The sequence below is a fragment of the Anser anser genome (genome assembly GCF_964211835.1).
Source record: "Anser anser genome assembly, chromosome: W".
Taxonomy (NCBI): domain Eukaryota; kingdom Metazoa; phylum Chordata; class Aves; order Anseriformes; family Anatidae; genus Anser; species Anser anser.
Window position 1 is genome coordinate 14,891,960 of NC_139731.1, and position 137,339 is coordinate 15,029,298.

General features: G+C 50.2%; 5 protein-coding genes and 2 long non-coding RNA genes across 24 annotated transcripts; 5 read left to right on the forward strand and 2 right to left on the reverse strand.

Annotated features, from left to right (window-relative positions):
• Positions 1 to 3,511: 3,511 nt before the first annotated feature.
• LOC310888635 (mitogen-activated protein kinase 4-like) lies at positions 3,512 to 29,157 on the forward strand. Of its 3 annotated transcripts, XM_083815536.1 has the most exons (9): positions 3,581 to 4,104; positions 11,070 to 11,196; positions 11,485 to 15,373; positions 15,703 to 17,146; positions 21,952 to 22,096; positions 23,450 to 23,611; positions 24,353 to 24,554; positions 25,816 to 26,499; positions 26,860 to 29,157. In XM_083815536.1, exons 4-9 carry the CDS (start codon positions 16,601 to 16,603, stop codon positions 26,870 to 26,872), a joined length of 1,752 nt encoding a protein of 583 aa, XP_083671662.1. In that variant the 5' UTR covers positions 3,581 to 4,104; positions 11,070 to 11,196; positions 11,485 to 15,373; positions 15,703 to 16,600; the 3' UTR covers positions 26,873 to 29,157. The 3 variants fall into 3 exon arrangements, with proteins under 3 accessions (XP_083671661.1, XP_083671662.1, XP_083671663.1); XM_083815535.1 differs by lacking the exons at positions 11,070 to 11,196; positions 11,485 to 15,373 and adding an exon at positions 3,512 to 3,536 and having other exon boundaries at positions 3,935 to 4,104; XM_083815537.1 differs by lacking the exon at positions 11,485 to 15,373.
• Positions 29,158 to 36,626: 7,469 nt separating this feature from the next.
• On the forward strand, positions 36,627 to 60,036 carry LOC310888642 (NAD-dependent malic enzyme, mitochondrial-like). Of its 4 annotated transcripts, none has more exons than XM_083815543.1 (16): positions 36,627 to 36,859; positions 39,976 to 40,099; positions 45,696 to 45,829; positions 46,676 to 46,825; positions 47,565 to 47,640; positions 48,398 to 48,559; positions 49,069 to 49,172; positions 49,482 to 49,591; positions 49,698 to 49,795; positions 50,790 to 50,903; positions 50,990 to 51,104; positions 51,830 to 51,972; positions 54,106 to 54,208; positions 54,778 to 54,848; positions 55,492 to 55,590; positions 59,861 to 60,036. In XM_083815543.1, exons 1-16 carry the CDS (start codon positions 36,642 to 36,644, stop codon positions 59,918 to 59,920), a joined length of 1,881 nt encoding a protein of 626 aa, XP_083671669.1. In that variant the 5' UTR covers positions 36,627 to 36,641; the 3' UTR covers positions 59,921 to 60,036. The 4 variants fall into 4 exon arrangements, with proteins under 4 accessions (XP_083671669.1, XP_083671668.1, XP_083671671.1 ...); XM_083815542.1 differs by lacking the exon at positions 59,861 to 60,036 and adding an exon at positions 55,972 to 58,504; XM_083815544.1 differs by lacking the exons at positions 36,627 to 36,859; positions 59,861 to 60,036 and adding exons at positions 37,004 to 38,868; positions 55,972 to 58,504.
• Positions 57,418 to 60,127, reverse strand: LOC310888648. Its single transcript, XR_014575995.1, has 2 exons — positions 60,030 to 60,127; positions 57,418 to 59,478 (listed from the first exon to the last, which is right to left on the reverse strand). It is a non-coding gene; the product is annotated as an uncharacterized lncRNA (long non-coding RNA).
• Positions 60,128 to 61,174: 1,047 nt separating this feature from the next.
• LOC310888646 (zinc phosphodiesterase ELAC protein 1-like) lies at positions 61,175 to 67,086 on the forward strand. Of its 7 annotated transcripts, none has more exons than XM_083815553.1 (5): positions 61,367 to 61,427; positions 61,928 to 62,699; positions 63,375 to 63,553; positions 65,056 to 65,523; positions 66,141 to 67,086. In XM_083815553.1, exons 2-5 carry the CDS (start codon positions 62,641 to 62,643, stop codon positions 66,602 to 66,604), a joined length of 1,170 nt encoding a protein of 389 aa, XP_083671679.1. In that variant the 5' UTR covers positions 61,367 to 61,427; positions 61,928 to 62,640; the 3' UTR covers positions 66,605 to 67,086. The 7 variants fall into 7 exon arrangements, with proteins under 7 accessions (XP_083671678.1, XP_083671679.1, XP_083671680.1 ...); XM_083815554.1 differs by having other exon boundaries at positions 61,378 to 61,427; positions 61,932 to 62,699; XM_083815552.1 differs by lacking the exon at positions 61,928 to 62,699 and having other exon boundaries at positions 61,175 to 61,427.
• On the forward strand, positions 63,444 to 92,875 carry LOC310888645 (mothers against decapentaplegic homolog 4). Of its 5 annotated transcripts, none has more exons than XM_083815549.1 (12): positions 63,444 to 63,553; positions 76,663 to 77,028; positions 78,038 to 78,212; positions 78,635 to 78,664; positions 79,831 to 80,046; positions 81,604 to 81,723; positions 81,885 to 81,995; positions 83,509 to 83,559; positions 84,795 to 84,978; positions 85,960 to 86,128; positions 86,692 to 86,830; positions 87,897 to 92,875. In XM_083815549.1, the coding sequence occupies exons 2-12, from the start codon at positions 76,780 to 76,782 to the stop codon at positions 88,106 to 88,108; spliced, it is 1,656 nt and encodes a 551-aa protein (XP_083671675.1). In that variant the 5' UTR covers positions 63,444 to 63,553; positions 76,663 to 76,779; the 3' UTR covers positions 88,109 to 92,875. The 5 variants fall into 5 exon arrangements, with proteins under 5 accessions (XP_083671675.1, XP_083671673.1, XP_083671676.1 ...); XM_083815548.1 differs by lacking the exon at positions 63,444 to 63,553 and adding an exon at positions 70,963 to 71,103; XM_083815547.1 differs by lacking the exons at positions 63,444 to 63,553; positions 76,663 to 77,028 and adding an exon at positions 70,729 to 71,103.
• Positions 92,876 to 96,890: 4,015 nt separating this feature from the next.
• Positions 96,891 to 112,435, reverse strand: LOC310888644 (RNA-binding E3 ubiquitin-protein ligase MEX3C-like). Its single transcript, XM_083815546.1, has 2 exons — positions 111,559 to 112,435; positions 96,891 to 100,049 (listed from the first exon to the last, which is right to left on the reverse strand). Exons 1-2 carry the CDS (start codon positions 112,295 to 112,297, stop codon positions 98,824 to 98,826), a joined length of 1,965 nt encoding a protein of 654 aa, XP_083671672.1. The 5' UTR covers positions 112,298 to 112,435; the 3' UTR covers positions 96,891 to 98,823.
• A 61-nt stretch (positions 112,436 to 112,496) lies between these two features.
• LOC310888647 lies at positions 112,497 to 119,931 on the forward strand. 3 transcript variants are annotated; one of them, XR_014575993.1, is made up of 4 exons: positions 112,497 to 113,679; positions 113,776 to 113,958; positions 114,131 to 118,717; positions 118,809 to 119,931. It is a non-coding gene; the product is annotated as an uncharacterized lncRNA (long non-coding RNA). The 3 variants fall into 3 exon arrangements; XR_014575992.1 differs by having other exon boundaries at positions 113,776 to 118,717; XR_014575994.1 differs by lacking the exon at positions 113,776 to 113,958.
• The last annotated feature ends 17,408 nt before the right edge of the window (positions 119,932 to 137,339 follow it).

Sequence of the window (137,339 nt, forward strand, 5' to 3'; positions counted from 1 at the left end):
TTTTCAAAAATCAGGCCAGTCTTTACGTCAGTTACAGCCAGTCCAGTGCCCCTTCACATTTTGCACCAAAGCAAGATGCCAGACAGCGGTCCCGTCCATGGACGTCTTTGCCCAAACAGTCCTGTTGGACCCCATCGTGCTCCTCTGTGGAGGGACCCTGGGTGCTCCTCAGTCTCCCGGGCTGTGCCTGACTGTGTTTGTCACCTCCGTCATCACGAGGAAGACACCTCCGTCATCGTGAGGAAGACACCTCCATCGTCATGAGGAAGACACCTCCTTCATCATGAGGAAAACACCTCCTTCGTCATGAGGAAGACACCTCCATCATCGTGAGGAAGACACCTCCATCGTCATGAGGAAAACACCTCCGTCATCATGAGGAAGATACCTCCATGATCATGAGGAAGACACCTCCTTCATCATGAGGAAGTCACCTCCGTCATCATGAGGAAAACACCTCCTTCATCACGAGGAAGACACCTCCGTCATCGTGAGGAAGACACCTCCTTCATCATGAGGAAGACACCTCCATTATCATGAGGAAGACACCTCCGTCATCATGAGGAAGACACCTCCGTCATCATGAGGAAGACACCTCCATCGTCATGAGGAAGACACCTCCTTCATCATGAGGAAGACACCTCCTTCATCATGAGGAAGACACCTCTGTCATCATAAGGAAAACACCTCCGTCATCATAAGGAAGATACCTCCATCGTCATGAGGAAGACACCTCCATCATCATGAGGAAGAGACCTCCGTCATCATGAGGAAGAGACCTCCGTCATCATGAGGAAGACACCTCCACACTTGGCCTTCAAAGGCAATGCCAGGCTGTCGCCCTTGGAAATGCCACCTAAAAATACGGTGATGTGCTGCATATGAACTCAGTTTCTCTGTGAGGTTTTAACTATAAGTTTTAAGGCTCCTATTACCCTTTCTTATTTGTTTTGTATTTATTTGTTTATTTTCTTCCCTTGCAATGTATTGAAATAATGCTTATGCCTTCCTGCTCACAGGGTAACAGGATGCGAACATTCATTTTAATCTTCGTGAAACGGTGGAGTAGTCTTGTTACCGATGACTATACCACCAAAAATTGTTTATATACCTTCATTTCCTCCTGGGTAATTCCCTGGGAGTTTAATTTACCGGACCATTTTCTCTTTTATTTCTCCTCGCCCACCGCTTTCCCTGCAGAAGCCCAGCGAGGCTCCGCACCTCCAGCTCCACCAAAGCGGCACGCTTGTCCGAAGGAGATCAATACCTATCGAACGGTCACGCTTCCTCCGCTTAGACCCTTGGAGCAGCATCCTTTAATTATTCCTTCACACTGTAAACAGAGCGTGTGGTGAATTTTTCCGTTAAGGCCGCGTGCTGGGCCGCAGCCTCGCGGTAAGGCCGGTCTGCCCGAGCCCGCATTGCCCCAAATCCCACGTCCAGGGGAGCGAGTCCAGGGGATGGGTATGAAGACGATGGGGGGACCGGAGCGCCTGTCGTACGAGGACAGGCTGAGAGAGCTGGGCCTGTTTAGCCTGGAAAAGAGAAGATTGAGGGGAGGCCTCATTAATGTGTGTAAATATCTGAGGGGAGTGTGTCGAGGGGATGGAGCCAGTCTCTTTTCAGTCGTACCCAGCGACAGGACAAGAGGCAACGGGCAGAAACTGAAGCCCACGAGGTTCTGGCTCAGTATGAGGGGGCATTTCTTTACGGCGAGGTGACAGAGCGTTGGGACAGGCTGCCCAGGGAGGTTGTGGGGTCTCCTTCTCTGGAGATACTCAAAATGTGCCTGGGCGCCATCCCGTGTAACATGCTGTGGGTGATCAGCATGGGGTTGGACTGGGGGATCTCCAGAGGCCCCTTCCCACCTCGGCCATTTGGCGATTTTCGGCCGAGCGGAGGCGGCCATGCCGTACCTCACGGGGGCTGCAGGAAAGCTGGGGAGGGACATTTTGTCAGGGGGGGCAGCGACAGGGCAAGGACTTTAAACTGGGAGAGGGCAGACGGAGACACTGGGAGGGAATTCTGAGGGCGGCTGCTCTGAGGAACCGTGGCTGCCCCGTCCCTGGCAGCGCCCCTGTGGCGGGGGGTGTCCCTGGGGGGGTGTCGCTGCGTGGTGACACTGACGGGTGGCACCGGGGGGTGTCACTGGGGGTATCACAGGGGGTATCACTGGGGGTGTCACTGGGGGGGTGTCGCTGTGTGGTGACACTGACGGGTGGCACTGGGGAGTGTCACTGGGGGTATGATGGGGGTGTCACTTGGGGTGTCATTGGGGGTGTCATTGGGGGTGTCACTGGGACTGTCACTGGGACTGTCACTGGGGGTGTCACTGGGGGTGTCACTGGGGGTATCACAGGGGGTGTCACAGGGGGTGTCACAGGGGGTGTCACTGGGGGGGTGTCACTGTGTGGTGACACTGACGGCTGGCACCGGGGGGTGTCACTGAGAGTATCACAGGGAGTATCACTGGGGGTGTCACTGGGGGGGTGTCGCTGTGTGGTGACAGTGACGGGTGGCACTGGGGGTGTCACTGGTGGTATCACAGGGGGTATCACTGGGGTATCACACGGGGTATCACACGGGGTATCACAGGGGGGTGTCACTGGGGTGTCACAGGGGGTGTCACAGGGGGTGTCACTGGGGGGCTGTCACTGGGGGGGTGTCGCTGTGTGGTGACACTGACGGGTGGCACTGGAGGGTGGCACTGGGGGTATCACTGGGGGTGTCACTGGGGGGATATCACAGGGGGTGTCACGGAGGGTGTCACTGGGGGGGTGTCGCTGTGTGGTGACACTGACGGGTGGCACCAGGGGATGTCACTGGGGGTGTCACTAGGGGTATCACAGGCGGTGTCACTGGGGGGATGTCGCTGTGTGGTGACACTGACAGGTGGCACTGGGGGGGTGGCACCGGGGGTATCACAGGGGGTATCACAGGGAGTGTCACTGGGGGTATCACAGGGGGTATCACAGGGGGTGTCACTAGGGGGGTGTCACTGTGTGGTGACACTGATGGTTGGCACTGCGGGGTGTCACTGGGGGTATCACTGGGGGTGTCACTGGGGGGATATCACAGGGGGTGTCACGGGGGGTGTCACTGGGGGGGTGTCGCTGTGTGGTGACACTGACGGGTGGCACCAGGGGATGTCACTGGGGGTGTCACTAGGGGTATCACAGGCGGTGTCACTGGGGGGATGTCGCTGTGTGGTGACACTGACAGGTGGCACTGGGGGGGTGGCACCGGGGGTATCACAGGGGGTATCACAGGGGGTGTCACGGGGGGTGTCACTGGGGGGGTGTCGCTGTGTGGTGACACTGATGGTTGGCACTGCGGGGTGTCACTGGGGGTATCACAGGGGGTGTCACTGGGGGGGTGTCGCTGCGTGCTGACACTGCCGGCCGGCACCGGGGGGTGGCCCCGGCTGCCCGTGAGGCCCCTCCCCGGCAGGTGGCCCCCGCGCGGCGGCTGAGGCCGGGGGTGACGTCAGCGGCGGGGGCGGGCGGCCGGTGCCGGTGCCGAGCCGAGCCGAGCCGGTAAGGGAGCAGCGAGCCCGCGGCTGCCGGGGGAGACGGGGGGGTGGGGGGGCGCCGGTGCTGCCCCTGCCCGCTGGCTGCGGGGGCCGTGGCGCCGTGGAGCCGCCGAGGCGGGCAGGGGGAGGCTCCGGTGGGAGCCCCGAGCGCAGCCTCCTCCTCCTCCTCCTCCTTCATCCTCCTCCTCCTCCTTCATCCTCCTCCTCCTTCATCCTCCTCCTCCTCCTCCTCCTCCCCGCGGCCGGAGCCTCCCGGTGCCATCCACCTCTGGCCCCTCGGCCTCGCTTGGGGCACCCCCCTGCCCGCTGCTGCCCCGAGGCGAGGCCCCCCCCCGGGGACGGAGGACACGAGCGAGGTTTGGGTCACCAGCGAGCTTTCCGCTTTCTTTGGGCGTCCGCCAGGTCGGAGGTGACGGGAGCCCCGTGGAGGACATCGCAGGAGCGGGGTCGCCGCCTGCATCCTCACCTCGCCCTCCGCGCAGAAGAGGAAAGGGTAAAGGGATGCGGTGATCCACGCGTGGTCGCTCCTGGGCTTGGAGGAACCGCCACCAGGAGCCTCCGACCCTGCCCAGGTAGGTGGCGGCAGCTCTGGGCCGCGAGGGCTCAGCCCTGACCGCGGTGGGGGCTGAAATCCCACCCGGGTGACCCCTGCTTGGAAAGGAGGACCCTGAACCAGCAGCGTCCTGGCCACCCGTGAGCTCTCCAGGTTCAAGGTTGGCTGCTTCACGCGGGTATCCTCTAGCTGCCTCCTCTTTAAACGTAAAACGTAGAAAGGAAGAACCGCACCCGGGTGCTGGAGTAGTGTACGGCCCTTTTTCTGCCTCCTGGGAGACTGGGCGATGCAAAACGGCCGGAATTGGTGTTACAATCCAAAATGAGCCCCGGGGTTTTCCAGGCGGCGTGAGGCAGTTCGCTTCCAGTCAGAGGTGTGTTGGTGGACGTGATTCATTTGTCCGCGGTTAAGCATCCGAACGTGTCTGGTCCGAGTTGTTCTCCACCGTGTGGAAGGACCAGGTACCTCCAGGACGGGATTAATTTCACCCCCAGGTGGTCCCCATCTTAGGGCAGGTGGATGCTGCTCAGGGGTGCCGGTTCGGACTCTGATATTCGTGTTTTAGGTGTCTGAACTGAAGTGAGCTGAATTTTGCACACCGCTTGCCAAACCTTGGTTTCTAGGCTTTTTGCCCCGATCTTTCCTTTTTTTTAACGTGACCCTGCTTGGGCTTTTATTCGAGGCATCCATCACGCTTCCCGAACTTCGCGTCCCCCAGGTGGGAGGCGTTGCAGAACTGCAGCCGCAGGGAAACGTTTGCGGCTCGTCCTCCTGCAGACACCAGAAGGCTGGGTTAAAACCCGCCTGTTAATTCGGTTCCGGTGGCTCTGAGCAACGGTGACCCCCTCCTTCCCCTGCTACCCTGCACCCGACGCCTAATTGCTCTCACTCCGGGGAGATGCTATCTCATTTCAAGGTCGAACTTTCGGCTCCCAGCCGTGGGATGTTGCCGTGCCCTTGTCGGAGAGGTGAGCAGTCCTTCCCCGTTCCCCGCGTGCGCCGATCGGATCGCCTCTCGACCTACTTCTCGGGAGGCCGAATTGCTTTGGCCGCTCTGACCTCGCGCTGAGAGGCTCCTGCTCCACCTCGGGAGGTTTTTGTGGCCGCGCGGGGAGTCTCTTTCCTCCTCCTAATGGGCATTTTTCCTGTCGCACCCTGAAGGACCCCCTCCTGCTCCACCTCTGCTGCGGTGGTGTATGAGAAGAGATGCCCCACGCCCGTCCCAAATCCTTTTCTGACTCGAGCAGCGATCCTTCTGAGGATCTCGTGCATTGCTTTGCCCCATGAAGAAGTGGTCTGTCGGACTGTGACCTCCACCAGGTGGTTTGGATCTGGCTCTGACTCTCAACAAACCATCCTTTAGTTTCTGTTTTCTGTCGCAAGTTTACATTTAACATAATCCCCAGAAAGAGCCCCAGGTGATACCGAGCAGTGACAAAGGTCCCCGAGGACCACGCTCGGGCGCTGCCTTCCCTCCCTGCTAACAACCAGGACGGGGGCTGTGGCACCGCACCTAATATTTGTGTGCTTAATGACACCCGATGCGAGGTTTACGATCCCAATGTTGTGTGCTTTGGGGGAAAAAAACCGCTGTATCAAGGCAGCTGCCCGTGTCCTGCGGCCCTGTTGCCTGTCAAAGGAAAAATAAGCCTTTTAAATAGACCCGGTTCTGGGAAACTGCTGGCCGGTTTGAATCATGCTGGATTTTAATCTCCAGCTCTTGTATTTACCTGAAGCCGCTGTTCTAGCTGGAACTGACCCTGAGGTTGTCTGCTGCTCCCGGCCGTCACCTTTCGTCCTTCCTGCGAGCACGGTGACCTCGCAACGTTCCCCTGCTCCTCACCTGCTGATTTTCAACGGCTTTATTTTAGCAGACGCTTGGCAGCTCGGGAAGCTCGGTCGTTTTAGGACGGGAGGTACGGGAGGCTATTGGGACAGCTCCTGCTTCGGGACAGCACAGCGCACAAGGTTAATTTTGAGTTTCCACCGCCCTCTTCGGTAGCTGTGCTACCCGTCCCCGTACGGGCGGCGCGCCGCCTCCTCCCAAACGCAGAGCAGCAATAGCTGTTGAACACGCTGCCGAGCATTTTAATATTTTTTTTTTTTATGCCATCACTTCCAGTTTTACTGATGGCATCTAACAGCTAGCTAATACCCTATTCCTGGCGTGCTTAAAAAGTGCCTGCCTTCCTAATTAATTCTGTTGGCCATTCAGAGGGAATGGATTCTTTTAGAGGTACTCATCAGTCATCAACCCTGTGGGTTTCTTTTCAGTGCCATTTCTTTTTTCCTCCTTCCCGTGGCTTTTAGAAAGGTCGGGTTTCTGCGCGTTTCCCCCATCTCATTTTTGCCAGAATGGTTTCTGCCTGCTGTAACTCTTGCTGCTTTTCCGTCTTTATGACTTCTGGGGTCTTCGGTAGACGCTTCAGGCAAGTCCTGATCTCCCCAGGATGCTGACAACTGCCTTCAGCTTTATAAAACTTGCACATGTAGATGCTGCTCTCGTTAGTTTGAGCCCGTGGCTCCCGTGATTAGCCCAGAAATTGGAAGAAGCTCTAACAGAAGGCGACTTTCATTAGAAACGGCAGCTCGGTGGCTTCCTCCCCGTCACGTAGGGCTGCTGCTGCGGGCAATTATACTCCAGAGGCGCCGTAAAACAGCCCGCCGTGGCCGTGCCGGTGGCTTTGCGTCCCAGAGATTTATCGGTGCCTTCACGGGCTTTGCTATCGATTATTCATTAGTTGTTTGCGTTGCGGTGGTTTGGTTTGCCTCTCCGGGTTTAGGTATGTGAGGAATAGCGGCGAAATCGGACGAGCGTAGCTGAGTAAGGAGACGAGAACGAAACTCAGTGCTTACGGCCTGGGACCACCCAGCAAACGGTCCCTGAGCGTCTTTGCCACCGCTGCAGAAGAAAATCGCCTACTTCGTGTGGTTTGAATGACTTCGGAGCATTTAAGCACCGGGTCACCTCTTTGTGCCACCTCACCTTCAACTTCGCCAGCCCGGAGGCTGTCTGGGAATCGGCTCATCGTTCCCGCAGCGCTGGGCAGCGTTGCTAAGCCTGCCTGCCTTTAAAAGCAGCCAGCGTGGTTGTGCCTGCGACGAGCAGCTCGCTTTCTAAATCGTGCTATTTCTATATCACACATCTCCGTAGGAAGCCGGCCAGCCCACGCGGCCGCAGCGCCCGAGGGCTGGACGCCGCGCTCGTCCTCGGGGGCGTCCTGGCGGGGAGGGAAGGAGCAGGAGACTGGAAAAAAGGAAAGACGAGCAAAAAGCTGGAGAGCAGCGACAGGAGAGTGCCCAGGTGCCGTCCGTGGGTCACTGGCAGGGATATTTGGGCATCTTTCTGGGCGCGCAGCCGCTCTGGGGCACGGAGCTTTTGCTGGGACGGGTAGGAGGACAGCCCTACTCTCATGCCAAGGGACGGGAGCCTTTCCAAGTCCCCGCAGTCCTGGCGGAGTGGCTCAGCTTCGTGTCGGGCCCACTCGGGATTCAGCCGAGAGCAAACCACCCCCACGCCGCTAACCACCAAGGGTCCATCTGTCCCCGCTGCTCCCGCTCTGTTTGCACAAACGCGTTCCGGGTTGCACCTGATTTTTACAGCTGGGTTAATTACCTGGTAACTGATAGGCCCGTAGCAATTAGCTACGTAAACCGAGAGAAAAAAGCCTGATCCCAGCTCGGGTTTCGGAGCTCTGGCTGCGGAGCACCCCCCCCCACCTCCCCCTGCACCTGCGTGTCCCCAGCCCCGAGTGCCATTCGCTGGGCAGGATGGTTACGGGGGAAAAAAGACGAAGAATCAGGCCGGATCTTGCTGGGCAGCAAGGTGAAACGTCACCGTGGAGGAGGAATGGCCTGGTGACTTGCTCCACGCTGTCCCCGAAGGAGCAGGGGGGCGCAGGATCCTTGGCACGCCACCAAACCAGCCTGGCTGTCGTGCCGCAGCGCGGCTTTTACCTGGTCCATTACCTCCTTCCACCCCACCCTGCGTAATTCGGGAAGATTGGAACCGCCAGAAAGTGGGCAAAGGGAAATTAAAGCCCGGCCTGCTGAGAGGAGGCAGGGCTGGGAATGCAAACGCAGAAACCGGTCCCGGCTTCAGATGACTTCAAGGACGGCGGGGAGGTGCTGGGGCTTCTCGGGCTCCGATTCAGCTGGGGCTGGTTCCAATTAAAATGAGATCAAGGAGAAAGGGGAAAAGGAAAAAAAGTAGTTTCTTTGCGTTCCTTGAGGCTACGGAGCAGCTGTCAGTAGTGCAGGTTGAAATGCTGGGACTGGGCGGGGTGGCTTTTACAAGCGCTGAATGTGACCCGGAGAGGGTTTCAGATAATTTCTCCAAGAATTATATTTCTGCTGGCTGGGAATTCTGGGTTTGCTTTTTTTTTTTTTTCCTCTTCCTCCTCTTTTTTTTTTTTCAGGTTATATCAACTTCGGAAAGCGTCTTCCCAGTACCCGAAATGAGCATTTAGCCTTTTCCGGACTTCAGCGAGATAAGTTTTAATGCCAAGCTGGAGTTTCACCTGCATGTTTCTCTTGTTCCCGCCTCTTCAGCACGGGGTTTTGCCCCACGTTAGCATCACGCCGCAGCATCTCCTGCGGGTTCCGCTAAATCCCAGCGGGTTCACCAAGCCCAGGTGCCCCAGGGAGTGATTTCCTCAGCGTGCTGATGCTGGTGGTGATGCACAAGCAAGATTGTTCAGGGTCCCAGTCAGGCTCGTAGAAAGGAGTTTGATCACAGCACTCGAAGCTGCTTATTATCCTCTGTGTCTGTACAGCACAAAGGCGATTCTGCATTCAAGAAAGGTTTCTGCGGTCTTTGTCTTCGTAAGTCATTAGAAATGCCCCAGTCCCTTGTGTTAGAAACACGGAGGGGGGGGAGAAAAATCTCTGAGCTTGAAAGCTAAATTGCTGTCTGCTCTTCAAATGGGCAGAGTGCAATTTGGAGGGAAAAAAAAAAAAAGAAAAGGAAGAAGTTTGAAGGAAACGTTGATTATCACGCTCGCAACGTCTTTGAGCACCTGCAAACGCCGTGCCTTTCGGCAGATCCCAGGTCTGCAAGTGAAAAGGGCTCTAGAAATACAATAATATTTTCTAGTAATGGATACCGAAGGGGGCAGGGGGGCAAGTTTTGAGACGTGAGCCCTAGAAAACACGAGGTAGCCAGGTTTTCTTGGCACGAGGCCTTTTGCACAACGGGCGTTTCCCCTGATCACTTTCTCGCTGCCCCATGTAGAGCATTTGGCTCTCATCCTGTCCAAAACCCCTTTGGGCACGAAGACCATCACCCTAAAAACCACCTTAGGGTGCAAGCGGCAGGACCCAGCGGCGGAGCAAACCCGGCGGAGCTGAGCCAAGGGGCTCCTGCTCTCTCCTGCACCCCTTTCTCCTAACGCGTGTGGTAACGAGTTCGCGATGAAACAGGACGGAGGCGGAGGAAGTTATTGCCGGTGACTTTCTCCAGCAGCATTGCAGATCTCGTTTCCCTTCTTCGCCGCAGCCCTGTTAAAAATTAAGGGTGAAAGCGGGAGGAACGGCGGAGAGCTTGCTATTTGAGGCTTAATTCATTTTGGCCTCGAGCGTTAGCTGGAGTTTGTGCAAACCGTTGGCGATGCAATTAGAGGGGCTTTTTAACGAGTTCTTTCTGGCCCTTTTATCGGGGTAGGGGCCATCCTACTGCTGGGCTGCGCGGGTTCTTAAAAGCCCTAAGTGGGTTTCACGTGCTGAGCAAAATGTCCGGGTGTCAGCCCCCCGAGGCGAAAACCTGAATCCGTTCTGGAAAAAAAGAGCAAAGGAGTTTTGGCAGCGCGGTGCCTGGCGCACTCGGAGTCGCCGGGTGTTCTGCGGGAATGAGCTCCAGGGACAAAAAAAAAAAAAGGGGACGAAACCACGGCGCTGAAGGAATGCGTGCTCAGGCTGCAGCTGAATCGCTTCCTTCTGCAACACGGCCGAGAGAAACCAGGGCCGAATCCGGCCAGCTTTTTTGTCTCCAGCATCCATTCATTCGGCTGCTGCTTGTGTTAGCGCACCTCTCGCTGCCTGCCATCTCTCTCCACCCAGGTTATTTCGGGGGAGGAACGCTTTCTAAAAATAACCGTCTGGTTTGATGGCTTTCTGGACTTATTCCTGCTTAGATTCTGCCCGGTTCATTGACGTTCCCTTAAAATAAAGCTAATCCACCTAATCTCATTATAGCAGTAGGTGATTATACCCAGAGCAAGCTTTAGCAGCGGCCCGGCCAAGCCTTTTGTTCCCCGTGTGTTATGTGGATGGCGAGAAGTCGCTGGGAGTGTGTTCTGTTTTCCCCCGGGCTATTTTAGGACCAGGACTTACAACATTATTTTATTTTTTTCTTCTTATAATTCTCTAGATCTCCAGCGCTGTTTTTGACGGTGCCGGTACATTTCTTCCGCTGCCGCTGGCTTTCAGCTCCGCCAGCTGCCAGCACCCCACGAAAACATACCGTGGTCTCCCGAAATGTTGAGATTGCAGGGTACAGCTGCAGGCGAGGGTCCCCAAACCGCTGGTGCGCGCGTACAGGAGAGGAACGGGGATCAGCGGGGTGGTTTCTGGGGCACGGTGCTCTGCCCCGGGTAGTTTTCCTACCCGCTGCACGTGCGTGCCTGCCTCCTCCGGGGCAAATTCCTGCTGCGGGCTCCTGGGCTGTAATGAAAAACCCCTGGGGCTATTCCTACCTTGTTGTTTTCTTTATTTTTTTATACCCTTCCCGCTTTTGCTTATCTTGGTTTGGCCCCGCCGGTGATAACGCAGGCAAAGTCCCGACCTGTGGCATCGCGGCGAGCGAAGGGCTCGTGGACGCAGCGTGGGTGCCCGCGGAGCGCGGTTTCTCTCCTCTCTCCCTTAGGAGCCCACAGATGCCAACCGAAAGGGCAAAGTGACCTGGCCCGCTTAGGTATCGTGTTTCTGCTCCGATTTATGGCTTCTCGAGACTTCTGAGTCATCGGCTCCGGTAATTGTTTTCTTTAGGTAACGGAAATAATCCCGCTGCCCTGAAATCGATGCGGCGTCAGCCGTTATAAGGCAGCGTGACGCGAAAACGGCGGCCAGCAGAGCTGAGGACGGAGCGGGGCGGAGGCTACAGGTGCAGCGAAAGGTACTGGCTATGACATTTGTCCGTCTGTCCATCTCCTGGGGGTATTTGGTGCAGGAAAGCTGCCAGGACCGATGCTTTAGGAGGGATGGAGTTGGGTTTTTCCCACACGGCGCTGCATGGGACGCACGTTTGCTGCAGGCTGATGGGGAGGGTGCCTCGGCCGCGCTAAGCCGGTGTTTGTTCGAGGCATTACCAGCTATTCCCCGGCTGGAAAGCGCAGCGCCCGGGGCGGTTTTGTGTGCTCGGACCCGCTGGGAAAGCCTTCCCTCACCTCTTGTCTGTGTTCAGCCACTCGAGGCCCCAGCCACGGCTGATTTACCAGCGCCCGGGTGTCAGCCGAGTGCCTTTTGTGCCCCGTTTAAAGTCTGCGCGAGCGTCAGCAAGTTCTGCACCGTGCTCTGTCCTCGTCGTCTGATTTCCAGGAGCGCGATTCGGCCTGGCCACGAGTGCCATAAAAACGCAAGGTCCTCTCCGGGAGGCTCGGGTGGCATAGGCGGCTTGGCAGCTCTGGGCGCCGCCGCGGGGCTTTCTTCTGTTAAGGCGGAGTGCCTGTAAAAACTGCGTGTGTGTCCTTGCCGTTTGAGCCAGGACTTCAGGCTCACCTTTGGGCTTTTTCCCTTTGGTTCTGCCTTCTCCCTCTAGCTTTTCCCGCAGGCACGTTGAGATTTCACCTCCTTTTGGGGGACGGATCCTGCGGCAGAGAGGTGCGGGGTTACTGGGTGCCTTCTGGTCACGGCTCTGCTCGTCTCCTCGCTTCTCACAGGGCCCAGCGGGTTTCCATTCGCATCCCGGCAGTAAAAGCATCTAAAAAATATTATTTCGGGGCTGAAAATAAGGGTATGGTCGACTCCTGAGCAGGTTACACGGCTCTTGGGTTGTCGGGGCGTGCTGGATCCCAAAGGGAAAGCAGTTTGCTCCGCGTCACCTTAGGTACCTGCTGCTTCAGTGGCTCTAGCAGAGCCGGAAGGACAAAACCCAGGCTCACAAACGCGGAGAGCACTCAGCCGTTCGAGTGCAACGGTCTCTGACTTGGTGCTGTAAGCAGCTCTGGCGTAAGAGGCTGATCCCGCACAGGGCAAGGAAGGACCCTGCTGGTGATAACCACAGAGGAGCTCACGACAAAAGTCCTCCGCTTCTGCAGCCGTTTTTGTCCGGCCCAAGTGCTGGCCGGCGTCTCTGGGCATGAGCTGGGGACATCTTCTGGGGCACGGGGACAAGATATCTCCGGTGGAGAGCCCAGCATCTTATTTTTCAGTCCCTGTTGTCAGCCGTGTTCATCACAAGGTTCGGGGGACGGGATTGGTGCTGCCTGCTGGTTTCCTGGGGAGATCCCATCCCCTAGATGAGGTCTCCCCCATGTGCTTTCTTCTCCCTGGGCACCTGGAAACCTCGCGTTCCTGGGAGGCGCGAGAGATCTCCAAGCAGAGACCCAGGCCCTGGAGCTGCAGGAGACAAAGAAGGGGGAAAGGACGGCTGAAAAGCTTTGGTTTAAGAGAGGGAGGGATGCCGGGGTGACGAGGGGGAGCGAAAAAACCGACTCACGCTGCGCTCCTGCAGCGGTACCCGAGAGGCAAACCAAGAAGCCGAGCGCAGCAGGGGCTGCACGGCTCTCCAGCCCCTGCCGGACCCGTCCTGCTTTGCAGCGCGGTGTTTAATCCCTGCTCCCATGGCTGTCGAGATGTAAAAACCCGCAGGCTGCGGCCCTTTACGTTACAAGGTTTTTCAGGCGAGAGCTGGCTGTTATCCTCCTTTAATTAGCACCCGTGGTGCTCCGTTAATAACAGCCCTCTCATTACAGCACTTGAGCTTTAACGAATTCCCCCTGCTAGAGAGGTAGGTGGGAGGTGGCAGCGTGGATGGGGATAAAGTTAGCCCTCAACCCAACCCTAAAACCATCACCCCTCTGTTTTGCAGTTTTCCAGCCCCCCCCCCAGCAAATCCTCCGCCAGGCGCCCGAGCCAAAAGGTTGGGGTGGCTCCGGCGGTGTAAATAAATCAGCTGCATTTGTTTCGTCGTGGTTTTATGCAGGGTTTCGTCTCGCTCTGATCCCGAGGCGGGGAAAAGCGGGCTTGCTGGTGACGGGGCTCGCCTGAAACTCTTGTTTTAGCTGCAGCCCTCCCCCCAAATCCATTTCTTGGTTGGAAATACGGGCAGATGTTTATTCCCCCGCTGCGGTTTCAGCTGCTTCTGCCGTGCCCCCGCTGTCTGCACGTGTCTGTGGGTACGGGACACGTTTTTTTTTGGTGTTTTCCATGCCCCCGATAAGATGTTCCCGGTACAAAAGTGCAGCTACTGTGCGCGCTCGTCAGCCAGAACAGGGCGCTTTCCTCCCTCCTGGTCTTACGCAGTGCATTTTCCCTTTCAGCGCTTCCAGCGCTTCGCTAATTATTAATAATTAAGCTGACAAGGCAAAACTTGGTTTCCTTCCACGCCGGGCACAACAAACTTCCCGGAGCGGCGGGGCAGGGACGGGGCGCAGAGGCCAACCCCGCGTGCACCAGATCTCCCTTTAGCGCTCAGAAATCTTTCCTCTCCGTCTCCTTGGTTGCTGCCGGAGGACGTCACGACACAGGGGTGACATTTTCCCCCTCGGATTTTACCGCCCAAGGCACCTCCGTGGCGCGGCGTTGCCCTCTTGGTGACAGCGGGGGCCGATTTAGCTGCACCCGAGAGCCGGCGGCGGGTAATTGCTGGCTTGAAGAGAGGCTGCAATTATTTTTTCCTTCCGAGCGGTGTTTGCCAAGCCGCCGGGTAACTCCTGGCAGACGCTTTCAGAGGGTATCCCCGCGCTGCCTCCTCTCGGAGCCGCGTGCCCCAGGTGTCTTTGTTTTAACCGCTCTCTTCTCCACCCCCCCTTCAGCCGCTCCACCCGGAGGGTTGCGCTCCCCTTCCTCCGCCAAGCCCGCGTTTAACGATCGGTGGCCGCGAAGGGAAGCGAAGCTCAACGTTCAATATTTTCCCTGTCGTTACTCTCGGTGATTTCTGCCGGAGGGCGAGGGAGCGGGAGGGCAGCGCGAGCCGGTGCTCGGGGAGCCCGCGCGGGGAGCGGGCAGGCCGTGAACCCGCCGGTGGGTTAATGGAGCGGCTCTGCTGATTAAGGGCTCGAACAAAGAGGCTTTAATCTGCCACGAAGAACACGGCGGGGACTAAATCCACTCCCTTCATTTATTTTTTTTAGCTGGGGCCGGCGCTCGGACCGGGTGCCAGCTCCTCGCTTTGCGGAGCTGCCGCCCTCGGTGCGGCAGGACGAGGGGCTGGGGCTGGGGGATTCGGGGCAGCCCCGTGGCATGGCCCCGGAGGGGAAAGGGGGTTAAAATTCACACGAGCTGGCAAGGAGATGGGGAGGGCTGGAAGCTTTTATGAGCTGAAAAATTGGCAATGAAAATCTAGAAAATCCTTTCCAGGGTAATAACACGACTGAAGGCTGTAGCAGGTGCCAGCACGTGGCATAAGGGCGCTGCTTCGGTTCCATATCCCTAAAAACCCACGAAGGTTGGGATCCCTCCTTTTCCCCTTGTTTCAAACCCCCCCTCCCACCCTTCGCCAGGCTTGCGAATGTGCTCTTGGTGGCTCGGGGAGGCGCAGCGTCTTGGTGCCGAGCGCGTCCTTATAAAAGATGCGGTGAGAAACGAAGCCAACGTTTATTTTCCCAGCAGATCTTCCCAGCCCCGTGTTTATGGCAGGAGCAGAGGGACCCCGGCACTGTCCCCAGGCGGCCCCGCGGAGCCGGGCACACCGAGCTGGGGACAACACGGGTCGCCCATCTTAATGAGCACGCCTCTCCTCCTCTCCGGGAACACGCCGTACCATTAGCATTTTTGCAGGGGAAGCGTTTTTAAGGCTCTTTGGGGCAGGGCTAGCAATTCTCCGAAGCGATTAGCCCAGCTGCACGGGAGAGCTGGCTGTGCAAAACTTCAAACTGAGCTCCGACGCTGACATCCCAGCTGCAAAATCCTTTTTTTTAATGTTTTAGCAGCGTTTTGCACGCCCGCCGTCCTGCCCGGGCTGCCCATCAGCGCAGCCAGCCCTCGCCAAGGCAGGAAATTGTTCGTAAGCCAAAATTTGCGTTCATTCCGGCTGAAGAAACCCGAGGCGCTCCGCTCCGGGCTGCTTAGCAGGACGGGCTCGTAGCACCCGCGTGCTGCTGACGTGCTTCTCCCGTGGGTTGGGTAAGCAGGTTCGTGCTGAACGGGCAGCTGCAGCCAGCAGCCCGCCGTCGGACCTTCGCCGGCTGCGAACTGCTTTGTAAAATTTTCAGGCACGAAAATAGAGAAACCAGGGGAAAGGAAGAGCCGAGTGCTAGCAGTTCTCCGCGCATTTCAAACCGAAAAGGAAAAATTAACCGTCTGAAAAAATGCCGGGAGGGATGCGTACGTGTGGAGGGCGTCACTAATGAATTTCCTAAAGGTCACAAGCTCGTGCTTGACCTTCAGGAGGAAGGCGTTTGTGCAGGAAGGACGGGTTCGGCGGTGTTATCGAGCGAATCAATCTCTTCTTTTCTTGCAGGAGCAGGGCTGAGAGCTGCTGCGGGACAGGCGGGCTGCCCAGCGCAGGGGACGACTCCGCCGGTTCACGTCCTTGCTGGCCCTAAAGGTGGGACGACAAAAGACGCACGAGGAGAAGGTGCTGGAAATGCAAACGTGGAAACGTACGGCACCGAGCGCAGCTGATAAAGAGTGAGTTTCGGGCCGAAAACCATTTGCTTCCATCAAGATCTGTACCCGCCGCGGGGGAAAATGGGGTCCGCACGTAGGGATCGAGGAGCGGCAACGCTTTGCTGACCGCCGAGGAGCACAGCCAGCGCCTGGATGCACTTCGCTGGGCGGAGAAGCGCTCTCCAGACCCGCGGGCAGGAGGAAGGCTGCGGGGGAGCGGAGGGGCCATGGGACTGCGCTGGGCTCTGCCCCGCCGCGGGGACATCGGCGCCGGCTGCGTGGCTGGGCGCCTGCCCCGGGACTGAAGCACCGGGGACGTCGGGCAGCGCGCCTGCCTGCTCCACCAGCCCCACGCTTCGGCACGGCCAACGAGGCTTTGGTGAAGGAAAAGAGGAAAGAGGCTGAAAAATGTAGCACTGCTGCTCTCGTATTAACATGAAAAATAACCCTTCTGTGTTCTGGTAGAGGTATCTTCGCGGCGTTTGAAACGTCCGTGCGGTCTCCTCCGCGCCTGGATTTTTCACCCGCTCCGAAACGTTTTGTGTGTGTGTGTGCGCGCTCACATCTTTTCCTGCTGCGTTTGCACGTCGTCGTGAAGTCATGGGCTCGCCGCGAGAGCCCCCCCCAAGCATCTGCGAGTCATGATGGCGCGCTTTCTTCCAAAACGTGTCCGTAATCTGGGAGTCCTTCGACTCTCCCGTTTTTCCGAGTGACCGAGAGGAACAAGCCAAAAGAGGACGGAGCCCGCGATGGCCGAGAAGTGCGACTGCATCGCCAGCGTGTACGGCTACGACCTGGGCTGCCGCTTCGTTAACTTCCGTCCCTTGGGCTTCGGGGCCAACGGGCTGGTGCTGTCGGCCCTCGACAGCAAGAGCTGCCGCAAAGTGGCGGTGAAGAAGATCACCATCAGCGACGCGCGGAGCATGAAGCACGCCTTCCGGGAGGTCAAGATCATCCGCAGGCTGGAGCACGACAACATCGTCAAGGTGTACGAGGTGCTGGGGCCGAAGGGGACCAACCTGCGCGGGGACTTCTTCAAGTTCAACGTGGTGTACATCGTCCAGGAGTACATGGAGACGGACCTGGCTCGCCTGCTGGAGCAGGGGAAGCTCGCCGAGGAGCACGCCAAGCTCTTCATGTACCAGCTCCTCCGGGGGCTCAAGTACATCCACTCGGCCAACGTGCTCCACCGAGACCTCAAGCCGGCCAATATTTTCATCAGCACGGAGGACCTGGTGTTGAAGATCGGCGATTTTGGGCTCGCCAGGATTGTGGATCAGCATTACTGCCATAAGGTAGGTGTTGAGAAATCACCGCGCTCCTTTCCGTTCCGGTGAGTTTCCGGTTTGATGTCCTGCTGCTTGCGTTCCTTCCGCTGCTTCTTTTATAAAACGTGAGCTGCCGTTTATCCCCGCAAGAGAAGCGCACGAAAGGGCACGTGTCTCATTAGCAGGCGTTGTGTTGGTGTTTATCCTCACATCTGCGCCGAGTGCCCCTGGTTTCTCACTTGCAGGGCTGGAGAACTTGGGGTACAGTACAGAGCTGCCTTCCGAGCGGCTCCAAGTGCTTGGTTTTGGTCCCTAGTGGCACGTTTTTCTTTTCCCGAGGTCAACTCAAGATGAGTCCGTGTAAAAAATGGTTTTATTATCATTTATTTAAAGCGCTTCTCATGCGTTGGCCGGATTTCAAGGCCTGTCCATCTCTTACTAGCAACAAACCAGCGAGGAGATGCTCGCCAACCGCCGTCAACGTACACTTGAATTCGAGCAGTGCGTGCCAAAGAGCAGGAATTGAGCGGGACCAGCCAACGTTTTTTTTAGCAAATGAGCCAACAACTCCGCTCCTGCGTGCGATTCGGGATTGTCCTGCTCCTGATCGCCTGCTCAGCTCCTTCCTACCTGCCCGGACGGGAGGGATGTGCGTGGGGCAGACGGCGCCCCGCGTCTCGGGGATTTCATCGGGCAGGGCAGGTGAGAGGAGCCCTACATGGTGCAGGGGCTCATATTTATGAGCTCCTTGATCTGTTTGTGTTTGGCGTGCTGGCCTCTTGCAGAAGGCGTAAGCAAGAGGGACGAGCCCAGGGCATCTCTGCATGAAGCTACTGAGCCTCCATCCTTCTGCTGCCAGGCGGCGTTGGCCAGGGCAGAGGTCCTTGTGCCCTGAATTCTGGTGGTGCTAGCACAGAGGTGCCCAAAAGCAAATTAAAACCCCCTCCCAGCTCCCTGGGTAAGTAACTGCTGGACAGATCCAGTAGATCCAAGCCTCTGCTGGCTGTGTACAACTCCAGCGTAATATTTTGCCTTTCTGGCAAGGAAGCGTCATCTTACTTGAAGAGCATGGATTATTTTTTTTTCCGTATGACCCGTTGTATCTGGAATATGCATGGGCTGACGTCTGAGGTCTGCTAATAAGACAAATTGCAGGTTGGGTGCTGCCGCTTGTCTGAAAGGTTAGAGCTCTTCTGACTCCAATCCCAAACCCTGGCAACCATCCTGCTAAGTGTTAAAATGGCAAAAAATAACCCCAGCAGATTGTGAGCAGGGTTCGAAACAGCTTAAAGAGCCACCTAAATAATGGTCCTTCCCTGGCATCGAGTCTTGTTTACGTGACGGCCGATTAATTAGGATAATTGGGTAGGACGGGGAGAGCTCTCCAGCTCTGGAAGGTGCGCTGGGAGTAGTGGCACGGAGCAGCTCCAGCCCAGAGCAGCCTCGCCTGCAGGAATGATGGGGCAGGAAGAACGGGAGAACGGGGAGAAAGCAAAATAGGCTTTAGAAATTGGGATAAATGCCAATAAATGTCTAGACTGACTCTAAAAGCGATGGATATTTCAGAGGAGAGAATCGGCCCTGGGCTTGCCCTGGGTGCAGTGCCTGGGGTGGCACAGGACCCTCTCCTCCTCCTTGCCTACTTGCACCTTTACTTACAGCTTCCATTTGCACAAATCCCACAGGAGGGAGGGTGCAGCACCCTTTTTGGGGCAAGATCTCGTGATTTCCAGAACGTCTTTAAACCTCAGAAGTCCTCCCTTTGTTTGGGGCTCGCTGACGAGTGCGCTGCCATAGCTCCCAGCTCACCCGGCGAAACGCTGAAGCCCCCCCGGCGGACGGATCACCATGAGGAGATCTCCGCAGGAAGATCCCCTTTCCTCTGCTGAAGCACAGCCTAGCCCAGGTTCGTCAGACAAACGCGTTCTGTGACCCAAAAAGGATGAGAATGCATGTCACATTTTCAGAGCCAGGCACAGTGACATTTTTATTACGCTTCGTGCTCTGCCAGGAACGCTGCTCCTGCAAACCAGGCTCGTTTTCCAGCCCCTGCTAGAGCTCTCCTAACTGCCTTTTAAAGATAAATTTAAAAGAATAAAATGCTCTGAAGAGGAACCAGCCTGCTGTTGCATCAGGATTATTCTGACAGCCCTTATTTGTTTCTATTTTGAGCCCCCCCCTTTGGCACTGCAGCCGGGAACCATTCCAGCTCCGCCAGCAGTCAGAGGCAGAAATCACGTCCTCGAGGGAAGGACCTACGAGCTGGCACTGGGTGCTGCCCAGTTCCCAGTTTGGGGGCACCGGGTACTCACTGTCGCAGCTTTTTGAGTGCAGAAAAGCTGGATTTTGGTGTGCAGCACGCTTGGATGCTCAGGAGAGGTGCTGAGGGGCTGCATGGCTTGCAGGATCTGAGCCAGATCCTGAATCTCGGTGTTTCTCCAGAAGAGGCAAGCCCTTGGTCTCTCCTGCATTAATTTTTCTTTGCTTTTCGGTTTCCCTGCTGTGATATTTGGTAGAACTTGATGCCAATCCTACCCACAGCAGGTTTATCCCTTTTTTAGGTTGCCTGAGCGGTTCTTACACAAGCCTTAGGAACGGAAACAGGAAAACGATACTTGAAAATTACAAAAAAATAGCATGGGAGCAAGCCTTGGACTTTTTTGCAATCCGTAACAGACGCCTGGGGAAGAAAAGGTTTGGCTCGTTGCAACGCAGGGGGTGTTTGCAGTGTATCTCCCATGCGTTTTGCACGGCGCACGCTCCCCCTGAGCCCTCACATCGCTTGGTGACGCCACGCTCCCCTGGCGGCTCGGTTTGGTGTGTTCGTATCACGAGGCTATGGAGAACAGAAAGCCTAACTGCCCCGAACCACCATCCCCGAAGTTTATTTTCTTAGGATTTTCCAACAAATACCCGTGTCCCCATTGTTGTGAATAACTGCAGGAGCTGAAAAGCAGCAGTCTGATCTGATAACGCCTTGGGGTCTTTGTGCCGGTTCCGATTCAGCAGCATTAGCAAGAACGTAACGGCATTAAACGAGCCGGCGGCGTAAATTCTTGGCTAATCAGTCTCAATTACAACTCATCTTAAGAAGACAAAAATTAAAATGTTCCCTTTTAAAGCAAACCCTTTTGATTCGAACAAAAATCTGCGCTGGGGGGGGAACCGAGGCGTTACAAACCCCTTATCCTCCGTGGTAGCAAACCGCTCTTGCATTTACGCTGAAAATAGTTTAGACCGTATCGATTGGGGTGGAGTTTTTGACTATATTTTTGGTAGGAACCCTTTTCTCGCTCCCGTTGCGTTTTGACACTCTCCAGTGGTTTCACGGCATTTAAGTGCAATTCAACGTGGTCGCTTCTTTTTACGCTGATTATTCTAGTGTGTTTCAATCCACATTTTTAAGTAGTATATTGAACGTAGAGATGTGTAGAAATATCCCAACGTTACCCTGACGAAATTAAGTTTGACGTTCGACCTCAGCATGCGTTCGGAGCCTCAGTGATGCCTCTCCTCATTTTCCAGTGTTGTGGATGGATCTCCTCTTTTATAAACGTTTTCCTGAGCTGCAGGAGCGCACGGTGTCTGGGTACAAATCCTTGCCTGGGTATTTTTCCGGACTGTCCAGTGGCACGTGCCTCCCAGCTGACTTGGTACGTTTATTCTTTTATGTTCCTTTATCCCTACGGCATTGCTTGCCCCCGGAGCACTTTGGCTGCAGGGATGCTGCAGCGGAGACCCGTCGCTTTCCCAGCTCCCACCTGCCAAACACGGAGCAAGTACGAAATCGTCTTCCAAATGAAATTTGTAATTGATTGGAGAGTGAGCGCGCGCAAGGCTGGAGTAAATTACGGAACTGGGAAGATGCGATTAGGTTACAAGAGGCGATCTTCAAGGTAGAGAACGGGATTTAATCTAAGGGACTGTGCTCTCTGCCAGCAGCACAGGATTAAATGCCTCCCCTCGGTTTCAGCCGGAGACGCCGAGCGCTTGGCGCTTGAATTAAAGCTCTGGGCTGCCTTCGGGATCCAGAGGGCTGCGGTCCAAGCGGTCAGCGGTTGGCCGTACGGTGCTGCCAAGGGCATCGCCTTTAAAACCCGTCCTGGGATCCCAAAGCAAACGTCACCACAGTCCAAAATCTGCTGTCCCCAACAGCTCTGGGGGTCCGCGGGGCACAGCCGCTTGTGCCACAGATAACGAGGATTTGCTCTGCCACTATTAATTAGGAAACATCAGCCGTTTAGCAGCTTCGGCGTTAAGTCGAGCTGCAGCTTCGCTCGCGCTTGGAAGGTGACGGTGGGTGTTCGTACACAAATTTTCCTAATAAGCAAAGGGGAGGAGGTGGCCAGGGCTGCTTCGGCGCGCCCATGCAATTCCCTGCATCCATCCCAAAGCCCCGTTGAGGACTCGATGCAGCGTTTGGCATTTGTTCGTGTCGACAAGCAACACCTCCGGCACAGATCTGGGGTGAAATCACCCGTTTCTGGCAGTTTGCTGCAAGCTGGCTGGGTTCGGGCGCTGTGCGCTCAGCGCCTCGGTCTTCCAGCGGTCGTGTTTTCGCACCCAGCCTGTTGGGGTGTTCCTAGCTTTCTTCCTTCACTTAGATAAAACATCACCTCCTTTGAAGAAGGCCTCATTTCGAGGTGACGTTTTGGAAATGCAGGCACTGGGCTTACGTGCACTGAGCTGACAACGGCTTCCTTCACGTGCCGCAGCAGAGTTCCAGTTGGGTTAAGCGCTCAGAAATTGCCAAACCTCAAAAATACCTTGAATTATTGAACGGGGATGCCTACACGTCGCTTTCACCGGTGTCCCTGTCTCTGCTCTTCCAGGGTTACCTTTCGGAAGGCTTGGTAACCAAGTGGTACCGCTCCCCTCGCCTGCTCCTCTCGCCAAACAACTACACCAAAGCCATCGACATGTGGGCGGCCGGCTGCATCCTGGCGGAGATGCTGACGGGAAGGATGCTCTTCGCTGGTAAGTTCCCATTGATTCATTTATTTTTTCTCCCTTTCTCCTTGCTCGTTATCCAATTCAAAGGCTTTAGAGCGGGGCAGAGTGAATTCTTCCGTCCTTGCCGGCAATCGTTGTGAAATCTGTGGTAAAAAGCAAAAATGAATTAGTCTCAAACCCACCTGTAATATGAAATATCCACGGTTAATTGTATTTGCCGTGAGCAGTTCCCAGGCTGCGGAGATAAGGATGTACCCTAGAACGCTGTGCCTTTGCTGCCACCTGGGCTCATCCCATTAACGTCCCGTTAATGAGCAAATCTTTATTTGACAGAGCTCCAAAAAGGCTGCTGTAGGGAGCTGAGCCTGGTGCCAAGCTGGGTGCGGGATCACTCGTTCAGGAATGAAGCAGCCACTCGAAAAGGGGAGCTGGTAGCTCACACAAAGTCAGAAAGCACCAGTAATGATTTTTATGCTGGAGAAACTGTTAATTGTGCGTGAGTCAGCCGCACAACTTAAATTACAGCTCCCTCCAGTGCTTTGCTGCTGCTCATCCGAAAGCGTTGCCGGTGGAGGAAGGAGAAAACGGAAAGTCCTCTCGTTGCTTAATGACGATACGGGGTGTGGTAATGACCAGCCCCGCTAAAGTCCACGTTGGCTTGGGGACAGGTTCGTTGCCACATCCTGGCAGAGTTGAGGTGACAGTAGCTGGAAATGCATTGAACTGGACCTTGGTGGAGTGACAAAGCCGTGATAGATGGAGACCCTTTCCTTGACCGTGACATTTGGATATCTCGTTGCCCATGGGATGTGTTTGGAACCCCTCGTAGACCCATGGGAAGCTCTGATTTGGGGAGAGAATGGCTAGTCCTGGCTCTTAATGGCTAGTCCTGGCTCTTAATGGCTAGTCCTGGCTCTAACGACAGAATATTTATAACGGGCATTTCTAGCAGACAGAAAGTCGATAGCACGACTTGGTATTTATGCCAGGCAGCTCCTCGGTACACGTAAGAAGCTGGAAATCATCGGCAGAGCTCTCGGTCAAATTCAATAGTGCGCTGAAGAATAGGATTAGCGTTCATTAATTAGGCGGTTGGCTCTGCGACGCTCCCCGGGATGCGTCGTTCCTCTCTTATGGGAGCCAGCCCTGAGCTGGGGCTTAGGAATATGTGGGTAAATACGCCCTCAAGGAAAAGGGTTGAAACCCCAGATGTCAATAAGTCTGCCAAAAACTCATGTAGGTGCAGTCATCACAGCCCAAAAGCTCTCTGCCTCTTTTTCTCCGGGATTTTGGGAGCTCGCTGGAGCTGTCCAGGTAAGCTGAGGCCAGCCGGGCCGCGCGTGCGTCTCAGCTCCCTGCCTTTCTCTGCCCACTCAGGCGGTCACGAGCTGGAGCAGATGCAGCTGATTCTGGAGACGATCCCCGTCATCCATGAGGAGGACAAAGAGGAGCTGCTCAAGGTGATGCCCAGCTTCATCAACAGCACCTGGGAAGTGAGGAAGCCGCTGCGCAAGCTGCTCCCCGAGGTGGACAGCGAAGGTACCGTGGCGCGCGCCGCTTTGGCAGCGCCTCCTCCTCGGGCTTAATCTAAGCGACGAAATAATTCGGTGGGAGACAACTGGATATTGGTTAACACTTAAGCACCGAGGCAATAGGTATGGCCCTTCCTTTGTGCTGAGTGATTTTGCTCCTAAAGCGTCTTTGGCACAGAGAAACATTCCAGTTCCTCCGATTACGATCTTCATAGGGACATTTCTGAAGGTACAGTGCAAAAAAAACTCATTTGTAGTTACCTTAACTGGACTTTAGGGGACTCTTCCATGCACCAAGACCTCAACGAATTGGAAAGACATCTTCAATGGCAGGATTTGATCTTTTTCACGTAGCCTACATAAAAGGAACCGTCAAAAAAAAAAATCCCAACAAATTATGTATTTAGGTTTAATTCTAGTCGCTTTTGTTGCACTGAATTTCTGCTTTCATCATAGTAGAGACTTCGCTCTCCACGGTCTTTTCGAAATCATTTTAGACACTCAAAATTTCCGAAATACTAATATGCAAAATAATTTAATAGAGTTTGTCATGCCAAGGACTTAGTCGCATAACCCTGAAGCAGGCAGGACAAATGTGCCCGTGTTAGACTTCTGACAGGTCTTGACCTTTAATTCCTGCCTTACTTCGAGCGGATTTGGTGTGGGGAATTCACGAAGCCGTTCCTGGAAAGAAAGCTAGCGGTGCTTTTGAGGGATGAGTGAGTTTGTTTCTCTGTGTGACTTGCAGCTATCGATTTCCTGGAGAAAATACTGACATTTAACCCCATGGATCGATTAACGGCCGAGATGGGGCTGCAGCATCCTTACATGAGCCCCTATTCCTGCCCTGAGGACGAACCGGTGTCTCAGCATCCGTTCCGGATTGAGGATGAGATTGATGATATCTTACTGATGGAAGCCAACCAGAGCCAGATGTCTAACTGGGACAGGTACAGTGCCTGGGGCCGGTCTAGAGACCGGATATTCACTGGGATTTTTTAGGCAAAACTTGACTGGCGAGTCTCTGAGCATTGATTTGGTTCGGTAGTATGTGCCCTGGACCCACAAAGGGTACTTGTTTTGCCTTTTTTTATGCCATATTGTAATTCTAAGTCAAGCTGGCACCTAGCTGAAGTCAACAAGAGTTTTGTCATTGATGTCCGTAGGGAGGAGATGCTGAATCTGCATCTTCAAGTTACTGAGAATTTTTCTGCTCTCAGTTTTATTATCAGCATATACCGTTATCATTTGAGTTGCACCTGTTTAAATGACACTGGGGTTCTTCCCTCTGTCCTCTGTCCCTGTAATACCCACTATAAAATCATGTAATTCTTGGACCTTTCAGGGACAAGATTTGGAACTCTATTTATCGCTTTTCAAGGTGCATAAGCCCTAGAGTCCACGTAGATGGGGTCTGTTAAAACATATTTTTATTGTGCTTTAAATGGTTTACTGAAAGCTGTACGTGAAGGTTAGGGCAGACTTGTCCTGTCCTAGATGAATACCCCAGTTAAAAGGCCCTTCCCGGTACCGGTGCAGCTAGCGCAAAACAGGTAGCCAAGAATTATCGATGTTCACCTTCCCGTAGAGCTCCTTCCAGCTGAGCAGGATGAGCTGCTGCTCTCTGCGTAGCAATTAAATCTCCGGGCCTTGTTAACCCACTATATTTCACCAGCACTGAAGAAATAATCTGAAGAAACCCCTCGCATTCCTTCCTGTTAGTCTCTTTTCCTGCGTGAACAAGTATCGGGGTAGCAGCTGGGGCGGATTAAATAAATAATTAAATAAAAAAAGGAAGCCTGGCAGCTTTCCTCAGCATGTCTTCAGTGTGTCCGCACATCGCCCTGACGCCTGCCAGCCAGAGGCACCGGAGCAGCAGAACAGTTGCTCAAGGTCACCTTGTCACCCGCGTGCCTCCTTGCTTTTGGCTTTCCCGGTGTGACACAGCAAGCTGTGACCTGGGCTTCGTCCTCCCACCCAGCTGGGGACGTTCTGCAGCGCGAGCCGAGCGTTTTAGGAACAGAATGGAGGGATGATGAGCAGCTGAACGAAGGGACAGCTTGGTTCTCAGAATATTCCCGCTTCTGGTCCTGTCCACGCAGGCAGGGCAAGGCTCAGACTCCCGATAAATTGCTCAGCCATCCTCTTTTAGCACACAAGAAGGTCTCTGATGTTAATAAGACCTGTCTAACAGCAGCGTGTCTTTCCCAGGTATCACGTCAGCCTCTCCTCTGATTTGGACTGGAGGCACGATAAATACCACGACATGGATGAGGTTCAGCGGGACCCGCGGGCGGGGTCGGAATCCATCGCTGAGGAAGCACAAGTCGATCCGCGGAAATATTCACAGAGCAGCTCGGAGAGGTTCTTGGAGCTATCTCACTCCTCGATGGACCGCGTATTTGACGCCGACTGCGGGAAATCCTGTGATTACAAAGTGGGGTCACCTTCTTACTTGGACAAGTTGCTGTGGAGAGACAATAAGCCCCACCACTACTCGGAGCCCAAGCTGATTTTAGATTTATCCCACTGGAAAAGAGCAACCATAGCACCCGAAACCGAGCTGTCTCTGGAAGAAGAACCATCCAACCTCTTTCTGGAGATTGCTCAGTGGGTGAAGAGCACGCAGGTGGGTCTCGAGTGTCCCAGTACTCTTCCGGAGATTCAGGAGCGGAGCCTGCCATCTCCTCCTCACCACCTCCGCCAGGAAACCAAGGAGGTGAACACCGAAACAGACCCCGAGTTTAACTTGGACGTCTTCATCTCCAGGGCGCTGAAACTTTGCACAAAACCCGAGGATCTTCCAGACAACAAGCTCAATGACATCAACGGGGCCTGCATATCCGAGCACCCCAGCGAGATTGTACAAACCGAGGTGTACCAGAAGGAGCGATGGTGAGGTACCCCAGCCTGGAAAACCCCGCTGTACCTCCCCGTTCCTCTCCGATAGCGTGGCCGACGCCGCGGGCTGAGCGGCTTCTGTCTGTCGTTGAGCATCCCTTTTTTACGCTGTTCTGAATGCCTTTTTCTGAAAAGGCAAGCACAAACCACGTGGCCCTTTTGATGCCTTAGAAATGCATTTAAGGGAATCAAGAGGTGTGAACGGAATCTCGAGTTTCTTCCACTGCCTTAACAAGCTTGCCTTGCAATCTCTGGGACCTGTTTGAAACTTAAATGTACGGCGGAGAGATGACGGTACGTGCTAAGTTTGCAAACAGAGGTCAAATCAACTTCTTCTCCTTTCTTTTTCCATAGCATCTTAAAATGACGGGGACAAAATCAGCATTTTCTTACGGTCACATCCTCTCCTGGTTTGACGGGTTCCAAACATGCCAAACTTTGAGCTCCTCCGAGGCCCCTGCGTGAGTACAATCGGTGCGGAGAGAGCCGCGATGCCAGGGAGTAGCCGCGGTCGGTCGGCGGAGAGGCTGTGAGGGTGCAGCTAGAGGCAGAGTTTGGCCAGCAGGCAGAAAATAACTCCTCAAGAATGTCGATGGTGAAAGAATTTGACCGCTTGGGTTTTGTTTTGTTTTGTTTTTTCTTTTCCCGATTGGAAGATAATTTTTTTTTTCTGAGCACATTCTCCTCGTTTGGTTTCTCCACGCGTACGTTTTTCCTTTCCGTTGTACCGGGTGGTTCTGAACTCTTTCGGAGACCCCATCCGATGTATTTCACGCAACAACCTGGTGCTGTGAGTCCTGTCTCAGGCAGCTGCCCAGCCGACCAGCGCGTTCTGGCAGCGAGGGCTGGACAGGAGCAGAGAGGTGGCGATGGGAGCGGGATGCTCCCTCTGCCACCACCACCTGTACAGACTCAGCAAGGGCATATAACCTTTGCCAAAAAAAGACAAAAAAAAGGAATGAGAGTTCCACTACTTACCTTCTGACAAAGCAGCTGTGAAGCAAATCATACTTAGGATTTGTGCATCGCTTTAAGCAGCTAGAGCACCGAGTGTACTAAATATCATCATGCCTTTGCCTGACAGAAACGTGTGCTTGTTGGCTAACATCTGAAGAAAACCAGCAGGAACCTCAGGTGGGTTAAAGAGTCACTTAGCCAAGTGAGTCGGATGCTTTTTGTGCTACCCGTGAGGGAGGAAGGTCTCCATACTTTGGTTCCCGTGGCGTTAGTTTCCTGACTGGCCAAGGTCACGTATAAAAAAAATTTACATTTCTCCAAGGCATTTTGCTTTCAGCTTCTCTGGAACACGCTGGCGTCAGCAGGCAAACAAGCGCGATTTGTAAATAGACGCGAACACAAACTGATCTACCGTAACTTCTGTCCTCATCCACACTTACGAGCACCTTAATAATGAATCAGCTAACAAGAGTTTGTATATGGAAGAAATGTTCTATACTTATATTTGACCAAACTCGGCAGTTTTTTAAAGTTGAAAACCTGTAAATAGCGTTGTAGAAGCCAGTCTCCGTTTGCGCCGCCGTCGTGGCACTGTGCTTCCCGGCACGGTGGCTCTACTTTCGTTTGTAAAAGAGAAACTACTGTACCTAGTAACTCCAAGGTCCGTATTTAACTATTGTCCCCGTACGAATTATTTCTACCCTTTTAACAAGCGAACTACTAAATGTTCTGAGATGTGAAGAAAACTCGTGCGAGACTTGGGGGAAAGACTAACAGCAGCGCTTACTGTATTAACCCTGGTTTCTGTTCTTGGGGGGGAATTAGGGGCAGGTTTAGCTGTAGGAGAGCTTGTGCTAGGCTTTGGAAAGCCAGAAAGCTTGTTCTTATCGTGAAACCCTCTCCTTACGCTGTCTGGAAATGCTGCTGCCCCAGCAAAATGGTAGCCCGGGTGAGATGGGCTGGAAGTCCTGGGGCGGGAGGCAAAGCGACCGGACTCCGGTCTCCGGAGGTGCCCCGCGGAGCTTCAGGCTGCTGCCCTGAAAGAGGAAACGAGGGAGAGGCAGAGGGCTCAGTTTGCAGTGCGTGACACGATTTATATACCTCAACTAAAGCTCAGCACTTTCACTGGTGGGGGGGCAGCTCTGGGATGAAGGAGCGGCCCCTGCCCGCGCCAGCCGCCTGTGCCGACCCCGCCGGGAGCACCCAGCCCCTCGCGGGAGATGCGCAGCGCCGCAGCCACAGATGTCAGCCCCAAACCAGAGGTCGGTGGAGTTTAGACCTACAGGACGAGGTCAGCGATGCTCAGAACTCTCTACCGGCGGGTTCAGCAGACGCTCGCTGACGCACCGGCCCATGAAATCCCCAGGGATCAAACCACGTCAGTATTTTGTCCCCGTGGGCATCCGTCGTCAGCCCTCCGAAACGAGAAGCCATGTTCCACGCAGGTCGTTGCATTCGGGCCGGATGCCTCCACCAGAAGTGCGCGGGACTCTTATTTATTACGGCCGTGAAAGGAACAGGTTTGAAAATTGTCTTCTGAGGAGCCATTATTTAACGTCCCAAACCGTCGGCGTCACGTGCCGGGAAGGGGGGAGGACGGGGGGGTGGCGTTAATTTGTTACTTGAGCGTGCTCGGCCGATCACAAGCCAGATTTGTTTCTCATCTACGACAATAAAATTTAAGGCCTGAGCCTTCCCTGCTTGCCGGCGTGCCCTTATTTTGCTTGCTGTGAGAGCTGCGCCGCAGAGGAGGTGGGGAGCCTCCTGAACGCAAACCCCGGCACCTTGGGGGCACGGGGAGTGAATTTCAACAAATACGGTGATTTGTGCAAAAAAAAAAATAATAATTTTTGCAACTGTTTGAACAAGGGACCCGAGAACAAAACCCCAGCATAACGTCCGTGGATGTGGCAAATGGAGCTACCGGAGCCTGGAGTGCTGCTGATCATTTCTGTCCGTTTTAATCCAAGGCAAACACGTCCTCGAGCAATTTCGTGCCACCGTCGACCATTTTTGAGTGCTTGCGGTAAGAACAGGGTAGAATGTGGCATGCAGTCATTTCAGGCCTGAAATGGATTTTTTTTTTTCTTTTTTCCCAGTTGACTGGGAGAGGAATTGAAGAGGACAAATAAACCATATGGCCTCTGTTCGTAAATAGTTCCCTTTGACATTTTCAAAGGCAGAGTTTGATTTTTGAAGTAGTACAATACCCGGGCGAACGTAGACATCTCCAAGAGCATCTTCAGTTCCTGAGACCTTGCTCACCATGTAATTTTGAACTGCCATCTGGCAGCTGTTGGAGCGAGTTTATAACAATCCCATAGCTAAATTCAAAGAGTAAGATTCTATTTATTAAAAAAAAAAAAAAAAAGGCGAAATCTAGCTTAAAAAGACAAGCTTTTCTCACCGGGGCTTACTCCATTGTCTCTTGGGTTGCAGCGGAATAGATGGAACAAAAGGATCTTGAAAGGGTTGCTCTGATTAATCTTGCAGGGAAAATAAGCAGGCGCTTTAGGAAGTCTGCATGAATTTTTGTCAGGCTTTGCAGAGAATATACCCAATTACAGCTTGGACAGGACAGACTATACCTAAAAACTAGTTTTTTTCTTTTTCTTTTTTTTTTTTTAAAACGAAAAATGTGGGTTCAATGCCTACTACATTCAATTTTCTTTCCCCCTCCTGTTTCTCCTCTGCTGTAGGTTGAGGTTTCATTGCAAAAAATGCAATTCCTGGGGAGCAAATGCCCCAAGACCGCTCCAGCAGTGAGCCAGGCTGCCTGCTCCTCCTATTTTTTAGCATCCCAGGGCACAAGTGTGCACGCAGCGAAACAAATATTGCATGTGCTGGATGCATGGAGAGCCTCTGCATCAGGCCTTGGGACTGGAAAGGTTTGTTTCCAGCCTTCAGTTTGCATTTTCCCCTCTCAAAGCTCAGCTGCATCTCTTCAGCCTCCACCTCTGGAGGCGTGAATTCCTTCTCCGTGATGAGAGGTTTTTGGCACTGATGTAGGGCTAAAAACCCTCGGAGCCTGGGATGGACCAAATGAAACAGGGAACCGAGCTGGAGAAGGAAACCGGGCTGGAAGGGGGAAAACTGGGAGCTGGGAAGCCGACGAGGTAAGGAACTGGGGTTGTGTGGCGGATTTGGGGACTGCCACCAGTGTTCCAGTAGCACAGGCACCATCTCTTCAGTCCCACTGAAACAAAACTGCTGGCCCAAAGGCGTTCTGGCCTGAGTTTTCTCTCTCCGAAATCCTGCCTGATGCGGTAGTTTTCTTCTGCGTGGATCTTACTCTAAGCACTAATGGGTTTGTGTTTCACAGATGACCACGTTATTTATTTGCTCGTAGTAAGCACCAGGTGGATAATACTGCCTATAATTTGGAAAACGAGGAGGCGGGGACCTCCCATAATGTGATTTAGCCAGAAGTGCAACATTTATTTGGAAACGCTGGTAGAGTTTGTAGGCAGCAGGAGAAATGCAGCCAAAACTGCCCTGTAGGCCTTGTGAGTGGAAACTGTTGGGCCCAAAGCCATGGGAAGCTGTGTTTCCAGGTTAAAAGCCTGCCTGACTTGTGATGATGATGATGATTATTTGGAAATGGGGCCTGTGTTAGGTGAGGAAGGCCTGCCCTCTTCAGGGGAGTTGGCAAAAGTGGGGTTTCTGGCCTAATTCCCTGCCTGCATAAAACCACGGTCCCGCTGCTGACAGCACACCGTTGTCATTAGAGATGGTTTCCAGTCAGGAATTGTCAGGATCCCAGTCCAGGAGAGCTGGGATCCATCACTTGAAGGCGGATCCATCAGTTTAAGGCACTGCAAGAGGCACCACGAGGCCTGTTGACGGGGCTCACCCTCCAACTCATTCTTTTTAAGGCCTAGCACTGGCCGTGACCGGTCCCTGTGAGGTTTATTCTCTTTCTGCAGTTCATCTGCACGCCGTATTAGCTGAGAGGAGGACAGAAAGGTGCTGTGTGCCGATTTCAGGACCCTAAACCCAGATGTAATGTCACCAGAGCCTTCCTGGTTGGGTTACGCTCTCCGTTGAGGTGACTGCCTGACCCCTCTTTGCAGCCTACCGCGCTCGGTGAGCCTTCACTGCGACTTTAGTGTCAAGCGTTTGGTGCTTTTTATACCGGTTTAGATCAGGTAAAGGAACAATCCCAACTTGTACCGAGCGGTCAGAAGAGGGCAGTGCTTCCCCTCTGTATTTGCCTGTCTTTATGCTTGAAGCTGAACAGCCTCAAGCCGCAAGTGGATGCTGCAGAGCTACCATTACACCGGCCGGGATGTCAATCTGTTGCCCACAGATGCAGATTTCCAGGTTGTTATTAATAATCAGTAACATGTAGCTAATTAGCAGATTGTTAATTAGTCGCCTCTTTGAATTGCAAGTCTGAATTTTGGAGGTGTGGGGCTCGGCTGACCCCCAAAGTACGGCCCGTCTGTGAGGTGGTGTGGGTCCTCAGCCAGCAAAGAGGTCGCCAGCCCGCAACGAGGTATTTTTATGAGAAGGAAAAACTCGTATAAAAGCATCAGTTGTGAATATGAGACTAACCAGAAGTTTTCTTTCTCAGCACAAGCAAGGCGGCTTTAGGGCGAGCAACCAGGACACCAGCCTGACCCCTCAGCCTAAAACCCCACCTCCCTCTGCACTCTGCAATCTGGGTCAGTAACGGAGTAAGCCATTAAGCCCCGTTAGGTTAACTAACGGATTTAACAGGATTTAACAGTGCCACCAAACGTTCCCAGGAGCTGGAGGTTTTAGAACCTGCGCTGTTAAATCACTAGCACGATCCCAGGCACGGTGCTGGATCGGGCCAAGGAGCATTTCCCAAATATTTGCTGGAGACAGGGTGGGAATCGGCTCAGGAGATGCTATTCCCAAAATGCAGTCTGAAAACATTGGTTTGGATGGTAAAACACTTTAATAACACGGATGCAAGTTGTTCCCATGCAAGGTGGTCTCAGAGCCAGAGAAAAGCCTGAACACATTTGATCACAAAAATTATAAATGAGATATTTTAAGCCGAATGATTTTAAAGGAGAGAGCAAAATTACTAGGCATAAGTAAAAGGATAATGATGGAAATAAGGTAAAGGTAATTAGCAGTGTTGTAGCTCTAAAGGTATAAGAGGCAAAGCTTGCGGAAAGAAGTAACATCTTTTAGTAAAATTGGTAAATGTCATCTTTACTGTGTAGTTCCTACCATAGCATCATAATGGAAATGAGAGCGGTCATCAGGGACATCTCTCTGTGTGAGGTTTACTCTAAACATGGTTAACCCTCAGCATTTTTAACAGAAATAGTGGAAGATAAAGCTGCTTGTTTTTATCCAGATGTAGGAGCTTTCGTCCTGAGAGATGGTTTGCCTGCCAAGATCTACACTGTAAAAAAAATCCGAGATCAAAGGCAGATAAAAGTTAATGTGACGAATTATTTGTTGGGTAGTTGTGCATACATAGGTACACCATCAGCATATTTATGGGACTGATAGGGTAGGTGTCAAGGCAACAGTGTGGAGAGAAGGAAAAGAGCCCTGGATCTAGGTGAGTAGAACAGAGAGGTGATTTTCTTAATTTTATTTTAATTCACATTAAGAGTCAGTGATATAAAAAACCAAGAACACTGAGTCCAGCTCTGGTGGTTCTGCTTTAAATAGGTTGAAAAACTGGAACTGTTACAGAGAGGACCGACAAAATTATCTCAAGGATGGGGAAAAAAAATCTTCTGTTTAATTTATCGGATGGATTTGGTAACAGTCAGTAAGGAATATTGTGAGAAAAACAAAACAGGAAATAGTCGACTCTGATTTAGAAAAGAGAGCCATAACAAGCAGCAAATGATCACAAGTCCAGGAAAACTCAAATGAGAAATATAGCACAGTTTTGGGAGAGTGAAAGCAATCGATGTAGACCTACAAACTGACATCAAATGACTTTTGGGAGTTGCATTTTCCTTCTGCAGGAACTGCTGGCTTTCTCTGAAGCGGAACCTGAGTAAAATGCAACGGCCCGTATACGTAGGAAATCTGCTGTGATAATCTAATGGTCTCCTGTGGTATGAAAAAATTGTGAATGAATTCTCCCTCTGTTGTGAGCGAGCGGTGGAACTGCTTGGGGTGGGTCCCAAACAGCCAAGCGAGATAGCAGAGCCGTGACGTATTTAAGGAGCTGAGGAATGCCAAGGGCTCCCAGTTGTTCTCTTGGCAACGGCAAAGCAACAACATCACGGGTGCCAAAAGAAACTCTTCTGTGCGGAGCACCAAAGATGGTGATAAACATCCACAGGAGGAAGAAGAGAATTCCTTTTCTTGCTGTACAGCACATGATTTAGCTAGAAATCTAACAGGTGCTCGATAAGTAGCACAGAACAAGCTTGAAGCGAGCCAAGTCCCACTACGTGGGGCTGCTGTCCATATCGCTGGCTGTAGGTCAGGCGTAAAGCATCCCTGTTGTCTTAGGACCGGCCAAGTCTGGGTTATCGGATAGTAGCTGAGTTGCAGCACGACACATTGCTACGGGATGCTGCTGGCCACCTGCATAAGGCTGGGGAGTGATAAGGCATGAAGCATGGTCCAAACCTTCCCTCTGCAACGACCTACAGGTTGAAATAGCTTTGCAGGATTGGAGTCTGGATTTGAGAATGAATGCGAAGGATGGTAACGTGGGCTTTTACCAAAGAACTGCTGGGAGAAGACACCGGTGCCAAGGCAGTGGGTGTGCCGTGTGTAAGTAAAAAGCTCTCCTGAAAAATATTGCTGGGAGTTTCAGCCCCTGCAGCCCTGCCGGATCTCATTCCATGGGGTGGAGCTTTTTTTCTCTTCTGGGATTAATTACAACACAGCCTTCCTGTCGATCTTTCACGAGAAAGACTCAGGCAGTATATTTCGGCGAGGCGTTAACTGCTTATCGGCTACATTGGACAAGATCCTCAGCCACTCTAAGATGACATAGGGTTTCAGCATGACTGATTAATGCTGTTTGGGTATGAAGCCTGGTGTTTCCAAATGCCTTCAATTCGGGCTATTTTTAGCCAGGCACAAAGCCATGACCTCGCATGTTATTTTAGCAATCTTCTTTGTTTATAGGTGCAGCATCGCGTTGGACGGAAACGTTTCAAAGCCAGCACAACCACGCTGACAGGGAGTAGGGGGAAAGCAGCAGGATATATAATTCATGACAAGCCTCAAAACCATGATTAGAAGAGGAGGCTTTGATTAAGTGGGCTCATATATTTATTGTCACAGTTACTATAGCGACTGCGCTTCTTTTCGCTGCAGAGCGTTCCTTCGCACCTCTAACAATTTGAATTATCTGAAGTGCCAGAGGAGAATTAACAACCCCACAGTGTACAACAAGGAAAAGCATCTCAGAGGCCGGGGAGCGAAGTGGCAGTCCCCGGGGCCGAGGGGACGGAAGAAGTCCCAGATGAGCTGAGCAGTCACGCTGCCTACGGTCTTACTTTCCACCTCCCAGTGCTGTGAAAGCTTAGGCAGGGAAGACTATAAGTTCTTCTCTATTAAGGAGGTTAGGATATTAAGAATAGTCCTAAGTTATGAAAAGTGATGCTTTTTCAGACTGTAACTTTTTTCTGTGCCTGGCAATTTTATGCCGACCTGCAGCGTAAGCTGCCTTGCAGTCTTCAGAACAAGAGGCAACGGGCACAAAGTGAAACACGGGATGTTCCAGCTGAATATGAGAGGACATTTCTTTATGGTGGGGTGACAGAGCACTGGGACAGGCTGCCCAGAGAGGTTGTGGAGCCTCCTTCTCTGGAGATGTTCAAAACCTGCCTGGGTGCCATCCTGTGTAATGTGCTCTGGGTGATCCTGCTGGGAAGCGGGTTGGACTGGGTGATCTCCAGAGGTCCCTTCCCACCTAAGCCATTTGGTGATTCTGCCAAACCTTCTGTTTTAATGAAACGTGCTGTGTGCTGTGAGGTATCCCAGCCCTTCAGGCTGCGGATGGCAACACCCAGGACAGAGGTTAAGTCTTCACTGGAAGGTGTTTTTCCATGTGTTTTGAGGAGCCCTAACTGGTGGAAGGGCCGAGGACTTCTGACTGTTAGGATTGAGGTCCATAAATACGTATGTTCAGACTGTTTCAGAGTCTGGTTTGTCAGATGAAAGCCCTGAAGGGCTACAAAGCTGGTGAAGGGCCTGCAGCACAAGTCCTGTGAGGGCTGAGGGACCTGGGGTTGTTTAGTATGGAGAGGAGGAGGCTCAGGGGAGACCTTATTGCTCTCTGCAGCTGCTTGAAAGGAAGGTGTGGGGAGCTGGGGGTCGGCCTCTTCTCATCCATAACTAGTGATAGGACCAGAGGGAACGGCCTCAAGTTGTGCCAGGGGAGGTTCGGGTTGGAAATGAGGAGACATTTCTGTCAGAAAGAGTGGTTACGTATGGGGACGGGTTGCCCAGGGAGGTGGTGGAGTCACCGTCCCTGGGGGGTGTTCAAGGAAAGGTTGGACATGGTGCTTAGGGACATGGTTTAGTGGGTGACATTGGTGGTAGGAGGAAGGTTGGACCAGATGATCTCGGAGGTCTCTTCCAACCCTAATGATTATAGGATTCTAAGCACGGAAGACTGCAAAAGCACCTTCCTCACTGTGGCCAGGCCAAAGCTGAGACTCCTCCAGCAACAAAGCCGCCACAGTTTTAGTGTGACACAAAGCTGTGGGGAGCAGAGATACCAGACTTGGAGTGACAAAACAGGAATCAGAGGGTGTCACACCTGCTGGGCGACAGCCTCCATCTTGTCTCAAGTAACTACACCCAGAGCCATCTTGTGCCCCCCAAACACCCCTCTTTGGTGCATCTCCCCTGCTTGGCTGTGCCTTTCCTGCCTCGCCCTCCTTCCTGGCCTGTCACCCCTCGGAGCTGAGGTCCCCTTATCGCTGCCACAGCCACCCGGGGTCCCCTCCATCTCCCCGTCCCCTCACAGCCCCCATCCCCTTGCCGCCCTTTTCCCCTCACAGCCCCCTCTCCTCACCGCCCCCTCCCCTCGCACAGGCCCCGCCCCCTTTCGGGCCCCGCTCCTCGCCCCGCCCCCGCGCTCCGATTCGCTGCCGGCCATGGCTCATTTGCATATTACCGGCCGCGCCCGGCCCGCCCTCCCCTGTATCAGCGCGAGGAGCCGCGGAGCAGCGAGCTCATTGGTGGGGCACCGCCGCCGGTCCTTGATGCTCCTCCCTTCTCATTGGCTGCGCGCCGTTGTCAGTCACGGGAACGCCCCGCCCCCCGGAGTGTCCCTCCCTGGCGCAGCCCCGCTCGCTGCATTCAGTGGCGGGTTCCGAGGCGGGCGGAGCTCCGGCGGATGGCAGCTGCTGTCGCACAATAGAGACAGGTCCTCGGCCAGCATCGCTCGGAGGGCAGCAGGAGGAGGCGGACACGCGCTCCGGTAACAATTTTCCAATTGTTAGGAAGGCCTCCGGCCCTTCCCCAGCCCGTCCCGCGGGGGCCTTTTCTGCGGGGAGGCGGCGGGGCGGGCATCGCTTCGGCCCCGGGGGTAACGCGGGCGGGGAGGCGGCCCCGAGGCCGTGTCCCCCCCGGTCACCTTCCCCCGGTTCCCCCGGGTCCATCCCGGGGAGAGGGGCGGCCGCTGCCTGCCGGCCCCGGCCCCAGCCGGGCAGCGCCGCGGCTCCTCAGGAGGAAGCCGCCTGGCCTGCCTGGAGCCCGCCCGCCCGATCCTTTGGGGTTATTTTTTTCACCTCTCGGCCGATTGGGGATAAAGAACCGGCGGTGCGGAGCCTCACAGGTCCTGCCTGGCTCTCACAGCCCAAGCTGTGCGAGGCGAAGGCGCCTCCGAGCCCCTTGGTCGCGGTGTCAGAGATGTCCAGCTGGTTAAAACCCCCCCTAAAACACCCACGAAGGGCCCATAAAAAAGCCAGCCATGCAGCCAAGCAGCCTTTTATGTGGTGTCTTTGCCTTCTTCCTTCCAAAAAGTTAGTGGCAAACAGAATATACGTACGCATATCCACCAGGGCGATGCAAAGAGCTCCGCAAGCAACTCGTGTGTGGGCAGCCAGGAGCATCTAATGCGCTGCTCGCCTGTGGTAAGGGGAACAGAAACGTGGTCCCGGCGTGTAATTTAAGGAAAAAAGCGTGCCTTAGTCCGAGGACAAAGCCTCTGATAACCCCGAGCAGCGGCGTTATGAGTCAGCAGCGTCAGCGCAGGCGACACTTGAAGGTTTTTTTTTTTTCCCCCTCCTGCAAGCTGAGGAAGTGTTAAAATGTGCGGTAGGGTGCTGGCCTCGGGTGCCTGCTACTCGCACGTCCATCCTTGCTGTAATCCTTTTCTGCATCTTTTCAGCAACAGAAGGAACGCTTCCGTGTTGCTCGGGCTGCTGGCTGATTGTACGTGTGTATATTTTCATAATCCCCTTATGATTTGTGGATTGATAATTGTTATTGTCAGTCCAAACTTTATTGCACACCAAGGTTTCTAAGTGGTAGGCAAGCTTATACGAGGCATGACATCCACTAAAGGTGTTTTTTTTAGTAGGCAGCAGCCCTGTTTCCCTGTCTGCTCGCTGAGTTACTTTCCCAGGAGGGATTCCCTTTTGGAAGCGTGCGGCAGGTGGTGAGGATATCCTTGTTTCTCCCTCACTTTATATAAAATAATCTGTCCGTTTGGAAAGAAGAAAGCAGACGTAGCGTATCCGTGTACCTGTTCTCCGGAACAAAGCAGCAGCAGCTTTTTGTTTTTTCGGAGGAATTACTCTGCAATCTTTCTGAAGACTCTGCAGGAGTCTTCTTCGCTTCCAGGAGCCTTCCCAGTAAGACAAACCAAATAAAATCCGGGATGCGAACCCATCTTTCTGGCGGATTAAGCCAAAAGTACCGCTTCCGCGGTTTCCGCAAGCACAGGATGGTGGATTTTGCGGTGCTTTAGGCAAATCTGTCCCCAAGAATGTCCAAAAAGTAGCTCTCTGGTGCGTGCTAAGAGGTTTTTTTACGAACCGAGACTCCAACAAACGCTTCAGCCCAGTTTTCTGCTGGGGCCGCGGGCAGCTCGCCAGCGTTGTGAGTTCAGGTAATTGAGATAACGCCCGCTCTTTCTGCAAACAAGCTCTGAAGTCAGCCTGCTTGATTTCTCTCCCTGCTTTGTTTGCTGAGCGCGTCGTATCGGAGAGAGTGAATTTCCTCTGCTTAAGCGCTCCGCGTCACCCGGCTTTCCTCCCTGTTGCGTGGCTTGCCCCAGAGAAAGAGGAAAGCGGCTGGGGACGGTAAAGATCCGCCCGCGGAAGGAGCAGCTCGCCGCTGGGCGTGTTAGCAGTGACACCTCCCAGCTAATCTGCAAATCTCCAGGTTCCCCGAGGAATGCCATTTACTCGGGACGTTGCTGGAGAGAACCGGGGATTTCATCACCGCTGCAGGCTTCCTGCTAATTTCCCCCAGCAGTGGCAGGTCAGTTCAGGGGACAACCGGCCTCGTCCCCTGCTCCTTCCTCCGCTTTGGGGCTCCCCTCTTAACGTGGCAGCGACCCCGGTCCCTCGTCCCCCCCCCAAAACCCCCGTCTGCGCCGCTGGAGGGGGGCAGGTGCAGGGAAACTCTTCCTTTTTTTTTTTTTTTAAGCAAAACCCTCGCTGGGAGGCACGTTTGGAGCCAGAACTTGCCTAATGGAATAATTTTCGCCTGCTTGATCGTTACCGAAGTGATGAAGCCGGCTAGAGGGTGCCTGGTTTGTGTCACGCTGGGGCAGGCAAGGCGTACCACGGCCTCGTTCCAAGAAGAAAATAAAGCCTAGTTCTGCTGACGCAGGTTTCGGCAGGAATTCCGTTCCTCTTTCAATTCCTCTGCCTTCTTCCTAATTCCCCCTGCTAGGGCACTGCCCAACCTCGGTCCTCTCTCCGCGTGTCAGTATTTTTGTGACACTGCAGCCCCCTTTTTTTCCCCCTCGCAACACCCTTCCCCCTTCTGTATCGGCTCCCTGCTTGATTAGCGAGCTAATTGACGAACCTAGGAGAAATCTGGGCCGCGATCTTGTTGGCTCCTTAAACGCTCGTTAGGTGCAACGAAGGAATTTCAGTTTAATTCGAGGAAGATGAGGTGTGGTGTCTGGCCTCCTTGTTTAGGGTGTTTATCGGTGACAAATCAAGGACCCTGGAAGCAGGTGGGGGCGCGTGCTGAGTTATGGCACCAGGCCCGGATCGCTTTCGGCTTCCGCGGGCTTGCCTTCGGGAGCGACGGTGAATGAGCAGCCCCAATGAAAAACATTTTAAGATCGGGCTTGCCGCTCCTAAAGGCTGGCGAAACCTCATTTTGCTTCACCCATCCTGCTGCCGTAGAGTCCTTTCCGGCTGCCCTCCCTTCTGGCCTCCCTTTTTCTCCTTCCTGGCTGCCGCGAGGCAATTCGGGGTTAGTTACCGCTGTGGTTTTGCGAAGGGTCTTGGGTGACACGCACCCGCTTCCCTTCCAACAGCTGGCTCCGAACCACGAGCGTCGATTCAGCTTGCTTCTGTGCCTCAACCTCTTTTTTTTTTTCTTTTTTTTTCTTTGTCTCCTCCTTCCCAGGTGCAGCGCCGAAACCATGTTCTCCCGGCTAAGGGCGGCCGCCGCCCCCTGCTCGCTGGCGCGGCGCGGCGCGCACACCAAGGAGAAAGGCAAGCCGCTGATGTTAAACCCGCGGACGAACAAGGTGGGGGAGCGCCCCGGCAGCAAACGTCTTATCTTCCGTCCGGTAACGGCGCAGCGGACCTTGTCCCGGGGAGAAACCGCCCCCGGGGAGCTTCGTTGGGCCACAGTAAAAAAGTAGGGGGGGCGGGGAAAAACGAAGGAGTCGGTGATTATTTATGGGTTTACTGCCTGGACGCCCCAAGTACAAGGACTCGAAGTTCCGCCTCCTGCTCCTGCCAGCACGCGCTTCCCTTGCTCTGCTGCCGTTTACGCAACCGCTCCCTTGCACCGGATGAAGGGTCGCTGAGTCTCGCTCGCCGCTGACTTAGTTTTTGGGGGTTTCGGGGGCTCGTTGAGCCGAAGGAAGGCTTCAGCGGGTCGGGAGTTTCATTGGGCGGTTTGCAAAAGTTAACTTGAATTTCTTTCTCCGCGGGGAGCCGCAGCCCCTCTGTCCCGGTCCTGCCTTTTGCCAGGAGTTGGGACCGAGCCACATCAGCGCGAGACATCCCTGTGCGGGGTCACACGGAGCACCTAAAAATAAGCTTTGAATGGAGCTAGCGGGGAGGGAGAGGCATCGCGTTAATTCCCTGCGCTGGCAGGAACTCCTAACGGTGTCATTTTTTAGCCTGTTTGCTTTTCTCTACCTCCCCGTCCCCAGTTTCTTTATTTTTTTTTGTTAGAAGCAGTCTGGGAATACTGAATCAACTTGTAAACTAAAACTAACGGGAGATGAGGGCTTTCGGCGGGCAGTCCAAGCTGTCTGAACTGGCCGAGGGAGGTGACAAACGCGGCTGCCCCAGCAGGGCATTTCACGAGCAGCGGAGCTGCCAAGGCTCCGCTCCCGTACTTTCACCCTACGTTTTTAACACCTGCTTTTTTCTCTTCTTCCCTGTCCTCTGATTTTATTTATTTTTTTCCCCCCTGTGATGCTTTATATCTCCAATTTTCTCTAAATATTCTCCCCTTCCTTTTCCTTCCCGCTGCGGAGGTCGGAGGCTGGCTGGCTGCGGCAATGAGACCGGGCTTGGCGTGTCGGGGGCGGAGGAAGGAGTAGATCGGTGCGATCTGTCCTGATCAGATTATCTCAGGAGTTCTCCGAGCTATAAACCCTTCGCCGTGCCACTGGAAATTATTTCAAGCCCCGTAAGCTTTTCCAAGTGCCGATTGTGCAACGGCGTTCAGAGACAAAAACAATAGGGTGTTTCTTATTGCTTCCCTGGTGTTAAATGTGGGCTTTTTTTTCATTTTTTGGGGGGAAGACTGGAGTTCTCTGAGCACGCCGCGGTATTTTTCGGGGTTTTTTTTCCTCGAGGAGGAAGGGAGGGCGGAGAGCCGCGTGTTAATAGCGGGGGATCTACCTGTCTCCTTCAGGGGCGCGTTGCAGGTTTGCGTTTGGAGGCCGGCTTCGAAGCGTTCATTGTCAGGGCAGCTCGGCAAAGGTCGCGAGCTATATCCGTAATGCCCTTGCTGCTGCGGCCAAACAATTGCAGAACATCCCGTAACTGCGGCGCTGCCCTCCGTGGGCACTCGCGGTCGGCCGCCGCGGTTGATTGCTGCCGAGCTGCTCGGCGCCAGGGATTCGGATTACACCCCATTGGCCTCGGGACCTTTTTATTCCGCTGGAGATCCCCGCTGCGGCGTTTCGAACTTGTTTGGCCGCTTAAAACACCGTTAGGACGCTCAGGTTTGTTTAGGACCCGCAGCGAAATTCTTTGTATTTCGATAAAACTTGGGAAGCCCCCCGATGAATCGCCCAAGTGCGCCTCTCTTCCGGGTAGGTGGCCGTCTCCTCCCGCCTTGCGGTCGGCTGTACCGTTAATCCCGTGCTCATCTTTATTCGCTCCCCGATTTTTCAGCCCAATTTATTCCTGCGTATGCCTCAAGCGAATGTTTCTGGTAGGTCGCCTCCGTCTGCGGCGCCGGCGCTCGTAGCGGAGGCGCGCGTGACCTCGCCGACATCTGGCAAATGGCCAGACAGCGTGTTTCTGATTCAGAATTAAAAAATAAAATAAAATTAAAGCTCTCTGGATGAAACAAATCGAACAGGACAATGCGAGGAAGGATTGTACGAAGCCAAAGATCTAAAAGCGGCCGCTCCTTTTCCCCCCCTCCCCTGCCTGTTTTCACCGTGCTGGCCTGCGGCGCGCTGCTTTGTTTGGCTTGAGGAGATTTTTTGGGGTGTAAAATAAGCGATGCCCGCCTCCATTCCTTGGAAAACTGGGATAAATAAGTGGAGATGGGGTCCACAGCGGGCTTTGTGCCCGGCCCTGCTGCTTTGGGGACGGGAGGTTTCAGGTCTAGGGGCGAACGGCCGGGCATTTGCTCCTTCTGCAGCTTTTATCAGCTTCCCGGAGGCGTGCGTGCTTTAAAAAGGGCTTCAGAAGAAGATGGAAGTTCGGAAGGGGTGGAAGAAGATGGAGCTATTTAATGTGTAACTAGTTTTTTTTTATCACCTGGCTGGAGAGGAGGTGTAAGTACTAAAGGTGCGCCCCGTTTAACCGCGGTCAGCTCTCCTGCTCCCGAGTCCCGAGCCGCCGGCACGATGGTCTGGGGGAGGGAAGGAAGGAAACTGCCTGGCTTACGAGGTTTTGGGGCCCTAGAGGGGCTGGCCGATGGTTTTAGTAGCCCTCTTCTTGTAGCTTCGGCGTGGATTTCAAGTCGTACTGATGGGGGAAGCATGCAAAGCTTTTACAGAATCATAAAATAACCTTTTCTGCTGGATTTTAGCACGCGTGCGTCCTGGCTTCCTCCGTCGTACGCTGCTGTTTCTGGAAAAACGCAGACGAGGAATTAAAGTTTGGAAAGAGGAAGGAAAGCAAAGGGGAACGCCGTGTTCTGTCCCGTTCTCGTGAACACGGACAAACTTCGAATCCACGGCCGAGATAGCAAACGCACCTTGGATTCTTACGAGGGAACCGCGTTGGTTTGCTCCGCAGATGTGTTGCGCAAGGGTGAACTTTGCGATTTAGCCGAAGGAAGCCGTTAAGGAAATGGAAAGCCCCCGAACCCGTACGAAATACCCTTTATTTTGAGAGCGTTTACGATGCATTTCGAGGTCTTATGACGCCGAGGTGAACGTGTTGTGATGATGATCAGAAATTACGCGGGAACCATTTGGTCGGCACTTCCCCGTGAAGTGGGCCGGTGTTCGTTTTCCAAACCCTGGCGTGTTCGGATATATCCCGCTTTTATATCTCCGTCAGGGGCTTGGAATGGGTCATCTGTTATAAATTACATCGTTTTTCAGAACGCTTGGAAGCGTTTCTGGTATCGGGTAAAGAGCATTCCCTCCTGTGCATGTCTTGCGAGCCTTTGCAGGCGGCGCAAAAAACACCGCCGCTAATAATTCTCTGCTTAGAAACATCTTAGAAACCTCTCGGTATTACCCAGTGGCGCTAATAAAAGTCACCCTTGCAAGATTCGGGTCTCCCGTTCACCTTTACGCCTAGTGGGCAGCTGGAATTTGTCTGCGCTGGTATTTATAGCGTCGCTTGCTCTTTGTAGCAGAAGCCCAGGCGTTAGGGCCAAAGCGAGGTCCAGCCGGTTTGTGGATTAAAGGCGCAGTTCTCAGCGATCCTAAAAAAAAAAAAAAAACTGTCAGCGCTTCGTTTTCTTACCTTTTTTTTCCTTCCCCCCGTGGCAGCGTGTTGGTTGTGCCGCAATAAATTTGTCTCCGCGTATTAATTATTTCATTTGAGGTCTTGGAAGCGTGCTGGGTTTTTTTTCCCCTAGATGCGCCCCCTGCTTTGGCCGTGCCGTCTAAAAGGGACGCCTGCTTTTTCCCAAGCTGCAAAGAAGATCTCTGTCCTGCAAGGTGCTGTGCAGGGACCGAGCTGCAACCCCAGTGTTTTTGCGTGCTCTGAAAAGAAATCGAGCCTTTTTTTTTTTGTTGTTTTCTCCTTCACGTCCTGACTTTTTCGGCATCGTTTTTTTCTGTTCCCAGCGCCTGAAGGGATGGCAGAAATACCGCAGCTGTTTACCGGCTGTGCTTAGCTCAACGTCCGAAATTCCTGGCCCTACGAATGTGTTTTGTGTAGAGAAGTGGTTGCTTTGAGAAGAAATAAACTGCCGATGGGAACAAATTCGGAGGCAGCGGAGGAAAAAGGGGAAGAAAGTTGAGTCGTCTGCGGTTTCGTGCGGCTTAACGTTCCCAGGGAATCCTTCAAGTTCTCTTTTGGAGGACGTGGAAGTGGAACTGAAACAGATCCAGAAAAGAATAAAATGGTTTGCAAATCATTCGCAGATAATAGGAAAAGGAGACACTGAGTTCGGTATTGTCACAACTATTCCGTGGAAGGTTGTCAAATATGAACTATCATCCTTTTTTAGGGTTGAATGCTTTGCAAATCCAAGCATTTGCGAGTCTTTTTTAGGCAAAATAGTTGATTTTTTTTGTTCTTTTTTCCTCTTTGAGGTAGACTAGCTCGCTTTCAAACTCTTCAAATGTTTTATTACTACAGAACATTGCACAGAAGTAGTTTAAAAAACAGAGGCGGGCAGACCGCTTAAATCGGTGTAGCCAAAATAACCAGTATGAAACGTGATTTAAGTGAACAAAGAGAAAAATAACGCCAAAAAAAGTCAATTTAATTATGTTTTTGCCTGGTTGCACACCATTAAAGAGTGCCAGAGAGGTCTAGCCTCTAAACTGGAGCTTTTTTGTTCATGTGCATTGTGCTTTATACAAATACCTTTGGGAGCCTATTAAATTATCTACAAGAGGTGAATATCTATATATATATAGTCTAATCTTACAGTTTTTATTCTAAAGTGGGAAATTATTGAATCTTTTCCGTGTGATTTGTGTGACTGCAGAACGAATTCGGGGCGTAATGACGAGATGTGAACCTTAGAAGCCTATTTTAAGCCTTTTATTTTTCTTTAACCTGGCAGTACGAATCTGAAATGGGATTTTTTTTTTGCAATTTAACCCTTCTGAAACTTAATTTGTTCCAAACGAGGCTTTTTGGTCGTAGAGCATTACAGTCCTAAGGGATCGGGCATTGCCTTGAGCAAAAACTGAAGGATTTGGGTTGAAATGTGATCTCAGTGGAAGCATTTGGGTGATTCGGTCGCCTTTTGGGGTCTGGATTAGTGAAAATAAGTGGGAAAATGCAGACGTAGAGGAAGCTCTTTGTGGCTGTGAGCGTAGGGAGCAGACTGGGTGACCCCCTCGTTCTGGTCAACCCTATATTTCTGGGAAACGGTTCAAGAGCCAGCTGTTGTTTTACTCCTAAACATCTGTGGTGGAATCTCGTAGCTCTTCTCCAGTTTCACACAGGGAAACGACATCTGGGAGAGGGCACCCGAGGACTCAGCGCAGCGGAAAAGCCGTGCTCAGGAGGGGTGCCCACGCAGGAGAGCCCCCAGCGGAGACAAAAATGCCCAAACCTGCGCCCTGCGGCACCTGCTGTAGGATTGCACCCACCCCCAGAATATTTCTCCGAAGACACCCTGGTCTGATAACATTTGGGATATCTGAGGCGCCACGGGTGTCCTGGAAGTGGGCAGTCAGAAGTGGCAAAAATAAATCCAGGATAAATAGAAACGCTGGAGGAAAAACAGCCGAGTCTTTCTGACTTTTCTATCTCTCGATCTCACCTCTCTTTTGTTTTCAGGGGATGGCCTTTACGTTACACGAACGGCAGATGCTCGGCTTGCAAGGACTTCTGCCTCCTAAAATCGAGACGCAAGACATTCAAGCCTTACGCTTCCACAAGAATTTGGCAAAAATGACGGACCCCTTGGAGAAGTAAGCACCCCTCCGGCCTTGTTTTGTCCTGCAAGTAAATGGAAATGGCTGGAAAAAAAATATTTCATGGGGTTAACCAAAGAAGTCTGTGCCTTCATGTGGGTTGTTTTTTTTTCAGTTGTTGAAGGTTATTTTTGATTTTGCACAGAAAACTGCATTCATCGCGTGTCTAGATGAGGTTGGGGAGCGTTATTTTAAAATATTCCGTAGTCGTAAGGCAACAAAAAAGAACACGCACAAATTAGCTGGTAACAAAGCTCAAACTACCTGGCAGCAGCTTGCTGTTGACCTTGCCGTTACATTCCTGTAACGTGTAAGGTTTGGGTGGCAGTTTTTGAGGGCACAGAACTAGTTTGGGGGCAAGGGGTGAGGGGGCGGTCAGCTGAAGCATTCTTATAGCGTGTGAGAGTGAAAATAAATTGAGGGTTTAATAATTAGGTGTGAAAAATAGCATTTATCGTATCCAGTAGTTACTGCTAGAAAAGAATTGAGGTCGTGTTTCAAGCCTCTTAATGGGTAATCTCTTGAGATTTGTTTTTAACCCTCTGGTTGGATGGAAAAGTGGGGGGGGATTTTGATTCATTTGTTATTTTTGAATGCTCGTTTGTTTTGTGTTTAAGCTTTTTTGCTTGTTTCTTTTGTAGAATGGCATGTTTTTAGCATCCCGTTAACTGGTTTCATACATGCCTATGCGTATCTACGTGTCCAGCTTGAGTGGGAAAAGGGATTTCGTGAAGAAATAACGTGAAGTTTTTGCTTCCATGTTTTTCACCTTGTCTTAAATAAGCATAAACGTGTAAACCGTTAAATTGCTGATTTTTTTTTTGTTTGTTTGCTTGGTTTCAGGTATATCTACATAATGGGAATCCAAGAGAGAAACGAAAAGTTATTCTACAGGGTTTTACAAGACGATATCGAGCGGTTAATGCCGATTGTGTATACACCAACAGTGGGCCTCGCCTGTTCCCAGTACGGGCACATCTTCAGGAGACCAAAGTAAGAACAGTAGATGGATTTTGCTGTTACTTTTTTCTTGTTTTCTCTGCATTTCTTCCTTGAGGTTTGGATGTGTTTTATTTCGTTTTCCTTTGCATTCACCTGCACGAGAGTTGCTCCAGTTCGGGGCGGTAGAAGTTCATTAAATCATAACTGAACGCTCAGTTCATGCTGGAAAACGGAACACCTGAAAACAAAAGCGGTAATATGGCAAATAATTACCAGAAGAGGGGTTTCGGCCCCATTTCTAGCTCTTCCCAAGATGCCATACAGCTCCCTTTTTCCCAGGGGCAGCGCTGTGGCTTTCTGCAACGCTCGAAATCCCGTCTGTGGAACCAAAGACCTGTTGAGAACAGAGGATTTGGAGGCAAGCGTAGGTTAAAAGGGATCTCTGAAGGCCAGCCAGCGTCACCCTCTGCTCAGGAGGGGTTTCATTAGATGTCTTCTCCTTGAGGAAAAGAAACAGACGCTTCAGCTCTTCACCTGGGCTCTTTTCTGCTTCGTTGCCTCCCCTTTTCCCAGAGAGAAGCACTCCTGAAAAGTATTTCCTCCGTGGTTTTGTTCCAGAGTGTCCAAGTGACTGCGTAGAAATGCATACAACAAATTGTCCTTTGCATGTTTTGTGTCAGTGATGGCAACACTGCAATTTTAAGAAAGTTTTACTGTTTAAATTTTAGTTTTACGAAGCAAAGTGAAATTTCTGATTGTCACCTGTAAAATCTTTCTTTTTTTCTTTCAGAGGATTGTTTATTTCAATCTCAGACAGGGGTCACATAAGGTCCATTGTGAATAACTGGCCAGAGAACGACGTCAAGGTACTGCCATTGTATGATTCTTCTTTCTAGTTGTTATTTCGTCTCCGGAGGGCTTCTTGGCCAGCATTTGATGGGAATCTAAATGCTGAATAATGCCTCCTTGGCAGTTGTTTTGACAATGATTGCAAAACAGAGCTAATGAAGATAATGCGCATCTTGAAGAGCGGTGTTCTGTTCTGAATACGAAGCTCGTGTTTCAGTAAGCAGCCATGATGAGAACTAGATTTGCCAAACGGTTTATTTAATTATTCCATTTTTGGGGGGGAAGTGCTGGGGAACGCATCTTTGGGTCTCATGTTACGTAGTAGTAGGAGAGGTAGATTAGGACACAGAAGAGATGGTTGGGAAGCCCCCATCCCATATTTTGCCATTAAATCCTGTTTGACCCAGTTGGGTCTGGAACCACAAAGGGAGAGGAGGTGGATGATACTTACCCAAACTTTTTGATGTCGGGATTTAGGGGTGGAAGTCATAAACCCAAGTTAGGAGCTGCCGTTCAACACGGTGGCTGGGTTTCTTCCCAGTTAGCTTTCATTTCAGGGATTTGGGCAGCAGCTTTCAGCAAACAAAACGGGACGTAGCGGAGTCTAACGTTAAACATTATTGCTTCAGGGTAAAAAGAAATTCCTTGCGATGTGTTCTTTGTTTAACTGCACAAATATACCTGATTGTTTGCCTGGAAAAAACACGGTTGGTATCGCTATAAACTTTACAAATTCCAGTAATTATCCGTAGCTTCGCTTCTGTTTGTTTTCAGGCTGTTGTTGTCACTGATGGAGAAAGGATATTGGGTCTCGGAGACCTCGGGGTGTATGGGATGGGAATCCCAGTGGGGAAACTCTGCTTGTATACGGCCTGTGCAGGAATCCATCCAGATAAATGCTTGCCTGTGTGCATCGACGTTGGAACTGACAATACAGTGAGTTAGACAAAAACTTTGCCTGAAACTACCGCTGTGAAAAGTATCTAATTAAAAGCTTTTAGTACTATAAGATGTTTATTCGAACACTTAAAGATAAAACCAACCATTTTGTGTAAGGATAAGTGATTTGGAATTCACTGTTACATCTGTGATAGAAAAACTCGGGTTAGTTTGACAGCCAAGTGGTGTGTTTGGAAGCAATTTGAATGCTGGAACACTGCAAAATAGATTGAAGTCAGCTGAACTGACTTTAAGAGGCTGGTAACGCGAATCGGATTTATTAAAGCAGTTTATTGTTCACGGTATCGATCCGTTCCGTTTTAAAAGTAGCTGTCACCAACCTCCAAGCGCCAGCTGAAATTCCTGAGCGTTGATACAGACTGGAAGCAGATACAGCAGCCCTATAAATGCAGTATCTTTGAGAACGGTGTGAAATGTGAACTCTGGGAAACGTATACGGAGGAAGTGATTCATCCTGCTGCTCTCTTTGATTTATTCCCTTTCAGACCCTCTTAAAAGATCCATTTTATATGGGCCTGTACCAGAAAAGGGATCGCTCGCAGGTCTACGATGACCTCATTGATGAATTTATGGAAGCCATTACAGACAGGTATGACCCTGAATATTCTGCATGGAAGTGTCTGATGGTAAGAAAACTCCAGGACACACCGTCCTTGTAAAAATCGCTTCAGGAATAAAGGCAAGACTAGATGTCAAGAGATGCCTTTGTATTTCTGGCTCTGTAGTGACTTTCTTCTGTGACCTGGTTGTATTTACCTGTTGAATATGCCCGGAATGGAGATGGAGCTCTTTGAATCCCGAGGACGTCTTCTGTCCAGAGATAAACATGCAGGATTTGTTTTAAAATATTTGTTTTCTCGGTGAGCCTAACGATGTTAATGTCTGCCACGTTCTGTAGGTATGGCCAGAACACCCTTATCCAATTCGAAGACTTCGGAAACCACAACGCTTTTCGGTTTTTGAGAAAATACAGAGAGAAATACTGTACCTTCAACGATGATATCCAAGGTATACCCTTTGTTTGTGTTCCTGATGTACGTGTCAAAAGGTTTCCTAAACAAAATCTGCCACGGAGATCTGTTCAACTCCCTTCAGGTTTGTCCTGCTTTTATAGGGACGGCTTCGGTGGCCTTAGCGGGACTGCTGGCAGCGCAGAAAGCCACTGGCAAACCAATTTCGGAGCAGAAGGTGCTGTTCCTTGGAGCAGGAGAGGTGAGTTCTCGTAAGCTCTCTAGAACAACGCAAGATCTAAGTGTATTATATTTCCTGGTCCTGCAGGATCTGTGGATTCTTTGAATTTCTTTGCGGAATTCTTTTTAAGGCACGATGAAATACATCAACAGGAGGGAGTGGCTGCTTAAGGGATGCTATCTGAAAGCGGTTCGCCATCTGCCAGGGCTCAGTTTTTCACTTTTTTTGCATGGATTTATAAAAGCAGCGGGGAGCTGTGTGTAGATGGGGGGGGGGAATTTACCGTAAAATTATGACTCAGTAGGAAAGGGAGGAAGCACATCTGTTAATTTTTATGGCATTACTGCTGTGGTTTTCATGGGAAGTTAAATCAGTGGCTGTTTGCAGCAGACGCTTGCTGGTGGCGGTACCAGCACCATGCTCCTTGGTACATCAGCAAAATTGCTTCTACGGTGCTGACAAAATCACTTAATTAGCTGAAAAAGCCTCCTGCTGGGCCAGGTCCTGATGGCGGTAAGTGGCTGGTGCGGTGGCGTTGCCTCTGAACTGAGCCCTGCTCCGCGCCTCCCTCTACCTGCCAGGCTCAGCACCGTGTGCAGCTGGTGCAGGAGGAGGGAGGTGGAGGGGAAGCACTGCCAGCGTCCCCTTTCTGCCCTCCATCACAGGCAGGAGAGAGGTTCAGAAAGCGGTTAGGCACAAGCCGCCTGGCCGTGGTTCCTTGGCAGGAGGCCTGCAGCACTACCTTGTTCCCCGTGTCCGGCTGGGCTGCTTTATTGTGGCTGCTTCACGGGGCTGGCACGGGGGCAGAGCACGCAGGAGAGCTGCCTCCCTCTTCGGCTCGAAGACGTGATGCCGTCGATGCCAGAAATCTGCTCCAATCCAAGCAAACAGCGCTTGCGTTTCAGAGCTGACCTAAGAAATTAAGTCGGGGGGGGGGCGATCTTGAGCAGATGTTTGTGATGACAGACCCCTTTTTGTGACTCTTTTAAAAAAACGAAGTCCTTTTATCCCCAAGGCTGCCCTGGGAATCGCAAACCTCATCGTTATGGCCATGGTGGAAAATGGCGTTTCAGCAGAGGAAGCCTACAAGAGAATATGGATGTTCGACAAATACGGATTGCTGGTTCAGGTGGGGGTGCGCCAGGCCTTGAAATACCACAGAAATACCCCTGCTTTACGTGTCCTCGTCACAATTAAATCAACGTTTATCCGTAGGGCCGAGAACAAAAGGTAGATTCCAACCAGGACCCATTTACGCATCCGGCTCCAGAGCAGATCCCAAAGACGTTTGTGGATGCAGTGAATGTACTCCGGCCTTCCGCTATCATCGGTAAGTCAGCTCGTTTCGTTTCCGTTTCCACGACTCGGCTGTTTGTTGCATTTACTCTTGCTAACGTTGCCCCCAGGAGGCTGGTGACGGTGATCTGCGTGTCTGCGAGATGGAAAAAGCGAGGATTAGGAAGAACTTCTTTCCCGAAAGGGTTGTGAGGCATTGCAACGGGCTGCCTGGGGAAGTGGTTGAGTCGCCATCCCTGGAAGTCTTTAAAAGACGTTTAGATGTTGAGCTTAGTGAGATGGTTTAGCGGAGGACTTGTTAGCGTTAGGTCAGAGGTTGGACTGGGTGATCTTGGAGGTCTCTTCCAACCTCGATGATCCCGTGATTTTTATTTATTTGTACCCGTGTGTTTGGGCGCGGTCAGAAATACCAACACCAAACGAATGCACGTCGCACAGGTAACACCCAGCTAGCATGAATCATCTGCGGAGAGCCTGGATTTCCCACTCCTTTATCCGGGGTAGTGATAAGTGTTCTTTACAGAGATCAATACGAAAAAAAAAGCACGTGAAAATAGGTATTTGGAGCACGTTAATTAGGTGTTCCTGTGAAAATGAGAATTTTAAGCAGCCACCAACAGAGCAGTGCCTGGTCTCGGTCTCCTCTCGCAAGAAATGTGATTCTTTGCTCCGAGTGGGGGGTCAGCTGGATCTGCAATCACCGTCATCAGCCCTCAAGCAACCACATCCTGATTTTTTCATCGTTTCCACTTACTTCAGGGGTCGCAGGAGCTGGGCGGCTCTTCTCTCACGACGTGATCAGAGCGATGGGCTCTATCAACGAGCGACCGATAATCTTTGCACTGAGTAACCCCACGGTGAAGGCTGAGTGCACGGCAGAGGAAGCGTATACGTTAACGGAGGTATGTGATGTTTAGAAGCGTCGACCTGTTGGCACTTGGTAGAGTATGTTGGCGACCCTCTGTCCTCGCGTTCCCCTGTCCCGGGGTCTGTAACCGTCTTTGAACTGGCTGCTAATTTCATCTCTTTAAATTTTAGACTTTCAGGGGTGGGGCTTTTGAAAAGACATCTCTTTTTTTTTTTTTTCTTTAAGCGCAGTCCCAGATCTAGCAACTCATCTGTGTAAAAATGAGTGGGTGGAGATCTTTCTTTGTGTGTTGATGCAGAAATGTGAACCTCTTCCTTCCACTGTTAGTGCGGTTGAGTTTTCAGCGTTAAAACCTCGGTGGTGTTAGCTTCGCAGAGGGAAGAACAGAACTTCATCTTCTCCAGTACAAGCCTGGATTCTCTTCTAGGTCAATCTTCTTGGAGAAAACCTTTGCTACAGAGATTTGCAGGTCCAGAGCGAGCCCTAGACAGAAACCATGACAGCCTCTGGACAAAATCTAGCTTTTGATAGCAAACGGGAACACTCTAAAATGAAGATTATTAAATATCTCAGAGAGATTTCGTTAGCCAGAACAGTGGCTAACTGTCTGAGGGAGAATCAGTACCAGGTTTGCTCGCGTTTTTTTTTACGGAATATCAACCAAGCAGTAGATGTTTTCTGGGGAGGGATTCGTTTGCTCTTCAACCTGTGGCTGTGCGTAGAGGCCCAAGGAGCAGTTGTATCAGATGCAGAAGCCAGATGCTGCTGGTTAGATTCAAGCGTGGCAAAATGATCGCCAAAGGAGCTGTGTTTACCCCAGAAAACGTAATAACACCCTTCCCTTCAAGACACAGGAGTCACCTAGAAAATCCTACCCAGTGTTACTCAATTAAAGGAGCTTGTCTTGCAATTAGGGATTGGCGCTGCCAGCCCCACGCCCCTCGTGGCCTCAGGACCAGCCTAATCCCGGCTGGTGTGAAATCGTTCACCAAGCCAGGAAGTCTCGAAGGAAATGAAGACATCACCGCTAACGTTTTATTCCTTCTTCCACTAGGTGGCACCTCTGACAGCCTGGCAGTGCTTTAGTGCCCTCTGCCACTGTGTGTTTGTATTGTGTGGGCTTTTGTTGTCTTCTAATTTTCACTCTTTTGGTCTTTTCCTTAAATGGATGGCGTCTATATTTTGCTACCTACATAAAAAGGCTGTTGTCACGGGTCCCCTAACATTCAAACACAGTCCCTGAGCCTTCATCCTCTTTGATAATTTCTTCTCAAACACAGTGGTCCTGGGAAGCCTCAGATATTCTAAGTAATGTTATTAAATCCATCATGCAAAAGAAAGTCAAGATTCTTCGCTTGCTGGGATTTTACTGCTTGAGGAAAGGGTATATTTAGCTGGAGGGTGTATTTCACACTACAAACTCCAGATTTGTTTCATTATTTCGCACTGATTAAAGTCCTTTTCGAGGAAGGACAAGGCGGCTGCGTTGTTCACTCCTCCCGGAGCTCTCAGTTTCAGAGACAGTAAGGTAATAGCAGCCTCCTGGCCAGGAGTGAACAAGTGACCTTTTCTTACTGTACTTCGATTTCAGTCTCCTTTTGGAAGTGCCCATTAACTCTGCTCCCTCTGTACAGTCCCTGTCGTGGTGTGTCCTGGCTTGTGGCCATGGTTCCTGGATAATTCTCTAACGGTTAACACACAAGTAATTTTATTTTCCGTGCAAGTAGCTGCTCTGTCTCTGCTGCCTTTAAGAACAATGAATGGCAAAGCAAATAATTATCTTCCATTCCTTAGGAAGCTGCACGGTTCGATGTACGCGCTTGCCTCTTTTGCCTTCCGGATGTTTGCTGCAGAAAGAGGTGCTCACCGCTTCTTTTCTCTCTTCCAGGCCCTTTCGGGAAGGGGAAGTTGTCGTTCTGGGGACTGCAGGGATTGGGTCGGCGAGGGGTTCGAGTATGCGCTTCTATCCGGCTGCATTCAGCAGGGCCGTTCGCCCTTTTGCCTTATCGCGTGCTTGGGGACCTTCCTGATTCAGTCCGAGAGCTGGCAGGGATCTGCAGGACACGGCTGTCCCCGTATTTCGTAACGGCTTTCTTTCTCCGTGCCGCCGCCTCTTGAGGAACCGACTCGCAAAAGCGGTGATCGTTTATTTCCCTTCGTTTAACAGGGACGGTGCCTGTTTGCCAGCGGCAGCCCCTTCGACCTGGTGACTTTGGAAGACGGAAGAACCTTCAAACCAGGCCAGGGAAACAACGCTTACATTTTTCCGGGTAATAACCCAAATCGTCTTCCGATCTTTTTAAGGCTGGGCCGTTAGCATCTCTTTCTGGGTTCCCTTGCTTCCCTAGTTAGTGCGGCAGCGCGAAGGAGAGCTGCTAACGGCGTTTAGCGATGAGAACTTGCTCCGAAGAATGATTGAAAGGAAATTAGTTAAGGATGGGTGCCACGCATGTGATGTGCGCACGGCGGGGCTGCTTCTAAGGAAACAAAAGGCTTATTAAAGGCTTTGAGGGCCGCTGCGCCATGGGTTCTTCCGCTTGTTTGCCTGGGGGAGGAGAAAATAAGTGTCAGGACAGCCTCTCGAGTTTATTTCCGCACAAGAGAAGCGTCAGAGATATTTCTCTGCTTCCCCATTTTCTTTCCCTTTCTTCCCTCAGCTGCTAAGCTCCAACCCCCTGTCAAAAGCCACCTGTTAGGGTAAACGATTAGCCCGCGTGGTAATAGTTCCTTGAGCGTGCGTAGGAAGCTACGGGAGGAATTAAAAATAACAGCAGCTTCTGGGCAGCAGGCTGCGTATTTGCAAGTGATGTGGCCCTAATCGGCGATAATTTTATTGTAGGCGTGGCTCTCGCTGTGATCCTCAGCAGTGTTCGACATATTAGTGATAAGGTTTTCCTAGAAGCTGCTAAGGTAAGTGTGGAAGCAGAGTAGGCTGCGGCTTCTGACCCGACAGCGCACGGCGCGATGAGCGGTTCCTCAAATCTTGCCGAAACCCAAGGATTTTCTTTGGGTTTCCTTTGTGCCTCCCTAGGGGGGGGGGAAAAAAAAAAAGGGTTTCGATCGAAGACGGTCGTGAAAAACATCAGAGCCCATTGCAAATGTAGATTTTCGGCTGGAAACCGAGCACCCAAATAGCAAATCTTTGCGTGACTTGCCTCCAAGCCTCGCGGGACCTGCGTTTTCCTCCTGCCCCGCTCTTGCTTCCGCTCCCGGCGGTGCGGGCGGGGACGTGTGAGCTCCCTGGGCTCCCGTCCTGCTTTTCTGCTCTGAATCAACTGCAGTCCTGTAGGCGCCTGGTACTCATAAATCCCATGCTTAGGGGTAGCTCAGCCTCCAAAAAACTGGGTCTTAATCTGTCAAATATTTACGAGCCTGATAACGGGCACGGATTGTAGAACTGACCTCCGAGAATATCGAGATTTTTGATTGCCTTATTCCGCTGCTTTAGGGAAAACTCTAGTAGCGAGAGCACCACAGCTTGCTTCTCTCAGGTATTTTAGCATGTTCCTGATCCCACTCGGCAGGTAACAAGTTGTTGCTTTTCTAATTCCAGGCGTTGGCGGAACAGTTGACTGACGAGGAGCTCGCGCAGGGAAGACTTTATCCCCCGCTGTCTAATATCAGGGAAGTTTCTATTTATATTGCTGTCAAGGTGAGTGTGAAACACGAAAGTTTCGTACAAGTTTTCACATAAAAGTGTGCTGAAAGTGTTTTAGGTGGATATTAGTGCACGGTGGAACCCTTGGACACTAGGTGCTTTGGGCACAACAAGAAAACAGCCCAACCCTTTGTGCGTTTTATAGGAAACACGTAATATTCTCGGGTTTGTTGGATGCATCAGTTTGGCAGTGGTGATGGGGCCAAAATTGGGCTCTTCAATTTCTGAAACGAAGTTTTCAGAGCCCTGATCGTTCGGGAGTTGTGAAAAGACTTCGGTGTTTGGCTTTATTCGGCTTGTAAGTCCTAAATGGAAGTGTGAACGTTGCGCGGATGTAGTAAAAGGCACAAACCGCGTGGTGGTTTAACTTTGCAGGTGATGGAGTTTCTGTACGCAAACAACATGGCTTTCCACTACCCTGAGCCTGCGGACAAGAACCGCTACATTCGATCAAAAGTTTGGACCTACGAATACGAATCCTTCATGCCAGACGTGTACGACTGGCCTGAGTCCAAGGTTCACTGACGGACCAGAAGATCGCACTCCTCAGGCAGTACCTTCTACTCTGCAGGGATCCCTTTTTCAGACCAATTTCAATCATGACCTTTGAGTCCTGTAATTTATTTTCACTTATTTTGGTGTCTCTTTGCCCTTCTCCCTTGATGCAGATTGCTCCCCGCTCCCCCAAGTTATCCGGTGAACTGTGTGGATGATGGCATCCATTGCGGGATCGAGGGAGAGCTCTTCCAAATTAATTCTAAAAATGACGTTGCATTTCTGCCTTAGAGCCCTTACCACGCTAAATAATCTGATTAACAATGTTTTAGCTGCACGTGCGTGATGCTCCCTCGTCACTGCTGATTTCCAGAACGATTTATTTCTGCTTCTCGTAATCAGTCTTCTGATTGTGTCCCGGTGGTGTCACACAGCATTATTTGTGACAACACCAGAGAGAATTCGTTCAAAAACAAAAGCTGGGGGGGCAGCTTAAGACAAATTTAAGTCTGACGGGCCTTCTGCTTTGTCTGATACTCAAAGATGCCCGTGTCCAGACTTCCTTGTGGCATTGGCTGCTCTCTTTCTCTGAATGTGCTTCGAGGAGCAGCGTGGTGCGCGCGCGTGGGATACGCAGCAACGTTGCATTTCGTCTTTTCGGCATCGCGTGAAATCTGTTAGGAGGCAAAATGCGAGCTAGTTAAAATTATCCTAGGAAAGCCTGAATATATATTAATCACGTATGAGCTTGAAGAAAAGCAAAGCTGTGCTGTTATCTCATCAAATACATCGCGTAAAGGCAGAACCTGAAGTGATCCACGGAAATCTCGGAGAGATTTTGCAGGGAGATTTTTGCAGTTGACTCCAAGGTGACGTACCGCCGGCTTTTTTGTTCCGTTTCTTTCTCTTTTCAAAGTTCCTGTTCCTCTCAGCTGCATCGTTTCTCCCTCCCGTCGCCTCGTTTTCCCAAAAGGACTCGTGTATGACGTTTTTTTGTGACGTTGCCGACTCAAACGCCCCCGAGCGGGACTCGCTTGCCGCGTTGAACAACCAAACCCCCCCCCCCAGAGCCGGTGAAGCCAACCCCGAAGGCGTTACAGGCAGCTGTTGACGCGCACGCTGACGGAATTTGGGCTCAATGATTCTTGTGGCCCCAGTTCAGTTTGCACCCAGTGAATGTCAGACTTGAACGACCTAACGCTTAGAAGTTGCAAGTTGATCGCTTCACTCTGTTTACAGATTTGTCACTTTTGTTTATTTTTCTGTGAAAACGAAAATTTCTAGGTGAATTTTTGTCTCCTTTTCCTTGCACATTTGATACCGATACCACAACGTGCGTTCCTCTTGTTTTTGTTTTTTTTTTTCTTCATATCAGCTTTGAGTGCCCTCCGTTTCTTTGTTCTGCGGGCAAGGACACAGCCGTAGCTACAGGCTGGGGTCTTTGTGACAGCAGCAAGAGTACGTCTTGAACAGAAATAAAGGCGATGCGCTCTCCCACGGCGTGCTGGAGTGAAGCAGAAAAAGGACAAAAATAAAGTAAAAAGGTTGCACTGGCTAAATAAATTACAATAGATCTGCAAGAGCTCCGTTGGCAAACAAAGCTGGAATCCAAAGAGGTGAAGTAAAGCTTGCTCACCGGGACTTACCCGTGGCAAGCACATCTCATATCCTTATTTATGATGGAATAAATAAAGTCTCCGCAGAAGTGTGCAAAACAGACCCAAAATACAGCAGGGAAAGTAGTCTCTGTACCTCCTTAGACGTGATCTCTGTCATTTCCAGCCTAGTCACCGATTTTAAAGTAAAGTCGATGTAGCGGAGAAAGAACAGCGAGCTTTTGGAAGGCTTTGCCTAAGTGTGAGGAAAGAAGACTGATTATGTAAATGCAGAAAACGGTGACGTGGGGGAAAGGCCGCGCATTCAAACTGTGGTAAAATGCTGTCTGGTGGGGCTCTAAGTGCCGCATTGCCAAGCTGTGCGACTTAACGTGGTTCGCGACTTGTACATGTGAGTATATATACAGAAAAGACCAACGCCTACACGTGATGTTTTTACAAAGAACGCTTTTTTTCATCTATTTTTGCTATGCCCGTTTTTGGCGTATTTAAATCTGTGACCTTACTGGAGAAAAAAAAAAAAAAAGATTATTTATTTAGCGTACAATTGTTTTTACCTCCTGAAAATGCACCTCTTGCCGAAGCCCGTGTGTCAGTGGAGTTCTGCATCACTGAATCCAAATACGTTGGCAACGCACACTTCCTCACTTCTTCTGACGACGTACTAATTAGGCAGAAGAGTAATGAACGTATCCTATGCACTGATCTCGTGTCCTGGCTGAGACTGATCGCAAAGGCAGGGCCGTCAGTCCGTGATTCTAACTTGGTTTTACAAAATAAAGCTCTACATCCGTCTCTTCGGTCTGGTATTTTTTTTCAGGCAAGAAGCGGGGTTTGGCCATACTTAAAGAAAATCTGGCGCTTGGGAAAACAGAATTACCTGCTCCCAGCGGGAGGCTTGCTTTGGGCAAGAGTGGTCTCGGTTCCCAGAGGGAGCTACCCCACGGGAAATTGTTAGTGGCTTCTGTCAAGCACGGGAAGGGTTTGTGCTGTGTGAAATGCAGTCCTTTCCCTTCCTGGCACGGGCTCCCTGCTGTCTTTAAGATGCCACGCTGGATTGTTGAGAACTGGCTGGCAGCGGGATTTGCCAAAATGCAAACGTTTCTGCATCTTTTTTCTGTAAATCCCACCACGCAGGTGAGGAAAAGAAAAAAACAACAATCTTTGAGGCTCCAGTTACGCAGTACAGTTGTGCCTCTGTATGGTTGCAGATGTTTCAGAGCTCTAGAGTTCGACTAATCCATCCCAGTTACAGCAGCGAAGTGGTACCAGTAAGGTTTTCTCCGTGCATGCACGCCCACAGACATTGTTTAATCAGGTTCTGCAAGTCATCTCTGATTTGCAATATTCTACAGAATTCTACCTTCAAGGTACAGCCGTACCTAGGGATCAGAACTTCCCGTTCAATTCAGTAGCTTATTTTTTTCCAAGACTCGTAGTCTTAAAACCAACGGGAGCAGGACCGAGCATCTTGCTAGCAACATATAGAAACATCTGAGTGAGGAGAAGTGAGAATATACGGCTGTTCCCGTGTCGTGTGTAATATCCTTTAAAGCCCAACTGGGACTTGCCACCTCTCTTCCTGGTTCTCTTTGTGAACTGTGATGTTTCACGACGATGTGTTTTGTTTCCCAAACTTAAAACCAAGTGACATTTCCCGTGCAGATCGGTGTTTAACGTGTTTCCCATGGTAGGTGTGTGTTCTCTGTACTGTTTTTTCCAGCGTGCTGTTTTGCAGAAGGGGGTAAAGCGACCCCTTGTCACACTCTAACTAAAGGAGAAAGACAACATACCTTTTAGTTTTTCATTAGCAGCGTTATTTAGTGAACACTGCAGTAAGAGGGTTGGGACCAGCATTCTGTAGCTACAGCTGTTTAGTTCAGCTGACTGGGCTTCAGTAAATCCGGATTTTCTTACTTTTAGGGCTTGCTCCAGGTCTGCTCGATGTTAGGGGTGCAGGTTAGAGCACCTCTGTCACTTAAATAAAGTTATCTACTAGACTTTCAGGTAAGGACTGTAAGGACAGTACGGTTTGGACTTCAGTTCTGTGTTGGCTGTGCGTGCTATTCCTTAGTTTAAGAAAACCCCTGCCATTTCTGGATTCTTTACAATGACACAGTTACGAACCGTACCGCTGTCCCCTTTCCTAACAGATGTTTGTAACAGGCAGGGACTGCTGTTACATTGAAGGCTGGAGAAAGGAGAAAATCTAGAGCAAAGCTCTAATTACACCCGCTCGACAGCTGAATTTGAGTAACGCAATTCCATTGCCTCTGGTGAAGGGACAGCTAATTCTGGAGGTAGCTACCTTGACCTACCTACCCGCTCCTGAAATACGTCTCGCCGTGGTATCAGAAAGCCCTTCTGGGTGAACTGTGAGGAAAATCCAGCACGAGACTTCTCCACCCTTTAAGTAGTTCCTTTCTAAAACAGAAGCACAAATCCTTTTAGGACCACACAGCGGTAAGATTGACGCTTTTTCGAGAAACGAAATAAAACAGCAGAATTATTTCTACCTTAGGCGTATCTACCTTACACAAGTGAACGTAACTCTGTGCTGCGGTGCTTGTGAGACCCTAGCCTGATCTGTCCAGGGCTGGCTTTACTGGGGAGGGTCATTGCTTAGTTGAAACTAAAATTGTATTTAAATGTGAACTGTTTTTTTTTTTTCTTCCTCCTTTATATGCTGTAATTCTATTGAAAAGTGTGTTCTGGTCTTCTATTTTCGTAGTAAAATGCATTCCCTTTGCCTAAATTATATTTGATTTTGTTTCTTCTAAAACCATAATGCTTGACCTATGTAGAATTTCTATGAAATCACCCAAATCACCCACATGTTTTTACTTTTAATTTTTTTTTTCCCCTTGGTCTGCTTGATTTTTGTCCCTCGATAAAGGCTCAGCAAACCAAGCAGGTAGTTGGACTGCAAGCAAAGCGATTAAAATTTTTCTCTCGGAAGTTTTTGTGGAACATCAGGCTGTTTCACAGCACTCTACACTGAGGCCTCGAAGGGTCTGAAGAATCCTTAGATATATTTTAAGAGAGAAAAAAAGAAGTCTTAGGTGTAAGAGGCCTGTGGCATCCCCTGGCACGACCGGGACGCTGCGTTTTGGGATGGGTGCAGGCTGTACCTTACAAGCAGGTGTCGTGGTGTGTCGTGTGCCATCGCACCCGCATTGCCTTCCAACGTCAGGGTGCTTCATCTAGGGGAGAAGACTTCATCGGGCGGGTAAAATTTGGGGTGAATTAGCAGGTTTTAGGTGGGTTGTTCACCTGGGGGAGCTGACTTCATCGGAGGGGGGGGCGGGGGGGAAGGGGGGATATTTGACGTGAATTATCAGGTTTTAGGTGGGTTTTTGTGACTATTTGTAAGGATTGCTGCTGAAACGCGTGTGGCAAATGAGGAGAAAGCTCCTTGCGCGTGTCCCTCAGTGCACAGCATTGGTAGTTTGCATCCTTACAGAGGAAAACGCAGCCAGCCGGCTACCACAAGCAGGGCCGGGAATCGCATAAAAACACCACTTCCACAGTCCCCAAACGTAAAAACCCCGCCGAGAGCACGGTGCCGCTCCGCCTGGCCCTCAGCAAACCCCAAAACCCCGAGGGGATGGCGATCGGGGCCCCGCTCCCCTCACGCCCAGGCCCCGGGGGAGGCCCCGCCGCCGGCCCGGCCCCGCGGAGCGCGGGCTCCGCCTGCCGCCGCCGGGGCCGCCCGCACGGGTAGGGCCGGGGCCGGGGCCGGGCTCGGGGCCGGGGAGGAGGGCGAAGGGGACCCCGGATAGCGGGGGGGGGGCCTGAGGGAAACCCGAGGGGGTCGGCCGGTGCCGATCGTGGTCGTGGCTTTCATTTTGTTCCCCTTACGGCGCGGTGCTGAGGGCGGGTGGAAGGCTACGGAGGCGCTTGTTAACCCCCCCCCCCCACCACCCCCCCTTCTGCGGCCACCACACGACCCTAAAAGCCCAATTTTTCCCCCGTTTTCCCTTCAGAGAAGCCTCAGGACAGTCTATTCACACACGCTGCCCGGCTTCCCTGTGCAGGAGGCGGCCCTGACTGGGAGCTGGCGCGCATCCGGCCGCCGCTCCGGCGGATTTTCTAATTAAAACTTGTCGTACCTGTAGTGTTGCTCCCGGAGGAACCTTAATCGCCCTCACCGTGGCTTTTTTCTTTTTTTTTTTTGCCTTCTCCTGCTTGAAACTCCTGAAAATGCTGTTTCACGCCAGCCAGTCTGGGGCGAGACGCCGAGCGCCGCAGTTGAAAGGAGAAGCGAAGCCAGGCAGTGCCAAGCATGGGCTTTGAATCCTTCTCGTCACACAGTTATGAAATATAAGCGGTTAAACTTTGATCCTGCGTATCAGGAAAGCTGATCTGAGCTTCCCTGGCTTTCCCCGAGCCTCTGCCTGCTGCTGCTGGAAGGGTACAAACGCACGGTGTAAGGCCCCAGCCCGATTCCTTCTCTTTTTCGGCTTAGAAAGTATTAATCCATGCAACATCCTCATATAAAGGAAGAGAAACCTGTAAATCTGCCTTCTGGGGATGCGACGGATGCTTCTCGTTCCCTCCCACCCCCAAAGCCAGCTAATCGTGTGCTGCATCTCGCCGTGCTTCGGAGAGCCCCGTTAATGCGGCGGCGGAAGGGACGGCTCGCGCGTGGACGGCCGTGGCAGCTCCTCCAGAAAAAAAAAAAAAAAACCAAACCCGAGAAGGTGGCAGAGCTCTGGTCTTGAACGGTACTTGAAGCTCTTTCAGGCCCAGCACAGTTGAGGAACCTGAAGGCTGAGGTTGGAGTGGAAATACACCTGAAAGCGAGGTAGAAACTAAGACTGGAGCAAACGTATTCCCTAAGGGAAGACGTCCTCGGTCTCAGTCGCGCAACAGGCAGCGTTCAGAAGATTTGTCCGGCTCCTACAGACGGGCTAAGTTCCTTATTCAGACGATGGAGCACGTAAATGAACAGCTCCGCGTACAGCAGCTGTTGGTGCAGATCCTTCTGCAATAGGTGTCACTTGATCTATCCACAGCCTGGAAGCAACGCTGCAGAAGTAAAGCAGCAATTGCTCTCAAGGACGTCGTTGCAAAGGCAAAGGAGACCCGTGCACTCCTGCCTCTTGCAGTCTCTGAAAGTTTTTTTCGAGGGAAGCGAATCCTTTCCCTCCGCAGGGCTGGGCTGGCTACATCTGAGGTCCACAGCTTGGAAATGTCAGCGGTGGTTATTTGTTCTTAGTCATTCTTAAAAGGCCTTCAGAGGAAAGCGTGTGCCTTTGGGCAGGGAAAAATGGTTGAAGGGACAGCCGTACACCCGGAGAACAGGAAAATGTCAAGTTCGAATAAAGGGAAGGAGAAATAATACCGATGTTTAAGATAAGATCATTTCCCAGTGGTTGGTATATATTTCTTTAGGTAATGAACAAAGGCCATGTCTTAGGTTTGGGCTGGATGTTTGCAGCCTTTCACTGACTTGAAAAAGAAGTCCGCCTTTGACTTATTCTGTAAATATTCTGATGTCTGAAATTTGTAGCCTACTCCAGGAGATTTTTTACAAATATTTTTCAAGGGAAGGAGAATTTGATCCTCACTCTGAAGTACGTCAGGTGCCTTCCCTTAAAGCAAAAACATTTCGTTCTTTCCCAGCATGAAGAAAAGTTCGGTGACTTAAAATCTCTCTTTCAGGTGGCATATCGACACAATTACGATGTCGATGGACATAACTTTCCTCGGAACGGGCTCAGCGTATCCCTCTCCGACAAGAGGGGCATCAGCGTTAGTGCTTCGCAGAGAAGGCGAGTGCTGGCTCTTTGACTGCGGGGAGGGAACTCAAACGCAAGTGATGAAAAGCCATCTAAAAGCAGGTTAGTGCTGTCGAAAGGGGAAAAGTTTCGTGAGATCTAAGCAAAATACTTTGCCTTCGTGCTCGCGTTACTTGAATACATAACCAAACAGGCGCATCTGCGTATGGGCGGCGGTTGCCGAACCTGCTGTGCAGTAGTCCTTGATCGCTCTACGCTGCAGAATTGTGTTTGAGAACCAAACTCTTCTGAACCAAGCTCTTCCGAATTAATTCCTTCGGCTTTGCAGTTTCAAACAGGGAGCGGAGACTGGCTTTAAACTGGCACAGCTCTGTATTTGTCTGAAGAGACAATACCTGCTGTGAAGCTGCCTGTCAAGAGGTATTAAAAAGATAAACAAATAGCTTTTGTTTTCCAGTAAAGTTGTGTGCATGCTCGGCAGCTTTATTTTGGCACATCAAGTAGGAACCAGACTTGCCCTTCCGTCGTCGTGCTTTGGTGATCTACGTCAGCAAGAGCAAATTTCTGACTCTCGCAAGCAGGTTTTAAATGGAATTACCAGTTTATAAACACAAAGGTAACCTCCTGCTCCCTCAAAATCTGAAGCTGCCAGGGGATTTAGTGTACAGGTGAATAGGCCGAAGTAGCGATCATTACTAAATCCTTCTTAAATCAAAACAAACATTTGGTCTTTTCCATTGCTTAGTTTTAACAGATGATGAAAATGCTAAAACAGCTGCCGAGGCTTCCTGTCACGCAAAAAACTGTGGTTTTTTGGGTTCCCTGACATCTTCCTGCCCACAAACCGCAACACGGGAGATGCTGCACATTTTGGTGGTTGCCCACTTTGCAGAGAAGAGCACCCAGGAAAACATAAGCTGGCTACTCAAAGAAGGGACAGCAGGGTAACTGGAATAATATATCTGGTTGTGGTGTCGTTTTTGTTTAAGTATGACTTCCCTGGAAGGAGAAAAGGCCACCAAAAGACTTGGGCGCCAAAGGACACCAACAAACGCAGCTGGGATGTGAAGCTCAGATCTTTACGTGCAACTTTTCAGCCGTTTGAAACAAACCGGGAGGGAACCGTGAGGTTCTTGCGTTTTAAAGAACTTTGAAATCAAAAACCGGATGCTTTTTATATTTTTGTTTTTTTAAATTTAAGATCATTTCACGTGCTAAATTCCAAACTAGCAACGGCACAGAGTCCGCCTTATGTTTCATTCGTCCACAGTTTCCATGTAACGCATCGACCACTTTCCAGCACTTATTTGCATCTGAGTATGGCAGATGCCACCAGTCAATTCTGTTCCGTGCTTTTGGCACCTTTTGTTTAGCAGCAATTAAAACGTTGATCGCAGCAGCCTCTTCTTGACAAAACACTTGCAAGCCAAAATAAGCTTTGTGTTGAAACTCATCACCGTGGTGGAAAAAAAAAATACTTTGTGGTTTAGGATTTAGGTCTTAAACACTGGTTTATTTTCACTTCCCCCCATCCTCTTTTTCCACCTCTTGCCGAAAAGAGATTTAATTTCTATCTTTTCTTCCCCTTCTGTTCTTATCGATAGGCAGAATAACCAAGATTTTCATAACTCATCTTCACGGAGACCATTTTTTTGGGCTTCCCGGCCTGCTGTGTACGCTTAGCCTCCAAAGTAGCCCTGACCCGAACAAACCAGCCGTCGATATTTACGGACCAATTGGACTGAGAAACTTCATCTGGAGGACCATGGAGCTCTCCCACTCCCAACTTCTCTTTCCCTACGTTGTCCACGAGCTTGTCCCTACACGGGACCAGTGCCCTGCAGAAGAATTTAAAGAATTTTCTGATTTGGCCAGAGACGAGGCATCTCCCCAGGAAGCCCAGGGGAGAATTCTCCACCTGGATCCCGTGGAAAACTCTTACTTGCTGTTCGACAACGAGCAGCTGGTTGTGAAAGCATTTCGCCTGTTTCACCGCGTTCCTTCCTTCGGCTTCGTAGTGGAAGAGAAGCCCCGGACTGGTAAACTCAACGTACAGAAACTGAAAGACCTTGGTAACTTACTACGACTTATTTTACCTCTTTTTATTTTTTTTTTAATGCCTAAACGCATGCGTTCAAGCTTAGCGACTCCAGCTTTCAGCAAATTTAACACCGTGGGGTTCACAGGCAGCTGCAATCTTTTTCTGACAACCTTTCTAGGGTTTCTGTTAAATCAGGGCTGCTGCGTCGCTCTGTAATCCATTCCGATTCCGTCTTCTGTTTTCTAGTAAAGAGGTTTTAATACGTTTATGCCACCGCAGCAGTCTGACTTGGTGTGTAACACCGATGCCCCTTAATATCGCAGCCTGTTCTCCTTCTAAGAGGAGTAAACAAGCTCAGAAAGGCTTAAAAAGCGTACTGTGGCTTTCTGAGGAAGGCATGGCAGTGCGTTTGCATGAATCTATTGATTTTCATATGAGGAATGCAACTTTTCTTCAAAAGCACTTCCCGATAAGGTTACGCGCTCGTTAGTTGTACGAACTATATGAGTTGTCGGTTGCTGCTTATATTGAGGTCGTGTTTTTTCAGTAAGGCAGCTCTACGCGTAGCGAATCTCATCTCGAGCGGTATTTTCTTTCGACCTAACGCTCGCCGCGGTACTTACGGACTCTTTTGCCTCTCTTCGCCAGGAGTTCAGCCAGGTCCTTTGTACGGGAAACTGAAGAACGGAATGGCCGTCGTCCTAGAAAACGGGAGAACGATTTCTCCTTCAGATGTCTTAGAAGACCCCATTCCTGGCAGAAAAATCTGTATTTTGGGGGATTGTTCGGGGGTGGTTGGAGACGCAGCTGCGAGGCTTTGCCGCGAAGCAGATTTGCTGATTCACGAAGCCACGCTGGACGATACCCAAGAGGAGAAGGCCAGGGAGCATGGCCATAGCACTCCAAAAGTGGCATCTGATTTTGCCAAGCTGTGTAGAGTTAAGAAACTGGTCTTGACTCACTTCAGCCAGCGGTACAAACCAGCTGCGCAGGTAGGTGAGGGAGACACCGATGTCACTGAACTGAAGCGACAGGCAGAGGCAGTGTTAGGCGGTCAAGAAGTAGCGTTAGCCGAGGATTTTATGACAATAGAGATCCCGATGAAAAAGTGAAAACAGCGGTATTAGGGAATTCTGTAGGAAGACACAAAGTAGGAGGGCGCTGGTGGCACTTAAAAATAACGGTAGGGTTTCTCGCATCCAAATGAATTCACTTCTGTGGCACGCAGGGAATAGTTGCAAACGGGAGGGAGCACCAGGTACAGTTATCGTTGCTTTTGTAAAGCAAGAAGAAAGGATCCTCAAACGTCTGGAATTGGGAAGAAATGTGTAGGTGGCTGCTGCAGGCACCTCGCCTCTCCAGGGCAGGCACGAGCCCGGGGGTTTTGCTTAGACTGCAGGTTCCTAGAGGAAAGCACCGTCTTTAAACAACCCTCTGGAAGGTTCTGCGCCAGAATTCAAAGTATTTTCTCTGTTAGAAGCCTTTGAATAACAGCTGTTTCAAACTTCCATGCAGCATTTTGTGGCTATTTATCTGATTTCTATGCAGGAGGACTGTCGCTCTGAAACCAATAAAGCATTTCTAGCTCTGCCAAGTACTTGTAACCGGTGGTGGTGTTCGAGTTGAAAGCCTTGCATAACACTCCCTTTACAAAATCCCTTTGCGTACGAGCTTTTCTCATAAATAAACACAGTTCGGGCTTCCTGTCAAAAGTGGATCGCTCCGAATTCATGTAAAGGTCTGAAGTTTGAGCTCCGTTTGCGCACCTCTTCCCCGCGCCACTAAAGCTTTGAAGGTATGCTCTGGAAGTCTTTCGGCGGGTGAAAGCGGTCTTCCCTAAAGTGCTCCTCCAAGCACGTTTTCAAAGACGAATTCTCCTGATAAAAGCATATTTCTAGTTGTAGAAATACACCTGTGGGAGGAATTTCACCTGTTTCTGCAATGACTTTATTCCTTCCAGTTAAGGGACGCGTAGACCAGCTTTAAATTTATGTCCTTCTCTTCCCCGCGTCAAAACAAACCAGAAGTTGGAGCTGCCCAAACCTTAGCTCAATTTTCCGGTCAAAAATTAAATTGGTGTATTTTGAAAAAGGGATAGTAAATATGTTTCCCTTGCTGTGGGTTCCTGAAAGCTGAAATACTTAGTAACTTTCTAATAAACATGTAAAAATTTGGCAGGTTTTGAGCTGGTGAGAGAAGGAAGTTGAAGTTTGCGTATAAATTTTCTGTACTCTTCACATTTTCTTCAATAAAGAGTGTACTTGGCTGTAGTTAAGCAACAATCCGAAGAAAAATAGGAGTGTGGTTTCCTAATATTTGGCTAAACTAATCGAAATAAATCGGATTCTTATCCCTATCCTTCTGTAACTCGGAACCGAATTACACCAGCATTAATGTTTTGTATCTGTGCTTAAAATGCACAGAGGAAGCCTTCGATTTCTTTAACAAATACTTAGCGGGAAGAGTTGCGAGCTTGAGGGAGATGACTTCTGGAGCAGAAACCCATCGATCTCCGTGACTTCTCTCCTAAAAATGGTGTAAAGGCATCACAGAATCACAGAATCACAGAATCACCTAGGTTGGAAGAGACCTCCAAGGTCACCCAGTCCAACCTCTGACCTAACGCTAACAAGTCCTCCACTAAACCGTATCACTAAGCTCTACATCTAAACGTCTTTTGAAGACCTCCAGGGATGGCGACTCAACCACTTCCCCGGGCAGCCCGTTGCAATGCCTAACAACCCTTTCGGTAAAGAAGTTCTTCCTAACATCCAACCTAAAAGCCTGAAGACTACACGGTAGCACGTTCTCTCCATCCAGAAATTGTTTTGCTTTTGGAAGGTGGATAATATGCTGGGCGTTCGTAGCAGGTGCAGAGACCTAACATCACACTCTGCTCTTCGTAGCGAAGAGCTGAGCAGCCTCCGTCCGCTCCACGATCCCAAAGCGGGAGAAGAGCGGCGGCGTAAGAACGGTTTCGTTTGGGGCTAGGAGAGCGAGGAGAAGAGCGTCCCTAAGTGAACCAGAAGGCCAGGTCCTCTGCAAATATTAGGTCAAGTATGAGGTCCTGGCACAGAGTTGAGGTGTCCGTGCTTTTTTATGGCCATTTCTTCTGTGTGGGCCATCGAAAAAAGGAAATGCAGCTTTAATCTGCGAGTTCCCTGGCCTATATTAAGGCCAAATTGGCTACACGGCTGTCATTTTTACAAAGTTTCTTTTTTTTTGGATGTTGGTGAAAGGGGGTACGTTCCGTGCTGGGAATTCCTACGGGTTTTCTTTAATAGGTTTTAGCGTTGGTAATCAAGTTCGAGCCGTCTCTTTTTTAGCAGGCCCGCGTGGCTCCGCTTGCCACGGTCCGCCAAAAAATTCGGACCGAAAACTGTTTTCTCCACGCTTTTTATCTTCCCGTCGACCACTTGCTAATTACCGCGGCACAAAAATCCCTTCGCGTTAAAACGTTATCTGCCCGAGAGTCTCCGGCGTGACAGCACGTAAGCGATGGGCTAATCCGCTCGGAAGCTCGTTAGTGCTCCAGACGGCGATTTGGGCCACCTCGGGCGGCGAGAAATCCCCCGGGCTTGGCTTCCCCTTTTCGTCTTTAGACGCGTTCAAAGTTAAGAAACACTTCACCCTGGAGAGGAAAATTAAAAAAAAAAAGGGGGAAAAAAAATAAAAACCAACGTGAGAACCTGTGCAGCTCGTTCTCGTTTTAATCCTAACAGGCACGTCGAGGTGCTGAATTTCTCCCAGGCGCGGGCGGATGTTGTGGCGATGACGATTTCGGAGCTTTAAATAGCTTATTTTTCCAAATTTCTTCCGCTTCCCTGGAAGGGTTCCCCTAAATTTGCTTCCCTTTTAAGCCGGTACCGGCAGAGGGACGCGATAAATGGCGAAACCTGCTTTTTTATATATATATGGGAAATATATATATATATGGGAAATAAAACGGGAGGTTTAGCAACAGCAGAGGCAGAACAAGTCGCAGGAATTCGATCGATTTTGGCGTTTGGGGCTTGAACGTGCCCCGTTAAACTGATCGCTCCAGCCCCGGCTTTGGGTATCGGGGGAAACGTTTGCATCGAAAGGGGTTTGTAGGGCCGGGGTTTGGGGTTTCGTGGCCGAGCTGGCAGCTCGCTCGCACCTGCTGCTAGGACTTTGTGGAAGCCTGCCCTGAATTTCCTTACACCCGCTTCCCTTTTTCGCCTGTCCCCTTCCAAACAAAACGTCGCCCCTAAACACGGCTGCCCCGTGGAAAGACGCCCCAAAGGCGGCAGCACCGGCCCCAAAAGCCTCAGCCCCTGGTGCCAGGTGGCGTTTGGTGGGGTGCCTCTGTGGGGTTTTGCATTTATGGGGCTTGAATTTAATGGATTTGCATTTATGGGGCTTGAATTCGAAGGGCTTTGCATTTATGGGGCTTGAATGTGAAGGATTTTGCATTTATGGGGCTTGAATTTTGGCGGTTTTGCATTTATGGGGTTTTCACTTAGGGGGTTTGCGTTTGTAGAGCTGTGCGTTTCTTGGGGTTTCGTTCGTGGGGTTTTGCGTTTGTGGGGTTTACATTTATGGGGTTTGTGTTTGTGGGACTGTGCGTTTCTTGGGGTTTCGTTGGTGAGGTTTGGCGTTTGTGGGGTTTGGCATTTGTGGGGTTTGGTAGTTGTGGGGCTTTGTAGTTGTGGGGCTTTGTAGTTGTAGGGTTTTGTAGTTGTAGGGTTTTGCAGTTGTGGGGTTTTGCACTTGTGGGGTTTGGTAGTTGTGGGGCTTTGTACTTGTGGGGTTTTGCACTTGTGGGGTTTGGTAGTTGTGGGGCTTTGTAGTTGTAAGGTTTTGTAGTTGTGGGGTTCTGCACTTGTGGGGTTTTGTAGTTGTGGGGTTTTGTAGTTGTAGGGTTTTGTAGTTGTGGGGTTTTGTAGTTGTGGGGTTTTGTAGTCGTAGGGTTTTGTAGTTGTGGGGCTTTGTAGTTGTGGGGTTTTGTAGTTGTGGGGTTCTGCACTTGTGGGGTTTTGTAGTTGTGGCGTTCTGCACTTGTGGGGCTTTGCACTTGTGGGGTTTGGCACTTGTGGGGCTTTGCACTTGTGGGGTTTGGCACTTGCGGGGCTTCCATCCGCAGGCTTTGCCCTTAGAGCGCTTACCCTCGCAGGGCCGCGCGCCCGTCGGGGTTCCGCTTGCGGAATCGCCTCAGCGGCTGGCCCCGTGCGGGGCCGCCCCGCGGGCCCGCCCTTTCCCAACCCCTCGCGGCGCGGCGGTTGCCCGGATGTGGCGCATGCGCGGCGGCGGCCCGGACGTGTCGGCGGCGGAGCGCGAGCGGCCGGAGCGCGGCCCCCCCGCCCCCCGCCGCCATCACCGGCGGCCGCCGCCGCAGCCCCGGGGCCGTGACGGGGCGGCCGGGCCCGGCCCTGCCCTGCCCTCCGCAGCCGCTCAGCGCCGCCGCCGCCGCCGCAAGCCGGGGCGGGGAGGGCGGGCCGGGGCGGGGGGGCGGCTGAGGAGGAGGAGGAGGAAAGAGGAGGAGGAGGAGGAGGAGGAAGGAGGACGAGGCCCGGCCCTGCTCTCCGCGCCGCTCCGCCGCACCGGGGCCGGCCCCGTCAGCGCGGCCGCGCCCGGAGAGCGGCCCCAGGTAACATCCGCGCCCGGCAGCACGCTGAGCCCCGCCGGGACCCCCCCCCCACGCACACACTTCAGGCCCGGGGGGCTGCCCCCCCCCCACAGGGCTCCCCTCAGAGGCGCCGCTGTCACCCCCCCCCCCGCCCCCTGTGGCGGCCCGGGGCTGTCCCAGGGCCCCTGGAGGGCTCCGGGACCTCCTCCGCTAGGCCTGGTCCCCGCCGTTCCCCGAGCTCCTGGCCGTGGTTTCCGTGCCCAGCTCTTCCCGGCCCTCCTCTGCCCGCGAAGGAGCTCCTGGGATTTTGCTCGTTGCATAAGCACGCTCCTTCGATCCGCCGCCGACGGAAAGTTTGCTTTCCCCGGAGCCGGGAGCCCGCAGAGAAGCGGTCAGCTAACTCCCCTCCAGCTGCTCGGGAGCCTCCTTAGCAAAGGAGCCTCCGAAGGCTCCTCGCACAATAGGCGGTCGAGTTGGGAGCGAGGAGAACAAAGGTTCGCCGGGCAGCCCCTTAGGGTCCGCCGGGAACATCGGGACGCCGTTTTCCCCACGTCGCTATCCTCCCAAAAAAACCCCACTACTTTGGCTCAGGGCTGGGATTCGCCACGCTTCCTTTACCCGGAGTTGCTTCTTGATTTTTTTTATTTTTTTTTTTTTCCCCCGAAGCTCGAACGCGGAGAACGTTATCCCCGCGCCGATTGCGACGAGGAGCAGATGTTATCTCGCGCACCTAGCGCCGGGGTATCGAAACGTTGGCTGCGAGCGAGGGATCGGTGCTCCTGCCTGAGCGAGGCTCCGCTCTCGTTGCTGGCTTCAGCCGCAATTGTTTCCTCTGTTTGTGAGGTTCGGGCAAATTGCTGTTTGCCCTCGCCGAGGGAAGCCTCCTGCGGGAAGATGGGGCTTGTAGGATGCTCCGAGGAAGAGCCCAGCCCAGGTCCTGTGGCGAGGGGCCCTGCCACCTGCAGCTCGCTGCGCGCGGGCTCTTTCCCTTTTCCCCTTCGCCCCTTCCTCGCCCGCCGGTGCTGGGATAGGCAGGGGGACAGGCACCGAGTCCCCGCTGGGGTGGCTCGGACAGAGCAGCTGAAAAGGGGTTCGCTGCCCTTCCTCGTCTCGTGCTGTAACGTCCAGTGGTCTTCCTTCTCTGACCGTACAGAAGCCTGTATTGAAAAGAGGAGTTTTTTTTTGAGCTGGGTGCTTTCTCAAAAACAAACAAACAAACAAAAAAACAACAGACAAAGGGAGGGAAGGGGAAGCCAAGAGGCGAAGTGCACCTCTGTAGGATTTAAAATCCGTGCACGCGCAGCTGTACCGGCAGAGTGGTGCCGCCTTCTCCATCCTGTCCTGCCCCCCCCCCCCCCCCCCCCACGCGCTCAGATCGGAAGGCGAGATAAGGATTTTGTTTTTTTTCCTAACCGTGCACTTGCTTTAAGATGGACTAGTCGCCCCTCGGAGCTGTCGTAAAACTCTTTCTCGGTATTCCGACGAGCGCCAGCCCTCGCCGTGCAGAGCAGAGTTAGCGTAGCGCCTTTTCCGTGCTCTTCTCTCCCTCCTCAATGCGAATTGTTCTCACGTCTGCAAATGTTTCGGTCCCGCTCGCCCCCGTGGGCGAGTAGATAACAGTCTGCTGGAAAGTCTCCGCAGGCGAATCGCTGCTTCATATCTTCATCGAATCGCGAGCTGCCTTTTGTTTCATCAGTTTACGGATTTCCTTTTTTTTTTTCTTTTCTTTATCGTCTGTATCACCGCTGCGTTATTGGAAGAGCAAAACTCCGGAGCCGCGTTTCGGCGGTTCGGAGCACTCCGCTGCACGCGCTGCTTTTCCGCCGCCTTTGTGTCGGGCTAATTTTGGAGGCAACCGAGCTTATGCAAGAGCCTCGCTAGGCTTTTATTCGCGTGAAACGTTTCTAGCAAGGTGGCAATTCGGCTGCTATTCTGACGAGCCCGTTCGCTCGCGTTGTGTTAGCGCTGCCTGGGATCAAAACGCTCCAAATCCCTGACGGGGATGGCTGAGAGCGGGGCTCGTGCTCCCACGAGCAGCTTCAAGCAAACAACGCTTATTATTATTTTTTTTCCCTTGGGTATCTTCTCCAGAAAAAAAAAAATCCTTTAGGTTTACGACTTGGAAATGAAGTTTGATCGTTAGGATTTTATTTTTTTTGGCATTTATTTCCCGTCCCCTGCTATTTGGGATGTTTGGCGCCCTTCTCCTGAGCATCTCTGGGCTTTCACCGCCGTATCGGGAGCTTCTTGCCTGCGAGGCTGCTTCCCTTTGGCATCGAAAGCTTCCCAAAAGTCCGGCGTTACCCTTCCACCTACACAGAAACGGTTCTTCCAGTTGCGCCGAGGACGCCCCGTGCGTGTATTTACATAAACACACATAAATATAACGCTTTGCTTTTTAAAAATACACCACTTAACGTTTCCTTTTAAAACCTAAAATGTCAAAAACTGCGATTCGGTCGCTCCTGACGACACCGCTCCTCGGCGCGCCACGTCCAGCCACCAGCCTTAAGGCTCTCCGCTTCTCTCTCGGCTGGAAAAGAAGCGGTTTGCCGTGGAAAACGAGGGATAAAACACGCTGAGAAAGTGACCTGGAGCGGGGGGGGGGGTAGTTTTTGGCCTTCCGCCCCTACCTTAAAGTAATTATCCGGTGGCATTTGGACCGGCGCATTTTTAGAGCCGGCTTCCTCGGTGAATTCGAGCCCTGCGCAGCTGCGCCTGGCTCCAACCCTACTGGAAACGAGGCGGGTAGTGTGTCACGGCCCCGGCGGGGCCGGGATTAACCGCCTTGCCCGAGCTCTGTCGGCTTGCAGCCCGCTGGATCGTGTTCCTCCGCGCTGCCTTCCCCTCGCATCGCCGGCCGCCGGTCGTCTCCGTTAAGCGTGCGGCGTCCCGCCCGGGCTTTGGGTTGGTTTTCTCCCCAAACCGCGAAGTTTGGCTTCTGCCGGAGGTGGGTAGCGTGCCGAGAAGCGAACGAGCTCTAATAAAGACGCAGGGTGGGCGGGAGGGTTCGGGTATTTGCTCAGCTCTGCGCCACTCTCCAAGGGGAGAGCCCGAGTTAATTTTTTCGTAGCGGTCCGCTGAGAGAGGAGCGTGTTTGCTGCGGGTCATCGGGGGTGTTTTTAGCTACCTGGCGATCCTAGCTGCTTTTTTTTCCAGACTCACCTCCTCTCTCGAGGTTCCCATTCACGTTACGGGACGTAGAGTGCCTTTTGATATATATATACGTTTTTTTTTTCAAGTTAAATGACTTTCCTTAAGGTACTTCGAAGCTCTTGGTGCCTTTTCCTCCCGTGCTCCGCTCAGGTCCCGTTACAGACGCGCGCGGGATCCTCGGAGTTGAGCTTTGCTCCGGCGCTGTCTCCCGCTGCTTTTTTCTTCACGGTCCCGTCTCTCCTCGCCACCCCTTGTCCCAAAAGTGGAATCCCGAGCGGGATGCGAGTAGGGCTCACATCCAGCGGGCCCAAAATCACTCAAACACGATGTTCTGCTGGATGTGAGCCTTGTCTGCGAAGGCTGTCGGCTGAAAACACGCAGCGGTGAGGTGGCGTCTCGCTTTTATTTGCACGCACGCGAAAGTAACGCAGTCAGAAGGCGTCAGGGCACCTCCTGAACGCGTCACTCGATCGAAGGTAGGCTCCTCGAGCCGTTTCGGGGAGCGTTTCGGTTCGCGGAGCGGGGCTTCTCTGCAAAAACGCTCTTAAATGCTTCAGGTGCTTCCCGAGAAACGTCGCGGCGTTTGTCGATGCGCCGCTAGCCGCTCTCTCACCCGCTTTCCGGGGCTCCAAAGCCCGAGATGAAACGCGGCGTGGGGAGGGATTCGAAGGGAAGCCTCCCGAATCACCCCGCAGTTGCAGCGTCGCAAATCCCCGACAAGTGGCCCGGCTTTGTAAAACTGCTGAGCGCTCACAAGCTCCTGTCGAGTGCGGTGGCAGCTGGGAGGGGGGTGACTCAACGTTTCTGAAGATCGTGCCGCTTGAACGAGGATTTCTTTGCTGGAGTTGCTTCCTCCGAAAGCCGGCGAGCGAAATTCTCATCCCGTAGTTCAAGGGGCGCGCGGAGCCGCGTGCCCGGTGCTGAGCGTTACATTTAAGGCTCTTTGGGCTTCATCTGGTCGCTCATTTCGGATTATTTACGCGTGTCTAATCCGGGATGCCGCCTTACGGTGAAGGAGAACGATGTCCCGGCGAGCTTTTCCAGCTTCACGCGAGCGCGGGTTGCCATGGAGAACGACTGGCAGAGTTCAGCGTGACTTTTAAAAGAGGCTTACCGAGTCGAAGCGCTGGAAAAAAAAAAAAATAACTAGCACCGAGGGAGAAGCTTGAACGGCGAGGTGAGGCAATCCTGCTCAAACTTCTAGGGATTTGTCCTCCCGCGGGAGAAATCGGGCCCCGGAGCATCTTCGCTTAACTTTTGCGAAGAAGGCAGCGGCGTTCGTTTGAGAAAGGTGTGGTTTTTTTTATTAAGGAAAGTTTAAATTCAGCGACGTTGACGGTTTGTATTTGCTGCCGGCGTCCTACAAAGGTCAGACCACGTAGCTGGTAGGGTTGTGGCGGTGGGGTGAGTGCCTCCAGGCAGAGCTGGCTCGAAAGCGGCTTTCGGAAAACGTTAGGCTCCTTTTTTTTTTCTCTTGCAAACGCTCAGCACCCGCGTTTCTGGGTAAAGCGCGATAAAATGCGCTGACCGGTTCGATCGGGATCGCCAAAATCAGGCCAGCTCTTCCGATTCCGCGAAATGACTTGAGAAAGAGGAGGGCTGCCGTGAGAAGAATGACACGGCGACCAGAAACGACTGCGAATGCTTCTTTCTAAACGAGTTTGAAGGCTAAACGCGTAAGGGGGAGCTTACTCCTTGTTGTACATTTAGTGCAGGCAGCTCTGTTTGACGGAGACCGTTTGGAAATAGGATTCTCAGTGGCTTCACTCGCTTTATCTTGATCCAGAAGGAGCTGGAAGCAACCGAGGGAAGAGATCCTGGAATTCTCGACTAAAAAGATAGGAGCGGTGTTGATTAACGGGGAGTTGAGCTGATGGCCAGTTTTTGCCTTTTCCCATTAGCAGGAGTCTGAAGTCGGCACCTTGCTGACTCAAGCTGACGATGAAATAAGGGTGACAGATGATTCTGGTTTGCATTGGCGCTTCCTGGCTATCCCAAATTTTGTTGAAATCAGCGCCCCCCCGATTCCCAGGCGGTGTTTTTTCCTTTGTTGCATCCCGCCGGCGCAAAACGTAGGAGATCGATGCCCCTGGCCTCCTTTTCCTGACGCAGCGACTGTTCACCTAATAACCCCTGCCTTTCTAGATGTACATCCTCCGTGTACATGGATATAAACTTTTATTTAACTGCTGTTACTAGGGGAAAAACCAAAAACCTCATTTCTAAACCTGTGCAAGCAGTGTCTTAAGCATGTTTTAGCTATCACGGGACAAGCAATACAGATTTTTTTTTTTTTTTGATGTGCTTTTAATATCCTGCACTTAGCTTGCAAATAAAAGAAGCAAAAAGCCACAGACTTCCTTAGAAACATGATCTGCAATTTGTTAAAGAAACAATTCTAATGTAGATATTTTTTCCTCCTAGGTTTTACCAAGAGACAGTACATCTAACACTTAACTTGGATCATCTCTTGTTCATCAGCTTGAAAGTCATAACAGCCCCCAAAACTGACATTTGATCTGAAAGAGAAAGCTGTGACAAATGGACAATATGTCTATTACTAACACGCCAACAAGTAATGATGCTTGTCTGAGCATTGTTCACAGCTTGATGTGCCATCGCCAAGGTGGAGAGAGTGAAACTTTTGCCAAACGCGCAATTGAAAGTTTAGTTAAAAAGCTAAAGGAGAAAAAAGATGAATTGGATTCTTTGATTACAGCTATAACCACAAATGGAGCTCATCCTAGCAAGTGCGTTACAATACAGAGAACGCTGGATGGGAGGCTTCAGGTTAGTACAAGTGAAAAATCAGATGTTTTCCTCCTAGCGAAGCTGGAGCAAAAGTGAGTGACGCAGGATCCTAGCGTGTTGAGGAAGAGTAGCTCTTCTGTCGCGTTCCCCCTCCGCCCCTCGCCCCCGTTTGTAGGCGTGTTTTTGCGGCTGGAGCTCTGGACTGCTGCAGTAGTTGATTTTTTTTTTTTCTTCCTTCCCAAAAGGAGCAGAAGGTGGTGGAGCAGCCGTTCTAAACGAGTGTGTGTGTGTGTGTGTGGCAGTAAAAAAACAAAAAAACAAAAAAGCAGGGTCACGTAAACAAATTCGGCTGTTTATCCCGGTATTTTCACTACAAGCTTCTGTTCACTCTGTGTTGGTCAGCAGTGGGAAGAAAGACCTGTGATCCCTTGCTAAGGTACTCCGAGGAGTCTGCGCTGAGGGTGTACGTTAGCCTTACGTCGTCAGGACTCAGTACCTGCATAGCTTGGGTCGCGATTGACTCGTTCCAGGACAGATGTTCATGTTTGCTGGCTAGCTTTCTGTCTACCCTCGAAGCGTTATTTTTTTTTCATTTTTTTTTTTTATTTATTTTTTGTCAGTATGTAACGGATTGGCGTTCTTCTCCTTGGAAATTCCTTCCAGTGGTAGGTTAGCGCCTCGTTCCTCTTCTTCTGGGGCAAAGCTCCTTCATCATCCGTGGTGGGGAAGGTGAACATACACACGACATTAAGCACAAATTCTGCTTCTGCCATTTTGGACGCAGTCTTTTTTTTTTTCTTCTTTTTTTTTTTCCCTTAAGAATCACGGTGTTGACTTAACCGTAGCAGAACCCTACCAGATACGTATTTCTGTTGAGCACAGAACTCGAGTAAAACTGTACCACCTTTTTTTTTTTTCCGCCCCCCCCCATATTTTGATAACGGAGACAGGTTGTGTTGTTGGCTGCCCTCTTCCAGCTTCGCTCCTCGCTAAGTAAAGGGCAGTGCCGTGCTACTTTCCCAATCAACTTTTGTGTCTAACTTTTTAGGTGGCTGGTCGCAAGGGATTCCCTCATGTGATTTACGCTCGTCTTTGGAGGTGGCCTGATCTTCATAAAAATGAACTCAAGCATGTTAAATATTGTCAGTATGCTTTTGACTTAAAATGTGACAGTGTCTGTGTAAATCCTTACCATTATGAGCGTGTAGTATCGCCTGGCATCGGTGAGTAGACTTTTGACTTCGGAACGGAACAGTGGTGGGAATGAAATGTCAAATGTTTTCCCTTTGAATGTAGAAAATGAAGACCTCGTTAGAGAGTGAACTTTTAATGATCTGATTATAAATTGTTCTCGTATGTTCTTGCACATCTTAATGGAATTATTCTTTTACCTCTCTTTCAAATTTTAAAGAACGGTTTGTGGCTTTTGTTCGAGCCTTCGTTTGCTTCACACACAGTTAATGTGTATTCTAGAAATAATTTAGCACGGGGAGTTGTGTCATGGTGGAGGGGAACAGTATCTAACATAGCATATAGTCTATAACAGCAATTTGTAAAGGCTTAGAAAATTAATGTTCAAACACTGTTAAAAGTTATAATTTTCCACACACACCTCTTTCTTTTTTTCTTTCTTTTTTTTTTAAAGATCTCTCAGGACTGACACTACAGAGTTCTGGTAAGTAGTTCTGTTTACTGTCGCGTTTCTATGGGGAATAAATTTTTTAAAATACTCTCCTGTACGTACACAATTTATTTCTACGTATAGATGGAGGATAAAGAGCAGACGAATGCCTTTGTCTCTCCACTTTTGGAAAACAAACTACGTGGTGTATGAGAGGCAAGCGTATCGATAAATTTAACTAGAAGCCTCAGCTCAGTTTGCAGTTGTTTTCTCTTTCCATTGCCTGCAACTCATAAACCCCAACAAAATGAAAAAAGTACACCTGTATAATTAACTAATTAGCTGCGTTGGGTATAATAGATGCTTATTTAATACGTAGTTTAACAAGCGAATGGCAAGATCTGCAAACAATACACGTTCTAATTAATATGCAGTGGAATGAAGGAGATGATACTGTTACCTCCCTGAAAACTGAGAGAAATTGGACATTAAATGTCCGGTGGATCTTACTCAGAAGTCAGATCGTGCAGCTGATAACTGCTGTATTTCAAAACAGATTTTTTTTTCTTCCAGAAGAAGCTCAAAAGATAAGAAAGTTTGAGTAATCCCATATTTTTAGCACGTTATTAGAAGTGTTTAAGCGAAAATGACTTAAAGCTTTTGAAGTGAAGGTTGATTTATTTGACTTAGTGCTCATCTCTGCTAATTTGTGTTGTTAGCAGTGTCTTCTGGAAAACAATTCTTTCGTACAGTATCAAAGCTTACTGGCCAGCAGTTAAGTACGTAACCTGTTTCCTTGTCACGCTGCTGTTTTTGGAGCAGGAAACAGAAAAATGACCGTCAAGATTTTAATATATGTAAGGTTGCTTTAAAAATGAACATGGAAATTAACGTAGTGTAAGCGTTTTGCTTGGACGTGCACAAAAGGATATATAGAAATAAGTTTTGGTGGCAATGGTAGTAACTTCCTTACGCTGCGTATCGTTTCTAGTCAATTTTGATGGGAGTTTAAATGAAATAAGTGGTTTGCTTTGCCATCCGGTGCTTATTTGTAATTTAAAAGATGTTTCTCTTGGTGCCTCAGAATTGTTTATATAGGTTAAGTTCTCCCCCCGGTGGTTTCGTTAGCATTGTTACTGCTTGAAAGTAGTAGCGCAATTTACGGCTAAATCTTGAAAATTAAGTTTGCTCCGCGTGTTTAAATGTTCGTTTCTTTGCAGCTCCATCAAGCATGTTGGTGAAAGACGAATACGTTCACGATTACGAGGCGCAGCCATCGTTGTCTTCTGCTGAAGGACATTCGGTCCAAACCATCCAGCACCCGCCGAGTAACAGGGCATCTACGGAGCCTTACAGCACCCCGGCCATGTTAGCTCCTACCGAGGCTAGCACTACCAGCACCACTAACTTTCCCAACATTCCTGTGGCTTCAACAAGTAAGACCATCGAGCTTATATGCAATACTAAACCCGTCAAAACGTGAAAGCTCAGAGATAACCACCGGTTTTGCCAAAGCAGATCTTGCTTTGGAACTACGCTGCTGCCAAACCGCATTGCTAAAGCGTGTGGCGGTATGATCTGTGCAGTCTTGTAAGCGTTAAAATAAGGTCTTAACTTGCAGAGTAGTTTGAATAAGTTTGCCTGCTAACCCTGTCTTTTTTCGACGGACACTACCTGAATGTTGGGAGACTGTTTCGGATGCTCCAAAGGTTCAGTGATGCCATGTTAAGGTGTTGACCACTGACAAAGTATGGCTGTTAGGGGAATAAATGCTGCAGGAACGGAAGAACCTTAATGTTTTATTACGACAGCAAGTGGGACAGCAGACTTATTAGTGGGCGGCAGCATAGAGACGTTTCCAGACAATTCTTTAGTGTTCTGCTAAAACTGTTTTCCAGTTTTAACGTGACTTTTTAAAAAATGGTCCAGCGTACTGCCAGAGTTGCAGCCCTGCTTAATACATTTGTGAGTCCAGCGGGGTGCTGCGGTGAAGTTTTTCCTGCTGGTCCGTATTTGGTACAAGTGGAAGGATCTGGTTTACCAACATCCAAGCTCATTCCTCGGTTTAGGAGTCCCTGTTAGATACACAACGTCCTGCGGCACTAATGTAGGGGAGCCGTGAAGTGGGAGGGGGGTTTCACGTGCTCTTCATCGCTCTAATATCGAGACTGCGTGAACGTAATGGATTTCATCTTATCAAATTTTAGGGTGACATGGTGTTTCAATTACGTTCTTTAATTTTAGGCGAGGACTTCTTTGTTTAAACCTAAAAATGGTTTGAGGTTCGATGTCTGTAGTTGTCTCCAGTAGGAAAAAAAAAGAAAAAGGATAGGTGATTTAATTGTATTACGCTCAATAACTTTTTCTCATCATTGCTGTAATTGTTGGTACCAAGTGGACAGGAAAAAACAAAGCATTATTTTAGGTTTTAGTACAAGTTTTCAGTGTGTTCAACTCCGCTAGCCAGACCAGTTGGAGAGTGCAAGTGTACTTGTGAAAGTGCTGATCAGTTGAGTGTTAATGGCTGAGCTGAAGCCTCACTGAATCCTGTTCACCTGTTCTGAAATATCTGTAGTTTTACTTTAAAGATTAGAAAATCCTTGGACTATTTATTTGGGATTAAAAACGAACAAACAAACAAAAAAAACAAAATGAAAACCAAACAAGTTTCTGAGGAAGGAGTCCAGTGATGTATGCAGCTGTGTTCCAGCACTATTTTTAAAAATACTGTTCAATATGTTTCGGAGGAAGGTAGATTTAAGTGTCCTCCCTTCGGGTGTCCCAGAGTCAAAATGAGCTGGTGCAAAGCATCTTGCTTCCAGTTTCCTAAGATGCTCTGGTGGGTGGAAAAAAAAAAAGTTCTGAAACCAAACTCCTAGGAAGTGTGTATTGCAGTGCCCTTAGTTGGGTGTATTTTCCTGCCCAGTAGTGCTGAGCTCTTCTTAATTCAAATTTTGGAACGTTCATGAATAGGTAGTGTGTTCTTTTACCAGGTCAACCTACCAGTATATTGACAGGTAGCCATAGTGATGGACTCTTACAGATTGCTTCAGGGCCTCAGCCAGGAACTCAGCAGAATGGGTTTACAGCTCAGCCAGCTACTTACCATCACAGTGAGTATACACATACGTGCACTCTTCTTAGCTTTCTAAAACCGGTTTCCAAATGCTCAGGAGAAATAGAGGATTTAGAAATGAGATGCAGGAAAAACTCCCTTAAAACCCAACCACTCCTTCTCCTTTTTTTTTTTTCTTTCCTTTTTTCTTTTCTCTAGATAGTACTACAACTTGGACTGGAAGTCGAACGGCAGCCTACACACCTACCATACCTCACCACCAGAATGGCCATCTTCAGCATCACCCACCTATGCATCCTGGACATTACTGTAAGCGTTACAGCTTTTCAAATCATGTATTTTGTTTTCAGTTTGGTTTAATGGTGGGAGGGTCACCTGTGATTGGTTTTTACCCCTGTGTCTTATTTTTTATAGAACTACTGTTACTTTATTTAATATATTCTGACAGTTAAATGTAAGAACTCCTTGTACTTTCCTCATTTAAAGCAGCAGAGATTAAAAATTCACACAGCTCTAGTGCTCCCACCTGTACTTTTGATGTCTTCCTGTATCTAACAGAAAGCATTTCCTTTCCAAAACCTCCTTTTATAAAGCTTTGCAATCTTGGAGTAAGACTGTTTTTTGTGGAAAAACAGTTGTCCAGAAGTTGATTCAGAATTTGTTGCGTGGATCTGTTTTTCCTTCAAAATATGGACATTTCTGGCTGGATATATCATATATATATATGATATTGATATGAAGATATGATATATTTCCTGATATATATATATATTTATTTATATATTTCTTAATATAGTGCTTAACCAGTCCATCCGTTTGCAGCAGTGTTGTTAGGAGAGGGGAGAAAATAATCTGACTTCATGTTGAATTTCCAGCTTGTCTTGATCAGAAAAAAATTGTTTTAGGTCCAGTTATTAAATTTCGTTATTTTGCTCTGCTAGGATCCCACCTCATTTCTCTCCTTACTTGTCAGAAATACCAAGATTTAAAAACTTGACTGGTGCTGTAGAGACTCTATAAATGTTTTTTGTGTGTGAATGTAGCTTTCCATAATTAATGTTTGTAACTGGCTGGTGGTACCACACAGAGCTTTTCTTGGCTGCTGCCTCTTCTCACTTCAGAAAGTCGCATCTCTTGACACCTCCCAACGTTGTGCCTGTTTCTGACATCTTGTTGCAAAAGCTGCCATTACTTATAATACTATGTTTAAGCCTTTTCTCCTTGTCTTCTGCTGCCTGCGAGGAAGCCAGTTAGTTTATAAAAGTGGGAAGAATTGACTGACCTTTACCAAGACCACATTCACTACTTATTCTTTAAAAAACAAGTTCTCTGGGACTTTCTTTTTTTCCATCTCCGTGCAGTGTTTCTTATAGTTGACTCCATAGCATCCTGGGCAGCCTGTTCTGTGAACGGGAAACTAATGAAGTTGGGTTTCTGACAGATTTATATCACATGCAGCGATTCTCTCCTTCCTTGATTTGTGACCACATGTGAAGCCAAAGTCCTACTTGTATTACATCTCCCTGATGACATCTAGCTTCTTTCATCTCCTGGAGCTGGCTTGAGCAGCACAGCGAGCTGTTACGCTGCAGCCTTCCCTCCTGGGATGCAAATGGAGCTCTCTGCTTCTGAATTTTCAAAAAAAACATCCAAGCGTGTAATTCTGTGGGCATTTTTCTTCTAGATTTGGCCACTTGATTTAGATATTACTGAGATTTAGAATACGTGGCATCCTCGCAAGTCCTTTTTTCAACCAAAACAGGTTAAGAAAGTTCTTATTTCTTTCCCTCGTGTAAAACAAATTGCATGTTTTCTCTTTAAGGGCCAGTTCACAATGAACTTGCATTCCAGCCTCCTATATCAAATCATCCTGGTAAGTAAAACCTAAAATGGAATGCTAAGTATTGTTGAAGCTAACAGTGTTGTTTCGAATGTGTATTTTTTGTGTGTGTGGAGTACTCTGAATTTAGTTGGAGGAATTCAAAAGGGGGATAAAGAAGGAGAGGAACCATTTTGTGATGCCTTCTTTTGAATTTGGACCCCCGTGTTTTAGAAATAATGACAGAAGACATTAATAATATAAATTAATAATGACATAATACTCAGACACACGAGTATTTATTTGAAGATGAAAAAACTTAAAGGAGTCCAGGCACCGTGGTTTATTCTTTTCTGATAGAAACCGAACAATTTAAACGTAGGAGAGTTTCAGGTTTTAAGGTGTCTGGAGAGAGAAATTCGTAGTGCTTAATGCACAGACAGCAAACCTTGCAGAAGGTTTGACAAGGCAGTTGCTCCCAGCTAGCACTCGAGCAGCTGATACGCGTAAACAAAATCACTGTGTTCTTTATCAGGCTTCCCTGCTTGAGTGCTTGGGTTTCAGTAGCATCCTCTAAGGGATCAGGGTTTCTCCTCCTCGCGTGGTAGACCTTCTTCGAAGTACCTCCTTTCCTTTGCAGTCAGTTTTTAAAATAGGATGAGGTAAAAGACACCTTTTTGCTATGAAAGCATGCCATTTTGTTCTGCTCCCTTGCTTAACACTTCCTCGTTTTATCCGGTGTCTGACTTTCTTGTCTGCAGACAAGATCAGTCTGTGATCTTTGATGTTTTTGCCGCTCTGCCCAGCGTTCCAAATCCGGTTTGCTTTCTGAGGAGGACAGAGAAAGCTGACTTCACCTGGGATGTAGTTACTTTTATATCTCAAGCCAGATTTAAGAGTTAGCTTTCATCAGCCATGAATAGGTGTGTGTGCATACTGCTAGCTCATGCTCTAAAGGAGCACGAAATCAAATCATGAGGCCCAGGAATGCAGATGGCTTACAAAACACAACTGGAATTATAAACTGTACAAAGGCTTCTAAGAGCTTAACTACAAAAAAAAAACCAAACAACCCTAGCGTTTGTGTGCTCAAATAAAAAGCAGCCCGTGTTCACGTAGCATGGGGTATTGTCTGTGCTAGCAAACACTTCTCTGCCTATCCTTGCTTATTTAAACGTGCAGTGTTACTCTGGATGACAAATGTAGTTGCAGAAGGCCGACCTGGCTGGCTGTAACGGGTTTGCAGGCGTTCTGTGCCTTTCACTCAGTTAATTGTCTCTGCTCTTCAGCTCCAGAGTACTGGTGTTCAATTGCGTATTTCGAAATGGACGTGCAAGTCGGGGAAACGTTCAAGGTCCCTTCGAGCTGTCCGATTGTTACCGTCGATGGATACGTGGATCCTTCCGGAGGAGACCGCTTTTGCCTGGGCCAGCTTTCCAACGTGCATAGAACAGAAGCCATTGAGAGAGCAAGGTATTCTGCAGACCCCCAAAGCTTTTTGTTGGTGATATTTGATCTTTTATTTTGTTTTTTTTTGGTGTGCGGCTCCCTTTCAATACGATTTTTTGTTTCAAACTGAATCAACCATAGCAGAATGTGTCTTTCCAGGCCACTACCGTAATGCATTCAGAATGTGAACTGTGTGACAAAGAACGTCCCTGCTTTGCAGTAGCACGTCGCTTTTCGTTGCTTTCAAAGGCTGTGCCTTCAAGGATAAAATTAGCAACTCGTGCCATTATGTATGCGAGCTGAAAATTAGCTCTCCATACCACAGTGATGTGAGAACGACTGCAAAATATAGATTTGTCAAAGGAACAAAGGAAGGTTGATAGAGAGCTAGCTGGAATTTTCATTCATTCTCACCATGCACGCGCCAGGCTTTGATGTGGAAGCGCAGAGAACTGATCTTACGACTTTTTTTCTTCTTCGGAGTGAAAAGGAATAAAAACGAGTCCGTGTCTTCCGAACTGTTGCATTGTGACAATCAAAGCGCTGGATTGCTGCGGCGTGATCCAAATGAACACACGGTCCTGCATGAAAATGTGGCTTTGTGTATGCGCTCGAGTTACTTCCCGTGCTGGAGTACTTGTGGGATTTTTACACTTCGGAACAGAACCCCGAATGTGTTTGGTATCCCAGCTCCGTATTGTCAGCGAGTGGGTTTCTTGCTACTTGAATACCATCGCTTCTGCATTCTGTGTTTCCCATATGTCTTTACATGGCGTTACAGATGGTTTTTGACTTCCCAGATTTTGTATAACCGCATGCTATGCTATACTCACGATAATAACTACAGTTTCAAGTCCTCGTACAAGCGGAGTGTGTTTGTTTTTACTTTCGAACGTAAATTAGGGTTTCATAGCCTCCTGGAGAATTGTTTTATGATTTATTTAGTAAAGGGCTGATTTATAGCTTATAAACACAGGCGCATTGGAACTGTTTTTTCTTTTCAAGGTTGCACATAGGTAAAGGGGTGCAGTTGGAGTGCAAAGGAGAAGGTGACGTGTGGGTTCGATGCCTCAGTGACCACGCGGTCTTCGTTCAGAGCTACTACCTGGATAGAGAAGCAGGGCGTGCGCCAGGGGATGCTGTTCACAAGATTTACCCAAGTGCATATATAAAGGTTGGTTTGATGTTCCTAGAGGAAAACTGTGGGGGAAGCAGCATAACTTTCTGTTCTTGCAGATCGTAGGGAAGCTATAAGGCACTGAAATAAATCAAACTTGGAGTCAGAGACTTTGTTATCATCTTAGAATCGTCAACTTCACTTTTAAAAAAAAAAAGTCATCTTTAGGGAAAAAAATCCATTTGACAAGTCACTTTAGAGTCATTAAAAAAGTCATCTTAGCGGAAAGTATCCTCTAGATACCGTGAAAGTAACTGATTTTGTATTTTGTCAAACGATCTCCATCTTTTAAATTAACTGCTGCCAAAAATTTGGCGTATTCTTAAAAAAGCGTAAAGTCTGACAAAGTTAAGCTGGACTTGCTGAGATCTGCTTTTATTTGTATGCCTATTTTCTGGAAATCCTAGAATTTAATAAAAATTGGGATTTCATCAGCCTGTGACTGAAGAATTTATTCTGGAGAGCAGAGAGGTCCATCTTATTGGAGGTGGGAGCTGAGGAATTCTTTCCTTCACTGATTTTGGTAAACCTACAGAGTTGGATGTTTATTTTTTTTAAAGGTGTTTGATTTACGCCAGTGTCATCGTCAGATGCAACAGCAGGCTGCCACTGCTCAAGCCGCTGCTGCTGCTCAAGCTGCAGCAGTAGCAGGAAACATCCCCGGACCAGGATCAGTAGGTGGAATAGCCCCAGCCATTAGTAAGTAAATTATAACTGCTCGGTCTCCTTTTTTATTCTTCCTTGAAAACAACGCAGCTTTCCCTCGTAGCGGCGCCCCCCGAAAACGGTACAAATGAACTTGGAAGGAGGTAACAGGATCGGGCGAGGTTGGGCTGGGGTGGCGTCATGGTAAGTCTGTATTTGTTTACTTTGTACCTGGCCCACACAGCAGTTTTCACTCCGAAGTCTTCAGGGGATATCGGATGAGGAAGCATCTGCTTGTTGTACCGCAGGAATCATTGCAGCTCAACAGAAAGCGTGTCGTATGCAACGTCACGTAGCATAACTGGTTTACTATAAGCAGAGGTACTTTAGGCTGCTTAAACCTAAGCTTGAAAAACGATCTTTGAGCTGTAAGCTCGTAAAAACGTTACTGAAAGTAATGGGGAGTGCTGGGCCACAGAGTCCTTCACTACTTTTAGGAAGACTTTCAATTTATAAGGTTCTTAAGAAGAAGAGGAGGTTGTAATGGTGCTTTTTGTTTTGTTTTTTTTTTAAGTTATGTTGGCCTAGAGTTTTCTTAGTTGCTAAATTCTATGCCCTTGATATTACACTTAAATATTTTTTTAAATGGTGAGTATTTAGGTGTGTCAGACTGCTTTATGTGCCATAGTATTTTCTGGATTCCTTGTGTTGCCAAACGTAGCTTTCCAGCTATGTTACAAAATGCTAAAGGCATTTTTGGGAACGTACTTAAATTTTCTTCTAGACATGGTTGTGATTTGAAGTTTGCCAGCTGCATTCATTTTTTTTTTTTATTAGACGAAGTAACTACTGTAACTCTTAGATCCAACTTTTTTTTTTTTTTTGTATTTTAATACCCTTTCAAGATTGCAGTGCGATGAAAAAGAAAACTTGTTTGGAAGAAATGCAAAATAATTGCTGACTTGTGGTGATAGAGGTCTAGAAATATCGATTGGCCTTGGCTGTGGTGAGAGGGATGTGTACGTGGAGAAACGAGCAAGCAAAGAGGAATGGCTAAACAAACAGGTGATAAAAAAAAAAGCGTGCCTGCGAACACTTACTTGAAACCTTTCCTGTCTAGGTTTGTCAGCTGCTGCTGGAATCGGTGTAGATGACCTTCGCCGCTTATGCATACTCAGGATGAGTTTTGTAAAAGGTTGGGGACCTGATTACCCAAGACAGAGCATCAAAGAGACACCGTGCTGGATTGAAATTCACTTGCACCGTGCCCTCCAGCTTCTAGATGAAGTACTTCATACCATGCCTATCGCAGACCCACAACCTTTAGACTGAGATCCCTCTGCTGCACTGCTGTGGGCCGTTATATTGTGAGGATGGTGGATTGTAAAATACAATTCTGTTTATAACCTGAAGATATATTTTACTTTTTGTTCTGCTTAATCTTCTAAAACCGGGTTTTAAAAATGTGTTTGCCGCCTTGCTCTTAGCAGAAAGAAACTGAACATGCAGAATTTGGATTTCGGTTATTTTCAGAACTTAATTGTCATAATACATGGCTCAGGGCTTGAAGTGAAAGGTAAACGCCTTATAGAGAGACCTTACAGTATTGGGTTTGTTCCCTTCGAAACTTTCCTTCTCTATTATGGCATCTTGGGTGATAAGCCTCACAGGAGCCTTTTGTATGCAGAATATATATTATATATATATTTATATCTGAAAATTCCTTCTAATCGTTATAAACATCTACGTTATAGCAACTTTAAAATTCCAACTGATTTGTGATGTTTCTTTTTAGGGAACAATAGTTAACAGAAGACTTCTTTATTTTGTTGACTATCTTGTTATGATTTTTCCAGATTAAAAGGTAGAAGCTGCCAAAAAAAAAAAAAAAAAGTGAGGGATGAGACATGCATTGTTGGCGTTGATTAAAAATAGCAAGGAAAAGAAACGTTGCTTTTCCTTCACTAGTTTTTAAAAAGATATCTTAGATTTTTATTTATATAGACACATGAGTTTTAAAACACTAAAAGAAATGGATACTTTCAGTGCTGGCACTCAATTTAAATATCATGAAATACCCAGTCTGCAAAGTTGCCACTGAAATTGCGTGATGAGTACCTAATGGCAGGAACGTATTTTCATAACTACTACTGACTTCGATGATTTTACTCGAGTAAAACTTGGCAGGTATTTTAAAAAAAAAAAAAAAGTTGCATGACTCTTTTTACTTGCATATGCCATTAAATCATGTATAATATTACATCGATATCTAGGATCCAGTTTTTGTATCTGTTCACCATTTCCACTCAGGGCAAGATGGCAAACTTGTTTTTATACCTCTTGGTTATTTTAAGCCCTATGCCATCAACGACCGTATCAATTGGCAATGACTTTGTATAGAGAATTTATAGTAGAAAAAATGCAAATGTATTGACTGTATGACAGATACAATATGTATGCTTTCTCTCTAGTTAATAGTATAAATAAAATAATGAAAACCCTGAGTTTTTATAAATTTAGTTTGCTTTTATTATGTAATTCTGCACCTTGAAACCGTTGATCTTGAATGATGGATTACTTTCCTTTGCGAGACCAGCAGCAGCAGCCAATAGCGGTAGGAATTTGTGTTGGTTCACGTTTGCCAGGAAGCAAGTCCAATTTTTCTTCCTTCCCCTGCTTCTCAGTAAATGGAGATCTCTCTTTCAGCCCTTTGATGGGGGAAGAGGGAGCAGGAAATCCATTTTTTCCAGCACGCGCGCGGGGGGGAGATGGAACTTCAACGCGCTAGGAAGACGTGGACTCCAGCTCGAGCGCTGCCTTCAAGCCGTGCCAGTTGGGTCTGCGCGCCTCGCCTCACCGCGCTGACCTGGCAGCGCTGTGGGAGCGGTTAACATGAGTGGAAGTCTTGGAAGAGATTGTTCAGAAGCTTTTTGCCAAGTTTCTTGCATAGTTCCAGGAATCTGTAGAGGGCTATGACACGCTGCGTTTAGGTATTGCTTCCCCCATACGCTGAAATTCTCGTGAAAGAAGACAGCAGGCAGCGGTTCTGCTCTCCACGTGGAAGCGCAGAAGACAGATGACTCCAGAGCGACGGCCAGAAATGGACGAATTTTCTCAGTATTTTCGTTAACAGTGTTGCTTTCTTCACGCTAACTCCTAAGGAAATCACATTTTCTTCTCCTCTCGTGTGGCTTCTCCTTGATGTTTGGAAAAATCAGCGTTCGCTTTCCTCGAGGCCTTAAGTTTAAAACCTTTTTTCATTTTCCGTTCTCTCCTAATGATCTCGTTTGTCCGAGCAGAAGAGCAAGCCTCAGATTTTCAGGAACGCCTGCAGTAGAGGATTCTGACTGCATCCTTAGAGGAGCCTGTTAACAAGGGAAAATACGTCCCAGGGTTATGCTTCGTCCACAACAGAAAACTTGCTTTGGTGGAAGAAATGAACAGTGCCTGCGCCTTCTCATCGACCTCTGCGTTGAATTGTCTGCCCTGCTTTTACTACTGGGTGTGAGGCGCCTCTGATTTTGGGAATTGGTTACAGTGTTCATTTGATCAGGAGTCCACCAGCTTTCTCCCTATTTAACTTCGCATTTTTGTGAGGGGCTTATCTTGGTGAATCTTCCGTTATGTGGCTGCTCCCCAGAAGCCCTCCGTACTTGTTTGCCTTCCGAGCGTGCCAAGTTTTTATAAAACAATGCGCAAATGCTTCTGCCTGGTGGTGTTCTTGCCTCGATTAGTCTAAAAGAATGCAGCTGGTGAGACTGTAACGGTCTCATGCAGACATTTCACAAGCTGCCCTGGCTCTCTACCTGCAGCGAATGGTACCAACGACAGTATTTGGATGGCCAGAAGCGGTCAGGGTAGAGCAACAAAATAACATCGGAGGAGTTCATCAGAAACAAGAAATCGGGCTCCACATCAGAAGAAATCTGAACGTTGTGTCAGGCAGTAGAAATACTGAAGTGACATTCGTCTTACACTCCTGGCAGTTAACAATAAGATGCAATCATAACCGCTAAAAGGGCAAAATACGAGAACCTCGTTGTTAGTTTTTAATATTCCCTTTTTTTTTTTTTAATATTCCTTTTTTTTTTTTCCTTTGTTTCTTATGACAAGGCATAAAAGACAGCGCATAATGGATTGCAAACCCTTCAGCAGCACGTCGAGTCTTTGACAGCTTTGCGTTTGTGGCTTTCTCTGGGATTCACAAAAGAGCTGCTGCTAGCTGACAGCTCTGACGGTCCTCGTGCACGCTGTAGGCAGGGATGTCAAGAACGCCAGAACTGCATCTCCTCCGATGTCTCAAATTCAGCGAATTCAACAAGTATTTTTTCAGCTAGCAATCTCTTGCCTGCGATCCTGTTCCCATGTCTGCTGTCTTGGTTCTTTCTGTGAATTAATTAGCCCTGTGATTGTTGCCCTGAATTATGCGTTCCTCAAAAAACCAACGTTGTGCTACAATACTTTAATTTTGTTTCATGTACTGGAGAGCTGGGCTTGCCACTGAAAGGTTTAGGTGGATTTTGCCGTAATACTGTTGGTTTTGAAAGCGATGAAATTTAATGGGACGGAGAGGTAGAAGGAACCTTTTCAACAGGACGGTGTGAGAATACTTAGGGCAGCTCTGTGCGACAGGAGGCCACGGGAAGGAGACACAACTGCCAAGTGGTGCTGGTTAGAAACAGTCGCTCGTTTTGGTCTCCAACCTCGTTTTCCTGGTAAGAACGATGCGTGAGCAACCCGGACCTCTGGCTGCACCACGAATTGCTTCTTCGTTGGCTCTCAGAGCGGAAACCTGGGAAGTTCTCTGGCTGCTTTGTGGAGGGACCTCGTACGAAGGACGCACCGCGCTCACCCGGCCGCAGAAGAGCTCTGCAGCAGCGGTACTTCTTGCTCCCGTGTCCAGCTCCTGTGCCTTACCTTTCGGACCATCTTACTTCTTGCGACACTGCTAAAGATGACAGACAGCGTCCTCTCCGCGTAGCTCAGGAACGACTGCCTCAACTGTTGTGTACTAGGAACCGTCAGAAAACTCCTACGCCAGTGTACCTGGGGGGTTCTCCTGCCTCTGAACCCTTCCCAGGTTGTTTACGTCTTGACGGTGGTCTTTTATCGAGACATCTTTAATCTCTTCTTGGAAGAGTAAGCGCTTTAGAAGGGACTGTCTCCTTGATTTGCATCCTTACTCTGCTGCACGGCGTGGCTGGGAGCGCTGGTCACTTCTTTAATGCAACCAATTAAAGCCAGCCAGATGGGTCTTCCTCTAAGTGGGCTTCAGACTTCATTTAGGAAATCCTCTTTCCTCTCCCCCCCCCCTTCTCCGTTCAGGTCCCGCGCGACTGAACAGCTGCTCTACAAAAGTAGACGTTCCGTTGGCAGATATCGCGGAGGACACACCGTTTTTGAGAGGTTCCAGCAACGTTTCCGTGGGAAGCCCTTCTCCACCACTCAGCACGTAGAGTTTGGACGCTGGACGTGTCCCTTCGGGGTGCGATCCAGCTCCGAAGCGTGGTCCTCAATCGTTTATTTCTGAACGCGCTCCACAAGGTGTGATCGTGCTGAGCTAAACTTGCCGCGTGCGATGCCGCCGAGGCCCCCACGAACTGCGGGGCCGTGCAAGTTGCACTCGGTGAGACCTGGCGGGAAGTAAAACTGTTACTGCCTATGGACCCCAAGAGATTTCGGCGCTGTTGGCTGCTGTTGTGCCTAGCGAGCGATGCATCGCTCCGAAATTTACGGGACTTAACGTCCTTAAAGGTCACCAAAACCATCTAGTGCTTTCTTGCTCCGGCACCTTTTTTCTGTGTCTTTTTGGTGAGGTTTGGTAGCGCCGCCGAGGTGTGATTCAGCTGGATTGAGAGCCGCGAAGTACCCATAACCCAAAACTCACCGCGAGAGGGTTTTTTTGAGCATGAAAGCCTAGGTACGCATTTATCCTTTTAGCCATTGCCTTTTGATAAGCGGTCAACAGAATTCCCAGTAGTTCCTTTGTAGCTTACTGTATGTTTTTCATTAGACCTAGTTTGTGGATAATATACTGTAGTTAACTTTCCTGAAATTCTGTAACAGAGTATGTTTTTGATTAAAAAAGGTAAAGATTCACGTCTTTGGCTTCTTTGTTTTATTCAGCGGGGAGCTTTTACCCCGTTTCTGGCTAGCACGGTGTCGTTCTCCGCGGCTCCTGGTCTCGGAGTCCCGTGGATGCTTTGGTGCGGCCAGCATGCCGGGCTGCTTTATGCTGGCGTGGCACAGCATTTTTGTGGGTTTTTGTATTAGTGGAAGTTATTTCTTTAAGGCTGCCAGCCGAGCTGTGCGGCGAGAGAGAGAGCACTGAAGTGGTCTCAGAGCAAGGTCCAGCAGGCTCCGGGGCTGCGGCGCTGGCCGCAGAGGGACCCAGGGCACCGAGGCGCCGTGTCCGGTAGCCGTGAGGCTGAAGCACCTCAAGTTGTCCCCGCAGATTAATTCCCTGTGGCCGAGGCTCTCGTGTTTAGTTACACGGCCCATCTGTAAGCTCATCAATCTCCGTGGAACAGCAGTTGCAGCTCCTCACCTCTCAGAAAGCTTTCCAGAGCCTCCCTCCCTGCGCTCTTAGCAACCCTTTTATAACTCCTGGCTGGCCGTGAGCAACGTAAAAAAAAAACCCATTTGTGCTCACCCTGCTATGATCCTCCACCGTGTCCCCTCCGTACGATAGCACCGAGCATCCTACTGCAACTAGAAATACAAAATGTATCCTAAAAAATCACACCTGCATCAGCCAGCTGCCCGCTACGAACATTTTTTTCCCTTCCCTGCTCGACCGTTTCTAGCAGCAGGCGGGACCGGTGCCCGCCTCTGTGGCATTTCGCCCTGTGCCATCCGATTTCAGTGTTTCTGGTGGCAGACGGAGTTTGTGTCACCGCGTGTGGGGGGGTTCCAGGGCTCGGTACCGCCGCCGCTTGTCACCCTCCTGCCTGCAGCTCGGTGGCACGCGTCTCGGCCTGCGTTTGTGCAGACGCTCGCGTGTACGGTCAGCAAAACACGAAGGGCAGTTGTGCAGCTGTTTGCGGCCTTGCCGTCTGCAAGGATGCTCGTGCTGCTTCGTTAAGCAGGGAAGCTAAAAAAAAAAATGCCATTTTTAAAGCAAAGCAGAGGCTTTTTAGTGCACACAGCTCTCAGCAGGACGGCCACAGACACGCACGTGCCCCATCCTGGGAGCCGCTGGCCAGGTTGGCAGCGGGGCAGAAAGCTGGCGGCCGGCTTGGCGCTGACCCCGTGGCAGAGCCGAGGCTGCTGGCGGTGGAAACCCCACGGCTCTGCCCTCAAAAACCTCATCGTGGCAGGGGATGGCAGAGGGGGAGGACAGCATCGCCGGGCAGGTGCAGTGAGTCGAAATCCTGAAATGAAAAACGAATATATATATGTTTTTTCCAGACTCTGTGCGGAACGGAAAACATCCGCTGGAGCCCTGGTTCCCCCCAGTGTCCCTCCCCGTGACGCAGCACCTCCCCAGCCGGGGGCTTTGTGCCACCCAAGGGGCAGCCCCGGGGCCACGGCTGCACCCAAGGGGGTTTTTGAGGATGCTGTGAGGCACTGAACACCTTGGGGGGGGGGGGCAATGCCACTAGATGTCCTTATTGCTCCATTGGCTGCTGCCAAAAACACCTGTGTCCTGTTTGGGGAAGGGGGCCAAAGCCCACCCAAGGCCACGGCAGCCCCTCGGCCCCTGCTGAGCAGGCTCAAGGTGGGGGGGTGGCATCGCAGGGACCCGGCGGCTTTGGGATCGGGGCCATCCCATAGCGAGTGAGAGCAGCCCTGGTGCAGCCATTTTGTGTGAACACCGCAGCCAGGCGGGGTGGTTTCACTGCTCTGTGCCATCAGGCTGCACCTTTCATACAATCCTAGAAGCGTTAGGGTTGGAAAAGCCCTCCAAGATCATCTGGTCCAACCGTCGCCCTACTAGTAATGTCACCCACTAATCCGTGTCCCTAAGCACCACGTCCAACCTTTCCTTGAACACCCCCCCCCCCCCCCCCCCAGGGACGGTGACGCCACCACCTCCCTGGGCAACCCGTCTCTGTACCTAACCACCCTTTCTGACAGAAATGTCTCCTCATTTCCAACCCGAACTTCCCCTGGCACAACTTGAGGCCATTCCCTCTGGTCCCATCACTAGTTATGGGTGAGAAGAGGCCGACCCCCAGCTCCCCACACCTTCCTTTCTGGTACCTGTAGGGAGCCATGAGGCCTTCCCTGTGCCTCCTCTTCTCCAGACGAAACAGCCCCTGTTCCCTCAGCCGCTCCTCACAGGATTTGTGTTCAGGGCTTCCACGCGGCCCAGGCTTCCTCTGAAAGCCCCACGGAGCTTTGCTGTTACGGGGCTAAAACACCAAACCCACGCAGCCCCACGCAGCTCGGTGAGGGCAGTTCCATGGCGTGTTGGGGTTGGGCCTTCTGAGGGGACGCACTGAGGGCTTCAGCTGCTGTGGCACCAGGGTGAAACTTCGGACACCCAACTCCTGCCCCACGGCCCTGCGGGGCTGCAGCTGCCATGTAACGGCCGTAATGGCCCCAACGGTCCCACAGCCACAGGTAAAGGCAGACGAGGCAGAACTATGGAGCCTGGCTTTTACCACGAGCCTTGTAAGCGAGGCCCCGATCCCGCAAAGCCTCCGCGGCACGCTGCGGCTCTGCCCCCATAGGGGGCAGGTTTAGGAGCGGGACGTCACCGCCACAGGCTCATGATGCCCAGCGTGGTTCCAGTATCTCCTTTTCCTTTGGCAGATTTGCCCTCCTCCTCCTCCTCTTCTTCCTCCTCCTCCCAGTCCCGAGCACTCCCCTGCTGTATTTTTGTGCCCCGGCACAGCGAGCTGCTGGCCTTATATTGTGGGATTACATTCCTCTCGCTCCAAAAAAAGTGTGTTTTCTGTGCAGCGCGCCGCAGCCCAGCTCCTTCCCAAAGCGATCCTTCCCCCAGGTGCAGCCGCAGCGCCGAAAACAAAACGAGACGCTCCCACACGCAGCTGTGCTCGTCCTAAGGGCAGCGGCACCTCCTCACCCCTGCAAGCACTACCGTGGACGTGAGCTTCCTCGTTAGAAACGAGTAACGGCATTTTTGTTTCCCCAAATCAACACGAGAGAAGGTTTCTTAACGAACCTCGCTGCCCCCAGAGGTTCCTCTGGACTGCCCGGCCTGCAGCTGGTTCAGGCGATGCCTGGTGGCAAGAGCTTCCCCTCCGCGACCAGGAGTTAAAATTCCAGGCCGGTTAGTCACTCATCACAAGCGCTCCTTAGCATGGAAAAATAAATTCACTACAACAAATTTAGGAGAACTGGAGCTTTTCAAGCCCTCGCCTGCCTTATGCAACTCAGCAGGAGCTGCAGCGCTGCTTGCTCTACTGAGGAAAACCTGGGGGAGAGCTGGGCTTTTTGATCTCTTCCCAAGACTTGCCAGTCAAAAAAAAAGCAAGCAAAGAAGAAATATTCTCCTCATTTCCCCCGAACGACCAGAAAGTTTGGGGACACAAGCTCCAAGATGGCCGGCCTGAGGACCACGGGGCAGGTGCAGGCCCTCCACCACCTCTACACCCAGGGATGCTTCATTATTTCCTGAATGAGGAGGGGGTGAAATATCCCCCGGGCATATTTGTCTACACAGGGGAAGTGTGAGTGAGTGCAGGTGTTTGTGCTGCTGGGAAGGGATCTATTTATTTCCCTTGCGGAGGACCCAGCAGCACCCTGCCGCTGCAGCGCAGCCCCGAAAGGGGCTCCCGCAAGCGCCGAGGAGCAGGGAAGCAGAGAACAGCCTTGGGCAGCGTACACACAGTATTTATAAATACGTGCTTTCCAAGCCAGGTGGCCTTAAAATGCCTTTTCTTATTAAGTTCTGATGCTCTTATCCATAGCAGGGAGGAGTCGATCAGCAGCCCAGGTGCTCTGCTGGCCAAGGAGACGGGAGCAGAGCCCAGCAAACCCCACCGCAGGGAACGGGAGATGCACATGGGCTGGTTTTGGGCTCACCGAGGCAGGAGGTGAGGCCAGCAGTCACAAAATCCCCCCCTTCCTCACCCACAAATCCCCAGCCATCAGCCCACGGCCTGCCCGAAGCCGGGACCCCGAAGACATCACCAGGCTCCGGTTAATGGAAACAAGTCTTTATTAAGTAACTTTTAATATCAGAAAAATAAAACTCTTATAATTCTCTTTACAGCAAATATATAATATCAGTGCTTTGGCCATCATAAGTTAAAGGCCCTTTATCATAAAATATATGGTTTTTAAACTTTACTCAAATTGAATTTATAATCCCTATGACCTCCCTACATATACATAACAAAAAGTGTAGTAAAATTAGCAAATACTAAACTATATCGATAGTTTGTCATTCTTAGTTTGTGGTTTATAGAAATGGTACACGCACCTAATGTCTGTCGATTCCTTGGCTTATTAGTTGCAGTGTACAATGCAATAAAATACAAAATACATGCTCGGTGAACGTTTGTTCGTATCTACACGACTGCAGCTAGAGATTAGGTTTCAATACTGACATGTAACTATCCTACAAGCAATTAGCATTAAAGTTATGCATTACATAATATGCCGTCAAGGCAACTCTTATACTGAAAATCATAAAATAAAAACCGTTATTTGTAAACTTTTATACGAAATGTAACTCTTCAAGTGGAAATAAAAAATAAAATTTCTGTATATTTACTAGTTCAATACACATATAATTTCTTTTTTTGTTATACTGAGAAAAAAGCTTCGTCTTGTCTTGGGAAAATAATGCTTCAAAAAAAATAGAAAAATCCACCAGAACCCCCCTTTGTGTCTTTTTTTTTGTATTTTTTGTATTTTTTTTTTTTTTTTAATATATGCCAGCACAGATTTGGGAACGTACTGAGGATGAAAAAGCTAGGAACATCCACAGGTTGAAATGTAAGAAGCGCATTCAAAAGACACTTTTCCTTATGATTGGAAAGACAGTTTTTGAAATGAAGTAAACTGATTGCAGGGCCACTGTCACAGCTGCTGTCATGAATAATACAAGGGCACGTACGCAACCCCCCTTTTTCCTTTCTGTTACTAAAAATAAAATATATATTTATATATGTGCAAGACAAATATGGATCGAACATAAAATGCTTCACATTTTGAACTACACACTCTCTAAAACGTAATTTAAGAACAGCTTGATCGGACTAATGAACGGAATGTCAGCATCCTCACTATTAGTCGAAGTATGTGCATCCCAAAGCCCTTACTGAAATGGGATGAAGCCAGCCAGACTCTTCCACATTACATTAAGAAAAGCAGTGGGTAGGAATTCACAATCGAGGCGACAACGTTCCTGATCCTCCGAACATACTACTGCCAATGCCGTGGGCGAAACATGGAGGCGCAGCGGGCAGCTTCTCTCCCCGCTCACCGTAGCGGCAATTCATCTGATCCTGCCGATAACCTTAAATCCTTTTCAAGAAATCGAACTACGCTTTTTTTTTTTAAAAAAAAAAAAGTATTTGCAATGCTGAAGAGAATTAGGCGTAAGTTGTTGCATCAAGCAAAAAAAAAAAAAAAAACAAAAAAACCCAAAAAACTTCCCCAAACCTGTTTTTTCAAAACTGGCAGTGTAAAGAAGGCAGCATTGGAAGTGTTGTTTGATATATTGATAATGCCACAAACCCTCCGCAGCAGACTGGTACTTCTGTGCTCAGGCTCTGAGGTTCATTGCTGCCAGCGCACAGAAGCCAAACGCTCAACTGAGATCCTTCAGAGAGCCTGTAAAATTTGTTTTGCAGTTGTGTAATTGCTCAAAAACTTCCCCTCGCTGTGCCGTATTACGCCAGATGCATCTCTGCTAAGCATGCCATCTGTTGAAGCTGAACCGGACAGAGACCACCTAGGTTTAGTGTTACCGTAGCAGCCTTTTAGGAACGGAGAGATTTTATTAACAACTTTAGCCTAATCCCAAGAAAGCCCAACAGTCAGAATTTACTTAGGAAGTTTACTAGAGGGTACCATGACACCCATGCCTTTAGATGTCCATATATAATAATAATACCTATATATACTTAAGAGTGGATTTGGATTGCCTGAGTAACAGCTGTCTGGCAAACAGGACACGATGGCGTTTCTTTTTCACAGATTTTGTTGGCACACTCCATGCAGAAGAGATTGTGGCCGCAGGGGACCAGGGCCGCAATGACTTCGTTCTCGAAGCATATCACGCAGTCGTGCTTTCGTCTCGACTCGGGGGGCGAGCTGGAGGTGGAGCCGCCGTTGGAAGAGGAATAGCTGTTGGTACCGTTAGAAAAAGCGGGGATGTAGATGGGAAGGCCGGCTTGGTTGCCCGCGCTAGGGGGGTCGCTCCTCACTCTCCTAGCCAAGGGGTGCTCCAGGCTTTCCGGGAAGGTGGGCGACAGGCGAGGAGTGGATGGCTGGCTCCCTCTGCGCTGGGGTTTGACGTTACTCGTAGGGTCGCTACCAAAGCCGGAGAGCGGGTTTACGGGTTCGAAAGGGGTCCAAATGGTTTGGGAAGGCGTCGGTAAGGAGTCGTACGCAGGAGAGTCGACGGCAAGCTCTTCTGTGCCCACGGAAGGCAGCGTTTCTCCGAACCAAAAGTTGCCTGTGCTGAACGGACTGGTTGGGCTGAAGTCAGCCAATCTATTGCTTCCAAAATAGGAATCTGTGGAGCCACTTCCCAAGGAGCTGGAGCTGTCGTTCCTGTAATTAGAAATCATCCTGGTGCGGCTAGGAGGGACGGGGTTAGAAGTAAGCCACGCGGACCCAAGAGTGCCTCCCTCAAAGCTCACATCGGTACCGTTGTAATGGAAGTCGTTCTCTTCGTTCAGCTCGATGTAGTTGCCCGTACGCATGGCTATGTGCATCTCGATTTCCTCGCGCGCCCGGTCGACGTTTTCAGGCATCCCCGTGACTTCGAAGACGGGCTCCTTGTCCCTGCTGGGAGTGACTATGTAGGTATGCGTCTGCTGCTGAATTCTTTTGATTGTAGCTCCTTTAGGTCCAACCACAAGCCCAACTACACGGTAAGGCACCCTGACTTGGACTGTCGTCTGCCCCGGCAGGTTGGGGGTACATGGCAAGCCTCCCAGGGCAGGACCATTTTTGTTGCGCGACGCTCGGATCATGGAGAAGTGCTCAGCAGCGGAGAGAATTTCCCTTTTGGCCATGGCTACATCCTCTTTCCGTCCAGTGACGACAAAGATGGGTTCTTCTCCACGAACGGGGGTCTTAATGTAAGTATTCGTCTTGGCCCTCAGCGCTTTGATTTTGCAACCTGTTTGAAGGAAACACACGCAAGTTTAGCGACACGGCTAAGTTTAGAAAGCCACAAGAAAGCAATCTATTTCGAGCTGCTTGAGAGTTTCAAGAAACCATCGGGTGAAACCAGAAGCAGCAGGTTTTTTTTTTTCCTCTGCGAGCCGCACCAGTGAAAGCGGTAACAACTTCTACCTAGTATTTCCAAGCGCACCTCCGACACCGAAAGCCACAAACTATTTTAGCAACACTTCTCGGGCTGTTTGAGTCTGCCATCTCCTCAACTGCTATCAGATGCCGAATAAACTCGGGTGGCTTTTTCTGCAACGGACAACCGATGAATATCCCAGAAATCCCGTTGAATTTATATTTTTTCCCCATTTATTGGGTATCCCTGAGTTACTTCTAAAATCCCGCATATGGGCTAAACGCTCACAAAAATGCTTAAGCCTACTGATACGCCGGCCTTTCACTTAAAAGCGTGCCCTAAACGCAGCCTGAAAGAGAAGCAAGAAGTTAATCAAGTGCTCGCCTTCGATTTTGGGGACCGAATTATCAAGTTTTCCAGGACACGGTGGCAGCACCTTGAACGCTTCAGGCATTTTTGAACACTGGACTTGGTTTTAACCCACCTCAGCCTATAACAAACTCGAGGTTTGTCTTGCTAAAAGTCACTTTAAGGGGAACCTCCTCTTAAAACCACCACAAGCCACGTTTGCAGACCGAGTGTTTTATGCGTTTCACTGGCAAACTGATGTTTTCCCCCTCCCTATTTTCCTCACTTCCAATATCTCAGAGCACAGGCACACGCAAAACGGTCTCGGGGTGGCATTTTGTCAGTCTCTTGCGCTCGAGACGCACTCGATCCAGGAAAACTCACGGCAAATACGCCGCTGCTGGTCGTAAAAGCGGGAAGGGAGAGCCTCTCCTCGCAGGGCCGCTGCAAGGACAAAGGCTGAAGACAAGAGGCTTTTGTTCCCGGCACGCAGCTGGAGAGGAAGCTCATCATCGCGCTCTGGAGGCCCTACCTCCAGCGGAGAGCAGCCGGAGGCGCGCGGATGGCTCTGGGCAAGGGAAGGAGCTCGGCACGAGCACACCTGGCCGCGAGAGACAGCCCCAGAGCCACCCGGGAAGAGCAAATATCCGCAGGGGGGAAGAAAAGCTGAGCCTCAGCCTGTCACAGAAGCCCACCGGGGGATAAATAAGGGCAATACGGGCACGAGGCGTCTCCTGGAAGCCGCCTGAAAGCCTGATGGGTCCCTGCTCGCAGCAGCACCTCGCTCTGGCGATTCGCCTCCGCTCCCTCCGTCTATGTTTGAGCTCCTCGCCACCAGCTCACGCTCTCACCATCAAGGCAGCTGCACGGACGTCGCCTGGGGGCTTGAGATTTAAGACCGTAAGATCCCCGCCGCGGTGCTGCTCAAGTTTTCCCGATGATGAAACGCTCTACTGCAACGCCAAAAAACAAATTGGGCCTCCCGATGCCTACGAATTATTCCCTAACCTGCACAAGCCGCTTTCGTTCACCCCACTCCACCCAAATACGTGTTCTCATTTCGCAGCAATAAGAGGCACTATCCTTTTACAAACTTTAGGAGCATCTCGTATAACATAGACACATAAAACGTAATTCTTCATTATGAAACACAATTCAGAGCCTACTGAATTCCAGTTTCCAAAGGGCCCTAACAATCCCCAGCGTTTACATTTCCGAGCAGGTTTTCCTGACGCTTCAGAAACTGCCGTCCTGTTGCAATCTGCGCCTTCGGCTTTATCTGAGAAGTCGGAAAGAACCCAAGGAAGCGGCCACGCTCGAAACCCGAGGTTTCTGAACGAGGCAGTCACCAGCAGCTCGGTTCCGTCTGCGAGGGGCGGCGGCGAAAACCCGCACAAAGGGCTACTTGTAAAGGCTGTCACGTCGGAACGCGAGGTCAGCCACCCCGTTATACGGCTCCGGCAGGACGAGCTGCCCGTTGGCTCCTCCTCAGCTGCTCCTGTTTCCTCCCCTCGTCCGTCAGTCGCTAGCGGGGTGACGATACAGCACGGCCGATCCCGTCCCCTCGCTTACCGTTCGCGGCATCCAGCCACGCTGCTGCGCCCGAGGTCAAGGCATTCCCCGAGCTCCGACACGGTAGGACAGAAAAATACAGCCCCCCACGCTCCTGCAATAAATCGGAGCGCGCCAGCCGTGACCTGGATGCACGGAGATAAAGCCCGAAGAGGGGACTCGGGCTGAAAATTCACTGTAAATCGACGAGTTTCAATTCACCGATCAAATGATCGATTCGATTCACTGACTTCAATTCGATTTCACCGAATTCTCGTAGTAGCAAAGTTACGTCAAGAACAAAACCGCTTTTTGTTTGTCAAATCAGACGGCTGGCCCAGCAGGATCCCCACAAAGACCCTATTTCTGTTCAACACACTTGCCTCCGCAGTACGGGCAACCGTGAGCACACACCGACACGGTTAAAAGGCAAACCCTTGAAGTTTAGGCAAAGATTTAGCCCTCATCTGCTTCTATGTCACACGAGGAACACCAAAGCCCTGAAAAATATTCATCCCGTGTGCCTCGATTCCTACTTTTCTCCTCTCCCCTCCCCATTTTTCCCCTTCGGATTATTTGACCAACCACCTTAAAGACGCGACGAGCAGTATTTTCCCCTGGAAACGTACGAGCAGCTCCGAAGGAAGCTATTGTTTACCTCGCACGCTATCATTACGCCTCTCTAAAAGCAAAGGATAACTTCCCACGTGCTCCACCGTGGCCGTCACGTTTTAGAGGCAGTCTAGCTGTAGACTGGAAAGAGACAGGAACGCGGGGATTTTGCTGCGTTTTTACTTCCCCACGCGGGCTTTGCTGCGACGTGGTTTCAAGAATAACGCCCCGATTTAAAGATTTGGGGATGAAAACCCCTTTTCGGTACGCGGTTTCCTCCGAACGGCAACGCCAGGGGAAATCGAGCCCTTATGGCTTTTGTGTATTTTGCTGAAGTTGCTCCAGGCTCTCAGGACAGGGACCTGGGTCAGAGCCCTCCCCGGTCCTCGTGGATGAGGACTGAATGAAACCACCGCTCTGCTTTCCTTCGCTGCTGCTGGGGTCTCTCCAGACGCTCGGATCCCGCGCGGAGCTGCCAGCAGTGCCTGGGCTGAGCGAGGAAGCAGAGAGAAGCTGCGCCGGCACTGCCTCGTCCCTTCGCCAGGAGGCAGGGCTGATTTAGCAGCCCTGACCAAATTTGGCATCCTTCAACTCAGCCCCGGAACGGCCCCAGGCAAAGCAGAGACCTGCCAAAGATCGCCCTCCGTAGCTCGCTTCCAGCGAGGAGAAAGCACACGGAACCACTAAGAGGAACCACAGGAGTGCCAAGAAGAAATGGGGCCATATAGGAATTTGTTTGCCACGAACCTGCAGCTCTTCTGGGGGGAAACAGCTTTAAAGGTAAGGGCTGTGGAGCCTTAACAGCCCTCACCTGGGTGCCAAACTGCCCCAAGCTTTTAATTTCGAAAGGAGAAGCCTCACAGGTAAGGTCGCAAAGGATTTGCAAAGCCTGACACACCAGATGTACTGCAAGGCTGTCACTTATAGGGTCTACGATACACATAAACATACAGGATATGGAACTGCACTTGGACAGAGAGTGAAAATCTGTTCTAATGTAATGTTTAAAGCTCCTTAGGTGAGATGGCAGCACAGAGAAATGAAGACCAGAACGTTTTGGGCACTTAACTCAGGTCTTAAAGTCACGTGAAATACTACCAACGCTCCGCTCGCCATTGCCTTTCGCTTGAGATCAATTAATTCATCTCACACCTTTTTTGTTTTTTATCCACAGACTGGAAAATTTCAACTCCTGACACAGTCCTTCAACCAGGTGTTGAACACGGTTGATCCAAGGAAGACGCAGACATTTTCTCTGCACATCCAGAAGACGCTGAAACATACAAAACCCCGGACCTGTGTGCTCAGAGAGCTCTTTAGCACCCATTCAGCACCTCATCTTTAGGAGCAAAGGCTGTAGAAGTATTGCTTTAAGAGTTTTAAGCAATTGGAAGAGATTATACCTAAACTCGGATAAAAATCATCCAATAGAGCTTTTCCGAAGTGATTTTTCATCCACAGCAGGGACGCTTCCTAACGAGAAGCCACGAAGCAGGGCTTTACGAATTTACCACCGCGAACCGCTTACCACCATCACAAATCACCCGTTGCTGCCCGAGACTCGGGAGCAACGCTCTGGCTCCCTGCTCTGATGGTTTTGGACAAGCAATTCCCACCAGAAGCGTTGTACGCAGGTAATAACCATCCTCCAACTCTAACAGCGCCGCAACGAGCGATGCTACAAGCAGGCAAATTACCGGCCGGCGTAGTACAGGAGAAAGGGAAATTCAGCTGGTAAATTATTCCAGGAGAAGAGGACGTAGGGATCTATCAAGAAAAATAGAGCATTTTATACCCATTTTCCCTGCCTCCCGACCCTCTTCTTAACTCACCGCTGCAACCCAAGGCCTTCAGCTACACTGCAGCTCCCCAAGCCCCGTGCTTGCCCGCGGAACGTTTCATTATGACTCGTGCTATATATAGAGACCGACGCTGCTCCCATCATCGTTTCATCACACTTAGCCATTCCGGAGGAGCAAGTGACTTTTTTTTTTTTGCCACTGCTTTGTGTTTTTGCGAGCACACGATGACACACAACTTTCCTACTCGTCAGGAGGGTTTTCAGGCGAGACGCTTTCCAGACAGCGCGACGGCTCGCACCAGCTTTTTGTTTCTGTGCAGCCCCACCGCAGGGGCTATAAATAAAGTTAGGACTCTAAATAAAGTTAGGATTCCCCCTTCGAGCTGAATCCAGATGCTGGAGGCACACGGGCTCGGGCTTGCCTACGTGCCCGGAAGGGGGAAAACCTGGAAATCTGAAGTACCTTACCCAAAAGCCAAGGAATTGCAGTAAAACACTCAGCTGGGCTAGATGACAAGGAGTGGGAGTCTCTGTCTTCTGAAAGAGAAAAATCCCTGGTTCACAAACAGCTTATAAACACTTCATTCAATATTTCCCAGGTATACACCGACGCATCAGTCGCTACAGATGTATCAGCCCGGTGCAGAACGAAGTAGCCAGCCAGCACGCTGCTTCCTCCTACTTATCAGGTTGGGGCAATTTATCAAACCCGCAATTGCACAGGCAGAGGAATGCTCCCGTTCCCCAGACAGATGGCAGCTCGGTAAACAAGTCACATGCAGCAGGAGAGCCAGAGGGCAGCAACTTGTATTCTTAATTACTCGCACTGCTGCAATAGCAGGACTAACGTAGCAGCTGCCGAGAAGTAAAGACACGACAGCAGAAGAGCGGCAGCGTAAAAGAGGGAAAGCGTCCCCCAACAACCGTAGGAAAAGTCGTTTTCCTTCACAGGATTGATGCGGAGACAAGTTTCGGAAAACGCGGCCTGCCCAAGGACGCAGGATGTTAAAAGGGATCACCGCTCGACATCCCATTCAGCACATTGGGATGGCCAGGTGAAGGAAGATTACGTAAAAAAAACACTCACGTGGCTTCTATAAAAACCCCAAATCCCCCAGTTTCAAGAACGCTGACAGGGCTGTGTTTTTCAACACGACATTCCATAGCACGCTGTTGAATGTAAGATGAGCTGGAAGGTAAAAAAATCAGAGATTTTGTTGTGCCTTTGTTCAGACAAGCAGCAGAGAGCTTGGTGCTGGCTGCAGGATTACCGACCCGCACCAGCGAAGGAAACCGAGAACCCGAAATCTTGAATGCTGGCAAGACCTCAGAAACTTAAAGGAATACCTGAAATTGAAAGAAAAAGGAAGACAGCGTTCTTCAAGAGTGAATGAAGTTGGAAACAAAGGTTTGATTTACAGCTTTTAGGCCTTTTGTTTTGATTAAACAACAACCTAGCGCTCAGCAGCCTTCTCTTTTTCTTGTTACAGCAAGTTTTTAAACACTGTCGCTGTTAAAGAAAATCATTAGTTCTTGCCAGCAGCTGGGAACTGGCCTTGTACTGCATCGAAAACAATTTTTAAGATCCTCGAGATACATTTTTTTTGTTGTTTAAAACTGATTTTTTCTTCCAGAAATTCAGACCACAGAGAGAGGGTAACAGGGACCAAGACAGGGGAATTTCTATCTGCTGACTTTACTCACAAGTTAAAAAATAAAAATGGAAATATCACTTTTTTTATGCCACCAAGACACGTTAATACACTGCAGTTTGGAAGTGCATCAATCAGGATCTCTTTTGTATGTTTAGGTTTTAAACTTAAAAAAAAACAAAATACACTCTTCAGAAAACAGCCGTTTTACAAGAAAAGGAAAAGAACCAGGAAAGTAAAAATCTGCATTACACGTTTCAAGATTTTTTTTTTTTATATAATTTCAGATTTATCAGATGATCTTATTTATGCAGGTATTCACTGCTGGTACTCCCAGGTAAAAGCCTACAGAATTTCTGGCAGGCTACACAAAGAGAAAAATCTCTCTCAAGTGCGCACCGTGTTTGGTGTGCCTCCCACCCAACGAGCCAAACAAGAGCGGCATTTAGGATTTAGGATTTACGATCCCAGCCGGAGAACCTGCACCCTTCTGACAGGCTTTGAAACCCGAGTTGGATCTTTGCACAGCGCGAAATGACAAACAGCAGAACTGAAATGATGTTTGTTCTGTAGTACCAGGGCTCCAGGCCGCTGAAACTTCAGCGGCAATTTCAGGCTCTGGCAGACTTATGTGTTTCGGTTCCTGAAGTCCCAGGCTGTAAAAACGAAGTGCAGCAACTTCTCAGAAAAAAAAAACAACAACAACAAACAGCCTTCAGATCGGCTTTCAACAAACAGCTTACGCTTTCTTTCAGGCTTTAGAACAAGCCGTTTTACACAGCATTTAGCAACACGCTTGCTACGGGAGGCTTAAAAAAGACAACCCAAAAAACCTTAAGTATAACTGCTTTGTTAGCTTTCAAGATAATTATCCTACCGTGGGACACCCATGTACTGTATGTACCCAGCTCACACAAGGATGTGCTCTAGGATTGTTTTGGCGCTATTTCCACTCCCCAAGAGCGGCGGCTAGTCTTATTTGGCTGTTGAGCTATGTTACTGATAAGCTACCTGCTTATCAGTATTTTTTTTTCCCCTGTTTGTTTCAATTCACGGGACTATTTTAAGCAAAGGAATATTTTTTTTCTCAAGAGCCCACGTTCAAAAGCAGCGAGCAAACCGGGAGCCCGGGATCATTAAATATACATAATAATGTTATTTTCGTTGCAAGGCCGTCTCACGCAAAGCAGATTTGTCATTATTGATTTAATCAGCGAAATGGGATGATATCATCCCTCCTCCTCTTACTCATCTGGGGTTTGGAGACCGCCCTGCCTGCTTCAGCTTCAAGATCCGCAGCCATCCTTTGAACCGTTCTTACCAGAGGCATCAGGCTTTGGAGTTAAATAGCTCCAACATGACTGATATCTCGGGGAGAAAAAAAAGAACGCCATTGTCAGCTTTGTCAAGGATATGTGCAACTGGAAAGATTTTAGTATTTAAACACGTCTTCTTCTCGCCTCAAGAGCGCCGAAGACTCCAGTTCTACCTAACCGAAACCTTCTCGAGGCTTACAAGGCTACGGCAGAATTGCCACGGAAAAATCACCATCAGCAAGCTTACGTACAGGAAAATGTATTCAGGTGATTCACGGCGGACCTTTACAAAGCTTTCATGTGATTTAGAGATTAAAACGAGAACTCCTCGGCTAGATCTCCAGAGCTCTTTGCAGTTTGGATGCACGCTGATGTCATTTTGGGCATACGCCCTACCCCAGCTTTCTGCAGGCGAACAAGGTCACCTCATCAGAGACGCAACTTTCTTGCTGCCAGTTCTCAAGAGCACTTTTCTCCGACTTTTTTTTTACTCTTTAAACCGATGCAACTTGTTGTACGCAGGGGTTTTAGCTGCTGACAGCGAAGGAAGTCACTTTTCTGATCAGAATGAGGACTGGTAAATTCACCGAAGGTTGGATTCGACAGCAAACTCGAATCCCCACGGGAAGCCGGTACGATGCCATGCATGGAATCTAGTTTTCCTGGCTCCCAGTCGCATGCCTAAACAAGAATAAAAGGATACAAGTATCTTTTCCTTTGTTGTTCACCTTTGTAGTCTCTGAAGTGGAAGAAACTCTAAGAGAGTTACGTTACACTACTCCAGCCAGGTCTGATACACTCATTTTCTGGGGGACAAAGTGAGTAAAGTGTGAGAACACTTGAGATATTTGTTTTGAGAGACTTGAAATTTTAAAAAAATTAAAACCACAAGAACCCACAAATCCAGGTTTCAGAAATGAACCTGAAATCCAGGTTTCAAAACGCTACGGTATTTTGTTTTCCCTTTTTTAAAGGAGGAACGCCTACTGTTTGTCAAAAGAAAAATCCTCCAGGAGCCTTTTCCAGCCCTTTTTACGGCGACGCGAGTGCTTCCAGTAGCCATACGTTAAATTACTGCCCCCGTAAGACAGCATCCTCCAGCGTCGCTTGGCGTACACGCGAAAACCGTAAACCGCAACTTACGTTTCGGGCGCTCCGCACCTTCTGCAGCTGTGACATCCCACGTTCGCGAGCAGCTCACCAGCACAGATTTGGTAAGCACGGCCACCCGCGGGGGAGCCCGCGATCCCGTTACCTACGGCGGGGGCTGCGGGAGCACCGCTTCGCTGTCTTGAAGGGCTATATTTGCTTCTGAAACTCGCACATCAAAAAGCGGTGAACGCACACGCCGCAAGGTTCTGCTTGTTTACAGAGCTCTTAGGAATCGGGGGCTCCTCTGGTCTGATAAACAACATCTGGAAGTTCTCTTCCTCTTCCTAAACATTAAATTTCAGTAAAAGTATCACAAATTGCCAATTAATTGTTATTCTTCCACTTGGGGGGGGGCAGTTCTTAGAATAAATACGCTTTCAGACATGGCAGGGTGGCCTCCAGGAAAGCCCAGATCAAACTCAGCGTTCCTGGAAATGCCTTCAGCCCTGAAATACAAGTTCTTTTTATACCTCACGAAGACGGCCACAGAAAGAGCATAAAATTTATCTTCGTGAAAGCCCCATTAGAGTTAACCTTCCAATTACATCATCCTTACGTAAGTGGGTATTAAATAAAAAAGTAACACAGCACAGAAAGAGGCGGGCGTAAAACTTCAGCTGGATCCATTCAGGATAACCCAAGCAGCTGTTTACGGGGCATATTAGCGACAAAACGTGCAGCATCTTTTCTTTTAGAGGGAGCAGAACCATCGGTGAAGGATGCAACTCCAGCAAGGCTTGCCCTAGGCAGACCGAGTTACACTGCAGCTGATGACTGAACGAAAACCTCCTTAAGCGAAGCTTTCATGCAAATATAGGTGGTAAAATGTTCTGAGACCAAGCTCTCCTACTTCTACTCCTACCCCTTCCTCTTTCGCAGCCCTAATTCTTTTACGATAATATCCCTCTCCTCCACCGAGGCTAAATATTTTATCACAAGCCAAACAGCGTGACATCAGATAAGAAATAAAAGCAGAAGAAGCAAATGAACTCTTCAGGAACAATGATCCTATTTTTATGCAAACTCCATTATCTTGTTTTTAAGTGACTCAAAGTACTGAGGAATACACTACAGAGAACAATCCTGATCCGGGGGAGAATAAACAACACAGTCTAATACGCCCTCAAAGTCCAATTTTTTCCCCTTTCATTTCGGAGGACTGAAGCAATAACTGGTTTTCAGTTCTGTTTTCCATCTCTCCTCCTGCCCCCCCATCCCCAATGACACACGAGCAAGGTCTTAAGTCATTCAAGCATTATTTCTTGGAAAAGATGTTTTGTGCTCCTGCATTTAAGGGTGCAGAAAGCCACCTGTCTGCCGGACTAGCCTGCGCATGTTGATGTACCGGAGGGACATGCCACTTACTGTTTTAACAACGGATAAATATTTTCGACCTCGGTGTCACGAATGAGTATCTGACCCAATAAAGTTTCTACACCACGGGCTTTGGCTCTTTGAAACACCCGGCAGAAAACCCACCTCTGATGAAAAATGCTCAGAGCCTAATAGATTTAGGATGAGGAAACAAGTGCCTGCTTAAGCATCGGTGCTCAGCGCGCATCTCTCTTCACTACCACTGGTTTACTCATTTGACTGTTTCTTCTAAAGAAAGAAACAGAAGCCACATTGATGTAAGAGAGCAGACAGCATAACCTCTCGTTATCTGATCGGCAAGCTAGAAACACAACCCCCAAACCAATAAAGAAAAACACACAAAGGGAAAAGGAAGAGAGAAACTACTCGTCTGCACTGCCACACCTACACTTGACACCGTTCTGCACTTCACTTCGTGTACGAAAAGTGCCTTCAAAATTCGGTTCGCTGCTGGAGAGCTGGCGTGAAACATCCAACTCCTCTTCCCCTGAGACCGCAAGAAAGGCCAACAACGAACGCGACAGCGCAGCAATGACCTTATCCTAAAGGCACAACAGAGGCACACGAAATTTAGCAATAGAGATCAACAGGAAACCAGACCCAGACAATCACTTTTAGTCAGAAAGGGGCTGCTCACGGCTCATTTCCCCACCCCCAGGTCACCTCCTCTGAGTCCTGCACGGCCCGTCTCGGCGCGCACAGTGGAAACTTGTGGTAAGTTTTAAACCCTACCCCAAACTTCAAGGCAAAGCGGGCAGGTGAGGAAGAACAGCAGCGAGGGGGATGCTGACACAAGCTGAACCCCTTCACCCACAGGGCTTTCTGAAACACGGTCCCGAGCTCCTAAGAGGCAAGGCAACTGCTTACCGAGGACTGCAAGCTGGATGCCAACAAAGAACAAAGCAAGCCCAAACACCTGTTTGTACTTGGCCGGGCCCTGCGTTAGGTTTTAGAGTTCGTAAATGCCCTCGCTTAACAACTACCAGAAGGCTGAGCTGAGCCTGTGCTCGCTCCTGCGCCTTGATTTAACACAGCCCAAAGCCTGCACCGGCCCTGGCCTCAGCGAGAGGACAGAGAGCCGAGATGTCGAGCTGTGAGAAGGGAACCCATTAACTCCTTTCCCTCCTCCCGTTACACCAACTCGATATAGCGGACGCTTTAAAAAGCTTACCAAGCACTTACCGAGCCCCAGCACCCCGGGGAGCCTCCCGAAGGGAGAAACCCCCCACGAACCCAACCGCAGGCCCTAGCAGCGGCCTGACCCCGCCGGCTGGGGACGAAGGGTGACGGGTACGGCCACATGGGCGCTACGAGGAGCCGGCCGCAGGGCCCTGCAGCCCCGACCCACGCCAGCAGGGCTCCCCCCTCGTACCCCCTGCTTCGGGGGGGCTGCTCCTCAGCCACGATGGGCCCCTCCAGCCCCCTGCACGATGGGGTGGAGGAAGCCAAGCCCCCCCCCCCCCCCCCCCGCCCTCCCCCGTCCATTTTGTGCGCCCCCAGCCCCCCCTCCTCCATTTTGTGCGCCCCCAGCCCCGCTCCTTCCCTTCCCCCCCCCCCCCCCCGGCCCCGCTCACCCTGGCGGCCCACGATCTCGGCCACATGCTCGGAACTGGGCACGGGCACGCACTCGGTGGTGTTGACGCTCTTTCGGCGGAGCAGCGCCGCCTGCTCGCCGCTCAGGCCCGCGGCCGCCGCCGCCGCCGCCGCCCCCCCCCCGCCGCTGTAGGCGTGGGGCAGCCCCGCCGCCATCATGCCCTGCGGCTCGTCCGCCCCGTACAGCGCCGCCGCCGCCTCCTGCGCATCGAAAGCGGGCGACAGCAGCACGGAGCCCAGCGGCGGCGGCAGCAGCGGGGGGGGGGGGGGAGGAGGCGGCAGCGAGGGCGAGGAGGACGAGGAGAGCAGCAGCAGCTCGGCCGGGTCCTCCTCCTCCTCCTCCTCTTCCTCCTCTTCTTCCTCCCCCGCCAGCTCCTCCTCCTCCTCCTCGTCCAGCTCCAGGTCCCCCTCGTCGGCCGCCTCCTCCTCCTCCTCCTCCTCTTCCTCCTCCTCCTCCTCTCCGGGGGGCTCCGGCGGCGGCCCGGAGCCGTCCCCCCCCCCCAGCCGCCGCTGCTGCCGGGCTTGCCGCCGGCTCCCCGCGGGCTGCCCGCGGTGGCGGAGGCCGAGGCCGGCGAGGCGGTGCCTCAGGAGGGCGTCGGGCCGTTGGAGGAGCAGCAGCGGCGGCGGCAGGAGGAGGCGCGGCGGCTCGCCGGGGGAGGCGGCGGCGGGGGAGGAGGAGGCGGCCGCCGCCGCCGCGGCGGCGCCGCCACCGCTCGGCATGGCCGGAGAGGAGGCTGCGAGCTCCGGGCCGAGCCTTAGCGGCGCGGGGCCGCCATGGCGAGGCGGGCACCGAGCAGACGCGGGCGCGGCCTTGGGCGTCTGCGGCCCCGCTGCTCAGCGCTTCTTTTGTCCCATGGCGCTCCCCTCGGCGGCGGCGCTGAAGCGGGAGGAGGAGGAGGAGGAGGGCGAGGAGGAAGAGGAGGCGGTGCCGCCCCGCCCCGGCCCGAGCTCCCCGAGGCACGATTGGGCGGCCCCGCCGGTGTCTGGGCAGGGCAGGGGGCGGTGCGGGGCTGAGGGGACGCTGGGGGTGGCTCCGGAGCCCCTCAGCCTCCCCTCAGCCGCCCCTCAGCCTCCCCTCAGCCGCCCCTCAGACTCCCCTCAGACTCCCCCGGGCGTGCCTGCCCCCCTCGGCAGGTCGCCTCTGTGCCACCCCTTCTCACAGATAACTAGCGATAGGACCAGAGGGAACGGCCTCAGGTTGTGCCAAGGGAGGTTCAAGTTGGAATTAGGAGATATTTCTGTCAGAAAGAGTGGTTAGGTACGGGGACGGGTTGCCCGGGGAGGTGGTGGCGTCACCGTCCCTGGGGGTGTTCAAGGAAAGGTTGGACGCGGTGCCTGGGGACGTGGTTTAGTGGGTGACATTGGTGGCAGGGGGATGGTTGGACCAGATCGTCTCAGAGGTCTCTTCCAACCCTAATGCTTATAGGATTCTACTTGGGGGACTCAGTCAGGCCACAGTGAAGCTGATCTGGGGGTACAGGATGCTCAGCATGGTGTCCGTGGGACCCTGCACGCCATTTGTTACGGGGCACCAAGCTGGGTCTGCTTGGGTTTTGGTGGTGTCTGGTGTGTAGATGTAGGAGAAACGGAGGTGTCTCAGCAGGCATCAGAAGGCAACGCTTTTATCCTGAGCTCAGGTTACCACAGCAGTTTTCAGCCTCTGGTCCTCAGGCCCTGTGGGACTTCCAGAGGGGCTGTGGAGGAAAGCTAAGGAAAAAAAAAAAAAACACCACACACACCTGTTCTTAGTAGGTTTAAATTCACCTTCACTGCTAAAATGTGTGTGTTAGCCTTTGACAGATGCCCTCCTTAGGTTTTATTCTTTTGAGGTGGTCTTTATTGAGCTATTGTTTGGGCCGTGCCACTTAGTACTGCGTAAATTTAAAAAAAAAAAAGTGTTTCTTACCTTTGGTCACAGTTTGTGGCAGTGCAGTGACAATGAGAGTGTGAGCGTGGGCAGGGTATGGATAAAGTTACACCATCCCGGTGTGGTTTATCTGTGGCTCTCATCCTTACCCAAACACGATGTCGTTAGCTCTTACAGGGTATGCATGCAATGCGATGCAGGGTGGAGCGGGAGGACACCGTGCGTGCTTTGACAGGTAAATTAAACAATGAGTTTGCCTCGCTGGGTGCTCCGAATGGAGCTTTCATTTGGGATTGCTATGATATTAGATGCCAATTTCATCTGTGGCTAGGTCAGTAAGGATGTATGTCGGAGCCTCAGCACCTCTTTTGGAAATGACTCCAAGTCATGATGTGCAAAAGGAAGGTCGAGAACTGGAACCGTGCGAGAAGCTTGGGTGGCAGAGGATTTAAAAAGATACTTCAGTCCTTCACTCTCGGACCAGCCCCTGAGCCTATGTCGGTTCAAGTCAGAGGTGAAAAATTCAGGCAAAACATGAAGAAGCTTGTTTGAAAACGTGATTACACTTTCATACATCAGGAAAGGGGAAGGGCTTTTTGACACGTTGAAGGGAAACAATGAGCAGGGAGAAGGTGGGCTGCGTAGTGCTGAAAGCTCCAACTGTTGGCTTGTGTTTCATGTGACAGGAGGGAGAGCCCGGAGAGAAATGCAGAGGGCAGCGTGACGTGGTCATTCACAGCAACAGATTAGAAAATGATTTTCAACAGCAGCCATCTGGGTCAGCGCGAGTGCAGCAGAATTCTTCGTATGGTCAAAGAAAGTCACATGCAAACGACTGAAATATGAACTAACCGGAGCTGGAACAAGAATTTGAGTGGTGTAGCTGTTCCTTAAAGATGTTATCCTGAGAAAAGGTTCTTGGGAAAGATCCCAGTCTAGTTAGAAGCTGGAGGAGATGCCGGTGTCGTTCGCAGTGCTAGCAGAGGGAGACGTCAGGGCAGGAGAACAGACTGCAGAGACGCAACGCTCTGTATTAACTGTGTAGCCGTGAGAGAGCCAGCAGATATTTAGGGGGACAGAAGGGCGGAGATCTGCAGGAGAAAGCTAGATCTTCACACCGTCGACGTGGTAAGGGGAGATTTCCAGGGAAGGAGCTCGAAGTGCTGGGTTACAGGTGGCTGATGGACCGAGGGGAAGGAGGACGGCTCCGGCGAGGGGTGGCCAAGAGCAGAGCCAGCAGCCGAGTGCCGGGGTGGAAGATGTTTGGAAAGAGCCGAGGAAAAGCCGTCCAGATGACAGCAGTCGCGCTCAGCACATTTTGTTCTCGGCAGCCAGATGCCCGCGTCACTGCAATCGCCGGGGGTGTTAATTGGCACCCTGGTGGCTGCTGCTCGCAGCAAGACTGAAGGCCAAATCACCTTGTTGTGACCGCTGCACGCCGGTGGGAGCTGACACTTGTCCTCGGAGGTCGGCTTTCCAGGTCAGAGCCGAGGCAGAGCTTTGCCCTGCTCCCCGTATCTGTGTGGAGATGATTTCTAGGTTACCGTGTGCTGGCAGCGGAGCGCCCTCTGAGAGCTCGAGGCGAGCGGTGGCCTTTATTTCCCCTCTCTAACTAGTAAATAGATGGTGAACACGATAGTCTCTACATCTACTCGTGGAAAATACTTGTGAAAACCAAAAATACTCCATAAAGACTTTCCCAACACCGCTGTTAGACTTCAGGTTATATTTCAAAAGCGGGAGTAATAACCAAAGCTCTTTATTAGCTTGAAAACCTGCAGTAACCTTTTTCCTTTGTCTATCTTCGTTTCCAAGTGGAAATTACTGGGATTATACATGCAACTTTGCGAAACCGCCTGTAATCGACTGACGTTACTGGCTTGAAACAATCCGTACATTAAAATTGTTAATTAGGATAAGAAGGGGTTCTTGTGCTGTAGGAGAGCTGCAAGTCGGGCTGGGGAGGAGAGAGAATAGACAGAATTGCTGCAGGGGAGAATCCTCCCTAGGCTTACACAGGCTTTTATGTTATTAATGCTTTTTTTTTTTTTTCTTTTTTCTCCTTTCTCGATAAAATCGGATGCAGAGAAAGGCTCAGTTGGACCTTTGTACTGCGTGGAACATGTTGTGAAAATGCCACCACTTACGCTTTTCTTAATAAACCCCACTCAAATTCAAAAGCTTCCCTCTTATGTTTCATTATAGGTTAAGTCTGGCGTTCTGTAGCATTCGCTTTTAAATCCCGAGTCAGGCTCTGCGGGAACTCTGCTGCCTTGCCTCTTATAGGGGGCTGCGTGTGGTTTGTCAGCAACAACTGAGGGACTGTGCTCTTTAGAGCAGCGTTTCTGTTCTTGGCCCATACCTTTGCTGAGCCCGGAGCTGCTCCCTTAGTCATGGCCAGACCCTCTTCAAATTAAGAATGTGTCGAGGCGGTTTTGGAAACCGAAAGCCATCTGGCTGAGGGGGGAATCCTCAATACCCAATTGTGGTTTAGGGGAAGTATTTACAAGCACAGGATTACGGGATTTGCGGGTGCACCCAGCCTTGGGTGACCTGCAGTCCCTTACTCTCACGGACGGGGCTGGAACCTGGAATCCCTCTTCGGGGTTACATCAAATCCCCGGTTGTCGGTGCTGTCAGCTCTAGGCGACTTCAGATTTAATCGGCGCGGCTTCGCAAACGCTCATTTGTGAAGCGGAGAGGTAATCCGAACGGAAGGGCACGGACGGTGAAATAAACGTGTTTTTCGTAGGCTTTTCCGGGAGGCAGGGCACTCAGAACTTGGCCGTTCGGCTTTCTCCGAGCTGCAGATCTCGGAGCATCAAAGGGGTTCCTCTTCCTACAACCCGGCGCTGATGGTGAGGACGCCCGGAGGGACCTTTTACCGAGGGGCTCCGGGCTTTCCGTGGTTTTCAAACGCTCCCCGCAGGTGCTGGAGAGGCGTCCGACGGCGTGCGGGGACAAGCAGGGCAAGATGGGACGGTGGCTTTCCAGACGAGGCGAAGAACGAGAAAGAGAAGACAAAGGAAGAAAGAGAAGAAGACGAGGAAGGAAGAGAAACCAGAGGCCATCTCCGCGTGGTGGGTTTTTCCGTGATATGCCTCACAGCGCTGATTTCTGAGGTGTCACTTCTGCAGACGAGCCCTGCTCTTTGGCCGTAGCTTTTGAAGCCCTACTGAAGCTGATAAGCAAACGAAGATTTTTTTTGGCAACATTTGCAAAGACATTGCGCAGAGGATTAAGTACGAGGCTCATCTACAAAGGGGAGCGATAGCATCTTCAGTTTCTGATGACCTGAATTGAAGAGGAACGTTTCTCTGCTAGATATTTACGCAGGAATTACTCGGTTACAGCCGCGATAACGGGATGAAGTTCTGTGATCAGCTTCGATGGCCTGAAAGCGCCCTTTTCTTCTACCAAAGTTCCCACGATCTCATCCAGATCTGCCCATCGCTATTAGTTGGTAGAGAAGCGAGGAGCACGTGAAGGCAAAGCAACGACTGTTCTTCCTCGTGTTCGTCTGGGAGTTAGCTGTGTCCTCACGGACGTACTCCCCAGCATGTCTTTTCTCTCCTTCCCTCCTCTGTTTTCTGCCCGCCATGGCGTACCAGATGTTAGAGCTGGGCTCTCAGGCCGTTTCACGATGTCATTTTGCCATTCTCGGCATTAACCTCGTGTCTGCCTCCCCGAAAGCAGTGCTTGGGATGGCTGAGGGCTCCGAACCATTTCAAGAGACTCCTGGGCAGGAAAAAGAAGTTTCTGCTTCAATTTCTGTAGGGCATCAAAGTCCGTCTGTGTGGCTGAATTTTGCTTTTCAGCCAGATTTGCCTCTGTGCTTGTTTCTTGGTGCCTGCCTCCTGCCTTGACACTCTGTGTCCGATCGCTCCCGACAAACTCTTCTCTGCCTCTTTTCCTATTTTGTTCTTGTTTTCTGGTCGTGAGACCTTCCCGAGTCACCAGGTTCTGCCAGTTTCCTTGGAGTTGCTCTGGTCGAGCCCGAGGGCCCCAGACTTTTCCAACATCTTTTCAGCAGGGCAGGTTCGGGGACCGCGGGACTTTTAATTTTTCTGCCTGCCGAAGGAGCTTTGAAGCCACAGGGTGAGAAAAACCTTCATGTTCGTTTCCTTCAGGAAAAAGGCAGGGCTTCAGGGAGGTGTTGCCTTTTTAGAGCTGAGATCTCGCATGGTTTAAAAGGAGGGGCGAGCTCTTTGGAGCATTTGGGAAAGACTTTCAACTCAGCGTGGCTTCTGTATTTTTGAGACCAAAGCCGCGGGTAGCGGGCACCTGAGGAAATGCTAATGAGTAACCTGATTAAAAATACGCTGGTTGAAAGCCAGATCAACTCCACGGAGAAGAAAAGCGTAATTCTGGCTGGCTTTTGCTGTAAACATGAAAGCCGTTTGGCCCAAACCCTCTCCTTTTGTATCCAGTTACACGGCCAGCAACCAAACTGGTTTCCTACTGAGCGTACACACTGGGATTATGCCCGGGAGGCAGATGGTGGCTTGTAGCAAAGGAATAGCCGAAATAGCTCCGTGTTCCTCAGCTCACAGATTTCCTTCTGCGAGGCTGTCGCGCTCCAACCGTACTAAAGGAGCCCAAAGGAAAAATAAAATAAAAAAGAAACAGGGGAGCAACAGAGCCCGCGATCGATTTCTGTGGGAAAATGGAGATAAAAGGTTCATTACGTGTAAGCGGCCCGACCCATTTCGTATCGTCATCCGCCACGGAGGATGCTTTCAGCTTTGCTGGAGATGCCGTGGGCTGGCTCGTGGAGCCCCAAAATGTTTCAGGATGCCCAGCGGTGAGGACCGCGCGAGGGATGTGCGAGTCCGCTCGCAACCTCCCCTCTCCAGAGAAAGCAGAAAATTGTGCCTTTCACCGGGCTGCTGGCTCTTGAGCTCCTTTTTCAGCTGGATTTGCAACGTTTTCCTGGCTGGAAGATGCACAGGGTGGCACCGTCCCCTGCCTGGGTATCCCCATAACCCGCGGTTATGGGTCTGGACCTGCTGAAAAATTCTGCCCGGTTTTCATGAGAGCAGCCCTTTTGTTTTTGCGTCCCCGCCGTGGGTTGATTTTGGTGCTTTTTTTTTTTTTTATGAACAGCAGAGCCTTGATTTTTTTTATTATTTTTTTTTTTTTTTCCTGCAGGCCTATTTATATACAAATTAATATCCGCTGATGAAGCGTGTGGATTATTAAGGTTGATTATTCGTCGTGGGTGTGATTTCTGTCACCCGGGATTGCTTCCGTTCCGTGTTGGACAGCTAAAGGTTTTACAGAATATAAGACTTTGTGAGACGGTTGAATGCTTGCAAACGCAGATATTTCCATGACATAAAAAAAAATCTCTTTTTTTTCCAGATTGATGTCCGAACACACGCTTTCCTTCAAGTGCTCGTGGAAAGGTGAATGAAGGAGGTGGGGGAGGCGATCGGGAGTGACCTGACGGCCAGAGATGGAGGAAGCAGCACAGCCCGGTGACCACGGGGGACTCCTCCAGCAGGGTGTGACGGTGCCCGTGCCCCCCGTGCCAGCTCGGGGCCACCGCGTCCCTGCCGAGCGGGCTGGCAGCGGGTGCGGGCGGCAGCAGGGACACCTCCGCGGGGACACCGGGCCCCGCTGCTTACCTCTTTCTCGCCCGCCACAGGGTAGGAAAAGAAGCAGGTTTGTTGTCGCCGTGCCCCCGGCGTCCTGGGGATGCGCGGTCTGGTCCTTCGTCTCGAAAAGAGCAGCGGTCCTGGCCCTTAACGTGCCCCGATGCAGCGGGGTTGGGGAGCTTTAGCCCGAGTCCCTCGCATCGCATTGTGTTTTTGTAGCGCTTCGAGATCACGCCATAAAAATTTTAGAGGAAAAGATGAGATATGCGGGGTCATGTTGTCCTTTGACTGCCCGTGTTATCATTTCCTCTGGGGAGCAGAGAAATTTTGAGGCCAGATACTGCTTTTTTTTTTTTTTCCCCCCCGTGACATTTCAGCCAACCTCCGCAACGATGTTGGCTTAAAAAAAAAGGCAGGGGGACGGGGAGCAGCTTTCAGATTTTGGCCAAAATCTGCCAGATTTCCTTCAAGCTGCTTCTCTGCGGCTCCGAGCCCATCTGCGGAAAGCTGACCCCGCTGTGCAGGCTGCGTTTAACCAAACCCCGCTTTTGTCCAAACGCCTCAGATGGAGTTTTAGCTCAGCCCCGGGTGTTTGCGCAGCGCTCATCCTATTTTAAGCACTCGATTACCGATGCTGCCACCACCTTCTGTGGAGAGTGAAGAGACTAATATATATATCCCACCAGCAGGGATGGTTTTCAGGTAGTCCAGTTTATCCCGAGCTTCGTTTTAGTCTGTTAAATAAGAGTCATAGATGATGATATACCGGTAGAGAATATAGGGAGAGCTATACATTTAATCACACACCGCTGATGAAAGCATGTTTTTTGGAGATTTCCTGGAGCCTGAGACGTTGATGCCAACTGAAATAAAAACATTTTTCTGCCTTCAGGTGGCCGAGCATCTGAAAAGAGCTTCCTGGAGGGATGGGGACCCTTGGGTGATCTCCTTGGGAAGGGAAGGGAAGGGAAGGGAAGGGAAGGGAAGGGAAGGGAAGGGAAGGGAAGGGAAGGGAAGGGAAGGGAAGGGAAGGGAAGGGAAGGGAAGGGAAGGGAAGGGAAGGGAAGGGAAGGGAAGGGAAGGGAAGGGAAGGGAAGGGAAGGGAAGGGAAGGGAAGGGAAGGGAAGGGAAATAATGCCTGGTGCTTGCCGCCGCAGCTGCTGCTTTACACCTCGCTGGATTTAATCTCACGAATAAACAGTGTACTAATTGTTTCAGCTCTCGGGGCAGCGGGGTTGGCGAGGCAGCCGAGTCACGCCAGGAATTTCGGTTTATGTAATTCGCTCTCTGCTGGGGATTTCGGGCATGTGCCCGGCTGGCCGGGGCACATCCAGCGCCGAGCATCCTCCCTGCACGCCGTGGGTCCCGGCCGCCCATGCTAAGAAGCCACCGCGATGCCTGGCACGGATAAAAACCACTAGCAAGGGCGGAGGAGAGCCTTTTTGTAGCAGAAGCTGGATGAAATCCTGAAAATATATTGAGAGCCCACCAGGTTTTCCAGCTGGAAGTGGGAAGCGGGCCTGCTGCTGTCCCTGCAGACACCGACCGGTCACGGTCTTGTCTGCGGGTGGCAGCAGCCGGGGTGGCTTTTGTCCTGCTTTTAGCTTGGTTTGAAGGCTTAAAAGTACAGGTTTGAGCCAAGCGTGGTTCATTAATATGTTTAGGGGACCCGTGTTGAGTGGCTCGTCTCTGCTGAGAGGAACTCAACGCTGTCGGTGAGAGGCGAGTGAGGATATTCGTGTCCGTATACAGGATCTGGAGCTAAATCCTGAGAATTACATGCTAATTTAATTGGAGAGACATTGCTGGTGTTTGCATAACTGCTCGGTTTCTCCTAGCTGCAGGTAAGGATGATTTTTCCACAAGCACCAGAATCGCAGGAATTGGCTAAAACTCTATAGACAAATCACCCTATAAAGATATTTCGTTCAGGTAATATCTATCTATGATTTTATTTTTTTCTTTTTCATTTTGAAATGTGCGTTCTCCCTTTTTTTTTTACTGAAATCTTGTTTTGCTTTATTAGGCTTTTACTTATCTTGAGCCCTCCGATGGCAGCCGATAAAGACGGTCCCGAACAGAGACAGCTGGTACGAAACTGCGGTTGACAGGCATAAATAAATAAAAAAATAATGGAAATAGAAAGACCTTCTGCTTCTCTGCGGTGACGACTGAAGCGCTTCACTAAAAATGGATCCCCTGCAAAGAACCAGGAAGGAGCTGAGGGAACAGCTTTTTTCTCCCCGGGCAAGTGCCTCTGCCTACCTTTGCTCTTGGGTACAAGAGGATACGCCGTAACAGCTGGCGATAACTGGGTGCAGAAAGGATGGATTTAGGATAAAGCAAATATCCCCCCAAAAAGCCGTACAGATTCCCCTTCCTGACACCTCTGCAGGACTCTGCTGGGTGCTTGTGGGCTCGTGAGATGGGGGTAGGAAGTTGCCCGTAGCGCACCCCTCCCGGCGAGCCATGCCCTTTGGGATTTCCAGCGAAGCTGGGGAAACCCTTAAAGCAGTTAAACCCTTAAACCCTCCAGCGGCCGCATCCTCTGCTTTGTGTGCTCTGGGCAAAAGTGTCCCGGCAGGATGGCGAGTGTGATAAATCCTCGGGACGGAGAGGAGAGCCGCGCCGTGGCAGTCTTCTTGCTGCCCCCTCACCACCTTCAGCAGATTTTTTTCACGCGCTCACCACATCAATCCTACTAAAGCCTCTTCCGTAATAACTCAAGCACGGGCTAAGTGCCGGTAACAAACGTTAAACCTCACATCTGGGACAGAAAATATTCATTTTCTGCTCGTAGGCAACGAGAAATGGAGGGAAGGGAGACAGAAAGAAGGCGTCGGAAGAGCTAACGGGAGGAAGCAGGTGGAGCGTCTCCCGCTGCCTTTTAATGTCTGGGTGAATTTTGCGTTTGCTGTAATTGTGGATTTTGTGGCTCAGTGGCGAAATATTTAAAGGAATTTGGCTTAGGGTTGACTGAAACTTTTCAACTAATCCGAAGTGCAATGGTTCTTTGTGAAATATCTCTTTTTTTTTGCATGGCTGAGCCTTTTTAAAACCATACTTGAAATCAAGTACACTCACTTCTGGATTCAAGTATCATCTGCAGATAAAAGATAAATGAGATTATTATTAAAAAAAATCTCTCTTTTTTACTTTTTTTTTTTTCCCTGGTTCCCCAGGATGAAGCACAGGTTTGGCCGCCCCCAGCTGCACGGCTGTGCCGGGGGTACGGATGACTTCCCTCAAGCCCTCGCGAGCGGCGTGGTGCGGGTCCCCTGGCCGAGATCCCGCCGTCCCCGGCCGTGCCTTGTGCTCCCTGTCACGGCTCGGTGTCCCTCCACAGATGCCTTTTTGTCTCCTGTCCCCCCGCCGGGCTGTGACAATGGGCGGGCGGCGGCGGCGCGCTGCTTGTTATGCTCCTCACAGGCGTCTGCCGCTGGCGCTTCCCCATCTGCCGCCGAGAGCCGGGCGAGGACGCGGGGGGCATCGCTGCCTCTCGGTGCTCGTCTGCTCCCAAAGAGTTTTGCCATGCAGCGGACGAAGCCATGGGGTCGGCTCGATGCCCTACGGGCACAGTAGCACCTCCCAGACAGAGCTGAGTAGATGGCAAAAATAAGAGGACATCCTCGTCTAGCTGTCTGTCTGCTCCAGGCAGGTTCACCCCTGAGGTCATACGATGGGATAGGGAAAAGAAAATGCGAGTGAAATTTCCATTTTCACTCCGTGTTGCTAGCACGGCCTTTTCTGGCCGTGAAGCCCTGTAGGGTGCCCGCGGGTCTCAGCTGCCTACAGAGGGGCCGTTCCCCGACGTCTCTGGGAAGAGAGGAGATGCAGAGCTCAGCCTTGGCCTTCCCTTTCCAGGGAACGCCCCGCTAACCCCGCGTTTTTACATACCGGACGCCGTTTACGCTTTATGAGGCTTTTCAACCTTCTGTTTGCGGCAGCGCAGCAGGCGGGATGCCCATCGGTGTCACGGACAGGAAACGAAAGCAAAACTGGAAATACGTGGTCCAACGAAGAAATGCCGCCCATCATCGGATTTCTGAGCCATCCCTCCGCTGTCTCATCGTCTGCCTCCGTCTGCTTCTCTCTTTCTTGGAAGGGAGCTTGCACAACACCAAGCTTCAGCAAATCCCAGGCAGGGAGAAAATATTTCTTAGGGGGGGGAAGAGACGTCAAGAGGCCCTGCAAAGAGGAACTTTTCCTTCTCTGGGCCGTGTGAAAGAGTTTTGTGAAGAGTTGTTTCGCACCCTCCCTACCCAAACACAGGAAACCTGTGCGCCTCCTCTGCAGGGGAAGTATAAAGGTTTCTCCCTCCGTTTGCAAAGATTTGCCCTTTAAAAGGCAAATGTGTACATGCGGGAAGGAATTTCAAGGCACCACAATATTATTAAATGCATTTGCCGGTGCGATACCATAACAGGATGGATAAAATGCTTTACAGTGAAGAGTAAAGTCAATTAATTTGGCTTCGTATCTTTTTTTTTTTACCCCTCAATCGTTCATGCTCAACTTCTTATAATTCTTATTTTATTCCCCTGAAATTTGAAGCACCAAAATAATCTCAGTGAAGGAGCCTCGCCATATAGCTATTTTATGGCTGTTTTATATTATGGGCACTTCAGACACCTTAATTAACCCTAGCAGACACCCGTGTCGCACAGTATCGCATCTTGGCTCTAAACAGGTTCGCCTGGGGCTTAGGGCAGGTCCCTGCAAACATGATTCTCAGTGAGCTCTCTCCAATAATTGCTTCCTAAAATTCCCAGACTGGCGTTTCCCGAAGCAAAGCTGCGTTGCCGAGGGGAGATGTTGGGTTTCTCCGAAATAAATGCTCTCCTTCCCCCGTGGTCAACGCTGGCAGCCCAGGTGCACCGCCTCGAGCTGGTTTGGATTTTCGAGGTGCGCGAAATAACTCCGGTAGCTGAAGAAATGCCGCGGTATAAGCATTCGAAAAAGGCTGATGGCCGTGGTGTGTGCCCACCTGCTTTGGGTCCCCAGGGAAAGAGGACAGCTTGGGGATGAGGCCGGCTGCCACCCTTCGGGTCACTGCCACCCCGGTCCTGTCCCCATCCTTGGGACAGGACTCCATCTTCCATCTCAGCTTATAATTAAGCGTTTAATCCTTCGACATTTCCACCTTGCGTCTCTCCTACTTCATCTCTTTGTTGCCTGAAAGCAGCAGGAGAAAAGCTGAGACCAGAGCACCGCGGGGCCCTGCTGGTCCCTTCTTTTCCGGGAGGTGCCATGGGGGTTTTGGGATGGGGCTGACGCCGATCCCGACAATTTGGGGTGAGGCATCGCTTTGGTGAACCCCGAGGAGGTTTCATTTTATCTGCGGGTGTCAGAAATGTCATCCTCCGGAGGTGTTTGAATGCCTTTGGAAGGACTGGAATTGAGCAGGGGAGCGTTGGAAACACCCGATACTGACAATCCGTGATCTGAAAACGAGCTGTTTTTCGCTTATGTTACTTCAGCTAGGGCAACGGGACTGCACCTGGCTGTATGCTCACTATATGCTGAGTTCCCTCCATGCTGCCTGCACCTTCGGACGAAATATTTTTCAGGGCTGACACCTTTCGGGCTGGCATTTGGAAATGCCCTGCCCCCGGGGCTGGTGTAGGGCTCCCAGTGCACTCCTTGCCATGGTCCTCGAATCCCCACGTTACGTATGACCTGTACAGGCGTAAATTCATTCTGGCAAAGTATTAAAGCCGGGGCTCACTTCTATCCCTGCTTGTCAGAGTCCTTCAGTAGGAGATTTTCGCTAGGCTTATTTAGAAACCCATCTAGTTATGTTTTATGCACCTAATTCGTTATTTTTTATTGGATTAACTCTTTCTCAGGCCAGTACTTAAACGCCAGGGGTGGCCTGTAAGATGTAAGCCAAGCGCTCTGCTGGATACACAGACGGACGGTGCGTTTGGGTGCTTTTTTTGAGGCTCCATCCTTGTGAAGCCTGTACGCAGCAGCCGACTTGTTCTCCCGGAGTATTCTCCCCGGCTGCCCTGGCCGCGACTCGGCGGAGTAAAATTACACAGCACGTGAGCGTTTTCAGGACCAGGTCTCCCGAAGGCAAGCGGTTACGTATGGTAGGATCAGGAGGAAGCACTCCACTTCCACGCGGAGATTTCCCAGCCGTGCTTCACGCCAGTTACAAGAACGGTTTTGGTAACCACGCAAACTCAGGCTCAAGGAGCTGGAAGGCATAAACTGAGTTGTAGATATCACCTTGAAGACATCAGCAGCAAACGTGGTGGTGTAACACACCTGAATATGTTGGCGTTCCCATCAGGAAAGCCTCACGCGTAGTTTGTAGTCAGAAAAGGGGTGTGTGATCCTCATTTTGCTCACAGGTGCTACAGCATCAGTGGTACCTTTTTTTTTCCCCTGTGTTTTCATAGAAATATTAAGGAGAAAGCAGAAAATAAGCCGGGAACATATGCGCCAGCCTCAAACCCGTGGCACTTTCAGTTTGTCCTGTGTCCGTTACGAACCCATTAAGGGGACGGGGTCTCGCCCCTCTTACCCCGTGCCCTTCTCCTCCCAGGCAGGGTGATTTTGCCAAGCTGGGTTTCACCCTCGATTATTTACATTGCTTTCGAGCAGTGGTTTTAAGGAGGGAGAGCATCCCGAGCTTGCCGGCTTCTTTGCCGGGAGCTGAATAAATCCGGCAGAAAATCATCACTTTTTTTCTTTTTTTCTTTTTTTTTTTTTTTCCCAGGTTTTGAATGTAACGCACAGAAATGAGAGCAGCGCCGGGAAGGGAGGTTTAATTGGTAACTTTTTTTAAGCACCTACTTCTTGGCAGCCTCCGTGGGTGACATCCTGTAGCTCTCCCGAAGACCGAGCCGATGAAAGAAAGTGGAGCAAGAGCACATCAAGGACGAAGCCCGGCTCCGGGTTTTTTTTTTAATGAAGCAAACATGACTTTTTACCGAGGGGAACTCGCCCTGCCTTCGCCACAAACCTGATTAAAGCCCACGCAGCCACTCGGCACCTTGTTTAATTACAGCAGAGCCGCCCCCGAGCCCCCTCGCAGTCAGGGATTTTCAGGTTTTCTAATAAACTTTCCCCTTCCTCCCTGGATTTTCGGAGGCTTATTTATAATAATCCCAGTTGCAGGCTGAAGCTCGCTGATGTGAAAAAATTGCAGGGCTGGGGCTGACCTGCGAGGGGATTAATTTGGGGGTGCCTGGCCCAAATCCCCCACAGATCCTTTCCTGGCTCACACTGGGGCCGTGCCACTGCCACTTGGCCCAGGAGATGCGAACCCCGTGGGTAGGAGCACGTGTGGACGTGCGTGGAACCGGATCAGCCCCAAACTTCACTTCACTTCCCAGCTTTTGGCTCTGAGCGGGGGGCTACAGGACCAGGCCCTTAATCCCACCCCGCTTCCGAGCGGATTGGGATAGCGGCGAGAGGGCAGCCGCTTTTTAATTAAAAAGGGCTTGTGCAGCTCCACCTTGGCATTATTTATTTGCTCAGTGAGCTCGCTGGGATTAACGTGCACGCGGGGAACGCACTCGCTTCCCTCCTAGCCCCAGTAAACCTCACGCCAAAATACATCGATTGCCTCTGCCGCCGACCTGCAGGCCCCGGTTATTGCAGGAGGAACGGGCGTAATCGTGCACGTTAAGCGTTGCCTCCTTGCTCACTCAGCAGAAGCGGCCACAATAAAGCTGCTCCGGGTCCTTCCTCCCTTAATACACTGAGTTTATTAGGGAAGCCTGAATTTATAAGTGTTTCTCCCCCAAAATCCCCAAATTATTTTGGTAACAGTATCAAAACAACACATTAAAAAGATATATTTTTTTTTTTAAATAGCATTTCCCCCAAAAGAGTAAGGGACTCGATTTCTCCCATCCATGCATAAAAGGCTGTAAAAGAGCTCGTGGAAATTTTGAAGAGATGCTGAGGGTAATTTGTTAACGCGAGGAAGCAGTGAAAGAAATCCGCCCGGTCCTGCGAAGGGCTCAGCGGCGCTCCGATACCTCCTTTTACCCGGGACGCTTGGCTTTGTGCTGTAGGGTTTTTCACCCGCCAATAGATCCAGAGGGGGGGAAAAAAAAAAAAAAAGCATCCTTTAGCATATTTTTAGCATATCGCTGCAATTAATTCGATTTTTCCGGAGGGAATTAAGAGAGTGAATCCCCATCGCTTGCATTTTTTATTTTTTGGTGGAGTGCAGAAATATCTGATCTTTAGCAATTAAATGGGTACCTAGCGATCCCGTGGCGGTTTGCTGCTTCTGAGCCCATCAGGACGACGCCGAAGGGTTCGGTCTGGAAATCTGCCTCTGCTCACCCTCCAGGCCGGTCCCCGATAACTCAGAATTAAACCGCGCGAAGATGTCGTCTTCCCGTGGAAAAAGGAAAACTGCCTTGCGAAGCTTCCCTCTGAAAATCTCTCTTTGGAGACTGAGACCGTGGTGCTGGAAACCCAGCCATGGTTAGGTCGGGGTGGGCGACGTGGCACCGTCCTTCGCGTGCCACCAGGGAGACGCCGGGCGCCTTGACCCTCCAAGATGTCCCTTCGGGGCTGAATCCCTGAGAAATGGGAAAGGAGGTCGGAAACGACCCCCGTTTGAACGTGCTCTTGGTCTAAGCCCTCGGCTGGAGGGACGATGCTGAGGACCTGGAGCAGGGACAGCGGAGATTTTCCTGTGCTCTTGCTGGAACTGGGAGGTTTTTCTTTTCTCTGCTGTCAGCTGTCGGTGACAGCAGCGCCAAAGGTTATAAATGCGTGCGATCCTTTGTGCTATTTGATTTGGAAAAGAAGAAGATGGGGGGGGGGTTAAAAAAAAATGTAGCTTAAGTTTTCAAACGAAAAGAAAGGAACCGGCAATTCATGCGGGTTTGACAGAGCGCTCTGTCATTCACTCCTCTTCCAGGAACAAAAGAGAATTTGCAAAAAGATGAAGACAATGGGAGGTACAAACTTTTTTTTTTCCCAGAGGGAAACATTTCTCTGCATTTTTAACAGATTTGAAGAGCGAGCGCCAGCAGACGCGGACGCCCCCCCCGGCATCCTCCTGCTGGCAGCGGCTTCTCCTAAACGTGCTCCCCGAGGAATAAAAGGGCGCAGGCACCTCCGCGTCCCCTCTGCCCCACCAGCGGCTGGGACCTTGCTGTCTTATTTCCCTGTGCGAACGGGAATCGCGTCTTGGTGCCACCAAAGAGGCCCTGCAGCAGCTCTCCGCGACGCTGCTGAAGGGCAAACAAGGCAGAGGTAGCCACTGTGCGTTTCTCAGCCCGTATTTTCATAGGTAACGCTAACAGCACCCGTCCCTTTGTGTTTATTCCCGTAGCACGAGGTCCCCGTTAACTTTGGGACCCGTCGGTAATAAAAATCGCCCCCGCACGGGAGGCACGGGGCTGTCCCGGTTTGATCCGTGCTCAAAAAAGAATAAAAAAGAGGGAATGAATTTGGATCCAGTGCTGCCACTAACACCACCCAAACCTCCCAGCTCCGCGGGGAGGTGGAGGAGGGACCCGACAGACGAACCGCATGACTCATTTCCCCGGGAAAATGGCCAAAAATATGCAAAACGGGCCAGATTCCTGCTTCCTGGGCTCCCCGCAAGGCGTCTTGTCGGGGCCCCCTTTCCCCCCCAAATAGCAGAAGCCGTGCAAAATAAAATTCAGGGTTGCTGGAAATGTAAATGTGTGCTGCCACAAGCCGTAATGGACTAAAAATGCTTGTGGGGCTTTTACGGAGGAAAAATCACTATAATCATCACAAAAATCTCTACCTTACGGAGGTACTTAATGGAAATGTATTATACGCACGAGGAGTGTTTGCTTACTCTTTTGCTTAAAGCCGCTTGTGTGCTGCAGAAATATTTAATGGAAATGTATATTATGGATATTATACACGGAATTCATTTACTGTTTCACTCAAATAACGCCTTCCGTGGAGCAGCAATTGTTAATGGAAATGCGCTGTGAAGTTGTTCACCTGTTTATTGCAAAAGATAAATAACGTTTTTATGTTTTTCCCCCCCAAATACTACACAACAACCTATGTTTAACAGACTTTTTTTTTTTTTTTTTCTTTTTTTTCAGGGCTGTCAGCTGTCACTCCCTTTGTGCAGAGCTGGGGTCAGGCTGCAGAGAACAAATGCAAACTCTCGTAACGCCCGGTTCTTCCCCCAAAATTAAAACCCACGCTGGTCATTGGGTGCTCAGAGTCAGCAGGCTGATTTTTTTGGGCTGTATAGATGATGTTGCCATGGAATATATATATATATATATATGTTGCAACTCAACCATGGCACATAGGACAGCTCAGCCAGATGTTTTGGCTTTGGGGATTGCTTAGCATCATGGACAGCACCCAGGGGGGATGCGAATGAGAAACTCGGTGGAGAAGCATAGCACGAGCTAAGCCTCTTGAACTCCTATTTGCCTTTTCACCCTCCAGCTCTCCTGCTACTGACAGGCAGGGAGGAAAGTTTTCACCCTGGGAATCGCTGGCTGGTGGTGCCAAATCGTGGCGCTACCACCAAAAAAAGGAAGAAAAATGCTTGGAGTCATGCGAGCGTGTGTGACAGATCGCAGCACCACGGCCCTAATCGATTTAACTTGGGGTTGGCGATTGAGCTACTTGAAAGCAACTGGAAAAGCCGTCATTTATTTATTTATTTTATTTTTCCGTCTGCAACTGCCAGCTTAAATACACAGCACATGCAAAGAAACAGCCAGGGCGAGCGCTCGGTGGAGTGATTTAGACGGCGCTCAAGTGACATAAAGAAGCTGAATTAAAAATGATCATACTTAGCAACAAAAACAGGCATTAAGCTATTAATACCCTTTGGACAGGGTGCGATTTTTTTAGAGGTGAGGAAGACGTTAATAAGTGTAATACAAATATGCCATCGTTGCTTTGAAGGGGATAATTGAGCGCAACAGCGCTTTCCTGTCCGATTTTCATGGAGCTCCATTTGTCTTTTCTCCAGCTCCCGAATGCTTTTCACGCTTTGGGGCTTGTTATTTCCCCCAGTCCCAGCACAACCTAAGCCACTGCTCATCTTTTACGCTTTGGGGCTTTTTATTTCCCCCGGTCCCAGCGCAACCCAAGGCGCCGCTCACCGCCCGGGGGGTGGCTGCCTTCCTGCAGGCCGTGGAGCTGGGAGGAGCCTTTATCTCCTTTTCCAACCCAAAAACTGGTGGGAAGGGAGCCTGGTTGCGTCGCTTTGGCGATAACCCCGCTTTTCCCTTGGGTTCCAGCCTCTGGATGCCCATGGGCTTCTGTGCTTGCCCTTTGGAGTTAGAGATGTGCATAGGAAGGGCCAGCCCGAATTGTACCCACTCCAAAATCGGGAGCCACGGAAGACCTCGAAATGTGCTAAGAAAAAAGGAAAAAAAGAAAAAAAAGCTCTCTTTTGCTTTTCTTGTGCATTTAAATTCTCATGTGCTTCGTTTGCCCTGGATATCGAGGCATCACAAGCTTTTCTGGGAATCTGGTGGCCCAGGCCAAAAAAAATAATCCATTTGCTCACCCTTCCCCTAAAGATTAACTGATAATGAGGGTAATGATATAAAACCTAATATGTGACTTGTCAAAAAAAAAGCCTGCTCGCCTGGGGAAGCTGCCGGACAGGAGGCTTCTCCTCGCTGGTCATCCGCCAGCACAGCTCCAGGTGGGAGCTGAGGATCTGGCCCCCGTGAGCCAGCACGAGTAATTTTCCAGTATCTTTTAAAAGAACTCTTTCTGCCTAGTGCCTGGAAAGTTTATCTTTTTTCCTGATAAGAGTATCTCTGAAAGTTTTCCATCCTTGAGTGGGAAAGATAAATAGCTGCTGAGTAATTGTTTGGCAGAAAATAATTGCGAGGAGCACGTGGAGGAAGGGAGCAGCAGAAAACAGCAGGGCTGGCAGGGCCCTGGGGGCACCAAGAGCTCTGAGCAGTGGGAATAAAAATATTTGGGTTTTATGGCGAGGGGATTGTTGCAGGATTTTGGGTAGCACTCCGCTGTTATCCCAAATAACCTGGGACTAATGCAGCCAAAAGAGTGGGGACAAGACAACGGAGTGGTCTGTTGACTGCCCCAACGGAGAAGGCAGCCTCAAGGTCTTGAGCCAAACCCAGAGCAGCGAGGAAGGCACGTGTGCCAAATTGTCTTCTCGTAAGCCTTTCCTGGAAAATTTTTCGGTGTGAGCAGGGGCTGGCTGTGTCCACGTCTGTAAGAAACCCGGTGAGCTTGGTTGAGAAGTGGCATGGGGCTGGTGGGTTACCTGGCTGGGCAATACTCAAACCACTTGTTTTTAGGGACCGAAAGGGAAATGAGGATATTTTGAGGCATGTTCACTTCTTCCAGTGTCATCGACTGCTCAAAATTTCTGCTTAAAATGTCATCTTTTGACTTGCTGCAAGCCAGGACGGGTTGTAGCAGCCTCAGGATGGGGTAAATGGCGCATTTACCTGCATCGGCTGTGGGGTGAGCTGCTGGGTGAGCTCTGCCCTTGGTCTCTGTCCAGAGGAGAGGAATTTAATCTGCATTTTCTTATGCCACTTAAACCCAGCAACATTAGCTGTGCCTCAGAGGCACTCGGTTACAAAGCGTCCTTAGAAATCTTGAAATATGACGCTTTCCTAATGCAGAAACTGTGTACCAAGCTCCCAGATAATTGAATATTGACCCCATTTCAATAGACAAAGAGGTGATGACTGGTCTGAAATCAATCAGCTGAACCGGTCAGGTTGTAGCAATGCTTCCTTTGTGCGGGAAGGAAAATGGCATTGACTACTGCCGCGTAATTTGGGGACTTTTAAAGGTTGCATCACCCAAAGCATTACAACACCGTGGATGTAAGTGAACGGGAATTAAAGGAGGAGTATTGGGGAAAACTGAATCGAGGGAGAACTTTGTACTGAGTGCCCTCAAATCCTTTGAGCTTAACAGGCAATGTCTGAAAGCGTAGAAGAGGGAAAAGTGGGGCAAAGGATGATGAATGTGGGAGTAGGTTCGGATATAGCCCTGACCAGTGAGAAAAGCAAAAAGGGAATTGATGGGCTATCAGTGGCTGATAGATCTCCAAGAAACGACATCTGAATTATTTGGAGCCTGTGGCTCCATGAGGACAGCACGGCGTGGCTGGCAGCTGAGAAGTGATGGGAGTGTGACGGATGCGTCGGTCTGCATCTGGGTTGTAATGGGAAATGGGGAAGACGGTGAGGAGGATTCACATCGAGACGTATGTTTATATAGCAAAGGAGAGTTTCCCTGGGTTTTTACACCGTATAGCTAGCATTAAATCTGGTTAAAGATTCAGGTCTTCAGGTCACAAGAAAATTCGTGGAACACCTGAAAAGTTTCTGTAGTTCGGGTTGTTCGCTAAAGGAAACGGTCAAATTTATATTGAGGGAAATACTTGTAAATGGAAAACAACAACAACAACAACTTCTGCCAACTTTCATCCCTGAGCAGGTATTTAGAGGAAGGCTGAAAGCCTTTCACACCCCCGAGGGAAGAAGCGGAGGGAGCTTTTAATGGTGGTGTTAACCCAACCCTATCTACGGGAGCTGAAACGTGCTGCTCTAACACGGGATACAAGCAGAGTGAAATGTCAATACCAGTCAGCGCAACGCCTGGGCGGTTTCTGACATAGGAAAGGAGAAGGATGGTTGATCTTTAACCACTTTTATTTTTTTTTTTTTGTATGACAGATTTCTGTTTGGTACTTGACAGCTCCTTGCAGCCATCTTCCATCATTCCCTATTGGGGTCTTGTTGGCTTTTCTATGTGTCACGGAGACATAATCTGTTTTGGGTACCTCAAGGTCTTCTTTTAATTCTTTTGTAGGTCCCAGAAGACCTATGAAATGTGGAAAGGGAGTGGGTGAAGCTGTTTTGCCTTTCAATGGGAGAAGGGCATCTGTAGGCAGAAAGAGCTTGAGACCACAATGCTTGTGAAGGCTCAGGGCAACAGACGTACAAGTGAAAAATTATTTCTGGGTCATCCCAGCAAAACTTCTTGTATTTAGGCACTTTTATTGCTGTTCTGGGAACTGCTGGTACTTATCTGCCATATGCTCTTTGTGGCAAATTGGTGAAAATCTGTGTGTGAACACTGGTTTTGTCTCCTATTTCTAGTAACCCAGTGCCTCCATCGGAGCAGATGCAATCTGCTCAAATACAAAAATGGTCTCTTTGGAAAATCATATAGACAGCCTTGAAATAGCCGTGCTATTTGTGCGGTGGAAGAATAAATTCATTCTTGAACCGAAATAAAAATTCTTGAAATAGAGATGGGATCGGAGCTGCGCTAGAGAAATACCAAGGCAGCAGTTCTGCCCAGGAAAGGTGGCAGCTGCAGAGACACAGACATCCAGCAATGAGGACTTTCTGATGAGTTAGCAATTATTTCTATTACAGTTGCTGCATTGGCGTATGCTGTTATATAGGCGGTAGTGGTGTAGAGACAGGAGGGTTTTTCCCTTTTCTCACCATAAGCTGTGAGTCCACGTTCTTGTCATGAAGAATATGTATATTTTCACAGTGGCCGTAGAATTATGCGACCCTGTTTAAAACATAGACAAAAAAATATCCATCCGTCTCAGCTGGTGCCATTTCCTAGCAGGGCGGGCTCAGCCAACAGGCAGAAAGAAGGCTCCTTTTCTCACCAGGCTCGTGGGGAAGGTCTGATTATGATGGGCAGCAAGGGAAAGGTGCAGTTGACTTTGACATCTCGCAGTGTACTGCTTTCCCAGCTTCAAGGAAGAAGGGTTGCCCCAAGACAGAGACCGTAGACCAGAGACCAGAAACCATGTCATAGACCTGACATTTAAAGTCGTTACGGCTCAGTTAGATCCTTGTTGAAATCATTGTTGAATCATTGTTGAAATCAGAGGGCTGCAGTGCGGTGGGCCCTCCTGGCAGGATCTGGAACCACCACCAGCCTTTGGGTGGTTACAGCTGGTATTGTGCCCGCACAGACCTTTATTGCCAGGATCTACAGACTGGAGACTTAAATGTTTCATTTGCCATCTACTCTGATGCACTTTTCTGCTCTTTTGCTCAAAAGCTGCTTGGATTTGACTTCCTTCAATGGTAAGGTGCGTTCCTGTAGCATACGGGACTGGAAAATGAAGGTGATGGTTCCAGCTTGCATTCTTTCCTGGAGGGTGGTTTTTGGGGGTTTGTTACATTTCCTACGATGTAATAAAACCATACGTCTTGTGAAGGCAAGCAGAACAACCAGCCTTTCCATAAAGCATGGGGTATATTCATTCTGGGACGTAAATTGAGGAGGATGAGACTGGCACTACAAACTCCATGCAACACCAAAAGGGTAAACTTTGTGCTTCACCGGGTGTCCTATGCCCATACGGGACATCCTAACTCTTGAACCTGTTCAGATGAGAGCTACGGCTCCTGGATTAAAGGCATTTCAGGTTAGGGAAATGCAATTTCATGTTCAGATGACTTGGAACAAATTGCATTTGTCTCACTCCGTGAAACCAGGACAAAACATTTCAGTCTGAGGGCTTCTGAGATGTTTTATTTAGGATGAAAAGGTTGAAAACGAAGGGTTTCAATATCCTTCCTTTGAAATATTCTTTTGAAATATGTGTTCAGATTGCCTCTTCAGAACTCATCTCTCCGAACCGTGAATCTCAGGATGCTTTGGAGAAAGGAAATCCATTTTGTTTACCGCGCTCGTTGACCTGAGCGGGTGCCCTGCTCGGTGCCACCATGAGAACAAACCTCAGGGGAGTTGGATCCCTTAAGGCCATTAGGATAACTCTGCATCCTCCTCTGGTCTGCAAATCCCAGATGTGCCAGACAGAGAGGGACCAAAAACCCTTGGAAAAGTGGTTTGTACCCCAGCAGAAGAAAGTCTGCTCAGTTTTTCTGAAATAAATCTGGAGTTAGTTACAATCTTTCCAATAAAGCACGTCCTCTAAAGGTAAGGATGTTCCTTAAAAATCAGCGAGCTCCTAGAAGACAAAGCTTGAAGCCAACTATTTCAGATGAGGCAGGGGAGGCACGTACCCTGCAGGGAGGGTAATTAACACAGGGAGCATCCTTTCCAGGGTTGTGATGGGATTTGGTCAGAGCTGGAGCTTAATATTTTCCTGAGACAAACTCTGTAATTGCGCTGCAATCTGGGATGCAAGAGAAGAATTGATCAACGCTGAAAAACGGAGAGGTCAGCTTAAGCCATCACTACAGTTTCTTTCGGCATAAAATCAACAAAGATTTCATCGTATGGGTATGAGTAATAACATGAAAGGAATTACAAGGGACAGCAAACAGCCTGATGTTTGCCAGAGACGAGAATACCATTATTTTCCCAGTGTGAGGAGCGAAAAACAAACAGAAGAAAGAGATTGGCAAGTATAAATTTCCATTCATTACAAATCTGGGATGCACATTTCTCAGTTCCTGCTTTTTGCAGAGCTTCAGACGTTGGAGGCTATTTTCCATCATGAGACATACTACGGGAAAATGAACACCGAGGTTTGTTGTTGTCCATGAGTACAGAACAGGCGATCACGCAGGTTGGACCAAAGGGGAGATTTGCTCCTTGAAGTACCTTCCTCTTGATAAATGCGGACAAATTTCAACAACGGTCCCCTTCCTGTCCTTGGGGATGTGTTGCTTTGTCAGGAAGAGAGGCAAAATCTTTTTGTTGTATGACCCAGCAGCCTTCCTCGCTCCTTGCACCCCTGTGCTGGGGAATGCTGCAAAACGGGATGGGGTGAGGAAGCCAGATCCAAGCTACCTTACAGGCGACTAAAGCCGAGATTATTAGAATTAATCTCCTCCTGATAAAGGTATTAGGTAGCAAATGTTACGCTGGGGTCTTAAATGAGGTCAATGGGGAAAAAAGATTCCCGTCTTAGAAAAATAGGGGAGGGAGAAAAAGTTCAGAAAACAGTTTTGGTTTGATTCATTTTTTTTTTTTTCCCAAAGGATTCCCTCTGCTGAAATGGTAGCCCGGCTACAAACACTGTTTGTACCCTGCCATGCAGCAGATAATGGTGAGAAGGTTTCTTTCCTCCCTTATCTGCAGCTCCCTGGGCTATTTCCTCCCTGCGCTCATGACTTCGCTGAGCCGAGAGACCAGATCTGGATTATTTTCTAAAGAACACACCGTCTGCGGAATTTTTTTCTTTTTTTTTTTCTTTGAAAGCAAGGGTTATGCCACAGGCAAGCGCTTGCTGTGGCTCTGCAGTAATGACATCCGCCGTGCTGCTTTCCCGGGTGTGACGGATACAGCCAGCGCGAGGCGTGGGGCTGCTTCGCTCTCCCGGAGCGATGCTGAGAAATTGGGGTCTGGCACAGAGGAGCCGGAGGAGGTTCGAAAGACGTCGAGAAAACGGCACACCGCTGTGAGCCAGGTGGCTGAGGCTTGCAGGTGGAGACGCTGGCGTACACATCTGGCGCTGGCCCCATCCAAAAAATTGTTCCCTTGCCTTCGCCCAGCCTCGGTGCCCCTCAACGCGGGCAGAATCCCTCCAGCACTTTTTGGGCTGCTCTGCTAGATGGTGCTATTGCCCTGGTTTTTATATGAGGAGAGCTGGTGCTCAGCAGATGGTCCTCGGAGGAGAATTAACGCTTATTCGATTAATGCCCACTGTGGCAGCCAGAGCCCGGGGAAAAGATGCTGAGGCTGCGGAGAGCTGGAGCCGCTCGGGGCTCGCCGGCTGCCAAACCTCCCTCGGCGGCCAAAGCGGCCCCGAGATGGGCCAGGTCTGCTCCCGAATTTGCCACCAGGCTGGGAAGGTTTACCGGTGTGAATATAGGGCTTGGAGCAAGCCGTGTGTACAAGCACATCTGTAATCTCGCCGTATTAGAGGAACAAGGAGAAGCGAACGCCACGGAGATCAAGGCAAGAGGCATCCAGTGCTGTGCAGCCACTGAAGGCTGTTGGCTTGGTGTAAACAGCAAGCTGGGAGAGCTGAGGGAAAACCCCCTTGTCTTAAATTTTACCTGGCAGGAGCCTCCTCGGAGTTATTTCCCCGCAAATCCCAAGGAACTTCACCGCCCTCGATTAGGACGTTTCATGTTCACGCGAGTCTTGTCTTTGAGGACTATCCCCGGTCGCTTCTCGAGCTAAACGTGCAGTGCCAGGGAAAGGCACTCATCGCCTGGGCAGAGGAGTCTGATAACTAATATGCGGCCTGGCAATTAACGCGGCGCTAAAATCTGTTCGGGGCCACCGAGATAAACATTGGGAAAGGCGAGATCTTTAGGAACTGGCAAAGAGCGGAGACAATATTAGGACTAGAGCTACCAAACATCCACAAACCAACTTCACTTTGGGCATCTCAGCCCAGTGC

What these genes read in the sequence shown, in the direction of transcription:
- LOC310888644 (XM_083815546.1), bottom strand. Translation starts at nt 112,297, where the DNA reads ATGCCGAGCGGTGGCGGCGCCGCCGCGGCGGCGGCGGCCGCCTCCTCC. An exon ending in CGAGATCGTGGGCCGCCAGG is followed by an intron (nt 100,050 to 111,558) that starts GTGAGCGGGGCC and finishes TCCTTCAAACAG; the next exon opens with GTTGCAAAATCAAAGCGCTG.
- LOC310888645 (XM_083815547.1), top strand. Translation starts at nt 70,744, where the DNA reads ATGTGGCGCATGCGCGGCGGCGGCCCGGACGTGTCGGCGGCGGAGCGC. An exon ending in TGTAGTATCGCCTGGCATCG is followed by an intron (nt 78,213 to 78,634) that starts GTGAGTAGACTT and finishes TTTTTTTTAAAG; the next exon opens with ATCTCTCAGGACTGACACTA. An exon ending in ACTGACACTACAGAGTTCTG is followed by an intron (nt 78,665 to 79,830) that starts GTAAGTAGTTCT and finishes GTTTCTTTGCAG; the next exon opens with CTCCATCAAGCATGTTGGTG.
- LOC310888646 (XM_083815552.1), top strand. Translation starts at nt 61,315, where the DNA reads ATGGCGATCGGGGCCCCGCTCCCCTCACGCCCAGGCCCCGGGGGAGGC. An exon ending in CGCCGGGGCCGCCCGCACGG is followed by an intron (nt 61,428 to 63,374) that starts GTAGGGCCGGGG and finishes TCTCTCTTTCAG; the next exon opens with GTGGCATATCGACACAATTA. An exon ending in ACAGAAACTGAAAGACCTTG is followed by an intron (nt 65,524 to 66,140) that starts GTAACTTACTAC and finishes TCTCTTCGCCAG; the next exon opens with GAGTTCAGCCAGGTCCTTTG.
- LOC310888642 (XM_083815542.1), top strand. Translation starts at nt 36,642, where the DNA reads ATGCTCCTCCCTTCTCATTGGCTGCGCGCCGTTGTCAGTCACGGGAAC. An exon ending in CACATCTTCAGGAGACCAAA is followed by an intron (nt 46,826 to 47,564) that starts GTAAGAACAGTA and finishes TTTTTCTTTCAG; the next exon opens with AGGATTGTTTATTTCAATCT. An exon ending in TGTTCCTTGGAGCAGGAGAG is followed by an intron (nt 49,796 to 50,789) that starts GTGAGTTCTCGT and finishes TTTATCCCCAAG; the next exon opens with GCTGCCCTGGGAATCGCAAA.
- LOC310888635 (XM_083815535.1), top strand. Translation starts at nt 16,601, where the DNA reads ATGGCCGAGAAGTGCGACTGCATCGCCAGCGTGTACGGCTACGACCTG. An exon ending in ATCAGCATTACTGCCATAAG is followed by an intron (nt 17,147 to 21,951) that starts GTAGGTGTTGAG and finishes CTGCTCTTCCAG; the next exon opens with GGTTACCTTTCGGAAGGCTT. An exon ending in CCCCGAGGTGGACAGCGAAG is followed by an intron (nt 23,612 to 24,352) that starts GTACCGTGGCGC and finishes TGTGACTTGCAG; the next exon opens with CTATCGATTTCCTGGAGAAA.